Source organism: Myotis nattereri (assembly GCF_964212035.1).
Source record: "Myotis nattereri genome assembly, chromosome: 7".
NCBI classification, from domain to species: Eukaryota; Metazoa; Chordata; class Mammalia; order Chiroptera; family Vespertilionidae; genus Myotis; species Myotis nattereri.
In genome coordinates, this window is record NC_138082.1 from 1,643,821 (window position 1) to 1,787,999 (window position 144,179).

The following is a 144,179-nucleotide window of genomic DNA, read 5'->3' on the forward strand; positions in this document are numbered from 1 at the left end:
ATTCAATTTATAGACAACCGAAGTTTTTCTGAGAAAACCTTTCTACGTTGATGGTTAATATGTAATCTTGACATAATAAAGATCAATGTAAAGATCGAGCATGAGGCAAAGGATTTTGATTAACGGCTCGAGTGCTCACTACGATGTCGGGTGTAATTATCATTTTCCTTCACTTGATTACCACAAAACAGAATAAATCAGATCATTGAATACTACTCATAATTTCTTGCCACAGACATATTATTTTAGATGATTTTTAAATGTACTTAAAATTAATCTAAAGTCTTATTAAAGATGCAATTATCCCAGATTAAAATCTTCCTCATTTGAGTCGAAACTATTTGAAATTCAAATAATGCATGATAGGGACACTGTTCCAATTTTTTATGGCTTTAGAATATAATAAACTTCATAAGAAACTACTCAGTTCAATGGTTATTCATTTTTTGTTGGACTGTACTCCTGAAGGATTATTAAAATGCCACTTTTAGCCTACAATCCATACATACAATAAAAGAAATGAGTAGTATGGGGCAGAATGTTAGGCGTATGAATATGGTAAGAAAGGTAAAAAGGCATAGGAACCAACTAGAGAAAGAATGACCGCCAGAAGTAAAGAGTCTAGCAAGAAGTCATTTACACAACTTAGTAATTCTTGTTGAAATCTTTAAGTTGATATTTTAAATGTTTACACGATCAGAATGAACTCATGCACACATTCAGCAATCACACAGTACACAGAATCTTAGGATGTAGAACAATAAGCTACCTCATTTCTCATCAGTCCTCGTCCCGCTTTGTAAAGACTTTTCCTTTTAGCATTTGTAATGTTTTTGTGGTTTTATCTCAAGCTCTAAGTAATGTTGTTCTACCTGGTTGATTTGTAGAGACCTGACTTGCCTTTCTCTGAAGAAGAGTGAGCTTCCTCTCCCACCACCTATTCTCCACCGTGCAGAGATGGGATAGTTCCTTTATATGTGTCTTTATTATTATTAAAATTGTATATTCTCTTCTCAAACCTCTCTTGTTCCCCTCATGCTCGCCATCTCCTATTGTAACACGAAGATGAAATTGCCTCTCCTCTTCTCGGTCCCACCTTCTATCTGTTTTCTACTATTTCTACGTTCTGTCCACTGGGAATGCTTTAACAATAATTTATGCATTGAAACCCCGTAGTTGACATTCATAGCACACTATCATAGAAATGTGGCTGAGTTTCACTCTAGGATTGCATTTTCTTCTCGATGAGGCTGATGTCACACACAACCTGATGTCACCTACATCTGGATATTTCTTTTTTTTATTTTTTTGTATTTTTAAATTTCTTTATTGGTTAAGGTATTACAAATGTGTCCTCATTTCCCATTAACCTCCAACCTCCCCGCCCCCCTCCCCCTCCCCACTCATGCTCTCATCCCCCTGTTGTCCATGTCCATTGGTTTGGCTTATATGCGTGTATACAAGTCCTTTGGTTGATCTCTCCCCTTTACCCCCTCCCTCCCCTACTTTCCCTCTGGGGATTGATAGTCTGCTCGTTGTTTCTCTGTCTTTGGATCTGTCCCTGTTCATCAGTCTATGTTGTTCTCTATATTCCACAAATGAGTGAGATCATGTGGTATTTATCTTTTTTTTATTTATTTTTTTTAAATATATTTTATTGATTTTTTACAGAGAGGAAGGGAGAGAGATAGATAGCTAGAAACATCGATCAGCTGCCTCCTGCACATCTCCTACTGGGGATGTGCCCACAACCCAGCTACATGCCCTTGACCGGAATCGAACCTGGGACCTTTCAGTCCGCAGGCTGACGCTCTATCCACTGAGCCAAACCGGTTTCGGCTTATCTTTTTTTTAAATATATGTATATATTTTATTTCAGAGAGGAAGGGAGAGGGAGAGAGAGAGAGAAACATCAATGATGAGAGAGAATCATGAGTCGGCTGCCTCCTGGACGACACAAACTGGGGATTGAGTCCGCAACGCGGGCATGTGCCCTGACTGGGAATCAAACCGTGAATTCCTGGTTCAGAGGTCAACGCTCAGCCGCTGAGCCATTCCGGCCGGGCTGGATCTGAATATTTCTAACATTCGGGTTCAGTCGTCTTTCCTCTTTCACTCAGCCAATGGCTTAAAGTCACGCCACCTCTCCCTGTGCTGCATATTTGAACTATGACTTTTGGATCGTTTTTTTGTTCCTCTTTAAGTTTCTGGTTAATTTTTTTTCTTACATCATGTGGCCTTTCCTATGCCCCTTCATTTTTAGCCATTTTTTTCATGATCTATTTTATAGATTTTTCCACTTTTTCCAGTGGCCTGCTGATCTGATCTGAATGGTCTCTCCCAAGGGCTCAGACTAGCCTTCGCTTCTCCTGCCCCCTTTGACCTACTGTCTCCTGGCGCTCAATGGCTGCTTTATCCAAGATCCTCACAGTAAGAGCAAATGGAAGATTGATGTGCAAACCTCTTCATGTTTAAGTCATTTCTATTCTGCTTTCATACTTCATTGATCTTGGTGGGGTAAAAAGTCTAAGTTCTAATTCAGTTTTCCTCTGAAATATGAATTGTCTTCCAGCATCCAGTCTTAATGAGAAGATGCCTACGAATAATTGATTCTTGTTCTTTTAAAAGTCATATTTCCTCTTCTCATCTCTGGAAGGTGTTAAGTTTGTCTCTTCCTTGGTATCTGACGGTTCTGGGACGATGTGCTCCAGCAGAGAGAGAGAGAGAGGACATTCTATTCCCTGAGCTGGGCCTCCTGCAGGGCTTCTGCATGAGAAGAGTCATTTCTCTGTAAATGGGAAATTGTGTCATCTCTTGGTAATTTCAGACCTTCAATTACTTCAGTTCTTTTTTACTATGATTCGTGGGTATGTAAGTTTGTCATTTTTTAAAAAAACTCATCTGAAAATTTTCTTTGTTCATCTATTCCACATTTTGAGATGCCCATTCAACTTATTTTCTATCCCTTTGATTTTTATTTTCAGCATCAGTACTCTTATTTTTAAACATGAATTTTCTTTGTTATTTCTTTTTGTTCTTTTTTTTTTCTAGTTATCATAGTTGCACACATGTATGTACCATATTCCTGCATTTCTCTGAGGGTAATCATCACCCCTTTTCTTAAATTACCTGTTTGCTCCATAGCCAGTTGGTTTTGGGAATCCATTGTCTTTTTTATCTCCCCCCACCCGCCTTTGGTTGAACTATTTTTATTGAAGTAACTTTGAACTATAAAAATTGTATACATTTAAGTAATAACACTATATGCTTATATACAGTGAAAGACCATCAAAATCAAGGTAAATAGCATCTCCACCACCTCTATATAGCTAGTGTTGAGTGTGTGTGTGTGTTGACAAGGTTTAATTTAAGAACAGTTCTTTTAGCAAATCCACTGCTGCGTCGGAGCTGGGTGGTTTCAGGTTGGGTGGCTGTGTCGTCTGACTGCTGCTCTGCAGACACGTCCAGAGACTGTGATGAAGGGCCCGCTGACGACCATGAGGCTGTGGGGCATCCCTGGGTGGCAGCGCCCTTTCTCACAGCACTTTGCAATCCTATAGCTCATGGTTGGATGGCATTGAAGGATGATGTGTTGTGGACAAAGGCAAGTAGGAGGAAATTAAGGCACGAAATAAACTTTAAGTAAAAATTGTTGGTACTGTATATTAAGGTTATATATTTTTAATTTTATTGATTTCAGAGAGGAAGGGAGAGGGAGAGAGAGATAGAAACATTGATGATGAGAGAGAATCATTGATCTGCCTCCTGCACGCCCCCTACTAGGGATCAAGCCCACAACCTGGGCATGTGCCCTGACTGAGAATCAAACCGTGACCTCCTGGTTCATTGGTTGATGCTCAACCATTAAGCCACACCAGCTGGGCTATTAAGGAAATATTTAATTTATAATTCACAAAGATCTCTTTAGGAAATAGTTTTAAAAATTATTCATGACACTTGTTAGAGACATTAAGGCAGACTTCATAAAAGACAACTACTACAATGGTTTTTGTAGTAGAAGAGAGGGATTGGGGTCAGCTGCAAATACAAGGACAAGAGGGATTTCTAGGCGAGGAGCGGGGCGCGGGGGTCAGTGGGTGAAAAACCACTAAGAGGAACATAGGGGCCAACAGGATTCTGCTCAAAGCAGGACGGGGTGATAAGCATCAGGGTGGGAGATTTTCAGTACACGGACCCAGCAAGATTTCTTCTAAACGGGAGGAAATGGAGCAAGAACGGAGCCTGAGATCAGGGACCAGCCAGGAAGGGGCATCGGAGGAGCCTGACTCACATTTGGCTAAAGATGAGTCTTTATCAAAACGCAGGAGAAACCCTTGTCCTCAATTCCAATGTGTTGATGGTTATTGGAATCTCAGGAAACTTCTAGATAAATCCATGGAATAGAATTAGGGAAACCCCATAAGATAATGAAATAAAGTCTCAATAATTAAAATGTGATATGGTTCCTCTTACAATCTGAATGCTACTGAAGTGTGTAGAAGGAGGGCAGGTGGCTTTACCCCCGAGGATGCCTTTGGAAGGTGTGCAGGCTGCCTGAGAAGCAAACAGCGTCGTATGGCAACGACATCATGAGTGACAGCCCGAGACCTGGTGCCCGGATCTCAAGTTTTTTTCAAAGAAGAAAAAATTAATTAGTATGCAGGCACATAAATGCCAGTAAAATGGTAAAACATTGATGTGACTCACTGTCTTAAAGTAACAAGAAAAATGTTCCGGTCGTGAGTAAGACAAGTAGCAACTAAAAGGCCAGAGCCACCATTGGTTTTCGACTGCTTCCATCTTGTAAAGTATACAACAGTGGTGATAGTTATAAGTCGAAAGCAACCAAAATAGAAAACGCCCAAAGTATTACATCAGGAGAACTTTGTTAAAATTATTTGACGACTGTTTACTGTCTTAAAGGAGAAATTAAAATGATCTTGCTTCCATTAGTCACAGTTAAAGGTACATCACTAAGAACTTGGCACAGATTTTAGACCACTTCACAGGAAGTGGATGAAATAGAAGCTGTCTGAAATGGAACCCTGAGGGGCATATAGATCGTGGCAGAACTCTGTGTTGTATTAATTTCCAGGAACTTTCCACAGCACCTGGCTTACACATTTATCATTATTCATTTGCTCTCATAAATACTAAATACATTTCTTAAGAAGAAAGGCCATTTGCTGGCATGGAAGTGAACTTCAGAATAAAGAAGAACAATTTAAAATGCAAGACATGAGAAGCCTCTAAATAATTTAAAATCTGTAATTACTTGGGATGTTTACAGACTGGCATTAGCAGACATATTTAGTTATAATAAGATTTTAAAATATTGAGAGGAGAATAGAATAATACTCAGGCATAAGTTATATCAAATGGTTTGGATAAATGATCCTGTGTCCATGAAAACAGAACTATGCCCTCAAGATCCTGATGCAACTGGGATCATAGGCAGTTCCTATGCCTCTCCCCACAAATATAAAATGGTCTCTGTGCTTGGATAACTGACTCTCCACTGCCAGAGGACATCTACGAGTTTACAGTCTTTAACTCAATGTTTCCATTAGGAGACATTTTTAAAATATATTTTTTATTGATTTCAGAGAGGAAGGGAGAGGAAGAGATAGAAACATCAATGCTGAGAAAGAATCATTGATCAGCTGCCTCCTGCATGCCCCCTACTGGGGATCGAGCCTGCAACCTGGGCATGTGCCCTTGACTGGAATCAAACCCAGGACCCTTCAGTCCGCAGGCCAACACTCTATCCACTGAGCCAAACCAGGTAGACATATTTTTGATATTACTATCAGATCATTTTAATTGTTTTCTCCATCTGGACCATATTTCTAAGTATTGTCATGTTTTCCCTGTCATTTCTCAGTGTTATTTTGTGACACCATTTCCACGGCTTCTGGGCACTGAGAAGCAATCTCTCCTTCCGTTGTTGCGAGAGAGCTGGGTTAGAAGAGTAAATCTCCAGCCAGGCCTTCAGCCTGCTGGTGAAACACTTGTCTGCTGTTGGCTCCAATGTGTAAAACGCACACCCTTATCTAATAGACATCAAGAAACCATGGTGAATAGTCACGCCTTTTCTCTTTTTATTTCCAAGCTACATAATTCCTGTCTTCTTCTCTCTGATCATCTCTCTATCCCTCCCCTTCTGAGCTAAGAACGCCTGGCCCATTCTAATGTGCATTCTTTTAATTCTCTGATGTATTTGTTTGAATTACTACGAAACACTTACCTTCCTCCCTGCCCACTTCAAATCCATGTGAACTGCTTCTGCATTTCTGACCTGTCAACAGAGGTTTGGCCCTAGTCTCGCTGCCTCATTTGATATGCTCAGGCGGCCTCTCCTTTGACATTTTTCACTTTTTCCGGTGCTTTTGTTAGAAATAGAAAACAAGGGCTGACACAGAGACAACCCCCTGCAGGATGTCTTCATCTCAGGCAAAATGAAATGCTTGTATCCCAGGGCCTGGTCCTGTGGCTTCACATCCCATTCATATTTCACCAATTGTGACACAATATCATAAAAATTACCCATTGTTTAAAAACATCTGAGTTCTACCATGTCAATTCTTATTAAGAATACTAGAGGCCCGGTGCACAAATTTGTGCACGGGTGGGGCCCCTTGGCCTGGCTGGTGATCTAGAGGCCGACTGGAGCAGCCGAGGAAGGTTGGCTGTGGGAGCTCACTGACCACCAGGGGGCAGCTCCTGCATTGAACGTCTGCCCCCTGGTGGTCAGTGCGCATCATAGCGACTGGTCGACCAGTCATTCCGGTTGTTTGGTCATAATGGTCACTTAGGCTTTTATATATATAGATTTGTAAATGACAGGTAGTATCTCAGATTTTTGTATATATTTAAGTTACATACTTAGTGAAGCCCACAATTCCTGAGTATTTAGAACAGTGGTTCTCAACCTTCCTAATGCCGCGACCCTTTAATACAGTTCCTCATGTTGTGGTGACCCCCAACCATAAAATTATTTTTGTTGCTACTTCATAACTGTAATTTTGCTACTGTTATGAATCATCATGTAAATATCTGATATGCAGGATGTATTTTCATTGTTACAAATTGAACATAATTAAAGCACAGTGATTAATCACAAATACAATATGTAATTATATATGTGTTTTCCGATGGTCTTAGGCGACCCCTGTGAAAGGGTCGTTCAACCCCCAAAGGGGTCTCGACCCACAGGTTGAGAACCACTGATTTAGAATAAGTTTTCTTTGTAGTTCCTTTGTTGTTATAAGAGTATTAATTTTTAATTAGCTTTAGGGTTTTCAAAGGATTAGGACTATATCAGTAGCAAGTGACAATGCCTGATGCAGTCTGCCTTAAGCAAAATGGAATTTGGTATTGGCGAGAACGTTTCATGCAGTTAGACCTTACTCTGCTGAGTACTGTTCTACGTGTTTTCCAGGAGGTAGTAATCATTAATTCACTCATTCACACGGTGAGTATCTGTGTTAGGGGGAAATATCTGTGTTAGGGGACATAGACAGCCTGTTGTGCCTCCACCCTCACTAGGTTGACATCCTATGTGATGAAACTGGTCAAGAGACAAACCCATGGCAGAGCAGATGTTTAAAGGTGCTGCAGAGAAAATTAACGCTGGCAAAGAGATGGCAGTGGGTTTGTACAGGGTCGTCAGTGAGTAGGTGACATTTAAGCAAAGACCTGAAGGAAATGAGGGGGAAAGACATTGGCCACTGAGGGAACAGCATGCCGGGAGAGGGACCATGTCTGTCATTTTCAAGGAAGATTGTGTGGCTGGAGCTAAGCAGAGGAACTGAGCGAGAGAGAAGCTGAAGTTCATGCTAACGTGTTAACAAGGGGGAAGGTTGGGGGAAATTGAGACCACCTGAGGCAGCACCCTCACCCCCCTCACATTCGGCACCCCTCTCTTTGTATCAGCTGCAGGGACAGACAGAATTGGGTTAGCAGCTGAAATACTGCCAAGGTGGGAGTTTCTAAAGTTGTGAACCTTCCTAGTTAAATCATCAAACAGCCTGATAGCGGTATTCCTGGAAAATGCAGTAGATGACAATTACTGGAAAACACTTTAGTTACATGTAAAATGGAACTAGTTTCTAATCTCAAAAATACATCCATACCTTTTATTTTCATGAAATTGCTCTTCCGTGTCAGCACTGGGAAAGGAACAGGGCTATTCAGGAAGATCCCCACATGACAGGATGTGGGACCCGTAAATCTGGTTTAGCAAATGCAGGTGGAAAGCCTACATGCTCCTTCATTGTCAGGATGGAATACCCCCTGGGTTTATCAGAATCCCTCCTAGAAAGCAGTGCCAAAGGCCTTGATGGGCATGTGCACTTCAGTCTGACCGGACTTGTCTTAAAAGCATTGCTCTGACAACTATGAGGAGAATAACAAGAGAGGAAGGGAGTCGGGGAGACCAGATCTGAGTCTACTGCAGCGATCCAAGCAGGGAGAATGCCGTCTTGCACCAAACTTGTAGAAATAATGGGTTTGAGAAGTAAGTGGGTGTTGGATAGACACCGAGTGGCCAGATTATGATGACCACCCCATCAGTACAATGAAGTGAATTAGTTACGCAAATAATAGTAATAATAAAACCTGGAGAGTACTTGCTTAGGAAGTTTTCAATATTCAGTATTTTTGGAAGTGTCAGTGAAGTACTGATGGGGTGGCCATAATGATCTGGCCGGTCATAATAGTCTGGCCACTCAGTGTATATCAACCAGAGACGGACAGATTTGCTGGTGACTTGCCTACAAAGAAGAGGAAGAGTAGAATAGGAGTTATGATATTTTAATTCTTTGTTTGAGTTTTCTCTGTAAAAGCATAAAGTTATTTACTGAAATGGAAAAGTTTTCAAAATTGGCCACTTACAGGGGGTAATGTGAGTTAGATTTTGCTCAGTTATGGGATTCACTTAATTGTGCAAAGAGCTAGCTAATATTATTTCCATTTTACAGATGCTGAACTGAGGCGTAGTGTTTAGTGAAGGTTTTACAACCATTAGATGGCACAGTCCATGACACCGAATAAGACTCTGACACATAATCTTAAACCACATCTAAACGGACTCTCGTTGTGTTGAACCATTTTACTGGAAAAGTCCAATGTAGACGTCTCCAGCCTTGGTCAAACTTAGAGGCTCAAATGACATCATCAAAATATGGCTTCCTTCTCTCCTCAGCTCAGCTTCCCTTTCTAGAGGTTCTATTTCAGGTGGGTCTTCCTTCCTGGAACCGAGATGGATGCCAGGAATCTAGGTCTATGTTTACCCTTCCGGCAACCCAGCCCTCTCAACTCCAAGACGAGGCTTGAGTGATGTGCTCACTCACCCTGTGGCTAAAGAGATGTGACGTTTGATAGTCACGTGCCCACCCCCATCAAAGCACATCAGCTTGGCACGCCTTAGATTCTCTAAGGAAATAAGCTGCTGTTTTCAAGAGGTGGAATGATATATATATATTTAGATAGATTGATAGGTTATCGATAGATGGATAGATAGATAGATAGAAACATCAGATATCCAATAAAGATATCATGGAAAAATAAGTGCGGAGATATAGCCATGATATGTTGTCAAATTTCTATGTCGTCCTTTTCAGCATTCTATTTCTATAAAAATAATTATATTTCTAATATACATCATTCAAAGTTATGAAAAGCACACACACGCACATACACACACATGCACACACACTGAAGTTTGTATCCCAGCAACTGACAGACAGAATGGATTCAAAACTGTTTGTCGTGATGCAACTGGGTAAATAAACATCAGTCCTAACTGCAAACGCTCCTTTTTTTCCTTAATGCTTCAGGGAACTGGCGTCACATTATCCTTCTCACAGCATCCGAGGCTTTGAACACTTGAGGGTTGGCTGTGCGGTGAGGTGGTGAGGCGGCTGTAAACGCGGGTGGGACGTGCTCCTGGGACCCAGAGCCAAGGGGAGTGCCCACCACACGCAGGGAACATGAGGAGGCCGCGGGAGGGCGGGCGCCCGGACAGTCAGGCCTGTGCACTTCAGCCACTGGACCTGGGCATGGCTTTAATTTTTACTGTTTTGGTCGAGAAGGTAATGTTTCCTGATAATAGTTTCCTGCAAGGACAAGTCACCCGGCGATCGCTGTAGGGTTGCATGAGGATGACCACGCCGTTCAAAGGCTGGCCGGTAAAACGGCTTTCTCTCGGCGTCAGTGCTGAGGACACAGTGAAAGTGGCATTTGCGACCTCAGCCTCGGCCTCTCCTTTCTGAGTCCACGAGCAACATTTGGCAGCTGCTGCTGCGAGTTTTGCTGGCGAGGCATTCGCCCATCTGTCCTGTTTGCCCCCTGACACCAAGGCATGTGTCATCTGGGCGCAGAGGCAGCCACGGCAGCTGGGGTGCTGCTTGTCGGATGCTGGTTGTGCGATCAGACTCCAGCGTCCTGGGGCGTCCTGACTACCCAAGGCCAAATCCATTTCCCCCAAGGTCAGTGACTTCTCTGAGAAGAGGGGAGTAGACTAGTCCACGCCAGTGATGGCGAACCTTCTGAGCTCGGCGTGCCAGCATTTTGAAAAACCCTAACTTAACTCTGGTGCCGTGTCACATAGAGAAATATTTTTATCTTTGCAACCATAGTAAAACAAAGACTTCTATTTTTGATATTTATTTTATATATTTAAATGCCATTTAACAAAGAAAAGTCAACCGAAAAAATGAGTTCGCGTGTCCCCTCTGACTCGCGTGTCACAGGTTCGCCATCACTGGCCGAGGGCCTGGTCCTGCAGTTAGCTGGACAATCCGTCTTCGCTGTGGCCACTGATTTTACAATTAAAATAGATCCGCAAACCGAGCAACGGAGGCATCAGTCTGATAAATGTGCACGATCAGATGAGTTTATGCTGGCGACGCACTCCTCACAGAGGGCAGGGGGTTCTGCGAAGGCGCTGATTATCTTAGTTCCACATTCATCGCCTTGGCCCGCCTCCCCTGCTCCGGTTGCCTAGTGCCAAGGAAACACACGCAGGTGATGCTAAGAATGATCTTAACACCAACTGGGCTCTTCCCGTGGGCCAGGAGCTGCTCTAAGCATCGCATGTGTGCTTGTATTTACAACGTTTTCTAAGATGGGAGAGAACTGCAGGCACTGAAGATTGTGAAGACAGGAGAACAGGGGGAAGCTAAGAGGGCAGCAGGGAGGAGAGCGCTGGCCATAAAGATGAGTTTTTCAGGGGCGGCAGGGGGTTCATACTGTTATTCACCAGACTTTGTGGGGTAAAGAAACGGATGAAACACAGAACCCAGAGAACATATAGATGAGGTTCTCAGCTTAAGTGAAACGCGTGAATTTGTATCGCTGTTTCCTTCAGAATTGTTTCATTGATTTGGTGGAGGAGAGAATGACAGGGATAGAGCAGGGGATGTACACGGCTTGCCGGGGGCAGATGCTTTCTGTCAAGCGTCTTGCTCTCTCTCTGGAACGTGTCTGCCTCTCTCCTCAGTTTCAATGACAATATCATCAATTCTCAATGAAACTCTTCCCTTAGCACGGAGGACAAAGTCTGGTTCACGTTCCACCTCTCTGAACTTACCTTCCTAGTCCCTTCTCCCCGCCCCTGTCTCTCCTTCTATCTATCAAATCTGGGTGCGTCCTAGATTTATCCTATAGATTTATCCTAGTAATTTTACCACCTATTTACCCACAGCTCCCTCCCCTCATCACAGTGGTCATGTCAACTCATATTTTTTGCCTCTCAATAATTGTTTGTTTAGTTAAATGAATAGTTACAGAACTACAAATCTCTGACTTCTCAAAATTTAATAAATTAACATCCATAGCGGATCCTATTGCCAGTTTTTACATAGAAAAATCATTGACAATTTTTAAAAATTACTGTTTTTCTCCTTGGTAGACTATAAACAATCTATTGTTTATCATTTCTGTGTCCATATACACATGATAATTAAACATTTAAGCATCTAAAACATCCTACCTTCCTAAATCTATAATTCCTATTCACATATACATGGAAAACACAGCCACACATTTTCCAGTGGATTTAAGGTGGTAGCACCACCCACTTGACCATGAATTTGGATCTGAGGAAAGCATCAACGTTCTGCAGTCTAAAGGAAAGGAAACTGGATCCCAGGGGACAAATACTCCAGCGACGGGAGTGTGAACTTGTAAGAAATATATCCGAGCCACAGGAATAGTGGCTCAGCATAAAAGTGACGACCTGAAGAAATGCGTCTACTGAACAATCATGAAGTGGAAATGGCCTCACAGCCTGGACGCGGCGGCGCCTGTGTTTGAACCTGTTTGAATTCCGGCAGCCGGGCGGCAGGAGTCAGGGGTGATGTGTCTGTCAGACAGTGACCTGCCCTGGTCACAGGGGGGCAGAGCTACACGGAGGCCTCAGAGAAAACTCTCAGCCACAGTCCTTCTGAGGCATCTTAGCTATGACAACAGTCAACTCTGAGAAGTAAAGGCGTGGGCTAACCTTTAAAAATACACACACGCACACACACACACACACACACACACACACACTGTCCCACGGTGCTTTAGAAGTTAGAGAGCTGGGAGGTTTTATTAAAATATATTCCATTTAAATATCTTCTCAGTGCGCTGCCGTATTTTGCTGTATCTTCATGTTTCATATGAAGGGTTTTATATTTTGACCAGAAATCACTGCAGTGGGCCCTTTGCTAGCAGAAGGCATCAGCTAGGAGCTGAGTGTGCTGTGAGGACGAGGCTGACTGTCAAAAGGCAGACAATCAGCGGGATTAAACACCCATCTTTGGCCCCTTTCTTTGCCTCATATTCCACCCCGGCCCCCTTTTTAAGGCGCCACCGGAAAACATTCAGCAGGAAGTGATGGAAGCAGCGTGCAGAGTTAGGGGCTGGTCGCTGACTCCCGGACCATGGAAACGTGTTATTAGTGAGTTTTGAGGCTTGTCTTACATGCGTGGGTGGCAGCACTTTCTATAGGCTTAGAAAAGTCAATAATGTATATCATCATAAATCCATTACTTACTTTTCCAAATTGCCATGTGACTCTCTAAAATATGTCACTATTTCATGGGTTTGGGTCCCTCCCGGAAATCTAGGGCGCGTTTCTCTGGTTGGTCCCGTTACCAAGGTGCGGTCCGTGTGTGACAGAGGAGGGCTTTCCTGACGTTGACTGACGTGTAACATTACACTAGTTGCAGGTGCACAGCATAAGGACTCAGTATTGGTGCATATTGCAAAGCAGTCCCCACAATGAGTCTAGTTGGCATTCGTCACCGCACATCGTTGCAATTTCTTTCTTGTGGTGAGGACTGTTAAGATCGACTCTCTTTGCACCTTTCCGATATACAGTGCAGTTGACGATAATCACCACGCTGTCCCTTACCCTCCGTGACATTTATGTGTAACTGGAAGTCTGTGCCATTTTCACCGAGGCGTCACGGAAGAAGTGTGAGCCATCTGTGACTCGCCGCTTTGTCTCGGTGCAAATGTCTCGGTGCAAATGTCTCGGTGATCACCCTCCAGGGCCGAGTTGGCTTCAAGTAAAGATGACTCAAGAGAGTCAGTAACCTCCAAGCCTGAGGCTGGAAGGGCGGGGAGCTCTGCCTCTGTCTGCCACCCCCTCATTCTGACAGAGACCTTGCAGGTGCTCTCGCCGGGGTCCCTGCTCACCGTATTCTGGTCACTCCCAAGCCCAGATCCTGATGGAGTGAGGTTTCCAGGTGATGATATTGAGTCAACCAATCTGTGGACTGAGAACTAACCTGTGTGGCAGGAAGGAGACATAAAGGGGTGTGTGCTGGCGGGCTGGGCGGGGAGGGGAGGCTCTGTATGAATTCTAGGGCAATCCCTGCTCAGGATCACTGTTCTAAGGAGCTAACTGAAGAGCCTGGTACAGGTTCGCTGGCCCGGAGAATGTTATGTAGGGGAGTACATCATTCATGTGCAGGTATGCAGATTTATACCCATAGATACCCTACGCTTGTCTCTCTTTTTCTAATCTCTACAGAAACATTTTCTGCATTATTTTTTAAATTTCCATTCTTATCAGTGTGTGTGTGTGTGTGTGTGTGTGTATTCATACACAAGGTGAGGCAAAAGTAGGTTTACAGTTGTTCGCATGGTAAACAATACAAGAATAAACTCTGTTTCACGCGCTCACAGCTGTCTATACACACATTTAAGAACAATCATATTAGAGTCCACATAAACAGTTTACAATTTGATGAAATTCACGAAGACATGTGTCAGGTCTCCTCGGGGCCCCATGATTCCCACCTTTACTACAGCAAGTGACTGGTGCCTGTTCCGGAATGTTCAGGCCCAGCATGGACTCCAGCCCGGCTGAATCCAGCCCCCAGGAATACCCAGAGAGCAGAGTAAACGGCCCGATTCATCAGTTTCCTTTATTCGTTAAGATAGGCTAAGAAACAGAAATCTGAATTCTGAATAGAGGAGAGTAAAGAATATGGGAATCTAAGGAGCAGCACCCACGTCCCTAACACGTGATGGACAAACAGCCGTACAATAGGCTCCTGACCATCCCACCAGCTCCCTCAACGCCTCCTCACTCCCAGCAGAGTGCCCACAGCGCATACACACAGATGAGTACACATGTAGCATCTATGGCCACCTCCCTCCTCACATTCTCTGAGCCTCTGCGGAGGGCACGGTGAATGGAGGAATTGATAGCCTGAGCTGTAGGGGAAAACATCATGCCTGTCATGTCGGACTTTCAATTAAGTGCATCCAGCTTGATCTTTGAGAGAGAAATCAGACATCAACACAGAGCTAGAGTCCAAGGTAGCACGATGGCAATTATCAGTGTAACTAAGGAAGAGATCAGCAGTGCAGAGTTGTCAAAGCCTCCGTCAAAACCAATTCACTATCCTGCTCTTTGGCATGTTCATTCCTGTCACGGAAATACAGGTATCAGGATATTGAAACATAAAGCTGTTACAGACCAAAATCCTATCATGAATTAGGCTGCTCTCATTGCAGAGTTCCCAACCCCTTCTGAGAAGTTAGGGAGCTCCCTTAGGCCGAGCGGCCAGGACCTCATGAGCACTGAGCCTGTTGACAGCCACATGTCCCATTTAACCATCACGCTGGGATCCTGGTTACAGCACACTGCTCATGGGGGGACCTCCCGAAGTCATTCAATCGCAGTAAATCAGCAAAATAGCGCTTCTGCACCTGCTAAGCTGAGATCAGGAAAGGATCGGGCAAATGCCATTTCCCTCAGCCTCCCCAGATCTGAATTTTTCCGATCCAAACCTCTGAACTCACTGTCCACCTAGCTTTAAAATGTCAAAAATGCCGTTTTTGTTGGTGTGTACGGGTATGAAGTAGGATTGTACATGTAAGGCAAGGCTGGCCCCACATATTACGGATGCTCATGTGACTTCACATCTCTTCCTAAACCTGGCAGCTCATGCAGCAGCCACTGTCGCGGCCCCCCTGGTGCTGCCTTGTCACCAGTGGAACATGCAGAGCCTGCGCTAGAGGCACACAGCTGGCCAGTCTGCTCTAGACCCAATAGGATGCGCTTCTTGACTTTGTAAGTGAAAGTTAATTCGGACATAGAAAGCTACAGAAAAGGAAATTAAAATCACTCATAACCAGTAGTATGTAGGAAGTGGCTCTAGGGTCAAGCCTCAGGCCTGAGGAGTAGCGGTGAACTATTGAAGAAAAGACAGACAAGAGAATACAGCTGGGGCTTGGTGGATCTCCCATGCCTGGATGAGGACAGTAGTCCACTGGTTAAGACTTAAAAACAGGTTCTTTGGGAAAATTGTGTGTGTGTGTGTGTGTGTATGTGTATGCTTATATAAGTTTTAATAAATTTTATCAATCTACAAATAATGAAATATACACTCTTCATTGTAAATTCTTTCTACCCTATTAATTTTTCACAGAACGCTTCTATAGATTTTTGCCTAATAATTTTATCTGAACGTTTCTAACATTAGGATTCAGTCGTCTTTTCTCTTTCACTCAGCCAATTGCTTAAAGTCATGCCCCCTCTCACTGTGCTGCATATTTGAACTATGACTTTTGGATCGTTTTTAATTCTCTGAATCAGTAGTAAATCACTAGTGTTTTAGATTTTTTTCCCTCATAGACAGCTCCAGCTGTCTATGTTAAGAAGCTCCAGCATCAGGGCTGCTAAAATGCTAAAAATAAGTGAACTACAGGGCCTCCAAGTGCCTGTCTACCTGGCTTTGTGATCCTGTAGGAAAGTCAACAAATGGAGTTACGGCCTAATCATCGGGTCCTTTTTCCCCTGACTGCATGGTCATTAAATCTCGTGTGCGATGTGGTTGGACTATTTCTCACCTCACACCAACCGGATTCATTAACATAAGGCACCTTTCAGCGTCAGCACAGACATGGCATGCTTCCCTCTGCACTGTTCACGTCTTCCCATCACTTTCCTAAGTCCGGGCCAACAGCGAACTCCGGAACCGAGTCCTGGTTAGCACATTAGTGATTTCAAGCTACCCAAGTGGCACCACTGACCACACGTTAGAAAGAGATACACAGCAGCACACCATTCGCTCAACAACAAACTAGACACGGACACCCTTGAGAGCATAAATAATGATAATTTGCCTTGAATAAACTTTGTTTTCTCTGAAGTACATCCTTAAGTAATTTTTTCCTGGGTTATGTGCATAGTATATTCTCCAAGTCTTAGCATATTAAAACTTTTATTATGTGCCCTAATAAAAATATGATTCAATTAAGAATACAAATAAGACTCCCATATGTATCTAGGTTCAAAATCATGTTCACCCATAAATTTAAATTATTGCACCATTGACTTCCTACCACATCAGATCCGCTGTCCATCTGCCACTGAAAATGCACTAATAGGGATTCTTGCTTTTCTGTCAGGACCTGCTTCTAGTCACTGGAGAATTGAGGATTTTTAAAAATATTTGAATTCATGAAAATTTTTGTTCGGATAATGTGTAGGCAGTCTGTTTTATTTTTATCTGCATGCGTGTAAGGTCCACTCCATTATTTTCTCATGAAACTCAGGGCTATTTTGTAATTTTCAGAAAATTATCTTTAATTACTTTAGGATTGTTTTCATCTGTTTACTCTCTCTTTCTGATATTCCTGTTGAACACGTGTTAGACTGGGCCTATCCTCCCAGATAAACTACCAGTCATATTTTTCCTCCTTTTGCATTTGTGCTACTTCGGGTATACCCTTCCTCATGTTTTGACTTGGGGGGCAGGTTAGGGAGCATTCTGTATAGTGACTAACAAGACAGGAATGGCAGAGGCCCTCGCCTCTGATATTCTCAAAGACTGCAATTCTAGGTGTTGCTTATATACCCAACACCTCTCCGTTTACCACGGATTTGCTTTCATCGTGGCAAATGTGTCATTTCCAGGTACGCGATTCATGTTCTCAGATTGCTCCTTTACTGCAATATGATTGTTCCTGATATTGCACATAGCGGCCTATTATTATTTCTCAGTGCAGTGTTCTCCATCATGTGTCTCTGAGAAAATCAATTCAATGAAGACATGACATTTGAATAAAAACTTTACTTCTGAGTCAGTTATGTTGTTTTCCTTCGTATTGTCATCATCACTGCCTTTGTGTTTCCTTGCTGTGGAAGAGCTAAGCTCTCCACTCATGTTCCTAAGTGAGGGCTCAGGTGGACTGACAGGCATCTGGTGTCCTCTGTTGTTTTGTAAGTGTATTGACCCAATTGGCTCTGCTCTGCTGGCTCCGGGAGTATGATGGGATATGGCGTGCTCTTTCATCAGCACACATCCCTTTAGATCACATCGGAAGTAGAGAGGAGCCCGGCCAGTGTGGCTCAGTGGTTGAACATCAACCTATGAACCAGGAGTTCACAGTTCCATTCCCAGTCAGGGCACAGGGCCGGGTTGTGGGCTCCATCCCCAGTGGGGAGTGTGCAGGAGGCAGCTGACCAATGGTTCTCTCTCATCTTTGATGTTTCCATCTCTTTTCCCTTCTCCCTGCCTCTCTCTGAATTAATGAAAACATATAAAAAAGTAGAAAGTACCAAAAACGCCTGACTCTTTACTCTGAAAATGGAGCATTTTGTTTATTTCACTGCACCACACCACACCCTGTTCCCTTTTGTCCTGAGAATCACTGTCCTCGTTTATTGCCTTTCCTTAAGTTAAAAAGTTAAGTTTGGGAAACTTGGACTATTTTGTTATTGGGCAGGAGCTTTAGAACAACACCTTCTATTCCTTGCTGTGGGCTGGTGTGATTTTGGTATTGGGATCTGGAAACCTATTTTCACACCCTTCAAAAGGTGTTAAAAATAAATTTTCTAGTCAGAAAAAAATAGCCTCATGGTTCAATGAATTAAACGATCCTCTGCACCTAGCAGGCACCATAGATAATCCATTAGGAGATTTTGGAACTTCATTTCCACAAACCTTATGTTATCTAACACTCAGCCAGTTTATTGCGTCAGCCCAGGTTCTAAAGCAATGAACGCTGCAAGGCCTGTGTCAGGGCCGCTCCCACAATGGACTCAGCAAAGTTCCCTGTGCAGGTAGAAACCGATGAAGCCTCGCCATGCTTCTTCATGACATCGATGTGCGGATGCATTTTTTGATGGGAAAGGCGTCTTCTGTTTGGGAAACTCAGAGACTCTAATTAAAATATAAGAACAACTCCACAGACAGAAGCATTATTTAAAGCAACAACAGGGGAATCAACAAACAAAAACTTGTAACAACATAAAATACCGACTCACATCTTTTCTTCATAATTACATGAGATTCATGGAAGGTAAAAAATGAAGTACAGGTATCACTTTCAAAAATTATTAATCGAGAGCATTGTGGGTATTTATTTTTATAACCAAAACTAGTGTAACAACATACTGAAAAGCAGGTAAAGATAGATTTTGAAAAGTCAACATCAAAATTCATCTAAAACAGTGGTCGCTAACCAGTGGTCCATAGACCACTGGTGGTCCATGAGGTCCGAAAAGTTGGTGACCGCTGATCTAAAAAATATAACAAAATTTATAAACAAATCACCTTAGAGATCCAAATACCTGGGTCCTTTTACTACTTTCTCTCTTTTTTATTTTTAATCCTCACCCAACGATATTTTTCCATTGATTTTTAGGGAGAGTGGGGGAGAGAGGGAAAGACAGAAACATCGATGTGAGAGAAACACATCGACTGGTTGCCTCTTACATGAACTCTGACAGGGCCTGGGCCTGGGAGGAGCCTGCAACTGAGGTGCATGCCCTGGACCTGATCGAACCCGGGACCCTTCGGTCCATATGCCAACACTCTATCCACTGAGCCAAGCTGGCGAGGGCCTTTCACTACTGTCTTACTAAAAATTGTCCTGTTTTATGTGTGCTTACATTTCCCTGGCCCTCAGGTGATCATCCTCTTAATAGCCAGCCCTATAAGATGATTAGATAAAGGAGTCATAATACACCCATGTTAGATGAGAAAAAACTAAGTTTGTCACTGAAAAATTGAGCCTAAAACCCAGATCTTTTTATTCTACAACTAATATGCCTTACAGCTCAATGTGCTCTCAAAATTGTAGATACAGAGAGAAGAGTGAAAGACAACTCAATGTATTGAGGAAGCTCAAGTTTTCTCTGTTTTTTATATTCCTCACAAAATCTGTTATATCCTATTCTTGTGAATCAAACCATGAAGCCTGTCTCATGTATGAATTCATTACTTGATAATGAGTGATACATAAATTTGTAAAACATAAGATATCATTTAAATGCTTGGAAATAGTAGTTATTCCTTGGTTGACTTAGTTTTTAATTTTTATCTTTTTAGTTCTCACCTACTATATTGTTTAAAGTCATAAACTAACGGAGGATGGATGAGCACAAACCTGTGAAATACAGGGCACCCCAGATCCAGAGATGAGAGGGATTCATCACCTTTCAAAACTTCTTTAAAATATTAATTTCATACCACGAGACTAAAACTCATCTAAGTCAATATTAATAGCGTTCCTTTTTCATATATTAGTGACTCCAAGGTAGGGCTGGCAGTTCCATCACTCATATCAACATAGACATGTGCTATATTCAGGGAGATTCAAAAAGGTGTGAGGTTGTGCAATCAGCAATGGTATGTTCTCCATTCCACAGGTCAGAGCCACTGGAAAGCCTGTGTGTCAGTTCTTGCTTTGTGTGTAAGAATGCTTATTTTCAAAGAACTGGTTTAATACCAACCAAGTGAAGCGTTTTCTGTTTATACTTCCCCAAGGTCTAAGCATTGCGTTTAATTTAAAGAGGAAGAGGGTTCATCGCGTTTGTTGCTTACCTACTGAGTGCCCAGCTGCGTTATACATTTTCATCACATTTAAACTCCCCAGTGACACCTACTCCTTAAAAGTGTTCCTGAACATGTTCTAGGTCAACTTCCCACAGAGTCAGGAGTCCACATGGGAAACCACTTCACCCTTTGGAAAGCTGGTACATCACCACGCTGGCACCCTTCGGCTGCCTCAAATCCTAAACAAAAATACAGCCCAGAAATGTCTATGATATTTCTACAAGTGACTGAGAGAGGGGGAGAGAGAGACAAATAGAGGGATCATTGGTTAGCACGTGAGGGAAGATTTTTGTATTCATTGTCATTGTTCTGCCATCTAACTGCCCATTTTAATGGCGGGAGAGGGTGGTGGGCTCTTGGGAATGTTTGTGAAGTGACGGCCGCCTGCCCCTAACAGCTGCGGGCCAGTGAGCAACTTCCCTGGACTTGATTGGGGCTAATCTGCAATGTTTTTATCTGAGAAAACACGGCATCTGCTCTTGATACAAATTTTAAAACCCACAGATACTATCAGAAATATGTCTCCAGTTGAAAATACTGTGCCTGAAATTTCTTTTTAATCTGAGAAAGAAAGAATATGGTAATTTTAATGCACTGAAAAAAGACTCTATCTTTCAATCCCAGTAATTTCTTTATTCTGAATCATCTGTATGAAATGAAAATTAATCAAGTGGTGGCTGATACGTAGGAAGCGTCCAGAACTGTTACAGTGCTATGCACTCGTCTTATGACTTCTTTGCATGTCCTCCTTTTTTTTTAAAGAGATGGAGAGTGTGATTTGGGGGCAATTGTAAACGGGTGTCTTGAAAGAGGGAACAGAAATTCTCAGGAGCTGGGCCTGGGCCAGCGCGAGGGGACATTAAAAACAACAGCAAGGACACAGCCCTCTCACCTGAGGTTTATTTCCTCGCTCAGTCACCCCACGTTGACGGAGCACAGAGTGCTCCTGTGTCTGGGACACGGGGCAGATATAAGTATAAGCAAGATCCCCCGCAACTAATATATTCACCCACACGACTGCGTGTCACCGTGAGTGAACAGACAGCCCCACACAGTCTGGACCAATGAAGAGCGTGCTGAGGAAGCGAAAGGGGCCACCAGGCACGGGTGTGGGGTGCTTTCACGGACACAGAGCTGAGTCCTGAGGGCGATCGCAGGACAGGCCGGGCGGGGAGGGAATCATGGCCACGGCGATGATGGGGGCGTTTGTGAAAACAACACCGTGAAGAGAGAGCAGGGGTCACCAGGGGACTATTAGAAAGCTGAGATAATCCCTGAGTCTGACCCGCTCATCCTGGGATCTCGGGGTAGGAATGCTGAGTGGTTACCAGGTTTACAGCAACAGGATGGAAAGGACCCCCCCCCCCCCCCGCTCCCGCCACTGGTTGTGATTTCCCGTAATAAACAGCTCGGCACTCGGGGCATCAGTCCTCCCTCGCCATCCTAGCTGTCCACCCCACCCACCCGCGGCTCCCAGCACTGAACTGCTGCAAGCTAAGTCTCCAGTGTCCTGGACAAACAAGTCCTTCTTTTAAAAAAAAATATGTTTTTATTGATTTTTAGAGAGAGAGGAGGGGAGAAGAAGAGAGAGAGAGAGAGAGAAACATCGATGAGAGAGACGAGAGAGAAGCATCAGCCATCAGCTGCCTCCTGCCCGCCCCACACTGGGCATCGAGCCCACAACCCAGGCGAGTGCCCCTCTGGGAATGGAACAGGTGGCCTCCTGGTTCCTGGGCCGATGCTCAGCTGCTGAGCCGCACCAGCCGGGCATCAAGTCCTCTGTGAATGCCAAACACACTGGCACACTGACACCAAACGCAGAGTGAGGAGAAGGGCCATACGCTGACACGGCTTTCTTCCCTGAGGCCGGGCCGACGGTGGCTTAGTGTGCGCTTCCCTTGTCCGTGGGACGCCCACTGGGCTTCCAGAGGTCAGGCACTCAGAAGCGTCCTAAGAGGAGAGCTGGGTGTAGACCCCCACCTGATGGAGGCAGGCGGCTGCTCCCCGTCTCCTCTGCCTCCTCCCGAGGGTCAGGGCTCAGGAACACGTGGGGTCACCAGCTTTGCCTCTGAGTCATTAGTCTTTGCGGAGGGAGCACTACCAGGGTCACCCCTTCCGGGGGGAAAAGGACGTGTGTGGTCAAATGTGCGAGGAGACCCTGGACTGAGCCAGTGAGACAGGCTCCCTGACAGGTAGCTCAGCACCCTCACTGTGGTCATAGTTAGGCCCGTGGTCGGCAAACTGCAGCTCTCGAGCCACATGCGGCTCCTTGGCCCCTTGAGTGTGGCTCTTCCACAAAATACCACGTGTGGGCACACGTACAGTGCTATTGAAACTTCGTGGCCCATGTGCAGAAGTCGGTATTTTGTGGAAGAGCCACACTCCAGGGGCCAAAGAGCCGCATGTGGCTCGCGAGCCGCAGTTTGCCGACCACTGCTCTAGGCACATGGTGAGGGGTGCTGTGCATTATAAGGTGTGTCCCCCTGTGCGGGGAAAAGTGGGGCTGCCTTTCCTGGGGAACAGACACTGGGAATGATTCGCTGTGGTGTGGCTTTGGGGGCTTTGGGGGGGGGGGATTTTGGATAAGGCCGTGCTTTATTGCATAATTACTCATCTGTACTAAGTGGAAACGTGTAAAGTAACAGAGACTGGGTTTCAGCCACACAGAGGCTGGACCCTCCACTCATCTTTCTGCCCATGTCCCTTCCGCTGCCTTTAACACGCTTGTCTCCAGGTCATACGAGTTGCATGGCATTTCGCTTTTCCCCAGTTAGCACGGCTGTCGCTGCACGTGGTGAGCATCAGACCACAGTCTGCCCACCCTGACCCTGCATGCCTTCCACTGTGTCCGTAAAATACGTCCAGTGTATTTTCATATGTTGTGTTAAATACACTGAACAGGGAAGAACACAGAATGCATCTGCTCACGTTTTGTGATGAGTGGGCCCCTCTGCATAAGTGACCTGGTCCTCACACTGTCAACGTCGCATCAGTGCAGCTGAAGGCAGGTCCCTGAGGCAGAACAGTAAATGGCCACATTCTCATGGAACAGCATGAAGCTGACCTTCAATAAGACACATATGAGGCTGATGAGATATGGCCGATAGAGGGAAAGCGAGTGGTGAGTTGTTTTTTTCTTAGGGTGGATATACGTAAAATATTTCTGATTTATTAAAAACTAGAGGCCCGGTGCACAAAAATTTGTGCACTCGGGGGGTCCCTCAGCCCGGCCTATGCCCTCTCGCAGTCTGGGACCCCTCAGAGGATGTCCACCTGCTGGCTTAGGCCCACTCCCTGGGGGATCGGGCCAAAGCTGGCAGTCAGACATCCCTCTGGCAGCCCGCGAGCCCTTGGGGGATGTCCACTTGCCAGCGGGGAGCAGGCCTAAGCTGCAATTGGACATCCTTAGTGCTGCTGAGGAGGCGGAAGAGGCTCCCACCACCACCGCTGTGCTGGCAGCCGTCAGCCTGGCTTGTGGCTGAGCAGAGCTCCCCCTGTAGGAGCTCACTGACCACCAGAGGGCAGCTCCTGCATTGAGCATCTGCCCCCTGGTGGTCAGTGTGTGTCATAGTAACCAGTCATTCCCAGTCTTTCTGCTGTTAGGGTCAATTTGCATATTACCCTTTTACTATATAGGATAGAGGCCTGGTGCATGGGTGGGGGCCAACTGGTTTGCCCTGAGGGTGTTCCGGATCAGGGTGGGGGTCCTGCTGGGGTGCCTGGCCAGCCTGGGTGAGGGGCTGATGGCTGTTTTCAGGCTTCCCAAACCCTCTTCAGGGTGGGGGTCCCCACTGGGGTGCCTGGCCAGCTGGGTAAGGGGCTGAGGGCCATTTTCAGGCTGACCAAGCCCCCCGGTGACCGAAGCTCCCAGCCTTTCCTTTCTTTGTGTTTTTTTTATTCGCTCCAGCTCCGTGGCCATGGCAACTGGAAGCAGGTATCTGGGGTTTATTTACCTTCTGTAATTGAAACTTTGTTGCCTTGAGAGGAGGCAGCAGCCAGCCAGAAGCTTGGTTTCTCCCATTGCAAGGGCAACCAAGCCTCCTGCTCGCTCTAGCTCAGCCGTGGGCAAACTACTGCCTGCGGGCCGGATCCGGCCCGTTTGAAATGAATAAAACTATTGAAAAAAAGATTATACCCTTTTATGTAATGATGTTTACTTTGAATTTATATTAGTTCACACAAACACTCCATTCATGCTTTTGTTCCGGCCCTCCTGTCCAGTTTAAGAACCCATTGTGGCCCTCGAGTCAAAAAGTCTGCCCACCCCTGCTCTAGCTCCATGGCCACAGCCAGCTGAAAGCAGGTATCTTCTATAATTGAAGATAGAAGATAATTGAAACTTTGTTGCTTTGAGTGGAGCTCAAAGCCAGCTGCGGCAGGCAGGAAGCTTGGCTTCATCACTGGAGCAACCAAGCCTCCTGCTTGCTCCAGCTCTGTGGCTGCTGGACGCCATCTTGGTTGGGTTAATTTGCATATAGTTGCTCTGATTGGCTGGTGGGCGTGGCTTAACGCATAGCGAAGGTATGGTCAATTTGCAAGTTTGTCTATTATTAGGTAAGATATGCAGTAAGATAGAATAAGGTGCTATATATAACTTCTGAAGAAAAATTAGCAAATACTCACTTTGTACTCTAAAAATTATATTCTTGTTGATTAAATTCTATCAGAGAACTAAATTCTCACAGCAACCAAGTGCTTATGTAGTCTATACATGGACTAAGTTTATAGCTACAAGTTCTTATAACTACAATATTGAATATACTGTTCCATTTCCTTTGAAATAGCTGATCTATTTGTTTTCCTCTACTCTGAAGTTTATTCATCTACAACAATTGTTTCATTTGATCAATATTTACATCTTGCATCATTTTCTCTTGAAGTTTGCGCAGAATAATTAATCTCCTTTTATTCTTGTCCACAGTCTCCTTTGTGTGGGAGCTAATAATAAACAATCAATGAGAGAGGCATTAGGGTTCCTGAGTCACTGGCTGCAGAGCGCTTCCCTGGCAGAGCGGGCACTTGGCGGTCAGGGCGGGCACTAGGCGGGCAGAGCGGGCAATAGGCGGGCAGGGTGGGCACTAGGCGGGCAGGGTGGGTACTGGGCTGGCTGCATTTCAGGTGAAACTGATGCTGAGAGTTGTTTGCCTTGAGGTTCTGCTTCAGTAGCTGGAGGGGCTTCTATGCACCCATCCCCCAGGGATGACAACATAAACTGTGGGAAAGTGTTTACACAAACTACCTGAAGGGGCTTTGGCCGGTGTTGCTCAGTGGATAGAGTGATGGCCTGTGGACTGAAGGGTCCTGGGTTCGATTCCCCTTCAGGGCACATGCCTGGGTTGCAGACTCAGACCCAGTGGGGGTGTGGAAAAGGCAGCTGATCCAGGATTCTCTCTCATCATTGATGTTTCTCTCTCTCAATAAAAATATCTTTAAAAATAAAATAAAACTACATGAAGCCGCTGGAGAATGAGCAAGTCTGACAGAAATGGGAGCCTGGAGGACCTTGGGGGAGGGGCAGCCCTGGATGGCCCTCCATGGTTCTGGACGTCAGCGCTGCCTGACTCTTGGCTGGCACTGTGCACTTGTGTGCTGTCAGCCCGCAGCCGGCCCAGGAGCTGAGCGGGGACCGTGCCCATCAGAGCCAGCACGTCACCCGGGACCCTGTGCCCATCAGAGCCAGCAGGTCACCCGGGACCCTGTGTCACCCAGGACCCTGTGTCACCCGGGACCCTGTGTCACCCGGGACCCTGTGTCACCCGGGACTCTGTGCCCATTAGAGGCAGAAGGTCACCCGGGACCCTGTGCCCATCAGAGCCAGCAGGTCACCCAGGACCCTGTGTCACCCAGGACCCTGTGCCCATTAGAGGCAGCAGGTCACCCGGGACCCTGTGCCCATCAGAGCCAGCAGGTCACCCAGGACACTGTGCCCATCAGAGCCAGCAGGTCACCCGGGACCCTGTGCCCATTAGAGGCAGAAGGTCACCCGGGACCCTGTGCCCATCAGAGCCAGCAGGTCACCCGGGACCCTGTGCCCATCAGAGCCAGCAGGTCACCTGGGACCCTGTGCCCATTAGAGGCAGCAGGTCACCGGGACCCTGTGTCACCCGGGACCCTGTGTCAACGGGACCCTGTGTCACCCGGGACCCTGTGTCAACGGGACCCTGTGTCACCCGGGACCCTGTGCCCATTAGAGGCAGCAGGTCACCCGGGACCCTGTGCCCATCAGAGCCAGCAGGTCACCTGGGACCCTGTGCCCATCAGAGCCAGCAGATCACCTGGGACTCTGTGCCCATTAGAGGCAGCAGGTCACCGGGACCCTGTGTCACCTGGGACCCTGTGTCAACAGGACCCTGTGTCACCCAGGACCCTGTGTCACCCGGGACCCTGTGTCACCCGGGACCCTGTGTAACCCAGGACCCTGTGTCACCGGGACCCTGTGTCACCCGGGACCCTGTGCCCATCAGAGCCACAGGTCACCGCAGGTCGGCCAGGGAGCTGCTGCGAACGCCAAAGCTCCCCCACCGCAGTCTCCTGAGACGTGTGGGAGAGGCCTGTCTCTGTAACCCGATGTCCAGGCTCAGGCTGCTGCCCTTTCCTGGCTTAATGAAGCGTTGTTACTGTTGGTTACTGATTTATTTTATGAGAGAAATGAGGCAAAATCATTGTTCTTTAACCTTTTTAGAAAACAAAATAGTGCCCTAGAGGTAAGACTACAGATATTTATGAGTTTACAAGTTAATCTTGGAAATAAATCCTGAAAAATCCTACCTCAGGCAACTAGCATCCAAAGAGCCCTAGCTTAAGTAATTAAACAAACTTTTTCAATAACTAAGCTTAATTCGTTTAGAAGTATGGGTGATAGATACTATTCAATATATACTACATTATATATATATATATATATATATATATATATATATATATATATATAATTTATATATACTAGAGGCCCGGTGCATGACATTTGTGCAGTGATGGTGCGTCCCTCAGCCCAGCCTGCACCCTCTCCCAGTCTGGGACCCCTCAGTGGACATCCCCTGAGGGGTCCTTAGCACTGCTGCAGAGCCGTGAGCCCGGCTGAGCGCTTAGGGGTCTTTAGCACTCACCAGCTGTGAGCCCGGCTTCTGGCTGAGCAGCGCTCCCCTTGTGGGAGTGCACTGACCACCAGGGGGCAGCTCCTGCATTGAGTGCCTGCCCCCTAGTGGTCAGTGCGCATCATGGAGACCGGTTGTTCTGCCATTTGGTCAATTTGCATATTAGCTTTTTATTATATAGCATGGCCAGTGCACAGCATGGCAGCTCCTGCACTGAGCATCTGCCCCCTGGTGGTCAGTGTGCATTATAGCTACTGGTTGCACAGACACTTAGCCTTTTATATATAGATTATTTAATATATAATATATCACATATATAATTACAGATGATATATAGAAAATATCTATTATAGATCATATTAAATATTATTTATATATACTATAAATATGTGTGTATGTGTGTGTGTGTCCCAAAAATTTCAACAAATAATGACATACATTTAAATTGTTTATGAAAATAATACTGCATGGGGAAATGTGCCCACCAAACAATGTGTCCCTCTCACATCGATGTTTCTCTCTCTGTTTCTCCCCCTCCCTTCTACTCTCTCTGGAAATCAATGGAAAAAATGTCCTCAGGTGAGGATTAACAATAGATAGATGATAGATAGATAGATAATAGATAGATAGATAGATAATGTACTGCAGATCAAGCATTAAATTAAATGATTTCCTTACCATTTCAAGCACCCCTGCCAGTTCTGTGTAGAAGGCAGTATATTTATTCTTGGGCCCCTGACTTCCCTCCGAGGGAAACGCTCCCCTGGTTCCACAGCTCAGGAGCAGGTGGCTCGCGGGGACCCAGGGACCAGCGGCTGAGGAGCACTGACCGCACGAGAGCCGTGGAGCTGAGAGAGCAAGGTTGCCTGCACTCAGCTCGCGGGGGTGGCATTTTGTTTGGAAAAAGGGTTTTTGCAGATTAAGTACTTTGGGATAAAGAGATCATCTGGATAATTTGAGCCTCAAATCTAATGACAAGTGTTCATACAAGGAAGCCCAGAGGAAGAAATGATGTGACCATGGAAACCCAGACGGGGGCAACATGGACACATGTCAAGGGGCACCTGGAGCCACCAGAAGTTTAGAATAAATGTCTGTTGTTTGAAGCCCCGAGTCTGTGGGGTTTAATGAGAGCAGCCCTTTGAGGCTGGCAGTGCTGTGGTCCTTGCTGGGACCCGTGGAGAGGAAGCTTGGGGTGGAGGTCCCATCATGCTGAGTGCAGTGCAGGCTGAGTGCGGTGCAGTGCAGGCTGAGTGCAGTGCAGTGCAGGCTGAGTGCAGTGCAGGCTGAGTGCAGTGCAGTGCAAGCTGAGTGCAGTGCAGGCTGGGCTGGGAGCCAATTATACTTGTTCTGTAGCAAACATAAGCGCCACATGCTCTTACCATTCTTACTGAGATTTTGCACATTTTGTTGAGTAAATTTTTTTTATTTCCTGCATGTCCTAAGACAACTTCCAGATGCTTTAAATAGTGTCTTCTTTTTTTTCTTACTTTTCACCAATTCAGGTGGTTTTGCTGAGGAGCCAGCCTGCGATCCCCGCAGCTGGCGTTACAGAGTGGGTCTCCCCAAGCCCGTGAATGTTCCGCCCAGCTCAGCCTCTGACAGCAAAAGTAAGTGAGCGTTCGGGTCAAAGTTAGTAAATGGCTGGTCTTAGTTTCCACATGTTTTTGAAAAAAATAACAAAAAAAACCAACACTAAATTCTATGCTGGTCTGTTTGTTGAAAATATTATTGTTCTCTTTTACAAACTCATCTGGCGAGAACATAAAAATGCAATTTGCTTAAAATGAAGTAATCTTCAGCAGCCTTATCTAGTTGTGTTTTTGTTTGTTTGTTTGCTTGTTTGTTTTATTCCTAATGGTGTATTCAAATAGTGTGATCTTGCTCTCACAATCTTCCAAGCGAAGGCCCTCATATTCCTTGGGTATAGGCAAAACTAGTTTGTTCAAGAAAAAATAATAATCTTAGCTCTGCCTTTTTATAGTCTTTGTAAGCATAGAATTTGAATACTATTCCATCAGGGCTATAATATGCCAGACTTTAAGGTTTTTATAGCCCTAACCAAGAGATAAAAATGTCTATGTTATCATCTGCTGGATTTTTATCTAAATAATGCACATATCTCTTCAATCAACTACCCAGTGTTCTCGCCTTTCAGGTAAGAAATTTTAATATTTTATTGTCTTTTTCCAAGTCCTGCACAGAGCGTCACAGAAATGATTGATGTTCCAGAGAACTATGCCAAGAGATGTCTAACGATTCATTTATCTCGTTTCTCCAATCTGAGAATGCTGCTTCCAAATCCCTTCAGATTGTGAAAAGTCACAGACATGAAATACGAATTGCTTACAGAAATGTTAGCGAGAGTCTTTCCACGTGTATAATGTCAGCGACAAGAAACAAGCATCTAATGAGTGTCCTTATATTTTCGGTAATAAGCATGAACAGAAATTGTATCGCGCTGTCACTTTCATGGCTATAACCCCTCCAAAGGTATGTCACAGTAAAATCTTGAAGGTTCCCAGAAACTAGGTGGTCCAAGAGCCTTCTGAGTCACACTCCTTCATATTTAATTGCATCTGAGACCTATTAAGATTTATTAATAGTTGAAATTCACTTTGCATCTGAAGAATGTCACAACAGCCTGATGATTATTAATTTGTGTGGAGAAATGCCAGACCCTGAAAGTAAATGGGACTCTTTCCAAGACCAGGTGCATTTTAAAATGTTAATGTGCATGTGCTGTATTACTTTAAAAATTAAATTAGAAAAGTTAGCAGGTACTTATTAGTTCAATATGTGACTCCGGGTTCAGAGTTTGGGCATTCTGATGTTTTGGTCGTTTACGAGGAAAAACCGTTGTGTTTTCCAAGTCTCTACAACTATGTTGCATATTTATTGTGAAAGGCATGACGAGAGATGAAAATACTTTTTAAAATAAGTTATGTTTTTAGAAGAAGCATAAAACCCAAAGCATTCTGCTATGAACATAGGGATGCACATATCCTTTCTGATTGGTGTTTCTGGTTTCTTGGGATATATTCCTAGAAGTGGGATCACAGGGCCAAATGGGAGTTCCATTTTTAGTTTTTTGAGGAAACTCCATACTGTCTTCCATAGTGGCTGCACCAGTGTGCATTCCCACCAGCAGTGCACGAGGGTTCCCTTTTCTCCGCATCCTCTCCAGCACTTGTCGTTTGTTGATTTGTTGATGATAGCCATTCTGACAGGTGTGAGATGATACCTCATTGTTGTTTTGATTTGCATCTCTCAGATGATTAGTGACTTTGAGCATGTTTTCATATGTCTCTTGGCTTTCTGAATGTCCTCTTTTGAAAAGTGTCTATTTAGGTCCTTTGCCCATTTTTTGATTGGATTGTTTATCTTCCTTTTGTTAAGTTGTATAAGTTCCTTATAAATGTTGGAGATTAAACGCTTATCGGTGATAACATTGGCAATTTACCATAGCGAAGATCTGGAAACAGCCTAAGTGCCCATCAGCAGATGAATAGATTAGAAAACTGTGGTACATCTACACAGTGGAATACTATGCTGCTGTAAAAAAGAAGGAATTCTTACCATTTGCAACAGCATGGATGGAACTGGAGAGCATTATGCTAAGTGAAATAAGCCAGTCAATGAAAGAAAAATACCACATGATCTCACTCATTCATGGATAATAAAGACCATTATAAACTGATGAACAAAAATAGATACAGAGGCAGAGCAGCATCGAACAGACTGTCAAACTACAGCGGGAAGGCTGGAGAGGGTTGGGGGGTGGGAGGAGCAGGGGCGATAAGAGATCAATCGAAGGACTTGTATGCATGCACATAAGCATAACCAGTGGACACAAGACACTGGGGGGGGGGGGGCAGAGGAATGTCATGGGGGTGCGGGAAAAAGGAAATATATGTAATACTCTTTGTAATACTTTAAGCAATAACAAAAATGCAAAAAAAAAAAAACCAAAAACCTAAAGCATTCTAATGATAAATAACAATACTAACTCTGAGACCAATCTAGATGAGTGTGGGAGCTGTGGATTTAAGACTTTTCAACCATTTTAGAAATAACTTTCTGATGTTTTGAAGACCTTCATCTCCAGGGTAGTTTTCCTGAATGAATAATTTGTGGACATTTATCTCTTCTTTTCCTTGGTTTGTAATGTTACTAAAAGGCAAGAATTCCTGAAAGGTAGGAAAGTTGAAACCTTACATCTCATTTGCATTAATTATCCCATGAAATTTAACTGATGAACAAGGGTAAGCTGTGGTGAATACCCAACTGGTCCGTTTCAGCTTGTGAAGGATCCCAACATGCTAAAGAGCACAGACTCAGTTTTATAAAAAAACCGCCCTTTGGAAGAAGTGATGAAAGTAAATGCATGTAAATGCCCCAGACATAGAACTCACCTGTGGAAACTGGACAGTGTTAAACTTCACCTGAGCCCATTTCCCAAAATAACGATTGTTACAAAATTCCTCCACACTTTCGTTTTTTGATATCTTCCTAGCGTCTTGGGTTCCAGGAAACAATTTGTCATAAAGAGACACTCTTCCCCAGGAGACTCAGCTAAGACTCCCTGTCTGCTCTTTTATTGGCTTTTATAGAACTTATAGCCATCTTCCTGGAACATCAGTGACAAGGCCCCTGAATTTTATCCTTTGTCTCAAAAATGGTTTAGCTGAGATTAGAACGGCTAGTGCTTCTGAAAAGAGCTAGACTCGGAGCTAAACACCCCCACTCAACTAACGGAACCTTTCCCTGACTGTGAGTCACAGCTCTGAGTCACCCACCAGTAGAGCCCCATCCTTCCTGTAAAGGCTAAGCCTGATACCCGGCTGCCAGGACACTGATCTTCCCATCTGCAATGTTCTCCTTTGTGACTCAAATCTCTCCTTAATTGGTGCACTTGTGTCTGTGACGACATTAAATGCAGTAAATGTTCTTATTTTTGTTTAACCATATGCTGTTTTGCATAGTGACTTACTCCTGTGGTGGTGAATTTCAATGTGTCAACTTCAGTAGGCCACAGTGTCCAGATTAAGTATTGTCTCTGGGTGTGTCTGTGCAGGTGTTTTCCCAGGAGATCAGCATCTGAGCTGGGGGACTCCTCCAAGTCCATTGCCCTCCCCCGGGTGAGTGGTCAAGGTCCTGGATTGTCAACCAGAGCAGGGAAGGCGGTGTTTGCTGCCCTGCTGCCCACCCTTCAGCAGGGACATCAGTCTCCTGGCTTGGATGAGGATTCACACCAGGGGTCCTCAAACTTTTTAAACAGGGGGCCAGTTCACTGTCCCTCAGACCGTTGCAGGGCCGGACTATAGTTTAAAAAAAAAACTATGAACAAATTCCTGTGCACACTGCACATATCTTATTTTGAAGTAAAAAATAAAAACGGGAACAAATACAATATTTGTATTTGTATGTGGCCCATGGGCCGTATTTTGAGGACCCCTGATTCACACCATCAACTTCCCGGGCTCTAGGTCTTGGGACTGAGACGGAAATGACACCTCCAACTCCTTGAGTCTCAGTTCACAGACAGCGAACTGTGGGACTTCTCGCCCTTTGTAATCATGGGAGCGAACTCCTCATTGTACACGTGCGTATGTAATCTATATAGATAAGCAGGTAACATGCAAATTAGCCGGACATCACGACCGGCTCAGGAGGAGCTGTGTGTGCAGATGGGCGGGAGGGGACTGTGTGCCGCCCCCAGCCCCAGGGGACACACACCAGGGGTGGAGGCACGGCTTGTAGCACGCCCCCGGTGGGTGGTGGCAGCAGCTGGAGCAAAGCAGCCCCGGTCCCAGATGCCTGGTGGCAGCACTGGCAAAACAGCCTGGGTCCCGGGTGCCGGAGGGAAGCCGGTGCCAGCAGCCAGGGGAAGGAAGGCCTATTCTTGCATGAATCTTCGTGCATCGGGCCTCTAGTTTTATATATTAGTTATTCATTTTGTTTTTCTGGAGGACCCTCATACAGTTCCAATGGAAGATTCACTTTTTATTTTCTACGATCATTTACTCTAAAAACAATGAAATACTTTTTTCTACTAGTAAATACTCCTTAAAATTAGAAAAAAAGATCTTTTTTTCCTTTTTTTATTAAATTTATTGGGGTGACATTGGCCAACATGATCATATAGGTTTCAGGTGTGGGTTTCTATGTTACAAGATCTGTATGTTGCACCGTGTGTCCACCGCCCACAGTCACATCTTCTCCCGCCACCATATATGAGGACCTTCCTTCTGCCCTTGAGGTTGGTTAGAAGGTATGTCCTTTTTTACACACTAAATACCTCAATGTCCAATATTGTTTTTTAGACTTTAAGTCCAACTTTATTAGCATGTTTTATCTGCTGTTAAAATTCTTCCCACTGCTCCCAAGTTCATTTCTAAATCCTTTTCATCACTGAATACAAATGAGTCACTCTGGGCTTTTGCTTCCAGAACTTCTCCTTTGCCATCCCACCTCAAGGTCTTTGCACATATTTTTCCCTCTTTATAAAATGTTTCTTTTTCCACTTGTTCCCCACCCTCCTCCCAAGCCTGGCTTATTCTCACTTATCTTAAGTCCTCACTTTTAATTTTACTTCTCCATAGAACCATTCCCTGGCCATTCCTCAGCCTGAAAACTAGATTCAAGATGACTCTAACAGCAATCTAATACAGGCACATAGCAATCTTTACATTCACGGCACTCATCAAATTATATTTTTGGTAAAGTATTATATCAAAGCAAACTTGCAGAAGGCCTGTTTGCATAATATTTATTTTTAATTCAACTGTAAGTAGTGAAGACAAGACCACCTGATTTCAGGAAACTAAGATTAAGACCTTGCATGGAATGCGTAGGAAGTTGTTAAAAGACAAGCACTTCACGTACAGATACCACAACTGCAGAAAGTGTCTGAGGCACCAGCCCCCCGGGAAATTGCTCCACATTATAAACTGGATAAAAAAGGGTCATAAAAAAAAATCCAAAGGACAAGCTACCCCGTGCAGAGCAAAATGAAATAGTTGTAAATACTGGCTGAAGGAGACACATTCTTTGGCAGCATTAGAGACACAATCAGCATTTAAGAAAAAAATTAGCAATTCAAAAAGGCAATAAATTGTAGAACAATAGTCAGAAAGAATTTGAAACTATTTCTGAAAGCCATTCTGGAACATTCCTGAGAGTTTTAGAAGGTTTGGAAATAGTTATGTGTCATTAAATTCTTTTTCTTTTCTCAAAAAATTTAATCAGCTCTGTGTTGGAACTCTGAAAAATGTAACACTAACCGATATCAAATGTCACTCGGCTAACAAAGGAGATGTTTGCTTCCAGTGCAGCTCGCTTGATCAGTGTAGAAAGTGGACAGACCTTGGGTAAAATATGAATTTTGTTGTAATTCTGAGTTGGAGATGGAAGTCAAAGGGGGAGGACCCTGGAATCTGAGCTTAAATTAATAAGCAAAGGGTGCTGAAAAATGGTTGTGGGCTTGATTTCTGGTCAGGGCACACACCGAGGTTGTGGTTTCAAGCCCAGGTTGGGGCATCTACAGGAGGCAGCGATGTATGTTTCTCCCTCATATCGATGTTTCTCTCTCTCTCTCTCCCTCTCTTCCTCTCTCTAAAAATCAATGAAAACATATCCTTGGGTGAGGATTTTTAAAAAATTAATAAGCGTAGGAAAGAGGTAGCTTTTCCCTAAGGGAGATTCCAGTATTATGATTGCTTAAGCAGCGGTACTCAACCTGTGGGTCGCGACCCCTTTGGCGGTGGAACGACCCTTTCACAGGGGTCGCCTAAGACCATCCTGCATATCAGATATTTACATGACGATTCATAGCAGTAGCAACATGACAGCTATGAAGTAGCAACGAAAATAATTTTATGGTTGGGTCACAACAAGAGGAACTGTATTTAAAGGGCCAGGAGGTTGAGAACCACTGGCTTAAGGGAAGAGGGAGGTGAACCAGAGCGTCCTGTATTGAGCCAGGGCATCTGAAGGGGCGGAAGACTGGTACCTTGGATTGGTAATCCTCTCTGGCTCAAAATAAAAATAAATGATAAACAATAAGCAGAATCACATCTTCTTTGGCTTAGAGCATCTTCAATTAGGCCCCAGTGTTTACTCATGTTAAGATTAACAAATATGAGCTATTATCAAAAATAGTCAACTTTATAAGAAAATAATATTTTTAAGGAGAGTCGGCAAAAAACAAGAAATATTGCCATTACTTTTATATGTAATATAGTTAAAGAAATGAAAGACACAGTCATATATATGTGGGATGTCTAAAGAAATAAGGAATGCAATGACAAAAATAAAATGAAAGGGAGGAAAGATAATGCAAATGACCAGCTAAATTTGAAACAGAACACATAGAACTTTCTTTTCAACTAATTGTTGAAATAAAAAATTCAAGGCGGGCAAACTAATGACAATGACCTAGAATATATATCTAAAATAGTGAACGAAGGCTACACCTGAAACATTTTTCAAGACACAGCAGAGCGAGGCAAAGATTCATAAAAATATGAAAAGAATTACAAAGATAAGGAAGTCGGAATGAGATTGCCCAATCCAATGCCTACGTCAAGCCCCAGAGATAAAAGCCACAACAAACGATACAAATTCAATCTTGGAGAAATAATAGCTGAGAATTGTTTAAACACAGTAAAGGCTATAAATCTATATATACAGGAGGCACTATGTGGACATAACGGGATGCATAAAAAGAAATACATATATACACACATCATTGTGAAAATTGTAGAACATAATGTAAAATGAGAAAATAGTAAAAAAGTAATAAAGAACACAAAAACATGCAGAGAAAAGTCAGACTATCTACAAAAAAATGACAACATGCCGAAATCTCAATAGCAAAAATGACAGCCAGACTAGAGGGATAGCTCTGAAGTACTGAGAAGAAATAACTGACAACCGCAAATAGAATAACAAGCAAAAATCCCTTTCAAGAAAAAGAGTAAAATAAATACCTTTTCAAATATACAAAAGTTGGAAGAATTTACTACCAATGTATAAATACCAAATTTACTTCTAAAGGGTGTACTTCAGAAAGATGGAAAAATACCTGGGGATGAGAAAGGCATGGTTATTTGGCTGATAAGCAGCTAAATAGGCTACAGCAGTGGCTCCTGGACAGGACAGGGAGGCGTGGCGGGCGACACTGGGAATGTGAGATGCATGAGCACCTCCTTTCAGTTTGGTGTGAGTACTTTAACTCTCCCTTTATGATGGGCCTTCGTACGGAATGAAGTATCATAGTAGCCCTGCTGAGGATGGTGGGGAATGAAGCTGGAAATGTTAGGAAAGACTTTAGGGCTAGGGTTCCTCCAAATTCTTTAGTTTCTCCAAGATAACCTCTTTCAGTGAGCAGAATGCTATGTTGTTGTTGTTTGACTGATTGATTTAAACAAATTTGAGAGTTACTTTAGTAAAAGGACATTAAACTCTTTTAATCAAAATCCATCTTCTGAGACCATTGAACTCCAAGTATATAAATTAAACATTGATTTGGGAAATTTCAGAAGTTGGGTTACCTCCACAACTAGTAGGTTGACAAGTGTCAAAATGAAGCATTAATATACTATGGGTGCATGACATGTTTCAGTTTTTCTCAGAACCTTTGGATGTAGTTTGCCACACCACAACATCCGCAACGCATTCAACCAGAGATGCACCGTGGAAGCCCCGTGGTGCCCAATGTTCCGCTGGAGGGAGGAGAATAATGATTCTGAGGAATATGACTGGCAAAATAAAGTGATTTTCTAAAGGTTGGGGCTAAGACACACTGAGAATCGTTACTTCCTATATATGTGTTATTTTCCTCCTGATGAGGCATTTTTCTGTAGGAATATTGAAAATATTTCTTTTCTCCTTATTATCTTGCTCCTGAAGTGTAACTTGATTTGGTTAAATGTGTGAAACCTGGTCAGTATTCTGAGCACGACTGTCGGTCTAATTGGTTCACTGATTGTGAATTATTTTAGCTCTCTCCAAATAAAACCAGGAGATACTGAATCATGGTTTCCTATAAAAAGTGAAAGAAGTAAATGAGGCTGTGCAAATACTGTAGACTCATAAAGCACTGTGAGAGCAAATACCTCATTTTCTCTAAAACAAAGTTGAAGCATCTGTGAAGAAAGTGAGATGAGGGAGAAAAAAAAAATCTCAAAAGTATCTTCAAAGCAATCATCAAAGGGGTAAAAAGTGAAGGCTGTTCAAGAAGTCATTTCTATTGAAAAAGCCAATTACACCGACAGGATAGCTTGTTTTGAGGAGTTTGAGACCCTGAAATATGACAACTAAAGTCCAAGTACCTTCCACTCAGCATCATGGGAGATTTATTACTTCATAACGAGCATGTGCTGAACTCTGTGAAAAGCAGGGGGTGTTTGCAAAATATAAAAGCCACGCGAGACCATTAGGATGTGGCAAAACATATCTGAAGACCATGTTCATGACAAGAAGGCAGGATTTTATTTCACAAACATGTACTGACTGTGAGACTTGAAGGGGTGAAAACAATGAACAGTGTCAAGTCCTGGACTTCAGCAGGAAAAAAAAAAGGTCATGTTGACAATATTGAAGATAATAATACAGCAAGTGGCATCAAGGAAGTATAGTGAGTTAGATGGGTGTGAGAGATGTTGTGCTTGGATAGGCCTTTATCAAATCATTATCTTTTAAACATAAAATTAAGTAATAGGTGACAGTCCATGACAAGAAGCACGAACACAGTCAAAGAGGAGGGAAACAGAAATGTGAGGAGCGAGGAAGGCAGGCATCATGCTCTGCGGTCATGTGCAGTCTGCTCTGGTCCAGTTCACGTGATGAGAAGTTGTAAATAATTAGTCCAGAAATGCAGGTTAGAACCTGATCATCCCATAAAAAAGAGCAACTAGAAATAGAGCATATGGAGAAGAAAGAAAGAAAGAAAGAAAGAAAGAAAGAAAGAAAGAAAGAAAGAAAGAAAGAAAGAAATATAAAATAGGAAGTGGGTAGTAAGAGCTACTACAGAAAAAGGCGGGACCAGCGGGTGAAAAGAGAAGAAGGGCACCATTGTAGGATGAGCAAAGAGGCGCAGCTCTCTGAGAAGCAATGTTGGAGCAGAGATCTGCATGGGCGAGGCAATGAGCTCTCCAGCTCTTGGCTTACGAGGTCATCAGGCATAAGGAAGAGCAAGCAGAGAGGCAGGAGCAAACTTGGTGCTTTCAAAAACCAGCAAGAAGTCCAAGGTGGGTAAGGCAGAGGGAACAAAGGCCACAGAGTAGAACATGAGTCAGACAGACAGGCAGGCAGAGAACAGGGGACTTCGGGTGAAGAGAGAAGGAAAACCACTTACAGGTTTAGAGCAGAAGAATGACTTGATCCGACTGACATATTGAAAGCATCCCTGACTAGTGAGCAAGAAGAGCTTACAGGGTGTTAGGCATCACCAAGATGGTAGGTAGCAGGGAGACCGAGGGGGCTCCTGTGGTCCATGCGGAGATGGGGGCACTAATGGAATGGTTAGAGGTGATGGTTTCCCAGCTATGTTTTGAAGGTGAAGCCCACACAACCTGTGCAGGTTGGGATGAGGAGAGAGATTGTGCAAGGACTTTGATTTCAGCACCCAGGCAGAGCGCTTTGCTATCCACTGAAGTCAGAACATTGTGGTAGGGACACGTTCGGTAAGTGGGTTTGGGGGAAGGACCAATGACCAGTGGTCCAGTCTGAATATGCTAAATTTGAGGTGTCTGCTACCCATTCAGTGGGCAGGTTGAGTAGTCCCGTGGATATATGTCTAGAGTTCAGGAGAAGAGTTAGGGCTAGAGATAAAAGTTGACGGTTATCTGCACGAAGATGTAATTAGAAGCCACGGGACAAAAGGTGTCATGAAGGACATGAAAGTAGGGGAAGAAAAGAAAAGCGATCTGAGTCTCCATTCCGGGGTGCTCTGATCTGAGACTTAGAAATGAGAACAAGGAGACAGACAACGAGACGGGCAGGTGGTGACCAGTGAAGAGGACAGAATGTTTTAGCACGAGACACAAAGGTAAAATAATAAAATAAATCACAAAATGAAAGGGGCTAGTTTTCATGAATCTCACCAAAATTAAAGCAGGTATTTTGTTGAAAGTGACTTCAATTTCCATCTTTTCTTACCCTCACAGGTTGCAATTTAATTGGTAAGTCCCAATAGAGACTGATACTTTCACAAAAGTCAAATTGAAGCATGACCCAAGTAATTTTATGAAATAAAAAAATAGATATATATGAAAACCTGAACTGCTGGGCAGTATTGCTGTTCTAATATAAATACATGGGTAGGTTAATAGGAGCAATCTCTTCTGTCAATGCACTTTTAAAACCAAATCCAATTCAAGAATCTGCATGTCTCCCATTTTATCTAACCAGACATGGCAAACATTCATCAGCCTCACTGCAACCCTGGACAAGTGATCCCAGTCCAGACTCAATGAGAGCAAGTAATGAAACTCAAGCCATTGTCTTAGAAATTAACATACAGACTTGGACCCATCGTGGAAAAAAAAAAGAGAGAGAATAAGGTCAAAAGTACATATTGTGTCTCCCAAGTCTAATCTTAGGTGTCTGGGAGACTAGAAGCAGTGAACGCGCTGACATGAAGGAAATGATTTTCCCTTATTGTGGCATGGGATATGGCTTATGTTCTCGCAAAGTAAGAACCTGTCCGGATATCTAGTCAAAAATCCTCACCATTGAAATTGAAATTGGAAAATCCTCGCCTGTGCCTTCAGATATCTGTGTTTTTGAAAGAACACGAGTCCGTCTCCATGCTCCCCATCGGCGCCCCTGCAGCTGATGTGGGTGCTCAGGGTGGGTCTCAGATCTCAGTGCAGCAGCACCCTGTCTCCTGCGGCGGGAGTTGTGGGATGGAAATGCTTCAGCCACCGATGCTTTGATTTTAATTAATTAATTCGTTTATTTATTTATTTTCATCTTTTTTGTTGCAAGTATTACATGTGTCCCCTTCTCCCCCCGTTGACCTCCTCTAGCCCACCCCTGTCCCCCACCCAGGCCTTCACCCCTATTGTCTGTGTGGATGCTCTGATTTATAACCTACGGAGACGAGTCCCAACCCATAAGCACCGACAGCTCGAAGGACACTGGGAACGAGTGATCCCCACTCTGCATACCGTCCTTTCTCAGCCCCGAATGGTGCAGCAGGGACTCTACAGCAGGTGGGGAGAGAACGTAACCTAGGGCACTCCAGGCTCAAATATTAATTGAGCTAATGGCTTGGGTTTGGGTTGATTTCTAGGTTCTCTGTTCTGTTCCATTGATCTATATGCCTGTTCGTGTGCCAGTACCAGGCTGTTTTGATTACGGTGGCTTTGTAGTGTAACTCAATATCTGGTATTGTGATTCCTCCAACTTTGCTCTTCTTTCTCAACATGGCTGCAGCTATTTGGGGTCTTTCTGTTCCATATAAATTTCTGTAGTGTTTGTTCTAGGTCTGTGAAGTATGCCATTGGTATTTTAATAGGGCTTGCGTTGAATCTGTAGATTGCCTTGGGTAGTATGGACATTTTAATGATGTTGATTCTACCAATCCATGAACATGGTATATTCTTCCACTTGTTCATGTCTTCCTCTATCTCTTTTTTCAACATCCTGTAGTTTTCTGAGTACAGGTCTTTTATCTCCTTGCTTAAGTGTATTCCTAGGTATCTTTATTTTTTGGTTGCAATGGTAAATGGGATTATTTTTCTAGTTTCTCTTTCTGAGTTCATTATTGGTGTATAAAAATGCCATCAATTTCTGGGTGTTAATTTTGTATACTACTACATTGCCAAATTTATTGTTAAAGATGGCCCAGCAAACATTATTTATGAAACATTTTTTCTATTTACATGTGAATTACCTTCCTCCCCTTTAAAGTTTAAGACCTCCCTAACCAGTTTGGCTCAGTGGATAGAGCCTCAGCCTGCAGACTGAAGGGTCCCAGGTTTGATTCCGTTCAAAGGCATGTACCTTGGTTTCAGGCTCAATCCCCAGTAGGGGGTGTGCAGAAGGCAGCTGATGGGTGTTTCTTTCTCATTGGTGTTTCTGACTCTCTATCCCTCTTCCTTCCTCTCTGTAAAAATCAATAAAAAATATATTTTTTTTAAAAAAACCAATACCCCACTCCTTTCTCCTTATTTCAAGATGGCACATAAGCCCCAACTGCCCAATTTGTCCTTCAAGGACATGGGTCCCCATATGCACAGATGTAATGATATTTGGTTATTTCCTCCTGTTACCCTATCTCATGTCAATTGGATTATTAGACCAGCCAGAAAAGCTAAGAGGGAAAGTGGAAAATTTTCCCTCTCCCATAAAATACTGTACATTTGAACTTGAGAAAAATTAAATTTATGTATAAGATAAAAGGATTAGCTTCCAACTGAGCAGATTTGCTTTTGTAACAGGAATGTAGGAAACACATGAGACAGAACTGACCAGATTCAGGCCAGTTCTTCAGTTGTTATCCTGGAAGTCATAAAACGTGTCAACATTTCTGATGCTGAAAAATAAGAAAGAAAGAGCAGTGATTCTAATTATTTTTTGGTGAGGAGGACACAAAAGATTTAGGAATATGAAGTCCCAATTATCATTTTATATGACCCGAATTTTGGGTGGTAAAAATAGCTTTTTACATTAAACACACATTTCATCAGCCAGTTAATAATAAATGTGTAGTGGGTTGGTTAAATATTACCTCAATCTGAAATGGTTGACATTCTGAAAATATTTCCTGAATGACCAATTTACCTTTAAAAATGGCGATTTAAAAAAAAACAACACACCTTTATTGTGATCATTAGGGATAGAGAGCAGACTATAAACTAAATGCAAATTTGATTCGATCTGATGAAAACTTCGTTTAATCTCCCTAAAGGATGATTTCACGATATATTTTTCTTAATGGGACACACGTTCTTTTCAATAAGTCTTACAAATGCTATCACAGTCTACAGCAACGTGCACCCTGGAAGGCTGCCGGGCAGCTAACGGGATGACAGGAGAAGCGGACCCTGCAGGAAGGAGGGACAGGGCGGCTGTGAGGGGGGGGACAGCCTCCCTCTGGGGAAGCAGCTCTCAGCTCCAAGCCCTGCAGGTCAGGCTGCTGGGGTGCAGAATGGAGATGCATTTCCACAAGCAATTGGAAGCCCACAATCTCCCTGCTTTTTTATGTTGGAAACAATTCTAAGGAGTTTTAATTAAGATAGAGGCCAAATGAAATATCTCTCAGGCCAGACGAAGCCAGCTGCCCGGCTGGGGGTCCCACCAGCGCCCCTCGACCCTCCTACCCCATGGCTTGCTCAGGGCCTCCCTTGGCGGAGCACACACTTTGCACTCAGTCTGCCTCCTGTGACTCTCACAGCTGCATGGCTACCGTTGGCACGAGCTGTTTCTCCTGTTTAAAGATGGAAAGAGCCCGGCCGGTGCGGCTCAGTGGTTGAGCGTCAACCTATGAACCAAGAGGTCAGGGTTCGATTCCTGATCAGGGCACAGGCCAGGGTTGCGGGGTGGATCCCCAGTGTGGGGCGTGCAGGAGGCAGCCGATCCATGATTCTCTCTCCTCGTGGATGTTTCTATCGCTCTCTCTCTCTCCCTCTCCTTTCCTCTCTGAAATCAATACAATATATTTCTTTTTAAAAAGATGGAAAGAACGCCTGCTTCCTCGGTGTACGTCCAACACTTCCTCAGGACTCGTCTACCTCTTCTGGATCTTGAAAATAATTGTCATATCTGTGTCTGGTTCTAAAACTATAAAAGTATGAATGATTTCTTAGATTTGACATATGTATATTCATTTCATTCAGTGCCTTTCATCTAACAGAGTTTAAATACACAATGAGCGAATAAATGCTAGCATTGGTCTCGTTGAAGTAAACTGCATAACATGAAAGAGTTGCATGTGAACTTTATCTGAATTCGTGGGGATGGGTGTTGAGGCAGTGGGGAGAATGTGGGCACACAAATGGATGTTTAGGTGTAAACCATTTCAACAACTGACCGTAACCGTTCTACAGCTAACCCTTTACATGAATGTAATAAAATACGTCCAATGCCCAGAAGGATCAAAAAGCAATATTTTTCCTAAAATTAATATTGGAATAATGAAATTTTATATGATTTCACACCAATGCTACAGCTTAATCACACCAGATGATTTGTATTTCAGTAGAAGTCTAAAACGGCTCATTTCCTTCCTGTGAGTTATATGATATTGACCTTCACTGGGACACTGACATTGATTCACTCCTTGCGCTCTGAGTTATGAAGAAAGCCTTTATTAAATTACCCTCCCTCTCCCCTTTCCCATTGTGCTGTCTCAGGCCTAACAGAAAGAACAAAGAAATCGAGACGCAAGAACAGGCGCTTCAGTCCCCTACAGAGGTGACAGAGAGCGTGACGTTCAGGAGAGCTTGAATCATTGCAAATGTGTGAAATGAGACTCGCAGCCGCGTGGCACAGTCAGTGCCCTGTATGTGGGGCTCATTTGTGGGAGCAAATATCTCCAAGAACTCCTGGGTGCCCTGGCCGATTTGGCTCAGTGGATAGAGCATCAGCCTGTGGACTAAAGGGTCCCAGGTTCGATTCCCCTCAAGGGCACCTGCCCGGGTTCCGGCTCAATCCCCATTCGGGGGTATGCAGGAGGCAGCTGATCCGTGATTCTCTCTCATCATTGATGTTTCTCTCTCCCTCTCCCTCTTCCTTCCTCTCTGAAATCAATAAAAGTGTATTTAAAAAAAAGAAAAAAGAAAAAAGAACTCCTAGGCAATGAAACCTTGACAAGCTCTAAATATTCTAGTAGCCATTTCAGGCCAATTCTCCAACCAGACGATGGAGGAATAGCTGCTGTTCCCAGCAGCGTGTCTTATGTCACAGGCCTCCCTCCAGAGGCAGCGTTCCTTGTGCATTGTGGCCCCTGCGGCACCCAGCCCGCTAGGGAGGAGGGGGGATGGGGAGGAGGGGGGATGGGGAGGAGGGGGGACAGGGCCCTTCAGAGCGGGTAGCCCTGCAGTTAGAGAGGAGCCGGCTGAATGCCAGTGTGAGCCAGCGCGGAGGCAGCTCTGTCCCCATCTCCTGAGAGTGTCTGCAGGCTCTCCCTGCGCTGCCTGGGCGCTGGGCACGGGCCCTGGGGGCATCAGGAGGCAGATGCGTGTGATCCCGGGACGAGAGGGGTCCGCGGTCTCTCTCTTCTACATGTAGGTGCTTTGCTAAAACTATCGGGGAGGAGTTAAGGTCCCCGCCTGCACCCAGGGCCTGTGGAGCTCCTGTGAGGCTCCCGGCACCTCCCTAACCCAACGGCCAGCAACTGCGCGTCCTCATTCCACGAAGGACGTGCCTGGTCTGAGACTCGGTCTCCCCGCTCCACCTGGAGCCCTGCTGTGGCTCCGGCTCCTCCACATCCACCCGTAGGCCTTGGCTCGGCGCCAGTGCCCACGGCTCTCAGTTTATGGGGTTTTACGTTTCTGTGGCTATTAACTGTCTAGCCAAGTCCCAGAGGACGGTGACATGAGCTGCCCCCCACCTCCCCCCCACCCCCACCCCTCACCCCCGCTTTCCAGGGCTCTTCATCGTCCTCCCAAGGAGGAAAGTGGAGATGGAGATGGAGCCATTGACTGCTGCGTGCTGACTGGTTGAAAGGAATCAGGGGTTCTTCTCTCTGAGGTGCAGGATAGGCTGACCATCTGGGGGTGACATGGAGCAGAGTTCACAGCCTTGCCCGGGTCTTCCCAGGACTCCCCGGAGCCACCCCAGTATTTTTAGCTGGGGGCTTGGGATGGAGTTTGGAGGGAGTTTGCACATTCAGTGCAGGTCCCTGACCGCAAGCCTCAGTGTGAATCTGAGCCTGAGTCCCACGCCCTCCCCACAGGGTCGGGGCCAGGGAGCCTTGGGGACAGCGCCGATTCGAAGGTGAATGGACACCTTTAGTTTATATTCCACCCATTTTAAAATGGAATCGTGCTTTGCTGCAATCGAGGAGAAATAGAGTTTGTGGAATTGTTTTAGGCTTGTTCTTGCTGGCGGTCAGAGGACGGCTGCGTCCGAATGTTGTTCAGCTCCTCGGCTGCAGGCCTGGAACGGCTGAGCAGGAAAAGGAATGTCCGCCGATGACCAGGGCCCTGTGTGTCCCTGGCTGCTGGAATTCCCCGGTCACTGTGTCTCTCTGAGGGCTGCGCTTTTAACGTCTAGATGGAATATGACCATGCGTGCGTCTTTAAAAGGACAGACTCCATTAAGATCACCATTAACATGACTACCAACTTCTTAAATGATTGATGCTTAGTCGATACCTCAGCGCTTTATTTCAGAACTTCCAGAAATGGAAGTAAAATGACTGGATCTCTAACACTACAGACTCACGTGATCTATTGTTGTGTTAACTAAAGTATACCCATGGGGCCAACTGGCAAGCTAACAAGCAAAAGAAAGCATTTGTTTGACCAAGGTAAGTTTTTGATTTAAAAACATCAGATAAGAAAAAGAAAAAAAGCATCAGGTAAGAAATTCTGTTTGCTCAAATGGCTCCCTTGAATGCATAATTGCTATTATTAACACAAGTTTGAAAAAAAATAAGTGTCAGGAAATTTTTTCCTCCTGCATAATGTCACCCACACTTCTTTGATTATCTGCACTAAGATGATCACCACAGTTGCCTGTCGAGGCTCCGGGATTTCATAAACATCAATCAGTGTCACCGCTAGCAGCAGATGAAGCAAAGGAGACAGGAATAAATCCTGAAGTGCCTTTCCTGTGACATGAGTCAGTTAGTTCAAGGAACATTCTGGATGACAAGTAAAATGCACTGGTCTTTATCAGGGAGGGCAGGGTTCTGTTGACTACCTGGGGTAAGAGAAGATGAGGAGAGGAAGGGAAAAGGTAGTATTTCTCCAATATCTCCTTTGACAAGACGTGTTGGTGTGACCTTAATTCTGCTTTTCACCTTCAGCCAGTTCTTGGACTCTAGACATTGTGGTGACCTGAGATGGGTGACACAGAGTTGGGTCCTTGCTCCTGTAGGTTGGGAGCAGGGGAGTGCCTTGCTCCATAATCTGCCAGGCCGAGGACTCACCTTAGGGCCCACCTGTCCTCATGCCTGGGGTGAGGGGGAGGATGGGGTTTCTGGTTCTTTCCCTCTTGAAGGATTATTTAACGCAGGAGCAATAGGGCATGAAAGAGTGGCCAACCGGTTGGAAGTAGCACTTTGAAGATGCAATTCAAAGAGGGTGCTGGTGAGAACCACAGTGTTTTTAAGCTACTTGTCCCTCCTACTCCCCGTCCCAAACCGTAGAGATATGGCTGAGCTGTAGCCTTGGTTCACAAGAGACGGGTCAGCAGAAGGACCCTCAAGCTCTCGGTGGTGGTTCACGTGTGTTCTTAACGTTTCCCACAGCCAGACCCGAGGCTCTGAGCCCACTCAGCTCAGATGTCTCTTCTTGCAAATGCAAAAATACAGGTTCTTTGATTGATCTCTTCCCACCCACCCACCTACCCACCCCCACCTTCCCTCTGAAATTTGACAGTCTGTTCTATGCTTCTCTGTCTCTGGATCTATTTTGTTCATCAGTTTATTTTGTTTAATTTATTAAAACCCCAAATTACTATTAATAAATTTAAAAACTAAATCATGATTTTGACTGAATTTATCAAAGTTTAAATTAATACTACATTCCTCTTTCTAACTAATTTTACCAGTTGGGGATATTTTGCTGTAACTCACCCCAGAAGAGCCACTGGGGTACACCCCTACTGAAAACAAAGTGGGGGGGGTGAGATCATGGATACTTGTCTTTCTCTGGATACCCACATATGAGTGAGATCATGGATACTTGTCTTCCTCTGACTTGCTTATTTCATGTAGCGCAGTGCTCTCCAGGTCCCTCCATACTGTCTCAAAGGGTAAGCGATCCTTCTTTTTTACAGCTGCATAGTATTCCGTGGTGTAAATGTACCACGGCTATTTTATCCACTTGTCTACTGATGGGCATTTGGGCTGTTTCCAGATTTTAGCTACTGTAAATTGCACTGCTATGAACCTAAGGGTGCATACATTATTTATGATTGGTGTTTCAGGTTTCTTAGGACATATTCCTAGAAGTGGGGTCACTGGGTCAAATGGCAGTGCCATATTTAATTTTTTGAGGAAACTCCATGATGTTTTCCATAATCTCTTATATTTGTTTTAATGGTTTACTCAAAAAAGCAAGCCAGTGTCTTACTATTCAGTGTTTCTCAACCTTCTGGCCCTTTAAATACAGTTCCTCATGTTGTGACCCAACCATAAAATTATTTTCATTGCTACTTCATAACTGTCATGTTGCTACTGTTATGAATCGTCATGTAAATATCTGATATGCAGGATGGTCTTGGGTGACCCCTGTGAAAGGGTCGTTCCACTGCCAAAGGGGTCGCGACCCACAGGTTGAGAACCGCTGATGTAGATTATTGTGTACTTAGCTCAGTCCAGTCACTGGTCCACAAACTCTTAGCTCAGTGTGGGCTCTCACACTCCGTAGCACCTCATTGGAAATACTCTTAACATCATTTTTGCCTAAAACAGAGATTGCCATGGAGACACCATCATTTTTCCCCTGCTGGCAGGAGTTGAAATATGCGGAGTCCCCTGATAAAACAGCACATTCTCTCATTTACCCTGCCTCCCGATACGTTACACAGCTTGACCACCCGAAGGCAGTCCTCTCAGAGCGGAATCTGGAAAATACAGAGCATACCTCTGTCACCTGGGCACCGATCCCTCCTTCGCTCTGGAGAAGTCAGCATCTTTTAGTAAATGAACTCAAGATCTCGAATTTACCGACGATAGCGCTGAATTAGGTACATCCATGAAGCACAATTCATTCCCAGCTGCTCCATGTTTCCCTCAGTTTCATCCTGCTTAAAACTCCATGAAATGAAATTTAAATATCAAGAACGGGGAAAAAGATGAAACTGAATAAGGCAATTTAACAATAATTGTTAGAATTTTTGTGAACAATTCAAAATAAAACACATCTGTCATCAAACTGATGTCAAAGGGAGTCTTTGGATTCAGTCTCCAGAGCCAGTATTCCACTTGGAAAGCCTGTAGTTCTCAATGAAAATTGCTGTAACTGGGCCAGTGTTGCTCAGTGGTTGAACATAGACCCATGAGCCAGGAGGTCACAGTTCAATTCCCAGTCAGGGCACATGCCTGGGTTGCGGGCTCAGTCCCCAGTCAGAAGGCATGCAGGAGGCAGCCCATCAATGATTCTCTCTCATCATTGATGTTTCTCTCACTCTCTCCCTCTCCTTTCCTCTCTGAAATCAATGAATACATACATATATATATATATATATATATACTGTATTGGTGATTAGGTAAAGTATTTCATTCCAAATGGTAGTTCTTGGAAGATCTCTCTAAATTTTGTATAGTTCTGGGATTTCTATAATTGTAGCTACTATAAAATGCATAATCTTCTTAAACTGAAAAACCAAATCAGCCACCTTTTGACATTATATTTTTTTAAATCTTTCCCTGAAAGGCAAATTTAATCATCCTAAACTATTGATTGTAGAATTTCTTAAGTTATTATAAACTAGAGTCTAATTTATTTTCAAGAAGTCCTTACACCCTCAGCTTATAAATACTTTTATATGATGAATATCGCCTTGATATTACATTAAGCTTCTTTCTCAACAGATTATAAGAATGAGTCATTCAATTTAATATCTTTTGTGAGAAGCAAGCAGATTTTGGACACGATTATGCCACTACTGTGTTTAACCTCTCTCCGATCTTATCAAGAAAATGGCTAATAATAGAATAAGCTCTTGGCTGTGCTCATTGATCATGCCTTAAACCTACAAATAGATTCTGACTGTCCAGCATGTATAGTCTTGATATAGATCTTATAGATCCTATGCTATTTAATGAACCAACTAAACTTGTACCATAATATTACTCTAAAACTCAGAACCAGAGAAGTTTCTGGCTGGTAAAATCCCCCCATTATATGCCACAGAGCATGAATTAGCCTCACCCTTGCTTTCACAATACCTGAATAATTTACAAAACTCTTTTAGATTGATTTTTTATAGCAAATAGACATAACAAGTGTCCTCTTGTATGTTGGTAGTTTTTATTATAAAAATACGAGACTCGGTATAAAAAAACAAATTAAACTATTGGCTAATTGTTGTCAGGAAAAAAAACCCAAATTAGTATTAATAAATTTAAAAACTAAATCATGATTTTGACTGAATTTATCGAAGTTTAAATTAATACTACATTCCTCTTTCTAACTAATTTTACCCTAGAAGAGCCCCTGGGGTATACCCCTACCCAAAACAAAGTGGAGGGGGTGTCGAATGTGTTTGGATTTTAATGAAACACAAGGTGATCAAATAGAGCAGCGTGTTTTTAAAGGTGCCAGTCAGCTCTCCACATGGCAGCGCATCAAAGGTGGCGTAGGAGCTTGGCAGTGAGATGCCCTCTTTTGAAAATGGAGTGGCCCTGCCTACAGATTCGCTCTCTGGGACTCCGTTGTCTTTGGAAATGACAGCTCTTTACTACTTGGGTCTAATTCTTTATCTTTACCAACTCTGTGTTATTGATATAACCTATTATTTTGGAGAACATTGTTTTGCTTATTTTAAATATGAATAACCCTTCAGTCCTTGTAGTGTCAGATAATCACTTTTAAAGTTTTATTTTTATGTGTTTATATCTGCATGCAAGTAGGTTCATATTCATTCATTGTGTCTACTGTTGTTTACTGAAAGACTATGGCCTTCCCAAGACTAGTTGTGGAGGGCAAGGGCTTCCTTAGACAGGCTCTCCCCAGCTGCCTGGGCCCCATTCAGGGACTCACCGGGCCAGCTCCTCCCAGCTCCCAGGGCTCCCACTGTCTCATGTCCCGGGCACACACTTGCCCTCGGTTCTGGGCAGCCCCAGGTTTGGTCTGAGGAAGCACCCACGTTGCCATCTTGTCAGCTCCTGTCATCGGTAGGATTCGGGATTGGGAGTCCCTTTACTCCCTGTTGAGACTAGCCGTGGCCTCGTTGCCTTCCAGCCTTTCCCAGTCCTTCACCTGCTTCCCCCTCTGGACCCGGGAGGAGCCAGCCACCTGCCTCCCCTGTCCTCACCCCCGGGGCCCGAGTGAGAGCACCTGTCGGATGCTTCACCGCGTGGGTTTGTTGTTTCCTGACACGGGCTGATCTCCTTCAGGGTGCCTGTCCCTTTGCTCAGAGGAAATGTCCCAGTTCAGCTCCAGGCCACCTCCACCCTAGGGAACCAGCGAGAGAACGAAATCAGGGCCAGACAGAGAGATTCATCGCAGGCGACATGGAAGGCCGAGTGCACACAAGTCCCAGCAGCCATTAGAGCGCATCCTGTTCAGATGGTTCCCAGCTGCGGCCGCAGAACAAACATGCCCTGATTTTTGTAAGACTTCAACATCCTGAAAGTATGGGATTGCATAATTCACAGGATTTATTATTTTGGTTGAACTATGTCCTCAAAAGTTGTCTATCGGATCCATATTTGTAAACAGCAGCTCTTCAGACTGAGTTCGTTCCTAATGAGCTCACTCATTGGGTGAGATGAGTAGTTTCTCACTTGCTTAGAGCACATCGTAGAAGATCCACAGCTATTGGTACAACTTCTGAAAAATGCGTGTCAGAGTGCTCACTAACATCTCTTCTGAAATTAATTTTATATATATATATATATATATATATATATATATTCCGCGCATTATACCTAATCAGGACACGCCATGTTTCTGTGTTTGTGCTTCTTTCTACTCACTGCAGGCTCCTGGTGGTAATTTACATTCCCTGTCCATAGAGGAATTACTATTTAGTCAGTCCCCTCTCTCTCTCTCTACTCAGCAAATATGCATTGAACTCCAACTGTATGCAAAGTAGCACACAAGTCACAGAGAACAGTGAGACAACTGGGAAGGAGGGAGCATATTTGAACATGTATTAAGTTTTATGAAAGTATTAATTAAATTATAAACCTGGATTACACAGGGTGGGCAAAACCAGGTTTATAACTGTTCCCATGAAAATAATACAGATTTAATAAGTAATAATACAAGAATAAACTCTGTTTAATATACTCACAACTATAAACCTACTTTTGCCCCATCCCGTATGTAATATATCACATTGTGAGACTAATTATACTATAAAATGTCATAAAATACTTCAAATGTGCGACTTAGTAGGAAGAACGGGGTAACAAATAACCTAGGTAGCTACTGCTCAGCTTGGACATAACCTAACATTTCCACGTGTCTCCGTCAGAGTTCGTAGAAGCATTCCAGATCCAGCTGCAGCTCTCCGTGTCCCTCCCTCTGACTCTCGCCCCTTCTTCTTCCCCAGGAGGAACCATTAACCGGAAGTTCTGTTTCATTATTGCCATTCGTTACTTGATACTTTTACTGTATATGCAGATTCTGAAACAACATATTGCATGAACTTGCATATTCTCAACCTTGGGTAAATGGCATTCAACTTTATGTGTCTTCACTTCCTTCTTTTCCCGTATCAACCTTACGCATTTGAGATTTGTCCACTTCAAGTTAATTCCAACATTTTCCAAATAAGGCAGCTAATTCCGTGAGCAGTCTCCAGGTGTGTTTCCCTATTAGCGTGTGGGAGCATGTCTCCGGTGTGTTCCCGGAACATGGATGGCTTGGTAGGGTGTGCGGTGGGTTTACTCTGTCACCTTCCCAGAGGGGCCGGACCAACTTGTGGTATAAAAGTTTATGTTTCTGTCTGGCCAGCTTGGCTCAGTGGTTGAGCGTCGACCTATGATGCGGGAGGTTGTGGGCTCGATCCCCAGGAGGGGGCGTGCAGGACGCAGCCTATCAAGGATTCTCTTTTGTCATTAATGTTTCTATCTCTCTCTCCCTCCCCCTTCCTCTTTGAAATCAATAAAAATATATTTTTTTAGGAAAAGATGCTCCCCATAGCCTTTGGCCAGTGGAACACATGAGGGTCCTTAGAGTCTCTGGCCTCTGCGGTGTTTTCACGTCAGGCCCGGGCCTCCTCCCGGCAGCTTCTGTGCTGAGGGAGCGCGTTCGCTCGGATGTGCGCGTTGACGTTGAACAGGCGCTCGTGAAACCGCATGTGCAAGAGGACTCAAGTCTCCTTCGTCTCAGAAATGGTTGTAAGAAAAGCTTCGTTTCAGTGCCGGTCATAGTTAGAAAGGAGAAAATAAAACAGTCGAAAGTGAGTACAAGTTTTAAAATGCAGGCTGTCTCATGGATAGAGAGACTCTGTATTGTGTCACTAACGCAGGCATGCCCAGCGGTGGTCCCGACCCCCCTCCTTGAGAACCCGCAATGTGTTTCCAGTGCAGCTTGAAAAAACCCGTTACCTTCTTTGTAAATAACCAAATATTGTAAAGGCGTTTCATTACCCGGAGACCCGCCAGACCTCTCTCTCTCCGAGGTAGAGAATCTCAGCTTATCTTCACATCCAAATCAAGCCTGCGCCTTGGTTTAAAAATGATGTTTTATATGACAGATGTGAACGAATAGCGATCCTGAAAGACAGAATCCCTGTGGCCAAGAGAAGAGAAAACTCCCATCGGGCACAAGACATCAAGTCTTTTAGGGAAAACGCCCTTATCAGTGGGTCTAACAACCCAGCAGCAAACTCTGACCCTATTGAACCTAAACAGGAACGTGAGAAGGGCCAGGGACACAGACCAGCAGCAAGGCTGGCCGGGGGCCGAGATGCAGGCCACACAGCCCTTGGCCACCTTCCAGGTGCCGCCCTCGGCGGTCCCACGGCACGGGCACCATCAGGACTTTGCCAGCTCGTAGCCGGACACTCGCTGCCCCCCACCATCATGCTCTCTACTCTGCCTCTGCCCTCGCTGACGGGCCCCTCCAAAGGCTCTACATCGCAGACACTAGGTTCACCTGTTGAAAGTGGACAGACTGACATGCCTCGATGTGGGGTTGGGGGACGAGAAGAGATCAACCAAAGAACTTACATGCACAGCCCATGGACACGGGCCATAGGATGGTGAAGACCTGGGGGCGGGTGGAAGAAAAGGGGGGAATGGGAGAGATCTGTAATACTATCAACAATAAAAAATATGTTTAAAAAGAGGAAAAAGCCCCAGGAGGGAGATGAGAGGAATTAGAGTATACTTAAAAGCTAATAAATAAAAAAAAGAAAGTTAGATATGATTCTAATATAGAGAGTGGATTACAACTCATTTCTTTAGACTATTGTGAAGTTTAGGTCGTTGTTACAGTGGTAAATGCCCTTCCGTGTGAGTGAGCTTGTGGGTGTGTTTGCTTTGTAAGCTGGGGTTGTTGTTTTTTAAGAGTTTGCCGACTCCCATAATTTATAGCAGCTAGAGAGCCAAAGATGATCCAGAGGGGAAAATGAAGTGACCATATTTAACTGGAGTTCCTGTGTCAGCAGTGAGCGCAGTAAGAGAGTTCAGGAGAGAAGACAGTCAACAGTCCTCTAAGCAAAAACAATCACCTAAGTACAACTCAGTCCTGGTCCTCAGTAGGGAAGAGGTGGCTCGTTAAACGTGTGAGTTAACTTTCAATATGGAAACTCGAAGACTCAGGAAACGGAGTTCCATTTTAGAGCAGCGATGCTGCAATAGGAGTTATTCGTAGGAACGAAACGCACACTCTGGTTGTTTTCCCCACAATGAGGGGGACCATGGGTTGCTACCTCCGATGGCTGCCGGCCCTTGGGGTCACGGGCCCCCCTGTCCTGCAGACAGGCCGCGGGGTGCTGCTCAGTGCTTCATGGGGAGCCTTCTAAGTGCAGCTCCGGCACGAAGGTCGGCTGACGTTTGTGGTTAATCAACACGGAGTACGTAAGTGAAACAACAGACATGTCTCCCGGAACCGCAATTGCTTGTCGATGATGTGAATGACGACTGTACTCAAGTAAGCGGCAGCCTTGGATACCAGGACAATCCCTCCATGTTCAGAACCTACTTCCATTGAAAAAGCAACAAAACTCCTTGTTTGTTTGTGGGCTTTTTCTTTGTTTGTTTTTATTGTTTTCAGAGAGGAAGGGAGAGGGAGGGAGAGAGAGAAACATCAGTGATGAGAGAGAATCATCGATCAGCTGCCTCCTGCACACCCCCTATTGGGGATCGAGCCGGAAACCTGGGCATGGGCCCTAACCAGGAATCGAACTGATGACCTCTTGTTGCTGGTCTTTGTCCTTCGGCCCTTCTCATGTTCCTGTTTAGGTCTGATGCTCAACCACTGAGCAACACTGGCCTGGCGACACTCCCACCCTTTTACATTTAGACTTCATTGTTAATCTTTTAACCCATATTATATAATTTATTCAAATTTGTAAATTCATCACCATATTCCTAGTGGATGTACATATCCATTTAAACATATATTACAATGGTGCATCTATGTCTATCCTCATGTTTTACCAAATAAATTTAAAATTAAATGTATATAGTGATATTAGAGAAATGGTAATTTTATACACTTATATACAAATGCAAGATCTTTTTCAATAACTAGGTGACTTGACACATAAAATTATTTTGTTGAGCAATAAGAAACAAATATAAAATAAGTCACTAAAGTGTCATTCTGGCCCTAGCCAGTGTTGTGCAGTGGTTAGAGTGTTGGCCCTTCTACCAAAGGGTTGCCGGTTCGATCCTCAGCCCCGGTCCGGGTGCATGTGCCTCTCTCACATCAGTGTTTCTCTCTCTCCCTCTCCTTCTCTCTTTCCCTCCCTCTCCCCTCCTCTCTCTTTCCCTCCCTCCACTCTATCTAAAATCATGGGGGAAAAAGTAAAGTGTGATTCTGGACCTTTTCCTAGCCAGAGTCTATTTGAGAACTAATTGATATATAGATATATGTATAATAATTTAAGTTAAGTCTGTGAGGGCTCTGCAATCCCAGGACTAAAAGTGCATGTGCACTGAATTTCCCTCAGGCACCAGCGTTCATGTTGCAGAAGAGCAAGTGCAGGCTGCGTTCCGCTCTCAGAGCCCAGACACGCTCGTGCCTCAGAGGGAGGAAAAGCACAGTGCAAACAACTAGCACAGCTGAAGCTTCCTCCCTTCCCAGAAAACCGCACCAGGTTTCTGATTAGTCGCTGTGTTTAAACGGAGGAAGCCTGACTTAATTACGGGTTTCTTCCCTTTTGAAGTGTGGCTCGCGCACGATGGGACTCATTACAAGGGGTGATATACCCGCCAGTAAAGCCTAGCAGATTGCACATTCGCACCAGGTAATGAAGTTAATATACAAGGCACACAAAACCACAGGTTCCAAACGCAGCTTCTAATCAATCAGACACCAACGGTAAGACAGTTTCTAAGCCAGATGATATTCTCACTGTTCGTGCACACAGGGGCTGGGGGATGAGGAGAGATAAGCCAGAAAGACTTTCTGAAATAAGTGAAATATGTTAGACAGTATTTAGGAGAGAAGGAGACAGAGGCAGTCGGAGAGTCTGATGGTCACTAAAGGGAATCATCCAGACACGAGGCATTGCTCTCAGAGAAGGGAAGAAAGAAAAACCTCATGGATGGGAGTAAAGAAAAACTGACATTAGGCTTCCTGGGAATCAGTTCAGATAGGTTTTTGACTTTAAAAATAGAAAAAATGGGCAAAGAATGCATATTACTCAGCCGGAGGGTTTGGGTGTACAGAACGCGGGCATGAGGTTGGATCTGTAGTAGAACAAGGACATCGAGGTGGACTCCTCAGGACAGGAGTGGATGCTGATGTTCAGTGTCACCTGCCATGGAACCGTGGGCGGCAGGAGGGAGGACGGGTGCCGGGCGGGGCTCGGGGGGGGAGGGGGAGGAGAGCAGTGACAGCACATCTGAGTGGCAGTCCCAGCAGCAGCTCTGGAAGGAATGACACCCAGGACTGCACCGCAGGCGGCACAGGAAGGTGCCGGGGGATTCTATGAAAGAGCAGCAGGGTACTACAGCCACATGTACATGACAGTCGACAGAGAGAAGCCCTGAAATCACTCCGGGTCCTTCCCTGAGCTGCCGGGAAATGACAGCTTATCCAGGTAGTTGGATGTTATACAAGTAAGAAAAGTAGGAGAAACACCGGGGGAATCGGTCTTCATCTGCAACTGAATCTGACAACAGGGCACCCGGTCAAACCTGAAGTAAGCAGATGGCGTGGAAACTGGACACACTCCCAGACACGAAAAGGCCAACGGAGCTCATCGCCACCAAACCAGCATGACAAGAAGTGTTAAAAGGACTTTCTTAAGGATGAATACCAGTAAATAAATAAATATAATAAAATGGCAATAACCACATACCTGTCAGTAATTCTTTACATGTAAATAGGTTAAATGTTCCCATCAAAAGACATAGGGTGGCTACATGGTAAGGAAAGTGAAACCCATATATATGCTGCCTGATAGAGACCCACTTGAGATTGAAAGAAACACAGACTCTGTGTCTAAGGAAACGAGAAAAGATATTTCATGCAAATGGAGATGGAAAATCCTGGGGTGGCAATATTTATATCAGACAAAATAGATGGCAAACAAAGGCTATAACAACAGTCAAAGAAGGACCCAGCAATTTCACGTCTTGGTATTTATCTGAAGAAACCAAAACATGAATTTGAAAAGACATATGCATCCATATATTCATTGCAGAATTATTTACAGTAGCCAAGATATGGAAGCAACCCAAGTGTCCACTGATAGACAAATGGGTAAAGAAGGTGTGTTTTATATACTCAATGGAATACAACTCAACGATTTTTTTAAAAAGGTAAAATCTTGCCATTTCTGATGACATGGATGGTTGTAGCAGGTGTTAAGCTAACTGCAATAACACAGAGAAAAGCAAATCCCATATGATTTCACTTTATGTGGAATCTGAAATACAAAATAAAGGAACAAAGAAAACAGAAACAAACTCGTAGATACAGAGAACATGTTGATGGTTGCCAGGTTAGGGGGGTAGGAGGGTTAAGGGGATGGGTAAAAAAGGGGAAGGGGGCCCTAGCTGATTTGGCTCAGTGGATGGAGCATCAGCCTGTGGACTGAAGGGTCCCAGGTTCGATTCCGGTTAAGGGCACATGCCTGGGTTGCGGGCTCGATCCCCATTGGGGGACATGCGGGAGGCAGCCAATCAATGATTCTCTCTCATCATTGATGTTTCTATCTCTCTTTCTCCCTTTCTCTCTGAAATCAATAAAGATATATTTTTTTAAAAAGGGGGGGGAGAGGTTAAGATATGCAAATTGCCAATTATAAAACTGGTCATAGGGATGTAAAGTAAAGCATAGGGAATATAATCAATAATATTTTAATAACTCTGTATGGTGTCAGTTGGATAGTAGACTTAACAGGGTGATCACTTTATAAATTACTAGAGCCTGGTGCATGAAAATTCATGCACATGGGGGCGTCCCTCAGCCCAGCCTGCACCCTGTCACAGTCTGGGGCCCTTGGGGGATGCCCACCTGCCAGTTTAGGCCTGCTCCCCAAGAACATGATCTAAAAGAAATAATCATATCCTTGGGTAAGGATTTTTTTGAAAGGTAATGGTCACATGAAAATTCACTGCCGGCAGGGCTGAGGGGACTGGGGGGGCTCTGGCACCTGCCGCTCCCTCCCCCGCCCCCCCAGCAGGGCTGAGGGGACTGGGAGCCACCATGTTGTGGCTGTGGGCACCACCATCTTTGTGAGGGTGTGATGGTCAATTAGCATATTACCTCTTCATTATATAGGATATAAATGTCTAATTCCTATGTTGCACACCTGGAACCAATGGGATATTGTGTATCAACTGTAATTGAAAAATAAAAATTTATTTAAAAAAAGAAAAGGAAACAACACAAATCATGAGTGTGAGGGGGAGAGCGCAGTCAGGACACGCCCATGCTCGGCTGCCACGTTACTGCAGCCTGCCAGCTCAGCCTGCGAGTGCAGAGGGCCATTCCTGCCTTTCGCTCTCAGTGATGCCACCCTGTCCACTCCCAATATTGTTTCTAAGCATTAAACTTAATAGATAAAATCCCAGGCAAAGCTTCACTGTGTCTCCTGGTTGAATATTTCTTCTGGATATTTTGTACACAAAGGCTGCCTTAGCTAACCCTCTCAGAAGTACCTTCTGTTCTCAACGGATCAAACTTTTAACCAAGTTTGAACAAAACATGGAAAGAGTTTCATTCTGTAACCCTACGAAGCCTCACTCAGCTAAATCAGATGAGCAGATAGCAGGGTGAGGGCACCTTCTTCCACTTTTAAAATGAATCATTACAAGAATGTGCAGCTTTTCGTCTTCATTCTTGTGTGTAATTGAGTAGGAGAAGCAAATATCTAGGGAAAGGTCAGGATGGGGTGGAAGGACCCGAAAGAGGGAGATTGTATACCGATGTGTTGGGGAAATTCCCCCCCAAAGTGTCGCCGTGAGCTGTGGCCTGAAGGACAATTGGGATCTGGCCAAGTACGCAGTGTCCAGAGAGCAGATTGGAGAGAAACAGAACTCTATGTGTCAAAGCTGCAAAGAGAAAGAAGAGCTGGCAGCCCAGTGAAGTGTTGGAGAGGCCGGCGCAGGAGGGGCGAGAGGGAACGGCGAGAGAGGAGTAGGGGGCATAAGCCCTGGACCACGGTAAGGATTTGAACTGTAGTCTAACTACAATAAGAAGTCAGTCATAGGAATAAAGCAGAGGGTTTATAAGAAAAATGGTCGTCCGGCCCATGTGGCTCAGTGGTTGAGTGTCGACCCAGGAACCAAGAGGTCCCTGGTTTGATTCCCAGTCAGGGCACATGCCCAGGTTGCAGGCTCCATCCCCAGTGGGGGGCGTGCAGGAGGCAGGTGATTAATGTCTCTCTCTCATTGATGTTTCTGTCTCTCCATCTCTCCCCCTCCCTCTCTCTCTAAAAATCAATATAAAAGTGCTCATTAAAAAAAGAAAAATGGCAGAAGAGCATAAAAACAGAAGCGAGGAAATCAGAAAACAATGCTGTAGTCCAAGAGAGAGCGCGGCAGCTTGGACTGGTCGGGCGTGAAATGAGAAGTGGATGCTGACAGGAGGAGGATTTACCTGGGGGTTTCAAGCCAAGGCTCAGGAGAGGGACAAATAATGGAGGAAAAGGCCAAGATTTCCAGCCTGGGCCTAAGTGGGGTAGAGGTGGCAGCAGTAAACGAATATCAAGAATTCAGTGCTGAATATGGCATATTTGAACCGTTTGTAGCTCAGATAAGCGATAACGCTATAGGTCTGCATATCTGTACTAGAGAAATAACTTGAAGGCAGGCGTCTAAAAGGCTGTGGACGCTTATCGGCATGGAAGGAGGTGAGAATTGAATGCAAAGACGGGAGGTTCAGCCTGAGCCCCAGCACCGCTGGACAGTGACTAAGAAAGGTCAGGCAGGCAGGAGGGAAACCTGGAGGAGGTGCGATCAAACCCCTTTTCATAAACCAATAGAATGTTTCTAGAGCAAGTGTTCAGGCCACAGGAAAATCTCAATGGATGATTAAATTTTGAACATGTTTTTTAGTAAACTGATATAAAACAAAAATATCAGAACCTCAAAAACACGATTAGCAAAAGAGGAAGTATTATAGGTTGGGCTTTTATTCAAATTAAAGACTTCTGTTCTAGCCCAGTTGGTGTGGCTGAGTGGTTGAGTGTAGACCCAAGAAACAAGAGGTCACAGGTTCGATTCCCGGTCAGGGCACGTGCCCGGGGTACGGGCTCCATCCCCAGTGTGGGGCATGCAGGAGGCAGCGGATCCATGATTCTCTCTCATCATTGATGTTTCTATCTCTCTTTCTCTCTCTCCCTTCCTCTCTCTGAAATCAATAAAAATGCCAATCATAAAAGCCAAAAGATGGGGTAAAAAAGAAAAAGCTGTCTCATGATTAAATATTGCTATGTGTTTGGGATATACATAATTAAGAATCAAATAAAATGTAGTTTTCAAAAATGAATACTTGGGTCAGGGTGTCTGACTAGTTGCTGATGATTTGAACGGCATTGATCCTATCTTTTCTCTTGTTCACCTTGTGAAGTTTCTTACCGAAGAAAAATAACGTGGGGATTAAGTGAAGCTTCTAGGTGGGTTAAGATCATGCAAACTGAAGCATTTGGCGAGCCGTTAAGTGTGTGTGAAAGGTAATGTTTGATCATATTTCATCCCTCTGCGGACATGCGTTAGAGAGGCGGGAAACCACAGATTGTTGAAAAGGCTAAGGATATTGTCAAGTCAACTTTCGCAAGACCAGAACTGAACAAAATTAAAGCCCTAAATAAAAGAACCTTGTAGCTTCACGTGTGGACTTCAAGGGAAGGTCTCTCGCAGAGTGGCCTGGGAAGGGTCAACAGAGCCTTTGGAAACACCTCCTCCTTCACTTTCCATCCTGCTACGTGAGAGCACCCACCTCTGTTTCTAAACCGGTTCCGCCCAGTTGGTGAGGTTCAATCCTATCAGTGGTTCTCGACCTTCTAGCCCTTTAAGTACAGTTCCTCATGTTGTGCCCCAACCATAAAATTATTTTCGTTGCTACTTCATAACTGTCATGTTGCTACTGTGATGAATCGTCATGTAAATATCTGATATGCAGGATGGTCTTAGGCGACCCCTGTGAAAGGGTCGTTCCACCGCCAAAGGGGTCGCGACCCACAGGTTGAGAACCACTGGATTAGATGGTCATGTCTCCCACTTCCCACTGTGGATGCTTTCATGGAAGATTTGATTGTGGAAAGTTTCACAGTCAAGCACTGTTTGCTCAATAAAGCACATAGAGGCATCTTCAATTTTCTTTAAAGACAGACATGAAAATTGCATAAAATGAAGAAATAGGATAGAATAGGGATAAAGTAAAATGACACAGCATTTTAGAATACTTAAACTTTTCATTTTTAAATAAATTATATTAAATATTTTTTTATTTTCCATTTTATTCTCCTCGCTTGAACTTTTTCAAAGATATAGTAATAACCTTTATAGTCATAATGAAAATGACTGTAATACCTTACATTTATGTTATGTTAAGCTCAATAAAAAAGTGCTCATTAAAAAAAGAAAAATGGCAGAAGAGCATAAAAATATGTTAAAATCCTATACTGCCATCACAATAAAGTTTAAACGTCTTAACATAGCTCACGTTTATTATTCTAGATCCATCACGCTCTAGGGTCGTGTGCTCTGTGCTCCAGCCGTTCCCAATTGCCCTAATTCTGGGACTGTGGGGTGTTCTCTGCAGCCTCGGGTCTTCTTGTATGTTCTTTCTCGACCTGCCTTTCTGTTGATTCTTATCCATCCTTCAAACCTTGACTTAGAAAACTCTGTCTCTCCTGACCTTCACATTTGGATACGATGACCTTCTTTGTGCTGGCTTTCAAAACACTCGGCACCGTCATTGTCAGGGTCTGCCCAACGCTGTGAGCAGTGCGCCCTTATTGTCTGGCCCCATGCCTGACACACGCGTAGGCGGCGGTCGGTAAATGCTTATGAACCCATGAATGGATGAGGTAGACACGGTATCTTATTTTTCAGGGGATTAGTTGACCTGTGCAGGCGTCATCCTCCAATCACACAGCAAATGTTCTTGTGTGTCTGTTCTGGGCACCAGCAGTGTACTTGTGGACAGAGTGTTTGTGTCCTGAGGCCACATCAGGGCCCCTGTGCCTTGTCCTTACTGACCGTGTGGGCTCTTCCATGGTGCGGAAGGCTCTGTCCTATGCACTGAAGGGTGCTCAGCAGCATCCGTGGTCGCTGCCCACGAGATGCCAATAGCTCCCCTGTTATGACAACCAAGAATGTCGCCAGCCTTTGCTGAATGTTCACTAGAGGTCAAAGCGCTCTTGGTGAGACCCACCGGGTCACAGGGTTGGGTGACACAGGTGTTAATTGGGATGGTGAGGAGGTGCTGTGATGGAAGATGGGTGAGATGGTAGGTGTGTGTGTAGCAAGGAGTCCAGGAACTCGCCTGGGAACGAGGGAGCAGAGCGACTCTTCAAACAAGTACAGCTTGGCTCCTGCCCCCTGCAGGCAGGTGTGTATGACGGTGGAGGTGACACGTATGTGAGGGCAGGTTTTGAAAGCAGGGAGGGCGTTGCAGTAGGCAGATTAGAACCAGTGCCGGTTCTTGAGCAAGATTTAAATGAGTGCTTGAATGTCATTGAATCGGAAGATTTAATATTGGTCAGTGGCACGATAAGGAGACCAGAGATAGTTTCGGTAATCCAGGAAAGGGGGCTGAGGCCTGGACACAGCTAGTCTGAATAAGGAAGGGTGAAATCGGGAACCGTAAACAATAGAACTCAGTAATCTATGAATTATTCTCTCTCTTTTGTGTTTTCATCCAAAAATTCTGTAAAGTTTGGCTTTGAGGAAAGTAATGCGACTACAGAAAATAAAACGATTGAAAAAAAAAAGGTGATAAAGAAAATTGAACTAATATAAAGGATTTTTTTTTCTGGACCAGTTATTCTCAAATCTGACTTTATTTTCGAAACCTGAGATTTTAGCCCAGCCGGCGTGGCTCAGGGGTTGAGCAGCGACCTACAAACCAGGAGGTCACGGTTCGATTCCTGGTCAGGGCACAGGCCCGGTTGCAGGGGGGGCGTGCAGGAGGCAGCGCTCAGTGAGTCTCTCTCATCATTGATGTTTCTCTCTCTCTCCCTCTCCCTTCCTCTCTGAAATCAATAAAGACATATATTAAGGAGGAAAGAAAAGAAGGAAACCTGAGGTTTTAAAAGACGCTGGTGCTCGAGGCCGCCCCCAGAGAAGCTGACGAATGGCCAGCGGGAGGCCCTGTCACTGGGCTGCGGCCGCGGGCCTGCCCTTGCCTGTGACCGCCGTCACCTGAGGCCATTCCACGTGGCCTCGGCAGGCACCCCCCTGGCGGCAGCATCCACAGAGGCGAGCACTGGCCCCCGCCTCTCCTCGCCGGGCTCTGCACCAGTGAGAGGCTCCTGTGGGCCTCCTTGTCCTTCGGAAAGTTAGACACCTTCAGCCTCAGAGCGAGTCCACTGATCCCTCTGGCACGACCCCGTTCCAGCGTTCCTCCCACCGGCGGTAGTTTCCCCACCGTGAGCCCTTAGAAAGCATTCCAGAAAAACATGGGTGTTCTTTTTCCTGTGGAACTCTGTTTTTCCTTTCCTTTCGGAATGCAGAGGAAGCGGAATATGAAGAGAAAGAAGAGCTATTTTTCATTTCCCTCCATGGATACATGTTCAACATTACACAAGGACTTCTTTGAAGAAGGAAATTTCGGGTGATGTCACGCTGTATTCATGCTTGTCCCTGCCCCCCCCCCCCCCCCCGCCCCTGCCAACAGTGCAGCATACCTTCCCCATGAGTTCAGTCTTTCCCGAGGGCGTCACGTGGCTGGAAAGTAATATGAGAACAAGATGCCGACAAGGGTCTGAATGTGTTATGGAAAATGGGCAGCAGCATTCTGCTCGGAAATGCAGGCTGTAGGTGCATTGTCCTCAGATTGGAAATGTCCTCATGGTGTTTGGAATGTGCCCTTAGTTACGCGAACTTACAAGGGCACAGCACATTTTTCTAGAATATTAAAAATTAGGGTTCAGCCCAGCCAGTGTGGGTCAGTGGTTGAGCATCATGCTTTGAACCAGGAGGTCAGGGTTCAATTCCCAGTCAGAGCACATGCCTGGGTTGTGAGCTCAATCTCCAGTAGGGAGCGTGCAGAAGGCAGCTGATCCACGATTCTCTCTCATCATTGATGTTTCTATCTCTCTTTCCTCTCTGAAATCAATAAAAAAAAAATATTTTTTAAAAATTAGGATTTAATTTGAACCTTTAATAGACAAAAATTATCTGTTAATCCCTACTCTCAATTGCCTTAATATGATTATGTTTTTTTAAATCAATTCTTTGTGGCCAAATTCTCTTTTTATGTAATTGGTGGAAAAACCATTTTTAAGGATAAATCATAGTTTTATAAAAATGCAAATAGAACCAGGTTGTTCCCATTCTGCCTCTGCATTACTTTTGGTCTAAGTTCCAGTCATCGTAAGCCAGCCAGTAGGGCTTTCTGCCTCTCTTATTTGTTGGCTCCTGTCCCTTTGTCTCCTAGACGTCACCCATCTGCTCTTCTTTCCTCCCTCATGGCACTGCCCCCCGGCCTCAGACCGGGAGCCCCCACGCCCTGGATAGCCGCACCCTCGGTTAGCTTCCCTGAGCTCATCCGTTGCTTAGAGACGTGCTCGCTATCCTGACAGACTGGGGCAGGGACCCCCATCGTCAGTTGTCTGAGGACTTTCTTTCGCTGTCGGAAATTCTCTTTTGAGGTCACCAAAATGCGAGATGTTCCCTCACCTCTAACTCGCTGTTCTCCCCACGATGGAGCATCGTCGTGTCAAACTGACAGTGAAGGGAGTCAGTGCAGTGAATACAGAGAGAGCAGAGGGGGGACTAGCTGCAAGGCCTGCTCGTCTGGGAGACGGGAAGTGGAGTGCATCGCGTCTGCACAGGACAGGAGAGTCCTCCATTCCAGGTGGTTCCGATCATCAGATTCAGTGCCTCTCATGAACATGAGTGAAAAACTGACAAACTCTCTAATCTCTGACACCCTTTTCCTAATTAATATCGGACTCTTTTTTAATATATTTTTATTGATTTCTGAGAGGAAAGGTGAGGGAGAGAAAGAGATAGAAACATCAATGATGAGAGAATCATTGATCGGCTGCCTCCTGCACGTCCCCCACTGAGGATGGATCCCATAACCCAGGCGTGTGCCCTGACCAGGGATTGAACTGTGACCTCCTGGTTCATAGGTCAATGCTCAGCCACTGAGCCACGCCAGCTGGGCTGATACTGGATTCTTACCCTCAAAGAGGCTGCCCTCCAAAGAAGGTGGCAGGAATGCTAATAAGGAAGTCTGTGTGGAGAAGGGCGGAGCTGAATGAAATGAGTTTCAAGAAAGTTTAGCAGAAACAAGTAAATGCTGCCATTCTGTACCCTCCCTTACACTGAGAATAGCAGTCCTCACAGTAACTTTTACATATATTTATATTTATATTTATATTTATATTTATATTTATATTTAAGAATCTCAGCACAGATTTTAGGCTCTTTCATGAAAATTAAACACAAGCTACAATTACGATGTTCTGGACTCCTAGTCCAATATCAGCATTTTTGGCCACATTCTTTATCCCACTTTCCAAGTTATTTTAAAACTGTGCTGTGATGTTCCCATGACTTCTCTCTATGACAATAACAATAATAATGTTACATCTTCACCAGACACTGAGCTGGTGCCTGTTTACGTAATAACACGGCGTGACCCTCTAAGGCAGGTTCCCCGTGGCCTCGTCTCCACGGCATCGGAGGGTCGGGAGCTGCTTTTCCTGCCTGTTTGGCTCGGCTTAGAAGTCCCACATCGAGCCTTCGGCAGGAGCAGCGGGGAGGAAAGCACAGTCTGGCATCTTCTCCTGCCAGCGCCCAGTGCAATGTGAGCCCAAGGCCATGGTGTCTGCTCAGAGAAAACCACCCCCCACCCCGACTTTAAAATTCACAGCTCGCCTGGCATGTACGGAACTGATGCAACAAGGAGAAAAGGGGGCAGCTTTCACCTGAGACAAGCTGTGCCCCGGGTTCTGTTCAGTGCAGCAGACCTGTACTACATCCTGTACAAAATCCTATATAATAAAACCCTAATATGCAAATCGACCAAACAGCAGAACGACCAGTCGCTATGATGCGCACTGACCACCAGGGGACAGATGCTCAATGCAGGAGCTGACCCTGGTTGGGAGGCAGTCCTGCATTGAGCGTCTGCCCACCGAGAGGGAGGCGACCGGTGGCAGTGATCGGGGGGTGAGGCCAGCCGGCAGGTGGTGCCAGGTCGCCAGCCAAGGCAGGTGCCAACAGGGGGCCCCGATCAGCCTGTCCACCGGTCACCCATAAATGGCCCCAATTGCCGGCCAGGCCTAGGGACTCTACCCTATATATTGGGAACAGTCTCTTAGATTTAAAAATTAAAAACTGGCAAGGCTACTCTAACACTGAAAAAACAGGATGATGCAACAATGACATGCATGGACACTGGCTTGCACATTTTGTGGTCAGCTCTGATTCTGTCACTTATAACTGTGACAAAGCCAATTACTTAACTTCTCTCTGCTTCAGTTTTTCCACCCATAAGATGGAGAAAATGGTACTACTGCCTCAGAAGGATCATGTTATGTATACTTTTTATAATCAGGGCAAAAATGTGTAGCTGCCCATACAACAGCAAGATGCCTTTCACCTGTATGAAAAGAATGGTCACTGGTGCATGCAGCGTCCCAGATTGCAAGAGGGATGTCCGACTGCCAGTTTAGGCCCAATGTCCCCGAGGGATCCTGGATTGCGAGAGGACACAGGCCGGGCTGAGGGAATCCCCTCTCACTCTCCCCACCCCCCCCCCCCGCATGAATTTGGTGCACTGGGCCTCTAGTAATATCATAATTATAAGGGGAGGTTGGCAAGATAATATCATAATTAAAGGGGAGGGTGGCATGAGCGGGGAGTAGAACAAAGCAGATCCTGGCTTCAGGGCGCCTGCGATGCGGTGCTTTCTTGGACAGAGACAGCATAACATACTCTTTATGATCTGTGTAAGTTTATTTTATTTTTAAAATATATTCTTATTCATTTCCGAGAGGAAGGGAGAGGGAGAGAGAGAGAAACATCAATGATGAGAGGGAATCATGGGTCGGCTGCCTCCTGCACGCCCCACACAGGGGATGGAGCCTGCAACCCAGTCATGTGCCCTGACCTAGAATCTAACCATGACCTCCTGGTTCGTAGGTTGATGCTCAGCCACTGAGCCTGACCGCGGGCTGGGCGAGTTTGTGTAGTTTTATAAGGTGGGCGTTGTTGTTGGTGTTGGTGTCCTGGAGCAACCCTCTGTTTCTCCTTCACTTGCACACAGCACTTGGACGCCAGCTGCGTGGCTTCTCCGCACAGCAAGCAATTCCGGGCCTGGCTGGTCCCCGCGATCCAGTTCAGTTCCAAGACTCTCCACTGGAATTCACATGGGATTTCACAGGTTCAGGGCTCAGTCCCTCGGACCCCCACCCCCCACCCCCCTTTCCGATGCTGATCACAGGTCCAGGCTTCTTCCCATGAACCCCTACTGAGAATAGGGGTGGAGCTGAACCATCCAAGTGTCTAATCATGGCCTGATCCTTCCCATCGCCTGGGAAATTCAAAGGGATTTGGGAGCTCAGGGTCCGAGACCCCTGTTACTGGGGAAATCACAAAGATCTTAGGAGCGGCGCGTTGGGAACTGGGCCAGCTATGCATGTAGATAGACGGAGGTGAGATGAGCTCTCCATGCAGATTGCATTATTCCACAGTTTGTCAAAGGCAGAGGATGCCAACCTACAGTGGCGATTCAAGAAAGCAAGAAGTAAGCATGCCTGATGGATTTTCTCACAAAAAAGGCTCAGTGAGTGAGGTGGCACTTTAAAGAATGGCGAAGCCAAGGAAGAGAAGGTAAAATAAAGCCGAACAGAGCAGGGGGAGGGGTAGAAGCAGTGACAGAAGTAGACAGTCAGAGAAGCATAGCAGCATCATGACACCCGGTGCGTTGCGCCAACATCCGGCGTCCAGGTTGTAGCTCAGCGTCCGTGACGAAGGAAGCAGGCGCTGGAGCTGGAGAGGCAGGTGGACGCCGGGCCGCTGGACGCCTGAAAGCGCAGCCTGGAAAGGGTTGGACAGTTACTATTTGTCCATGGTGAGCCGTGAAGCCAAGGGGAGGGGGTGTTTGAAAAGCAGGGGTGGGGGGCCGAGGTCAGTGGTGTTTGCTAGCTGACCTTCCTCAAAGGGAAAGCAAGCCTTCTCCTATATTCACAGGAGCAGATGGCGCATCATTGAGAGCAGGGCATCCACCCGCCAGCCCCTCCCCCCACAGCCACTGGGAGACGGATGCCGTGGTCCTCGCTGTTTCCACTGCAAACAGCTGGGCAGCCAGGACCTGGGGACGTTCATTCCGGGGCTGTCCAGCTTCCCAGGGACGGAGAAAGGATGGGCTGCGGCAGGTTTTCTAAATAGGATGCTCTCGGGAGAGGGAGGACGGGCTCGAGACCAGAAGCAGCGTGTCCAGCGTTTAGCCCAGTGAGGGAGACATGAGGCCAACCTGGTAACTGCCCTCCAGTGAATCGCCGAGAACCACCAGCTAATGCCAATGATGCTGCAATGAGCCCCGAGAATTTCAAATCCTTCTTTGCACGAGGACACAACTGTCTTTTGCATCATGGAGCCAGGTTCTTGGTCTTATTCCTCTACTGTACTTACTGAAATGTGGAGGGTAAGATGTTGGGGTCCAACCCCAGCAGGTCCAGGGGTCCCCAAAGGTGTGGATGGAGTCGGCGAAGAAGGAATGACTCAAACACAGCGTTCAGTTGATTAGGCTGCTAATTAGCCAGGATCTCTAGCCAAGTTCTGTTCAGGGTCTCCAGGGAAGTTCTGTTCAGGATCTCCAGCCAGGTTCTGTGTCCATGTTCTCATGCTAGGTTCTCCAGCCAGGTTCTCCAGGTTCTCCAGCCAGGTTCTGTAGCCATGTTCCCTCGCTAGGTTCTCCAGCCAGGTTCTGTCCAGGTTCTCCAGCCAGGTTCTGTCCAGGTTCTCCAGCCAGGTTCAGTCACCAGGTTCTAGTCAGGTTCTTTTGCCATGCTCTATCCAGGTTCTGTTGCCAGGTTCTGTCTCTAGGTTCTTCAGCCAGGTTCTGTCTCTAGGTTCTGTCTCTAGGTTCTGTTGCCAGTTTCTGTCCAGGATCTTTTGCCATGTTCTGTCTCTAGGTTCTGTGGCCAGTTTCTGTCCAGGATCTTTTGCCATGTTCTCTCCAGCAAAGTTCTTCTGTCTCTAGGTTCTGTGTAGGTTCTGTGTCTAGGTTCTGTGTCCTGTTGTCTTGTTACATCTGTATTTATACCAGTTGATTCCAATCCTATCAATCTCTATTCCAAAGGTTAGGGCGTTTCTTATCTCCATTCCAGGGAGTAAAGATTATGTAGCTTAAGCATGATTGTTCGTAGTTAAAGTGATTAATTACCCGCCTGGCACTTAGTTAAGGGATTTTATTCCCTCCCTAACTTCAGGGGAAAATCCCTACCTGGGGAAACAACCTTTCTCAGAGAGGTGACCTTGGTTAAAACACATAGTGCCAAGAAGGTGAGCAAACATATTAAGAACAGTATGCCATATACGCCAGGTCCCTTGAAACAGCAAGGATGGACCGGCTCCCGGCAATAAGACACAGACCAACTCACACACAGGTGCTGTCACTGTGAGGAACGATGCGGTGACAGTAATGCACACACGGACAATAAGTTCAGAAACGCCTGTTAGAAATCCGCCGCGTTGTATTTCTAACAACATACAGGGCGAAGAGCACATTTTATTATGTATGCGTGGCCCCGAATGCTATAATTGTATCATCTTTTACTGTCAACATAAACAAAATAATCATTTAAATGGCTGAGCAGTAACATCCATTTTTCTTTATAACATTCAGATTCAAGAGGCAGCCTGCACATTGTGTATATCCCTTAAAGCTGATATATTTCTGCCACCCTTTCCTTGGAAATAGATTTTCATGTACATGATACCCTGTGGCCGGAACACTGCGCGGTTACTTCAGAAACGCCCACCGCGTTTGTACAGTGCAAGGAAGTATTAAAAACCCTCATTATTGCTATTGTCTCTGCTTGAATATGCCTGTTTATGCAAGACTTGACGTTGAACAGAATGTTTCCTTATAAAACCATTAGGCAAGGGTGCATGTACCCCTGAGGATAGAAATAATTGTGCCTGTGTAGACCTGGCTTCACAGTACATGGATTCTTTCTAAATGTGCAGACAAGTTCATTGGAGTTTTCCCTTCGGGCATCCCCGGACGCCAAGAACAGGTATTGGGAAGAACACTGTTCTGTGTTTCTTTCTCTCTCTCTCTCTCTCTCTCTCTCTCTCTCTCTCTCTCTCTCTCTCATTACTTACGTGCATCATCTACTCTTCACATCTGTCCTAAGTGGTTTGTTTAAACACGGTTCTTACAACATGGCCTTTGGGAGCCAGAGTCTCTTTGCAGAGTAAAGCAACCACAGGAAAACGTGCGTTTTCCTTTGGGAATTTTTGTTGGCATCTATCATTTCTGTAGGTTGCAGCCCAGGTTAAAGAGGCCCATGGCACCAACCTAACTGTTGCCGAGTCACAGCAGGGAGAGCTGTGGCACCTGAGGCCAAGCAGGGGCACCTCCATCCCTGGCGCCTGTGTCCCATTCACAGGGCGGGAGCCTCGATGCGGGCAGGACCTTTGGAAAAGGCTCTAAAACCACCCCCAGCTCACGGTGAGCTGGTGCTCCCCCCGCAGCTGTGCTCCCCCTGCAGCTGGTGATGCCCCTGCAGCTGGTGCTCCCCCCGCAGCTGTGCTCCCCCTGCAGCCCATAGCCATACTATGGCTGAGGGAATGTCCTCTTTCCCTCTGGTCTGCTTCCTGCCTGTCCCTCCCTGTGGAGCCTGCGCCTCACTCCTCACTGGATTCACCTGCTCGGCCCAGGACTGGCCTGGGCGCTTGGCTCACTGTGGGGCGACCGCCTTGGCGATGGCGATGAGAACTGGCACCGTCAGTCTCACACATGACGCCGTCCCTGTGAACTCGGGTCCCTGTAAACTCAGGTCCCTGTGAGCTCAGGGTGAGAGGCACCATCCGTGCATGGGGCTGGGTGACTGTTTTGTGAAAGGAATTGCAAGCAGCTTGGCTCGCTCTCTGTTCTTCCCTGGATGGAGCGTGTTCCTCCAGTGCCTTCAGAGGCCCAGGCCCCTGCTCCTCAGCCTCCACCCGCCCCTTCTCTCTGAGGCCCTCACCCAGCACCATCGTCCTCCTCTCCTCCCTGGACTCAGCTTTTCATCATCTCCAAGCTTCGCCAGCTCCTGCCTCACGTCTTCTGTGTCGGCTTCTCTTCCTTTGCTTGCCATTCCTTCATTTCTCATGAGCACAGGCCCATGTGCACAGTGTGAGGGTTCAGTTCCCAGAGGCTGTGGGGTGTGAACAAGAGCCTGGGACAGGTGTGGGTGGGAAAGGAGAGGGGGATCGCTCTGGTTCTCCTGTGGGGGAGCCACACCACCAGGCGCTGCCCTTCCCGGTGAGGTTCAAGCTTAGCCGTGTGTCCGCTCTGCTCCGCGCTCCCCGGCGGTCCTTCCCCTCGGGGTCAGCGGTGCATGCGCTTGGGGTTTCTTTGCCATCAGATGGTGGTTGACAGTAATGCATTGACATTCCACTTCCTGCCTTAGCCTGTGACTCCCCAAAATCTTCCTGTAACTTAGGGATGTGACTCACTGGTTGAGACTCTGGCATTCATACTCATGACCTCAGGCCTTAAGAAGAATGAAGTCACCCTGGACCATGATCTCAGTGGTTAGAGCATCCGCCCACCTACCAAAGGGTCAAGGGTTCGATTCCCAGTCAAGTGCACATACCTGGGCTGCAGATTCGGTCCGGCCCCAGTCAGGGCCCCTGCAGGAGGCAACCAATCAATGTGTCTCTCTCACATTGATATTTCTCTCGCGCTCTCTCTCTTCCCCCCCTCCTACCCCTTCCATTCTCTCTAAATAACAATGAGAAAAATATCCTTGGGCAAGGATTAACAAAACAAAAAAACTATTTTAAAGAATAATGAAGTCTTCATAGGTCAGGAAAGAAAATTAGCTAAGTCAGAGCAGTATCTTCTATCTTATGACTCATCCACATAGTATAATGTTTTTATCTTGGGGCGAGGGTTATTCAGTGATGAATTATATATAAATTTATAGTTGAGAATAAGAATAAGAAAGGAAGCACCTTGACCTTAACACTGAAAACCCAGCTCAGGGTGCACATTAGCTCATGTGGGAGCAGAACTGTTAAACTTCTGACCTGTAGGTCATAGGATATTTTTAATAGGCTTATTCTCAGAAAAGAAGTAAAGTTAGGTGGCAGAAATCAAGTAACTATGAGTCTTTCTATTACAGGAATGACGTTTTGCCCAGAAATAATGTGCTTATGTCTCTAACTCTTTAGTGAGCTCTTCAGATCATTTTGCTTGATTATTTTCGTTGGAGTTAAGAATTTATTACATTTCATTGACATTTTCTGTTAACATATTTATTTTACATTTTAAAAAACTTTATAAGTACAGTTTCGTTTGTTTCAATTGTTTTCCTAATTTGCCATATACATTTCTCTTATTTTTTTTTAGAAATAAATCATGTATCATTTTTTCAAGTTTATTTTTATTGTTTATTTTTAAGTTATTTTTTTATTTTAACTTTTATTTTTTATAGATGTTTCCTATTTCCCCCCCACGCCCTCCCCGCCACCACCACCACCCCACCCCAAGCCTTCCCCACACGATTGTCTGTGTCATGGGCTGTGCATATATGCATATACATGTTGGTCAGTTGACTTCGTTCATTAGATGCCACATGTGAATGAGATCAGGTGATACTTGTCTTTCTCTGGCTTACTTCACTCAGCACAATGCTTTCCGGGTCCCTCCGTGCTGTCTCAATGGGTAAGAGTTCCTTTCTTTTTATAGCAGCGTAGTATTCCATGGTGTAGATGTCCCACAGCTTTTTCATCCACTCATCTGCTGATGGGCACTTGGGCTGTTTCCACATCTTAGCTATGGTGAATTGTGCTGCTATGAATGTAGGGGTGCATACAGTCTTTCTGATTGGTGTTTTGGGGTTCTTAGGATATAGTCCCAGAAATGGCACCACTGGGTCAAAAGGCAGTTCCATTTTAATTCTTTCCAGGAAACACCATACTGTTCTCCACAGTGGCTGCACCATCTGCATTCCCACCAGCAGTGCATGAGGGCTACCTTTTCTCCGCATCCTCGCCAGCACTTGTCCTTTGTTGATTTGTTGATGGCAGCCATTCTGGTAGGTGAGAGGTGGTACCTCATGGTCATTTATTTGGCATCTCTCGGATGATCCGTGACGTTGAACACTTCTCCATATGCCTGTTGGCCATCTGTGTGTCCTCTTTGGAGAAGCGTATATTCAGGTCCCAAGAAGCCACTTTTATGTGGTGATTCTTTTGCTCTAGAGCAATTCATTTTCTGTTCATAAAGTCTCACTGGCTTTCCTAGAAAACATTTATTTTCTCCATAAGTCCTGCAATTGGATGCTTTGCTTTTTAAAAATCTACTAAATATATTATAATGAAGATCATCTCCACCTACAAAAATTAAAACAATATTCAGTTAAGAGATTTTACTGTCAAGAACTCAGGGATGAGCCCTCCAGTTATGGATTGGAGAGTATTTATATAAATATATACATATATATGTATGTATATAAGTATATATAAAAATATAAATATATATATATATATTTATGGCACTGTGAAAGTAGGACAAGAACTCCATGAAACCCTAACTGGTTTGGCTCAGTGGATAGAGCATCGGCCTGCGGACTGAAAGGTCCCAGGTTCGATTCCGGCCAAGGGCATGTACCTTGGTTGCGGGCACATCCCCAGTGGGGAGTGTGCAGGAGGCAGCTGTTCGATGTTTCTCTCTCATCAATGTTTCTAACTATCTCTCTCCCTTCCTCTCTGTAAAAAATCAATAAAATATATATATTAAAAGATACACATAGTTAAAAAAAAAAAAAAAAGAACTCCATGAAGTCTTCTAGCACAGCAGGCCCAGTGCTTGGAGCAAGGTTTGCAGATGGGAAGAAACCAGTACATTTAGAATGAATGAGTGAAATAATCAGACTTGTGTAAAAGAAAGAAATCAGAGTAAAAGAAAGACATGAAGTGATTGATGCCGCAAAGTGAGGGCAAAGGATTTAAAGCCTAAAACAAGGAGACACAGAGGCTTATCAAGAAAGAAACTTAGAGAACCAAGATGGCGGCATAGGTTAACGCTGGAGTTTGCTGCTTTGAACAACTACTTCGAAAGTGAAACTAAAAGACGGAACGGACATCACCCAGAACCACTGGAACGCTGGCTGAGTGGAAGTCCTACAACTAGGAGGAAAGAGAAATGCATACGGACACTCAGAGGAGGCGCAGTGCTGAAGTCAAATTCTGAGGTGGGGAGTGCGCGGAGCGGGCTGGCAGCGGAGGGCGCGGTTGGCGTTTTCAATCGGGAGGGAGTCGCAGACTCTGAGCTCCAGATACAGGCGAGTCTTTAGGGACCCAGACTCAAATGGGAGAAGCGGGACTGTCTGGCTTCGGTCAGAGCGAGTGCAGCTTTCTCTCCGAGCTTTGCAGCGGGTGCTGGGACTCAGAGAGGCAGAGCCCCTGGGGACAGGACTGAGAGCCGCCATAACTGCTCTCTCAGGCCCACCCTGTTGATCCTGTGCGAACTGCCCCGCCCAAGCCCTGCACAGAGGCATTTGCTGGATAGCCTCAGGCAAACGCCAGATTAGCACCTCCCTAGAGGACAGAAGTTCTCTCACTGCTGACACAGCTGATTCTCATAGCCACTTGGCCTGGAGGTCAAACCCTCCCTGGAATTAGCTACAACAATCAAGATTTAACTATAAGACCACGAACAAAGACCACTAGGGGGTGCATCAAGGAAGCATAACAAAATGCGGAGACAAAGAAACAGGACAAAATTGTCAATGGAAGATATAGAGTTCAGAACCACACTTTTAAGGTCTCTCAAGAACTGTTTAGAAGCCGCCAATAAACTTAATGAGATCTACAAGAAAACTAATGAGACCCTCGATGTTATATTGGGGAACCAACTAGAAATTAAGCATACACTGACTGAAATAAAGAATATTATACAGACTCCCGACAGCAGAACAGAGGAGCACAAGAATCAAGTCAATGATTTGAAATGCGAGGAAGCAAAAAACACCCAAACAGAAAAGCAAAATGAAAAAAGAATCCAAAAATGCGAGGATAGTGTAAGGAGCCTCTGGGACAGCTTCAAGCGTACCAACATCAGAATTATAGGGGTGCCAGAAGATGAGAGAGAGCAAGATATTGAAAACCTATTTGAAGAAATAATGACAGAAAACTTCCCCCACCTGGTGAAAGAAATGGACTTACAGGTCCAAGAAGCGCGGAGAACCCCAAACAAAAGGAATCCAAAGAGGACCACACCAAGACACATCATCATTAAAATGCCAAGAGCAAAAGATAAAGAGAGAATCTTAAAAACAGCAAGAGAAAGAAACTCAGTTACCTACAAGGGAGTACCCATACGACTGTCAGCTGATTTCTCAACAGAAACTTTGCAGGCCAGAAGGGAGTGGCAAGAAATATTCAAAGTGATGAATACCAAGAACCTACAACCAAGATTACTTTATCCAGCAAAGCTATCATTCAGAATTGAAGGTCAGATAAAGAGCTTCACAGATAAGGAAAAGCTAAAGGAGTTCATCACCACCAAACCAGGATTATATGAAATGCTGAAAGGTATCCTTTAAGAAGAGGAAGAGGAAGAAAAAGGTAAAGATACAAATTATGAACAACAAATATGCATCTATCAACAAGAGAATCTAAGAATCAAGTGAATAAATAATCCGATGAACAGAATGAACTGGTGATTATAATAGAATGAGGGACATAGAAAGGGAATGGACTGACTATTCTTGGGGGGGGGAAAGGGGTGTGGGAGATGCAGGAAGAGACTGGACAAAAATCGTGCACCTATGGATGAGGACAGTGGGTGGGGAGTGAGGGCGGAGGGTGGGGCGGGAACTGGGAGGAGGGGAGTTATGGGGGGAAAAAAGAGGAACAAATGTAATAATCTGAACAATAAAGATTTAATTAAAAAAAAAAAAAAAAAAAAAAAGAAAGAAACTTAACACCCAGGAGCCGCTCCCTCTGCCTTCAGGTGGTCTGGCCTCCTTGCGCCTCAAGCAGTCAGCGGCTCCTCGCAACGTGCTTCCGCTTGACACTCACCTATCGTGTGGCCCTGCTCAAAGCTTCGCTCTTCAGTCGTGGAAAGAACATAGACCACGAGCCAAAAACACGCTCCCGCCTCATGTCCGTGACTCGGTTTCCCTAAGCGCGCCCACCGAGACCTGACGCCACGAATGTTTCCCAGCGCCCGGCTTTCCTGCGTGACATTCACACTCCAGGCAACAGTGGCCAGACGCCTGCTTCAAAGAGAATTCACCCAAAGGGTCTCCATGTGTTTGTTTGTTTGTTAACTAAACACTTTACTTATTGAACATGTCATTACAGTGACCACCAAATTTCCTATGAACAGAAGCTCCGAGTCCCAGAGGTCTGCTGTTTAGAAGCGCAGCGCATGTCCACGGCGTGCCCCTGGGAAACCCATCGTTCTAGCAGGTGCTTTTCGGCAGCTGGGAAAGAAGACGGCGCGCACAGGCCCTGAAACAGTACTTCCCCTGAGGAGCCAAGTCCCATAAACCCACCCAATGAACTGCTCGAGCTGCGCGTCTGGATCATCCCTCTGGCGGTTCTGCAGGAACGCAGGCTGGCTCTGAGCGGCCGTGTGCACCGCTGCTTGTTGTCTGTAAATTCACGCTGCACAGGAAGGCGTCAATGCTGAACTCAGAATTATTCGTGCACATACAGTGTGGTGTTAGAGGACTTTTTAATTGTTACATATGTCATTGGTATCAATGGTGAATTACTATTGTTTCCCTACAGAGGCAGAGCACAGCTAGGATAAAGCTTCTGCACACAGCACAGTCACAGTTAAAAAGGGGGTTTGCCCGGCCGGCATGGCTCTGGGGTTGAGCATCGACCTATGAGCCAGGAGGTCACAGTTCGATTTCCAGTCAGGGCACAAGCCGAGGTTGGGGGCTGGATCCCCAGTGGGGGTCATGCAGGAGGCAGCCGATCAATGATTCTCTCTCATCATTGATGTTTCTACCTTTTTTTCCCTCTCCCTTCCTCTCTGAAATCAATAAAATAAATAAATAAAAAGTAATGGGTTAATATGTTGGTTATAAAAATAATCAACATGTATAAAAATATTAAGTTATAAAAATATTCTTAAGCTTTGAGAAATTGACATATATTTGATAGATTCACAGAGAAAGGTGTTTGAGGCAACGGGAACAACATAATTATAATTAAAAACTAATAGAATATAGTGAAACAGGAAACCTTCCAGAAATTCTTTTATTATGTAATTTTTTTCTTTATTATGCCACTTATTTGTTTTTTTAGAAAACAATATGGTAAAGTGTATGTCACGTATTTAATTCCCTGAGTCTTGTATCTGTGTCCAAAATTCTTTTTTTTCTTTTTTTAAATATATTTTTATTGATTTCAGAGAGGAAAGGAGAGAGAGATAGAAACATCAATAATGAGAGGGGATCATCGATCGGCTGCCTCCTGCACGCCCCCTACTGTGGATCGAGTCCACAACCCGGGCCTGTGCCCTTGACCAGAATTGAACCTGGGACCCTTCAGTCTGGAGGCCAACACTCTATCCACTGAGCCACACCAGCCAGGGCCACAATTCTTAATTACATAATTCTTATAAAATATGCATGTTTTGATTCCAGTAGTTTACAGTCTTTCCTGAGTTTATCACAAAACATATTCTTTGTGCTCAGTAACCTAATGTTAAACCCTGGGCCTTTTTGTTGTTTAGAACTTTTACAGTTTCTCAGCTGCTGTAAAAAAAACAACAAAGCAAGTTCCCTGAGCGGCTGGAAGCGGCAGTCTTTCTGCAGCGGGCCTTCAAGGACAAGGCCCTTTAAGGACAAGGTCTCCCCTGCAGGCGCGTCTCCGTGGAGGCAGAGGGGGGTGCCCAGGGAGGCGCTCAGGGAGGCGCCCAGGGAGATACCCAGGGAGGCGCTCAGGGAGGCGCCCGGGGAGATGCCCAGGGAGGCGGCGCTGGGGCTGAGGACTGAGCGTGTGAAAAGCTGATTATTCTGCGTCCTTGGTTAGAGCACTTACTCCAAAAGGACATCGTCTGCCCTTAAAAGTAAGACCGTCTGTTCCGGGGAGAGAGGCGCGGTTCTCTGCCTGCGGATGGGTCCCCCATCTTCCTGCCCCACCAGTCACCCTGGCCCCCCAAGAGCTTGCCCCCACCCCACCCCACCCCGCGAGGCCTTGCTGCCCCGCCCGGAGCACACCCGGGGTGCAGCCGTCCTTGCTGGGCTCACCGGGAGTTTCTGGAATTCCCATAACAGCCTCTGCAGCAGCTGCTCTGTGGACCCTGCATGGGCTCCTCCTGCCAAGGCCACGGGGCTCAGTTCACACCCAAGTGAAGCCCCAGCCTCTCAGCCAACCCCGGCCCCTTCACAGCCCCGGCCCCTCGTCCTGTCCCCGCGGCGGCCTCTCCCGCACCTGCACCCCCACGGTGTGTCAAATGCGGGAGCATTCTGAATGCCTGAACACGCCAACCCCAGAAGAGCTATAGACCCATTCCTAAATCAGCAACTGTGGCAAGGAGAGTGGGAATACATTGGTCAGCAGTCAGTAAGACCCAGCTCTGGGGCCAGGGCTGTATCTATCCATCCATCTGTCCATCCTTCCTTCCATCCTTCCTTCCATCCATCCATCCACTCATCCATCCACCCATCCACCCATCCATCCATCCACTCATCCATCCATCCATCCATCCATCCATCCATCCATCCATCCACTCATCCATCCATCCATCCATCCACTCATCCATCCACCCATCCACCCATCCATCCATCCACTCATCCATCCATCCATCCATCCATCCATCCATCCATCCATCCACTCATCCATCCACCCATCCACCCATCCATCCATCCACTCATCCATCCATCCATCCATCCATCCATCCATCCATCCATCCATCCACTCATCCATCCATCCACTCATCCATCCATCCATCCATCCACTCATCCATCCATCCATCCATCCACTCATCCATCCATCCACTCATCCATCCATCCACTCATCCATCCACCCATCCATCCATCCATCCATCCATCCATCCATCAATCCATCCACTCATCCATCCATCCATCTATGCTAAAGGAATGTCTCAATGTCAGATTTTCACCCCATCTGATTCAGGAATTGAGTTTAATGCATTTAGAGAAAGGGACAGGTCCCATGATTTTTAGAACAGGGATTTTCAAATCTCATTTTTGTTTGAGACGTATGTTCTCCAAATGAATGCTGTCCAGGGGCTAACCACTTGGATGATATCAAAGTAGGCCTTCTCAGAGGCAGTGGGGATTAGCAATGGCTTCTCGCCCCCCAGGAAGTTCCTTAAGGTTGACTTGAAAACTCTCTGGAGCAGGGATCCTCAAACTTTTTAAACAGGGGCCAGTTCACTGTCCCTCAGACCATTTGAGGGCCGGACTATAGTCTTAAAAAAAATTATGAACAAATTCCTATGCACACTGCACATATCTTGTTTTGAAGTAAAAAACAAAACGGGAACAAATACAATATTTGTATTTGCATGTGGCTCACGGGCCATAATTTGAGGACCCCTGCTCTGGAGAAACCCAGTGCGGTTTGAGAGCAGCTGTCTTAGATGGTTTCCTGAGTGATATTCCATTACCCCCAACACCTGACTACAAGATGATGAAAGTGATGTCTGGAGTTGAGTTATGCTTTGCTACCAATTGAAAAAAAAAAAAAAAAGTCAGTAGATTCTACACACCAGGATGACATTATTATAGTTGATATTTAATTATGAAAATTAGGAGACTCGTTGTGATTATACTTCAAAGGCAGGGATTTTCTATCTCTAAAAAGATAGGTGCCAGGACTGCCCGTAGCTAGAGCCGGGAAATTCCCATGAGTCAGAAGATTCACTCTGTCTGCGTCAACACCTGGCCTGCAGTGGATGTGTCTGCCCTGGGAAAGGGCTTGACGAGAGGGAATTCTCCTTCCGACTCGCCTTGGAACCACTGCGTAGGGCTCCCTGGGTGGCGTTCAGGACCGACCTTTTGTTGTTTTCTTAGCTGAATGCATGGCCATATCGATCCTGAAAGACTCACCTTTTGCGCTATTTATATTCTGAGTCCTTGACATTTTGATCGAAGTTTAAAGAGCAGACGTGTAGCCACCTGCATTTCTCGGCTCCATGCAATCCCGCCGCTGCCTTATTGTTGAGATTGAAACGTCACGGGTTTTCAGTAATCGGGGCAGACACCCCGCAAGGGCATCGCTTTTCTAGAAGAACAGCCAGCGCCCCGTCACCTGGTGGATTTCATAAGTGTATTGAACTCGGTATCTGAACTGGGTGTAGAGAGCCGGCCAGCCTCAATACTTGCCGAGTCCCACGCATGGGACCTACCTGACTCCGTGTCCTTTCGGGGCAGGTGATGTCCTCCCTCCCTTTCCTTGGGCTGGAATGCGTTCAGGACGCACAGGCTGGAGCAGCCGCGTGGTCCAGGGGGGAACTCGCGGCTGATGTAGCAGTTACCTGGCCAGCCCTGCACACCGTCCCCGTCACTGCTGGGAAACAGAACGGCCTTTGTACTCCGTTTAAGCTATGGCACTATAGATCCTTTCATTCAAACAACGAAAACTAAACCTTGACCAATACATTATATTGATGTCCAGGACTCCCAACTCTATTTCTCCTGGTCAAGCTCCAAATCCCTATATTCAGTTACCTACTTGGCATGTCTCATAGCCCTCACGGGTCAGTAAGTCCAGAGCTTAACTTCTGATCTTCATCTGCGATTCAGAATAACAGCTTAATAACGTCTCTTAAGCCCCGTTTAAGCATACTTGAAATAAGACCAAAAATTTCATTTTTTTTCAACTCTGCCCTCTGTTGTTCATTATTTTCAAGATAAGAAGTCAACAGTTTTCGCTGAGTACTTAAGTTTATACAAAAAAAAAAAAAAAATGTGCTTGATCTCAAGTGCTAGCGTAGAGACGACAGACACATTTCCACCACTCTAGATAGGAAAGGCGTGTAATTACTTCAAGTAAATAATTTAATGATGACAAACATATTGTTTAAAGCTAGATTATCCAAGGGTGGTAGTCAGAGAGATTCAAAACATGAGCAGGATGCCACGTGCCTTGCTGACTTTCGTTCAAGATGGAGGGGCCCACGTCCCAAGGAATGTGGGTGAACTCCGTGCTGAGGGTCCACTACGCTCTGTGGTTTCCGGTAGCCCCAGGGGGCTGGGTGACTAATTTGGTTAATGGATTCTGATTATGAATAATTTCTCCTAAAGAAATCAGTTGTGGAGATGCGTTATTCAAAGCGAAATATTCTTCTAGCCACGGTGCTTGTCAATTTCTTTCAGCCCTAAGTGTATATTAAATCCTTTTTAAAGGTCCATTTCAAAACTTACTGTGTTGTTGGTTAGAGCGTTGTCCCAATACACCAAGGTTGCAGGTTCGATGCTCGGTCAGGCACATACAGGAAGCAACCAAAGCATGCACAAGTCAGTGACACAGCACATCCCTCCTTCATTCTCCCCTTGTCTCTCTAAAAAAAACTCAACAAATTAAAAATGGTAAATGTGCTGCTTTAGTGAGCACCAGCCATTGCTTGGCTGCCCACCTGCAAACCCTGTCACCATGTTTAGAAATGCTCCATATTGCAGGTCTTGATAGGAGGTTCTATGGCCATTCTTCATTCTGTCAGCAACCCAGTAGCATTTCAAGACATTTATGAGGCAGTCAGAGCTAATTGGCATTGTGATACATTACTGACACATGGGCAAAAAAGACAATATTATATATAATAATTACGACTAAACGATAAATATATAGTATGCATTTATCTATCTGAACTATATTTATATAATCATACTTTTCTAAGTTTCAGGAAAATAAAATAAGGGCCTATTGAGGAATAGCGCAAATAAAAATAAAAATAATTTCTAAAAATGTATATAGGCATAAAATAATAAATTAGCAGTAATTGGTTATCTAGTAATGAGTGGGATAGAGAAGAACATGGAGAGATAATAAGCATTTATCTGTATGCATCACTATGTACTGGATACTAAGCCAAACACTGCACTGTCAACTCACCGGATACTCAAAACGAACTTCGGAAATGTAGATGTTGACACTGTGGATGTAGGTGAGGAAACTGAGGCCGATGAGGGTCAGATAACTGCTTCACTAACACAGTGAATATAAAGAACACTAGAGGCCCGGTGCATGAATATTCATGCACTGGAGGGGGTCCCTCGGCCCGGCCTGCTTCCTCTCACAGTCCGGGAGTCCTCAGGGGTGGGAGGTGACCCGGCAATCAGGGGAAGGCGATGCCCCCATCACACCTCTGGTGCTGCCACTGCCGGCAGTGCAAGCTTCAGCCAGCCCTGGTCACCTGACCCTGGGGCAGCCCTGGTCACCTGAGCCTCTGGCGGCCCTGGGCAGCTGGGAGGCTGAGGGGACTGGAGGTCTCCGGAGGCAGGTACTCTGGCGGGGCTGAGGGGACTAAGCACTGCCATCTTGTGACTATGGGCACCGCCATATTTGAGGGCGGGGCAGTTAATTAGCATATTCCCTCCTTATTGGCTATGGGCACCGCCATCTTTGAAGATGGGGCAGTCAATTAGCGTATTCCCTGCTTATTGGCTGTGGGTGCCACCATATTTGCGATGGCGTGAGTGTCAATTAGCATATTCCCTCTTTATTAGATAGGCTATGTGAACCTCAGTCCACTTAATTCCATAAAAATCTCTTCACCATCATCGTACTCCCTTCATGCGGTACTTACAGCTAATTTATTAATCACTAAGATTGTACATAGAAGGGTCATTCTCACACTGCTAACACTTAGAAAAACAAATCAGATTCTGGAAATGACAGGTTTTATGCAAATTCTGCCTGCGGGCCGCATTTCCATGATGGCCTTGGAGAGCGCGCGTCCCCTTCTCCAGGCGGGTGCGCTGACATGCTCGTCACTCTCTGTATAGCAGCAGCACCACATAGAGCACGAGAACAAGAAGGGGCAAGTTTTCATGGAGTACCTTAGGATCCAACAGAAAAGCAACTGCGTCAATTACTCCTATTCTCTAGCTGAACACGCCTTTATCTGTTTTATGAAAATGCATACGTTCTCGGTCAATCTGAAGTTAGAGCTGGTAAATGCGGCCCATTTTCCTCCTGTCCGTCTGGGGTTCGGGCACTGTGACGGACCGCAGGTCCTGGCTCAGCAGCGTGGAATCAGAGCGGAGTCCTCTGTGCTTTCTGGTCCCACTGAACACGAGGCCAGGAGCGGGCAGACTGCATCCTGCGAGGGAGCCGGGGCGGCATGCAGCACCCACCTCCTCTCCCAGCTCCACAGCCGGCCGCCAGCGCCTTCCTGGGTGCAGCCAGCGCCTGCAGCAGCGGCACTGTTCCTGCTGAGACAGCACTCCTGTTGTGAGAGGACCAGGCAGAGCTGGGCCTCCCTGAGAAACCTGCTGGCTGAGGAAGGCCCTTCCCTCCTAAGACGGCACAAGCACGCAGTCCAGGAACTCAGTCCCGCTCATCCTATTCACCAAAGACCTTCCCCGTGTCTGTAGGAGCGAGGGCGGCAGGCATGACCCTCCGGGCTCAGCAGTGCCTGAGGGTAGAGGATTGGGGTCCGGGGTCCGAGAGAGACCAGCCTGGAGAGGGCTCAGAGCCAGCTGACCCGGAGGCGAAAAGACAGGGGTCGCTGACCTGAGAATGTCCTGGAATCCCTGCCATGTGCAGACATAATAATCAGGTACAGAAGCAAAAAACTTTATATTCTAGAAGAGGAAGAGGAATGCTATCATCCACAAATTGTGACAGGTTTCTCACATTTTCACTTTTTAGAAAAGTGAAACATTTTCTGAAAATAGTTTGTCACAGTCCTAGCCGGTTTGGCTCAGTGGATAGAGCGTCAGCCTGTGGACTGAAGGGTCCCAGGTTCGATTCCCAGTCAGGGCACAGGCCCAGGTTGCAGGCTCGATCCCCAGTGGGGGGCGTGCAGGAGGCAGCCATCGGTGATTCTCTCTCATTATTGATGTTTCCATCCCTCTCTCCCTCTCCTTTCCTTTCTGAAATCAATAAAAGCATATTAAAAAGTTATTTCATAACATCTTACTATAGCCACGGCCCCTAATTCAGATTCCTCTGCGTATTTAAGGGGGGAAAGAAGTTTCTCTTGAGCCAATAGGGTTGTAAACTAAGTAAATGTTAGGCCGTAAGAAAGAATAAAAAAGCACTTATTTGAGCAAAAAGGAGATGCAGGCCAGGCCAAAGGGGAAGCTGCCTTTTCTCCTGAAAGGTCCTGCCCAGGTTCTCAATTGGGTCCGTTTTATGCAAATGAGGTGTCCAACTTCTACTGTTCTGAGAGGATGGGACGGGGCTTAGCCCATTGACAGGATGGTACAGCCAGTGGTTGACTCGGAGGAAAGCAGGGCTCACTGGGGACGGTGAGATAGTCTGAGGTTCTCCCCTGGGTGCAGAGTGCGTGAGGAGCCCTGTCAGCAAATGGGCCCTGGACGCTGGTTCATAACATCTGGGCCCTCCATGGACCACAGAGAGTCCGTCTCAGCAGACACATTCCTCCGCAGAGTTCACATCGAATGAGTCTTTCTGCTCAGGACCCAAGCCTGCCAGCCTCCACATGCACCTCCTCGCCCCACCTCAGGATCGAGTGGCCGGAGAAGGCCACCCCTTCCCAGCACACAGGCTGACGGGGCCTCCTCGGTCAGTGGAATTCCGCCATTACGGTTCCTGAATTTATTATTCTCACACACTTTTCCTCCCAGCCTCAGTACCCTTTCCTCATCTGCCTAAGGATACTGATGTTGAGGACCATAATGTTAAGAATGCGATGTTAGTGTCCTAGGGTTGCAGTAACCAAGTACCACAAACTGTCGCTTAACAACAGAAATGCGCGGTCCCTCCGTCCTGGAGGCACCCAGGCGACTCCCACTGGCAGGGGCAGAGACGCAGAGGTGCGGCAGCTGCGGTCTGGCTGTCACCGCGGCTGGCAGGAGACAAAGCCACGAAGGCACCTCCGGCCTCTCCCAGCTCACCTGGCCCACCTATTGGGGTGCCTGTAGGCAGCGTCTGGTTGCCCAGGACAACACTGGGATTTCACAGACTCAGAGTCCCGTGGAGGTGAGACTGAAGCCATCTGGTCACAGAGGAGACGCCCCTCCCCAGGGAATACAGGTCATTCCTGCTGCCCCCAGAGCCAGAGCAGAGCAAGAGACACTAAAACATTTGTGCTTCAGCACCACCAACTGGGAGACAAAAGAAAGACTCCTCATCAGCTTAGTAGAGAAGTGACACTCAAAAAATCTATCATTCCTACAGATACCTAGACCGAGAAAGAATCCATCAAAAACCACAAATAACCAAGGTAACAAGGCGGCTCAGAAAGAAAATGTTAAAATCTCCAGAAAATACACGTAAAGACATGGAAATATGTAATTTAAATGACAGAGAACTCAAGATTGCAGTTCTGAAAAAAGTCAACGAGAAATAAGAAAACACAGATCAGCAGTAAAATGAAATCAGAAACAAAATCAATGAACAAAATGAGTGCTGTACCAAAGAGATTGAAACTTTAAAAAAGAAGCAAATAGAAATTCCGGAGATGAAGAACTCAATAAAAGAGATGAAAAATAAACTAGCGAACTTAGGAAAGAGAAAAGAATTAGAGATATCGAAGATAGAAATTTAGAAATGACACCGAGGAAAGAAGAGAGGGAAACCCCATTAGATTATCATCTGATTTTTTTTCAGTAAAAACCTTATAAGTTAGAAGAGAGTGGAATCAAATATTTAAACTATTGAAAGAGAGAAATTGCCAGCTGAGAATAATATATCCAGCAAACTTATCCTTTAGACATGAAGGAGAAACGAAGACTTTCCAGACATTCAGAGCGGGGAATTGACCACCACAAGACCCCTGTTACAGGAAACACTGAAGGGGGTTATTCTACTTGAAACAAAAGACAAAAGAGCACAAAACTATGAATAAGAACAGCAACAGACAGACAGGAACAGGACATGCAGCCCTTTTTCAGAATAGGGTGCTGCATCCTATACAGTAAAAGCCTAATATGCTAAGTGTCTGGTCATCTGGTCGGCCATTCAACCAATCAAAGTGTAACATGCTAATGATATGCTAAGGCCGCTCAACCGCTTGCTATGACGTGCACTGACCACCAGGGGGCAGATGCTCTGACCGGTAGGTTAGCTTGCTGCTGAAGGGGGTATTTCTTCCCGAAACAAAAGACAAAACTCTGAGTAAGAATAGCAGCAGACAGACAGAAACAGGACCGTGCAGCCCTTTTTCAGAATGGGGTGCTGCCTACTTACATGTCACACAAAGGTCAAAGGAGGTGAGAACACTGAAAAAGGAGAAGGGCCCTGGCCGGTGTGGCTGATGGGCAGTGTCCTCTGGTGCCCCCACCTGCCTGGCACGGTCCGGAACGTGGACACTGTTTGCTGCGAGTGTCCTTGGGAGGGGAGGTAGCACCTGTGTCCGTCAGCTGGCTGTGAATTGCTCGTGTTGCTCAGCCTTGTTTAATGTTTTCTGTTTCCCCGATTCCCTGTCCAGGGATTGCCTGGCTCCTCACTGCCCTGCTCGCCGGCGCTTGCTCATCTCTGGCCCGTGGTGTTTGCCTCCTGGTACGCCTGGCCATTGCTCTTGCTGGCAGGACACGATGTGCTGGTGGATAGGCGTCTGGTACTGTGAAGGTGGGGGTGGGAGAAGCACCCGCGGCTGTGCCTGGGTCTTGGTCTTCAGGGAGCCTGTGCTCTGGGCTGGAACTTCAGGAGGCCTCTCGGGCAGTCGGGTCGTTTCCTCGCTCGGTCCCTGAGGTCTGATACCCCCCAGGCTGGGCTCTGGTTAAGAGTCTCCCCTGAGGACAGAATGCTTTGGTCCAGTTCGGAGTGTGTTCTTCGCCCGGCAGCGCCCAGAGGGGCCGGTCCGATGCTTCCCGTGGGAACCCGGCCTGGCACCTCCTGCTGGGGACGCAGTGACTGGGTCTCTGACCCCCTCATGTCTATGGGGCCCCCTCCCATGTGTGTGTATTCAGGTTGGTTATTTCCTAGTGCTAATCTGTCTTGTGTATCTGATAGACTATTTTATAAATTATGCTAGAAACATTGGTGATCCATATGGGACAGAATAACACTGGCTTCTGTATTACCACAAACATAAAAACTGACTCAGATCTTAGGTGAGTCAATAGCGTCCTAAGAGCAACTTGTGTCACTCCCAGAAATAATGAGAGCAGGTAAAATAAATGTATTCAACAAGCAGGAACTGTATCATCGCTGAGAAATGGTAACTTTACACCGAAATTGCAAACTTTACTGAAATGACTTCATAAAATGTGAACATTCTAGTCACTATTAATATTCAAAACTATTGAAGTTACCGGCAAATCAATGAGATAAGGAAGATCAATTTAATTAAAACAGAGACGACAACAATAAGAGCTAGGAATCGGCAAACAACCGAGGCAGAAGCTCAGAGTCAATGGACAGATGGAAATGTGCTTACTCTCTTAGAGAGCAACTGGGGACGTAGTATAAAAAGACCACAATAAAATGCTGTCTCAGTTCAGCGCTGGGAAGCATCTCACGTGCCTGGTGTTGGAGAGGGAGTGAAGAAAAAAGGGATTCCCATCCCTTGCTGAGGGAGTCTAATTTGTGAAATTTCCTTGGGAAAGCAATTTTGCACTATCTTGTAAAGTTTGCAGTCGCTCACAAAATTCGAGACCTGCATGGTCTAAGACTCAGCATTTCCTACAGAAACTTACACAGGTATGTAGAAGCCACATATATAAGAGTGGTTTTTAAAAAGAATTTATCACAACGCTAGGCCACTTTGCTGTGCAGCATATTATTCTATCCATGTTGTACCTGTGTTACCTCTTGGGTTTCAGAACCTCTCCCTGACGCAGACGCTAACTGTGTCTCCTTTCACAGGTGGGAGACTTGAGACAGGAAGAGAAAGGAGTGGCCGTGTCCACAGGGCTGATGAGCGGGGGGACGGAATCTTAGAAAAGGTAGTCGAGCCCCAGAGCCAATCCTCCCGACCTGTCTGCTGTTTTTACATCTAAAGCCTGAGTGGAAATAATGAGGAGCAACCTAAGTGTCCCCCAACACGGGCACAAATAAGCACAGTCATACAGAACACGTAGCAGATGCTCACCTGTCACCATGGGTGTAACATAAGTCCTCATCCCAAACAAAACAGAAGTTACAGATGGATACGGCAGTTTGATATCCATTTTTTTACTAGAAGCATGTTGAAGTGGTATTTCCAGGGAGAAAACCCACCCACCCACTCCCATTATCGTGATTAATGATGTTTTACACGTGGATTCGACCAGCTCTACCCCCCACCCCCACCCCCTCCGTGATCCGAGGCCCTGGGTTCTGCTGCAGCCACTGCGCGGATTTCCTCAGGTGGCATCTAGTGCCCTTGGCCTTTAAAAGACCAGAGTGAGAGCCAATTTCACCCCATCGAGTGGATATAACAGAACTCTACAGAGCAAGGGCCAGCTCCAACCCATCGAGTGGCTGTAATAAAACTCTACTGCAAAAGAAAATCATTCCTGTGTCCTTCATTCTACAAGGCTCCCCGGGTTTTAGGCAAACTTTTCCATGCCCTGTTCTGCAGACTTTGAACTCTTCCCACCAAGAATATTTCGGGATAGCCTTATGGAGAAACAATGACAATAGAAGCGACAGTCTTCAGGGCCCTCAATTCACGTCACTGAGATGGATCCCTTACATGATTCTAAACAAGCAGGATCTACCTCAAAATGACCCACTGCCCCGCCCCCGCCCCCCACAAGAAGCTGTTGACAACTTTTGAATAGCCGCATTGATTGCTCCGATTCTGCCTAATGAGGTCCCCACCCATATTGCATCCATATTTAAATGCTCCCTTTAGGAAACCTGAGTGTGGCTATGATGATATTCTCTCTACCTTTCAAGTCATCTGCAATTTAAAAGAGGCAGTTTTTACTGAGGTATAAAAGTCAATTGAACAGGAAGCGAGAACTTTCGGTGGAATAAATTCTGCCTCCACAGTTCAATTTCAGGCCTCAGCGAGCAGGGGGGCGATTTGCCCCTTATTCTCTTTTACTTTAAGGCTTCGGCTTTGCTTATGTCTCAAGCTAAAGCCGTTCTTTCACTAACATATTTCACTTCACACAATGAATTCCAACCCCTTTATTTCAACATATAGCATTTCTACCTCAACAATATTGATTTTCAGATAGTAAATAAGTGTCTAATATTTATCTGTTGTAATGATTTTTAAAAATTTATTCATTTCTTTACACATGATTGTTTAAAATGCAAATAGTCAGAGTTTAATATTCACTTACACAATTTTATAGAATATCTTTTTCTCATTGTCTTTCTATATTGAGATAGGATGTCAAGATGTAAAATAATATAGATTACTTTTATCATGAACTATAACCTTAACTAACATTTTAAAAGCATGTCATTTCAGAAACGTATCCCTCTTACATAATACAGGCTTACTTCATAAGTCTATAGAATTAAAACTACAGTAATTTTATAAGATGAAGTCTACATATTATTTATTTCAGAGAGGGAGAGAGAGAGATTAATTTCTCTGAAACAGCAATGATGAGAGAGAACCATTGATTGGCTGCCTCCTGCACACCCCCTATTGGGGATCAAGCCCGAAATCTGGGCATGTGCCCTGACCAGGAATGGAACCATGACCTCCTGGTTCATAGGTCAATGCTCAACCCCTGAGCCACACCCAGTGGGCCATATTTATTTTTAAGATGGCGGAAGGGAGCCTCATTATTTTGAAGATGAATGTAAATGATGTGTCTTATACAGTTTAGAATTTTCCCACAAAATTCCATTATGACCGTGACACACTTTATTTTACTGATGAAAGAAGACAGATCTCCTTTCATTTCCTTTAGAGCTTAAGAATTATACACAGAACGTTTTTGCAAAAATCAAAACTTTATTATTCTCCAGACAACCTCCTTGAGAGCTTTAATGACTCTGATACAGGTTCGGCTACAAGCCTGGCACGATAGATGGATTTGCCAGGTGGTACCGAGGTAGCACCTGGGTGTGTAGTTATCCATGTTAGAAGTACTTGTACCTGAGAATCACATCGTTTTATTACAGGAAGATTCGTGCTCAGCAAGCTCTAGTTGTAACTGATTTAGTCATGTTTATATTTAACTAGAGGCCCGGTGCACGACATTCGTGGAGAATGGGGGGCGGGGTCCCTCACATAATATCACAGCCCTGCCCATGACTGGTTCCTGGGATTGGTGTGGGCAAGCTGCCTCATTTGAGGGGTATGAATTGGCTTCTGTCCCATTAGGGCTCGAGGAACTTACTAAAAATAAATATATGATGACTTGAATAGAATGACTCTGGGGAGGGGTCTGGGCACATTTTTAGGGTCTCCAAATGACAGCAAACTCCAGCCAGAATTTAGAGCCACGACAACAGAGGGGTAAAAAACTACTCACAGGAAATAGATATTTCAAGGACATACATTTATTTATTCTCACCATTTTAGCAATTCTAATGGTGGAGATTTTAGGATAAAAAATGGAAGATCAGTGATAATGACCAGTGGTGTTGCCTACAAATAATATAAAACAGTAACAAGTCAAACACCGCAGACATTGGCTCGTTCCCCAAACGGATGTGCTATGATGTGTCCCGGCACTGGGGCAGGCAGAGCTCAAGGTCCCTTTGAGCCATGTTAGCGTCCCTGGTCCTACAGAACAGAAACACCTCAATGTGCAGGCAAAGGTGGCCTTTCCCTCCCCCTGGAGAGCAGGCCAGTCCGGAGCCCAGGACTCTACCCCGGACGCAAATTACCTGCTTCTAGATATTTCATCTCGTTGCCTGTGGGGCTCAGGGAAACTCACTAATATATTTCTCCTCTGTTTGCTTTCTGGCAGTAAAATATTAATGTGAATAATTTGATGCTGGAATCTACTTGATTAAACTAAGAAAAATTGCTTCAGAATTATACCTCTGGATCTTATATTGTCTCTCAGGAACATTAGCTACTTGGCGCGTGATATATGTCAAAGGAGTTGACTTCAATCACATCTGGAACGTTTCTAAAGCTCTTCCAAGTCAATCCTAAATTATGTAAGAGCCGTCCTGGAGAACTCCACGACAAAGAGTAAAATATCTCAGTGCCTATCCCTTTGATTTTACCGAGTGTCCAGTCTACAGAATTGTAAGGGGAAAGGAGAAAGAGGAGCGAGAACTCACAAACGCACAGCCCTCCTGCGTCCCTCTGGGTGCCCACGGCTGGATTGCTCGGGGCTCAGCTGCCCTCCGGAATTCCCAAGGAGCTGCGTGGAGAAGGGGGAGGTCTTAGGGCGCCAGCGGGGCTAGTTCTCCCTTTGAAACCCATCACTTGGCGTTGAAGCTTCAAGGTTCCTTCTCCCACCCCCTCGAAGGTGGCTGAGCAAGGGTAATAGGCAGATCCCAGCTTCTTGCTGGGCCTTAAGGGGCCAGAAAGGGAGACAGGCCGCAGTGCGGGGCTGAGCGGTACTTCAGCCTGTGCGCACAGGGGGCCCCCGGGGTCTTGTTCAGGCGCAGTGGCTAACCCAGCAGGTCGCGGGCCGGGCTGGGATTCTGCATGTCAGCGGCTCCTCCCGGGGCTGTGCTGTCATCCCCCTGCGTGTAGAAAAGTCAGAGCTGAGGTATTTCTATGCCAGCGATGTTTCATCTGTGGCCTTCTTACCACCTTGGTGATTGACTGGTCACTAGACTGGTTCTCGCACTAGCAGAATAATTTCTTTACAGGTGATATAACTATAAAAAGAATACAAATCCCTTTCTTTATGATACTTAATCTACTATTTCAATTAAATGGGGTGAAAGGTGGAAAAATGCAATGGAGCGAGAAAACAATATTTTCTCAAATAACCACCTGAGAAGAATTAAGCAAGCAGCAAGAGAGAAAATGACCATTCCTCCATCCAAATGAGAGCTTTCTTTCTTTATTAGGCCACATGAAATTTTCATTTGAAATGCCCACAAGCGTTTATGTGTAATGAGTCAGTCTGGCTCTGTCTACCTAGCTGCTTGGAGTATCTAGTTCTCATATCTCCACCTGTAAAATGAATGCAGTGAATACCATTAGCTTCATTGCCTCAAAATTCTGAAGTTGTGTGAGAACTGTGATACCCTTCGCTAGCACTCACATAAGCAAATATTGCTCAGTGGGTCTAATAAAGGTTGAATCTCAGGTCCTGGGTAATCAGAGGCAGCGTGGATGCAGAAGTCTGCTTTCTCACGGAGCGAAGGGACTCGGACAACAGGTTCGAACCCCGGCTCCGCTGTGTCCTGGCCGAGGGGCTGTTCTGCTTTCCTTTCTCACTTAATAAAAAAGGGGGAAGGGTGAGACTTTACCTCCCGGGGCTGTATTCTAAGACTAGACATTTTGATGTATGTAAGCTATTTAAAACCATGCCTGTCGCTCAGCAAGCTATTTATTAATTTAGACAAATCACCCAACATTTCAAAGTGATGGAACTATCAGAGGGTGTGAGCCAAAACACCAACAAAAATCAACACCGCAGCTCACAACTACATCGTTAACTGTCCTGCGCGTGTCCTCGCTGGTGAAGGGACCCGACCGGGTTACGGACTTGGAATTGTCGGTGACCTGGCAGGCTGAAGGTGAGAAGCAGCAGACACAGGAGGTTCTGGTGCTTCTCTCTCTCTTTGAGTCCCTGACCAAAGCCTCAGAGTAAAAGCGACAACCCCTCCCGCGGGAGGTGCTGTTTGTCAGTGGAGCCCGGCCCGTGAAGGCTGCACCTGAGGCCGAGCTTCCTGTCAGAGTCCCCTGGGGGGGCGCGCTGGAGAGAAGCAGGAGTGTTGGGCGACCTCGGGGAACACTTGAGGGGTTCCTGCTCTTGAATAATTGAGTGCTTTTGTTTAAAAATCACCGATTGCAACCCCAACTCCTGCTTTTGGGCGAAACAAAGTAACGTGGACAAGATGTTTTTTTCTTTTAATCCAGGCCCATCTTTTCTTAAGTAATAGGTAGGGACACGCGCCTCAGGGGCAGCCGTGCTGACCGGACCCTCCGGCCCTGGGAGCTCTTTCCTGGGAGGGAGGGTGCTGTCGGGAATACATTGGGTGCCGGAAGCTGGTCCATCCTTGCTGCTTGACACAGTCGCTGCAGGAAAGAAACATCTGCACAGCATATGTTTCAAGGGCCCTGGCGTATATAGCATACTGTTCTTAATATGTTTGCTCCCCTTAGCGCTGTGTGTTTTAACCAAGGTCACCTCTCTGAGAAAGGTTGTTTCCCCAGGTAGGAATTTTTCCCTGAAGTCAGGGAGGGGATGAAACTCCTTAACTAAGTGCCAGGCGGGTAGTTAATCACTTTAACTACGAATAATCATGCTTAAGCTACATAATCTTTACTCCCTGGAATGGAGATAAGAAACGCCCTAACCTTTGTAATAGAGATTGACAGGATTAAAATCAACTGGTATAAATACAGATGTAACAAAACAATAAACAGCAGAACCTCTCTGGAGATCGAGACCAGAAATTGGCTGGAGATCCTGGCTGGAGATCCTGGCTAGGCTGCTGATCAACTGAACGCTGTCTCCGTGTCATTCCTTCTTCGCCGACTCCGTCTACGCCTTTGGGAACCCCTGGACCTGCTGGGGTTGGACCCCGGCAATTGGGCAGCAGCCCCGGATGCTGTTCTGGACGATTCCAGGGACAGTAAAGAGGATGGGGGAGAGCGGCTCCCCGGGACAAAGGACTCGGGACGCTCCTTCCCGTTGCTGGCGGCGCAGGTTTCTGACGGGCAGAGACTGAAGTCCCAGGTGGAGGGAGGACCGCAATAAGGAGCGTAGGCCTTCCCAGCGGAGAAGGGGGCCCGTCTTCCCCCAGGCCCTGCATTCATCTCCTGCCGCAGGACAGGGTCCCCAGGACTCAGGGAATGGTCCTCCCTGGAGCCCTCTGGCCCAGGTCCGGGACTTTCCACACAATCACCTTCCCTCCAGAAGGGATGGTGGGTCGTGGGAAAATAAATAAACAAGCAAACAACACGCAAGCTTGGAGGCAGGCGGACGTGGACTTGACCTCGGCTCTCCCACTCACCAGCTGGCCCAGGCCCAGACCTGATTCATCGCGGGTTCATTGGGTCCATACATCCTCCCAGCTTCCATTTCCTTGGTTCCCAAAAATATAATGGGAACCAATATGCTTGGCAGTTGGCGTACCTCCCGGGGGGGGGGTGGGGGGTGGGGGCGGCCCAGACATGTCGGGTTAGCTCTGCGATGCACTATGCAGATCCCCTTCAAGAATGACAGAATGAGCCCGGCCTGTGTGGGTCAGTGGTTGAGCATCGACCTATGGACCAGGAGGTCACGGTTAGATTCCTGGTCAGGGCACATGCCCAGGTTGCAGGTTCGATCCCCAAAAGGGGTCATGCAGGAGACAGCCAATCCATGATTCTCTCTCATCATTGATGTTTCTCTCTTTCTCCCTCTCCCTTCCTCTCAGAAATCATAAAAATATATTTAAAAAAAAAAAAAAAGAATGACAGAATTTCCTGGGCCAGGAGGGGTGCCAGAGGCCCGCTCTCAGCTCTGGTCCTCTCTGGGCCTTGCCTTTGCTGGAGAAATTGGCCAAACACAGAGCCACGCCTGTGCTGGGGAGCAACTCCCATCACATGCCCAGGAGGAGCGGTCCCGCCTCTCTCTCCCACCGAGAACGGCCACCCCAACCCCAGAACCCACGCGGGGTTGGCGGGAGCAGGGCTGTCGTAGGGACTGTAACCGTAGCTCAAGTTCAACCCCTGCCCAAGCCCGCCTCCTCTCCCTCCCATCGGCGCTGGCCCAGAGGCCCCGGCCTGGGAGAGATGCTGCCCACCAGTGCCCATTCCAGCTCTGTCTCCCGGGAGCCTCCTGGACGGGACTCTGGCCACTGTCGCTGGGATACGGTCCAAAGACCCAGACAGGACTCCTGGGGTGGAGGGGGAGCATCTGTGCAAACAAGGGCAGCACACCCTTCGGGCCGCCCTCCATGGAGACCTGGGAAAGGCCCGTCCAGGAGGCACAGAGCAGAGAGGATTTCCCGGACTGATGCACAACTGGGCACTCACCTCCCCTGCAGGTCAGTGCGGCTCGGGGCCTGGGGGAGCCTCAGCCGGAGGAGGGGACGGAAGAGACAGCCGAAGGCACAGCACCAAGCACAGCACCGGGGAAGGCGGGGGAGAGCCGAAGGAGGGGGAGGTGAGCCGACACTGGGGGAATAAGTCCCAGAGGGAGGAGAGCACACGGAGGAGAGATGATTAAACAAATAACACACATTTCCTCCAGGCACATAGACATGGGAGCCTGCCGGTCCATTCCCCACCCAGTTCCCAGCAGTGTTGGTGACAAAAGAGCCATGTCAGGCGTACTATGGAAATCTCTTTTGAGCTCCAAATGTGAGAAAATTTTACAACCTTTGACACAGAAAGAACAAGTCACTTACAAAGAAAAAAGCTACTTATGCCCAACTTCTTATCTGCCAGGAGCAGTAGATTGACGGACGACCGAGGGAAGGAGAAGGGGTAACCCCAGAGCTCTGTGGCCAGGCCAGATGTCACGCTCCTGGCGGAGAGGGAGAGATACTTGTGGAAGCCAAGGATTCCGGGAGCTTATCATTCTCATTCATCATCTGAAATAGCAGCTGAGAAAAATATCTCATGAAGGTGCGGACTTCCTAGAGCTGAGGATTCACGATAAGAAAGGAAAGAGGCTCCGTGGCTGAGCGTCCGCCTGTGAACCAGGAGGTCGCGGTTCGATTCCCGGTCAGGGCACAGGCCCGGGTTGTGGGCTGGATCCCCAGTGGGGGGCGTGCAGGAGGCGGCCGGTCCAGGATTCTCTCTCATCATGGATGTTTCTGTCTCTCCCCCTCTCCCTTCCTCTCTGAAGTCAATCAAAATATATTTTTAAAGAGAGAGAGAGAGAGAGAGAGAGAGAGAGAGAGAGAGAGAAGGGAAAACAACTCACTTCAGGGTGACCGTCAGTGTGTTTCTATGTATTTAGTGCAGGTCTGCTGCTGCTGACAATTTCTTTCAGATTATCTAGAAAAATGTTTATTTTTCTTAAATGTTAGATTGTTTTTACTGGGAAAGGCTTCTCAGTGGGGGTTTTTTCCAGCACTGTTAAAATAGCATTCCTGTATATGCCGGTTTCCATACATTTTGTGAAGAATCATCTTCAGGTCTTCCTGTTACTCTTTTAAAGACAATGTGCCTTTTTTCCCTCTGTAGCTCCTTTTAAGATTTGCCTTTGTACCTGGTTTTCATGTGGGTTCATGTAATTGTCTACATGCTTTTCCTTGAATTTATCCTCAATGGGTTCAGCAAACCTCTCCAATCAGTTTTTAAAAGTCCCAGCCCTCATTGTTGCATCTTTTCTCTTTTCCTGACGCCCCAGGGCTAGTGGGCAGCAGAGAGAGGGTCTGACCATGGCAGGAAAGGTGGCTTGGTTAACTGTGCTTTAGCCCCTCTGCTATAACGTGTATTTTCCTAAAAATACAAAATGAGCTTTTTACTTTCACTTTGCTCAGAAGAATCAATTTGGCAAGAACTTTTTCAAAAATCATTTTCTATAAGTTAGTTATTTTTAATATATTTTTTATTGATTTCAGAGAGGAAGGGAGAAGGAGAGAGAGACAGAAACATCAATGATGAGAGAGAATCATGGATCGGCTGCCTCCTGCACGCCCCACACTGGGGATCGAGCCTGCAACCCGGGCATGTGCCCTGACCAGGAATTGAACCATCACCTCCTGGTTCATTGGTCACACTCAACCACTGAGCCATGCCAGCCGGGCTATAAATTAGTTATTTTAATGTCTCTTCAAACAAAATACTTAAAAGGAACAACCATTTTATTGTTTAAAATGAAATTTTCTTTATTTTTGGAAACAGAAAACTTTAACCTACCAGAAAACGTCTGCACAGTGTGTGTGTGTGTGTGTGTGTGTGTGTGTGTGTGTGTGTGTTTTAATTTCTCTATTGCTGGAGACTTCTTAGAACTGGATTTTGTCCAATTCAAGAAGTATTTCCTGACTTTGATGTTACGTCTTTTCATTTATGTGTGGGAATTTTACATATTGTTTGTGAAGTTATTTTTATGTTATTTCTGAAGACTTTTATTTTAAATAATTTCCTACGTCCTTCTAGGGCATTTTTAACATACCTTCTCATTGTTTGAGTCAAAGGCTTTTGTAATAGTTTCAGAGTTTCTATTATGTACTGTTTAAGAAAATTACTTTAAATGTATAACAGGGAGAAAGATTTTGATTTATACCACAATTTAGGAAACATCATAAAGTAATATGAATAAAGAACAATTATTTGTCCCAAGATATATTAGCCGAAGGAAATGAACTATTGCTGTTAGAATAGTACGTGTTAACACAGAATTCTACTAATAGTCTCTACATATCTTACACTAATACAGCTTCAAAAAATAACTTCCAAAATATTTCACATTTCCTATTTTTCTCAAGGGTGTTATACTATTTTTTTATATTTAACCTCACATTTCTTCATTTGGGATTACTTAATAATATGAAAGTATATTGTCAAGTTTTTTAAAAATTGTGTTAAATTGAAACAGCAGGGAGATATGCAGGAGGAGAAATGAAAGCATGAATTTAAATATTTTGACAATTGCAAATATGTAAAAATATGTTCTTACCAAGAGCAAAATGTCAATATTTATTTTCACTTGGAAAGGAGTAAATGGTCTTACTGAATTACTGTAATTATTTCAATGCCCACAGGCAGCCTGGAATGTTGATGCTCATGTATCTATTTTATCATATATACATGTTATTAGCATATAATTAGCCCTGCATTTAAAATTTAAAGGACAACTGAAGTAGGGGAATCTTCAGTAAATAACTTATAAGAACAATCTGTATATCTTATCAATTAAAATTATGCCTTCAGCAGGCATTTTTCTAAAGTTAATACATGATGTATTGATTACAAACATTATGTTGTATAATTGAAACAAAATGTCACTTTCACCTGAAAGTGTCATGAATCAAATCGATATGATTCTTTATTTCGAAGACATTGAAGCGCATCCTAACCCTAGAGATCTTGGCTCCCAGGCATCCAGCAATCTCTACAGAGACTCCCTCGGGGGAGGGTTTCACCAGGGCTGGGTTGGGAGGGGTCATGCAGGGTGTTCTGCCGGTCACTGTGGGCACCAGAAATCCCATGATGACCTTGAAAGGCTCGCTGGGGCAGCGACAAATACATAAATACATTCACTTATTAATCCATTCGTCCGTGTGCTAGAAATAAAGAGGGAAAGCAAGTGCAGGATGGGAAGTGTGAGCTGTTCCCCAGGAGGACCAGGGAAATGAATAGGGACCTGGGTCCAGGCCCCAATCCCCACAATTTGGGTTTTATTTTCAATAAGTGGGAAGAAGTGCCTTCGTTCCCAGAAAGCTGGGGAAATAGCTGACAGCTGGGGCTGAGCAGGACTGAGAGAGACCTGGCCAGTCCGCAGAGAGGCACCCACATGAGTCAGCCCAGCTCTGAGGCAGAAGTTCTAGCCTGGCTGTCTCCTGGGGGCATGATGCTCACAGAGCAATTTCCCTCTCTCCCACCCAAGGACTTTCTTCCTGGGCTGGTTCCTCTGAACTCTGCTAACCTGGCAGCTGCCCACAAAATCCCGGCGCTATCCCTGCTGCTCCCAGGACCCCCAGAGTAGGCTTTTGTTGACTTGTTTGTTTGTTTTGAGCAGGAACCTTGATAGATGATCACTCTTGCCTGCTTGAGTTCCTACCGCTAGTTCTACCAGCCTGGTCACAATGCAAAACCAAGCTTTCTTTTCTTGTTTTTAATTTATCTTTATTGTTGAAAGTGTTATTGATGTCCCCTTTTTCTCCCTATCAGGCCCTCCTTCCCACTCCCTCCCCCCCCCCCCAGGCCTTCACCCCACTGTTGTCTGTGTCCATGGGTGATGCATCTATGCAGACACGCTCTTCAGTTGATCTCTTCCTCCCTCTCCCCTTCCCTCTAAGGATCCCCGGGCTGGTCCATGCTTCCATGTGTCTGGATCTGTTTTGTTTGTCAGTCTGTGTTGTTCATTAGATTCCAACTATAAGTGAGATCGTGTGATACTTGTCTTTCTCTGCCTGACTTATTTCAATTAGCATGATACTCCCCAGGTCCCTCCATGCTGTCTCAAAGGGTAAGAGATCCTTCTTTGTTACAGCTGCATAGTATTCTGTGGTGTAAATGTACCACAGCATTTTTACCCACTCACCTGCTGATGGGCACTCGGGCAGTTTCCACATCTTAGCAATTGTAAATTGTGCTGCTGTGAACATAGGGGTGTATACATCCTATCTGATTGGTGTTTCTGGTTTCTTAGTATATATTCCTAGAAGTAGGATCACTGGGTCAAATGGGAGCTCCATTTTTAGTTTTTTGAGGAAACTCCCTACTGTTCTCCACAGTGGCTGCACCAGTCTGCATTCCCACCTGCAGTGCACGAGGGTTCCTTTTTCTCTGTATCCTTGTCAGCACTTGTTGTTTGTTGATTTGTTGATGATAGCCATTCTGGCAGGTGTGAGGTGACATCTCATTGCTGTTTTAATTTGCATCTCTCCCACGATTAGTGAAGGTGAGCATGTTTTCATATGTCTTCTGGCCACTTGTATGCAGAGGACCTAAATAGACTGTTCTCCAAAAACCAACTTCAAATGAAACCTCCTCTCTCTCAACAAGCCTGCCTTCCAGAAATCAGAGCACCCTTGCTCTAAGCGTGTTGTTTGCAGGATGAGTTTCTAAACGCTTAATTAGGGGCTCAAAGGCCAGAATTCATGCTCATGTGGGTGCATTCAGGCCGAGAACAGAAGGGGGTTCGCTACCAGAGCAATGGGTACAAGGAAGTCTGTAAAATGATAGCTTATTTAACACCACGAATCGTTACCCTGGGCTGGTGCTGTGGAGGAAAAGGGGGCCGCATCCTAACCCCACAAGCTCAGGAGAGGCCTGCAAGGTGGCCCACACACTCAGAGACCCACCGTCACTGCACAGGAGGGTCTGAGTGAAAACTTCTTTAACTAAAAGGGAGTCAGGGCAGGGGGTCAAGTCCTAGGCAGGTAGGTTCCTTGACAAAGGTCAGTCTTTACCTTCAGTGAGCCTGTCGTCTGTCCGCATCTCAGATAACACACCTTTGAAATGCCTGAGTAACCGCCTGTTTTCCCGAGCCCTCGGGGCACACTCAGAACCCCTCATTGCTGTCTTGTTGCCCAAATACCATCTCTAGGTGCTGTCAGTGCTCACTGTTAACTACCCTCTACCCACCAATGTGAATGAGTTTCCTCTCTTCCTTTTACTCTTTATCTAATCACAGAAATATTCTGGCTTTGCTTTTCTGCTCCTGCCTCCACCACCTCCCGCCTCCACCACCTCCCGCCTCCACCACCTCCCGCCTCCACCACCTCCCGCCTCCACCATCTCCGTCCAGTGGATTTCAGGGACCCTCCCTCTGCCTCCTCCCTGGACTGTGATGTGAAAAATACCCGGGAAACGGCCATTCTCCAGAGCATGTTCTCAGGCCTTTGAGGTTTTGCTCTGGGCAGTGGTCAGTTTGGCTCAGATTCCTACAAATCCTCTTCGGGCGTAGACGCTTCCTACGTGGTCAGTGCGGTTGGTTCACGACTCCAGAGGACAGAGCCAGGCCCAGCCCATGTCCTGACTGCCGTCCTGCCCTGCACTCCTCCTCCTCCTCCTCACCGCCTGCTTCTCTCCCACATGACCCCCGAGTCTCTGCTTCAGGCTTGTCAAGACCAGTTATACACCGATGGGGTGCATTGCCCATGCTTACTAACGGTTCCATCTGTGTGACATCGAAATGTTCTCCCCAGAACATAAAGGTAATGCTACCTACTCACAAAGGCCACCACTAAAATGAAAGCTATAGAAATAATCTATTCGGGAAAATTGAAAAGTCTGAAGACTTCCAATAAGCAAATAAAACAAATAGTTTAAAACTCCCCTCTGCCGTTTATTAGTAATGTGGTCTTGGAAAATTACGTCTTTTCTGCAAAAATAACCCTAGTAATACTTCCTAGAGAGAGTTAATATTGTAAAGCACTTTTGACCGGGACCTAGTAATAAAAACTATTTTTTAACTGCTACAAAATAAAATATTCTGAAAAAGATACAAAAATTGTAAAAATAAGTTAGAGTCAGAGGTTAGCTCTCCAGTGTGTATTTTAATATTGATTTGTTTAAAATATTTACAATAAAAAGAAAATTATTGTTACATACCAGTTGAATAACAAACTGTAAGACTTTGAATCACTAAAATGGGGATCTGCTTCTACTTTAAACGTTAGTGGAAGTGGGTGATGACACAATGTTGCTCCAGTTACAGGTGAAATCAAAGCACTGTCCTAACAGACACACACGTGGACGCCCACATGATATACTTCACTCGAAGAAGAAAATTTAAATGTTAGTGTCATAAAAACACCCTATGCTTTGCCTAAAGGCATATAAGTGGTTTCTGATGCTTGGGCATTATGTAAATGCTTTTTCTAAGTATGTTATGAGTATTTTCATATTTATTTCAATGTCAAGTTGGATTTCATGATGCCAGGTAGGCAGCTGGTGTTTTCAAAGCTTATAAACTATACCCATTTTGTATTTTATTTCATTCTTTTATTATAGAAACTAGAGGCCCAGTGCATGACATTCATGCACTTGCAGGGGGTGTCCCTCAGCCCGGCCTGCACCCTTTCGCAGTCCAGGAACCCTCGGGGGATGTCCAACAGCAAACCACAGTCAGACATCCTTAGCACTGCCACAGAGGCAGGCCGCTGAGCTTGCCAGCCGTCAGCCTGGCTTGTGGCTGAGCAGCGCTCCCCCTGTGGGAGTGCACTGACCACCAGGGGGCAGCTCCTGCATTGAGCGTCTGCCCCCTGGTGGTCAGTGCGCGTCGTAGCGAGCTGTCGTTCTGCCGTTCGGTCTGTTTGCATATTAGCCTATTATTATATAGGATTTGACATATATAAATACTTCAAGTACATTTGTGATTTCTATATTTTTCTGTGTTCCTTCTGTTTCCAATAACTGTAAAATTAATTAAAATGTTAAAAAATATATTCAACAGGTTATGTTCTATGCTTCTCCAAATTTAACAAATCCCAAACCAAAAAGCTCATGTTGATTAAAGCTCCTCTATCATTAAAAAGAGAGTTACATTCAAATAATGTCCAATCCAACTAAAGACAATTCTTGCATCTTAAAAAAGTGTTAATTAAAATGTGTTGAGTATCTTCAGTTTAACCCTCTGAATTTATTCTCCACCTTTTTTTGTTGTTGTTAAATGTTTTCTTATTGATTTCAGGGAGTAAGGGAGAGGGAGAGAGAGATAGAAACATCCATGATGAGAGAGAATCATTGATCCGCTGCCTCCTGCAGGCCACACACTGGGGATCAAGCCTGCAACCTAGGCATGTGCCCCAAATGAAATCGAACCATGACTTCCTGGTTCATAGGCTGATGCTCAATCACTGAGCCACACCAGCCAGGGCTCTCCACCCTTCTTTATCTTGCTCTGCTCCCCGGAAGACTGACCCATCAGGACTGTGTCTAGTTGCTCCGTTGCCTTCAGATTCTCTGTCGGGCTGGGGCGATAGGAGCACCAGCAGGGGATGGGCATGTGGGAGGGGAGTGAGTCAGCACATTTATTCCCCCCCACCCCCCCCCGCCCCCCCCCCCCCCCCCCCGTGCGCTTCCTGTCTGGTCACCATCTAGCTGTGCCCTCCACTGAAGGTCCCCACCTCTACTGGGCGACCTTCCCCATGCTTATCCTCTCTACTCGTTCTAGTGACCATTCTCTCTCCCTCCTCCGCCCTTAGGCCAGGGGTGGTGAGAGCTTCCCAAAGATTACCCCACGAGAATAACTGTATTTTAAACCTATCCCACACCTTTACAATAGTCTCTTTTTTAAAAAACTCTTTTCAAGTTATCTGGTTTGAATAGAGATTTGTTTCCTTCAAGACTCAGTAATACAGTTTCTCAAAGAACTTTCTGAAATCTTTATGTAGGTTAATATTGTGATACTTCTGAAATCTTTGTTTTATACATCAACTCAAAGGTCAGCCCCCTGCTGGTTTGTCACTGTAGCATGCAGTCTCCACGGTGATGAACTACGCACGCGTCTATGTCCCATCAGCGCCTACTGTATACCGAGTGTCCCTGTTGTTCCGTCATACTGTTTACTTTCCTCCTGCACTTCTTAATCTTATCTTTTTTGAAATTCCTTCAACTATTGGCTTTCCTCCCATGACTTCCAATTTTCTCAATAGCTGAGATTAAATATTAACTTAAAATAATTAAAAGGGTGGTGATCGCTAATAAATGTACCTTTAGGAATGCAGATTAAACAGGTCCCTCAGCAGTACCTACGTCACCTTCATGTCCTGCATGTTACCAAAGATTATGGACATATACACCGCAGGGATGCGACGGTGGCTAGACAGAAGCAGTAACTGCAAGGTTAGATCTTCCAAAGTCACACTATGCCATTGCCTGTTCCCAGGAGCCAGCAGCATTTAAAATTCTAGTAATGCAGGAATTAATATGCTACAGAGCACTGAAGGGTCATGCACAGGCCCCGAATGTACTGAGATGAATATCAGCTGTAAGACCCCTGACTGGTACCTTCTCCCAAAGCCAAAAAAATCAAAATCAAAATCACATTACTCTGAAGTCTGTCATTTCTGTACCCTTGTACCCTCTTGTGTTTAGCGCTCAAATACCCAGTAATATTAGGCTTGATGAAAACCCCAAGTCCTTTCTTTTTTATTTTTTTAAATATATTTTTATTGATTTCAGAGAGGAGAGGAGAGGGAGAGAGAGAGAAACCTCAATGATGAGAGAGAATCATAGATTGGCTGCCTCCTGCACAGCCCCAGGCATGTGCCCTGACTGGGAATGGAATGAACCCGTGACCTCCTGGTTCATAGGTCATTGCTCAACCACTGAGCCACACCGGCCGGGCCCAAGTCCCTTCTGAATTGTTCCCCATACCCCCAGTTTCGCACCGTTTCCATATCTTCTCTAAATGGTCATCAGAGCGCATTTTCCAAAACAAAATTATCTTATTATAAGATGTTGAGTAGCTGTCATTGCCGAGATCTACAAGACCAAGACCCTCGCTGAATGTGCGCCAGCAGCAAGCTGACCTGTTAGAACTTCCTTGTCTTTATCTTCTGTCCCAAGCTCTCAGCCTGGGTCGTGCTGCCTCTCCCCAAATGCCTTCCCACCCCCCGCCCCCCGCCTGCCTGCAGCTCACCGTAACCTTCAACTCAGCTCACAGTGTGACCACGTGCCTCGTCTCTACCTCAGCACACTCTGCCCGAGCCCTGAAGAATACATTTCTATGTTAGTGTCCGACCTGCATTTCTTTATTACGTGAGTGCCCCTCGATTGGACGTGGGTCCCTTAAGGACAAGACTGTGCGTATTCCGTGTCATTTCTCTTGTGCCAGTGACCAGCTCGCTCAGTGGCTGGCGCTAGAGGGGCTCAGTGCTGAGTGGGCACGAAGGAGGGTGGGACTCCCCGAGCGGCCCGTCTCCGCCACGCCTGCCGCCTCGCCGGGCACCCACTCCGTCCTCTTACCAGGCAGTGTTTTCAGATTCGAAACAAATTACGTCCAGTGATGACACGAGGTGACACTGGGGCGGGAGAATCACCCTTTTTACAAAGAATCCCAGATGGAAATTGTAAGATTCTGAGGGACAGAGAAACATCACTACTCGAACTCTGCAGTGACCAGCGCTGCAGGAAGACCCGCAGTGCACGTTAAAATCACTGGGCAGAACTCAGGAAGAAACAGCAGGTGGCATCGTCTCAAATATCTCCCCCAAACATGCTTTCATCACGAAGAGGCAGAGCGCGGCTTCCCAGCGGAGAAACCTGGCAGACGCCGCCTTCACCGGGAACATCGCCAGTGTGAGCGCCCGTCCACAGCAGGTGCCTCCATAGGACACACGGAGGACACTCCACCTCGAGGCATCGTCCCAGGGACTCATGGCCGAGGAGAACCATGAGAAAGCAGCAGATGAACTTGATGTGAGGGCCGTTCTACAAAATAGCCTTTACTCTTCAGAACAGTCAAGGCCCTGGAAGACGAGGGAAGACCAAGGAATTATCACAGGTTAGAGGAGAATAAGGAGACGTGGGTGCTGTGTGGCCGGGCCGGGCGGCTCAGTGGTTGAGCATCGACCTATGAACCAGGGGGTCACGGTTCCACTCCTGGTTGGGGCACCTGCTGGGGTTGCAGGCTCCATCCCCAGTGGGGGTGTGCAGGAGGCAGCCGGTCCATGATTCTCTCTCCTCATTGATGTTTCTGTCTCTCCCTCTCCCTTCCTCTCTCAAATCAATAAATATATATATATATTTCTTAAAAAGGTACATGGGTGAAAAAACGAAACAAAAAGCTGGCAATGTCTGAATAAATACTATAGATTAGGTAAAGATCAAAACAAATACATAACAGGAAATGGGTACCTGTTTTGTGTACCAGTTTAAACTTCCAGTTATAAAATAAATAAGTACCAGTGATGTGATGTACAGTTACTACAGTAACTGTGCTTAATACGACTGCATTGGGAGTAGATTTTAAAAGTTCTTATCACAAGAAAAATACATGGTCTCTATGTGTGGTGATGGCTGTTAACAAGCTTTATTAGGGTGACCATTTCACAGTCTATACATACATTATGCAACTGTTACGTTGTCCACCTGAAAACTAATATAACGGTATATGTCAATTACATTTCAATAAATGCTTTAAGCATACATACATAAAATAATGACAGGAATACATTTGATTTCTGCAAAGAAAAATCTGCAGTAATGGTTTTGTCCCTTTGTTTTGTTTTTAGCTGAAGCTATCGTTTTCTTTCTGTTTTGGCCGCATTGACTTCGTTCCAGTAGAAACCCGTTACCATACGAAAAGTTTGAACGTGTTATCTGTTTCCTTGTGTAGCTGCCGTTTATTTTATACTCACTCGCCAGGCGGCGTAAGTGCTGTACATTTGCTAGCTCTTGCAATTCTTACAACTCTGCTTCCCAAGGGAGGAAACTGGCACTGAAGAGGGTGTTGCTTGTCCTGGACGCACAGCCGGCAAGTGGCAGAGCGCAGGTTCGAACCCAGGGTTTATGACTCCAAAGTCCAGGCCGTGAAACTCTGTGCCCTGCTCCTTCCCTCAGCAATCAACAGCCCAAAGTTCATGTTTATGGACAATAGTTGAAGCTAGCGTCTGGAGATAAAATCTAATCTGTGGGAGATTTCTAGGAACCCTGAGCACTGGTTCGTTTTAAATGAAATAAACCCGTGCGCTCATGTACTGCCACCTCGTTCATCCTCCCCCGATTCCGTGGCACAGAGCAAGAAGGACTCCTAAGAGCAATTTAATGTGGTGATGAAGCCCTTGAGTTTCTGGCAGCTTCCACCTGCACGATGTGTATGTTTCCAGGCGGAGCGTTGCGTGATGGAGAGGGGTGCTCATTGGGGAGGTTCGTTTCGAGGGGACCGTGGTGGTCCTCGCCTGTGTGGTCGGTTCAGGTGAACGATGTGTGTATTTGGAAATTGCTTCGGGAGGGTGTCGGGTTTTGAAATGGACGATGTGCTCGCACAGTCACACCCTTGGAGACCAGCCAGTTCACACGGAGCCGATGACCATTCGTCCGTGCGTCCTCGGGTGGCCCGGCCAGAGGGACTGGCGCTCACCCCACGCGCCAGGCCTGTGTCCTGGCAGTTCTCGCCGCAGATGCCTTTTGCCAAGAGCAGTTGTGAGGGTCATGCTGCCTGGGATGAAAGATGGCCCGGTGTGAGAACGGCCTGTTGCCGGTCTCGTGCGATGGGAGCCAGTGTCCCTGGAGCGTTTTAACGTCTGATGCCATTGTCCCGAGTCACGCGCTGCCAGCCGGGCGCACAGGTGCGTGTGGTGTGCGGCTCTGGCAGGCCCGTCCCCAGGCCTGGGCGCGTTCTGGCACCGAATCGTGAAGGGAGTTTAAGAAATTTACATTTTAGTGAAAAACCACAAAGCATGCTTTCAAAATAAAAAGTTAAGTTTCTTTTGCCAAAAATAATTTTTTAGACCATCTCCAATATATGGCTTGTTTTCTGCCTTAATGATGAAAAATGGCATAGTTTTATTTGCAATAACATCCTGTCTGTCCTATTGTTTTGTATTTTAAGTCTGGGAGGGGGTCTTTGGTGGACAGAGGAGCTGCTGGACTCATGGGATTTTTGTGCAAATAACGCTGCTTTGAGGGAACTTCCCAGGTATGTCGGGCTGGGGCCGGGGAGCCCCTCTCGTAGACCAACCCTGGAATCCGGCCAGTCTGCCCTGAAGCAGGTTCAAGGTTTCCCTTTGGGTGGTGACGGGCTCCCCACAGGACACTCACACCACCCGAAGGGCAGGTGGTAGAACCCTGGCCTGGACTGAGATCCCTGGGTCCCCAATTTCTCCTGGGAGGTGGGGCTGTTGCCTGGAGAGTGTTGTCTGTTGTCTGCAGTTCTCCTAGGACAGCCCTTCGCTCTCAGCAGTGAGAGGGAGCTGGGGAAATGGCGAAGTCGCCTGGCCGGTGTGGCTCAGGGGTTGAGCATCGACCTGTGAACCAGGAGGTCAGGGTTCAGTTGCCGGTCAGGGCTCATGTCCGGGCTGCAGGCTTGATCCCCAGGGTGGGTCGTGCAGGAGGCAGCCAATGGATGATTCTCTGTCATCGAGAGCCTTTGCTCAGGGCAGACTGACGCCTGTTTGAGTGGTAGTGCCTGTGGGGTCTCCCGGCCACCCCCTCCTCAGCCCCTGGGTGTGCTGAAGATCTGATTCTAACTCTTGTTCCCTTTAGTTTTAGTGTTTTTAAAAACTTGATTCTGACATCTTTGAGATTTGTACACGTCTAAGCCATTTCACAGAACAGTTCATATCAAAAGTGAGCTCATAGAAATTACAGAACAATAGCAAGTTAGAGACATTGTGCGAAAATATAAAAATGAGGAATCTTTAGCACTGAATGTGATGACTGGACAAAGATAGTTACGGGGATTTATGTGTCGCCATTTCTTCCTCCATGATGGAGGCATTTCATAGTTAAAAGTTTTTCTCTTTCTGGCAATTTTCAAGTCTCATGGAAAAGGGAGAAAAGAACTTAAAGAAAAGGCTATGAAACACCTTCAAGAAATTATTTTATTGGCTAATTCAGGGGAGACAGGAGCAGTAGAGAACCCTGCTAATGGAGGCTATAGGGTCTTATCTCTGAGAACCTGGGAGTTGCATAAAAGTCCAAATGATTTTCAACGTTGAGTAAATAAGGTCAGAAAGGGTGTAGGAGAACTTCCCTTTAAAGGTATCAGAGGCAGATGAATGAGAAGTGAGTATGCGCCGGGCTGGTGTGGCTCAGTGGTTGAGCATTGACCCAGGAACCAGGGTCAGTTCCCGGTCAGGGCCCATCCCAGGTTGTTGGCTTGACCTCCGGTGGGGGCCGTGCAGGAGGCAGCCAATTGATGACTTCCTCTCTCATTGATGTTTTTCTCTCTCTATTCCCTCCCTTCCTCTCTGAAATCAATAAAAAAATATATATTTTTTTAAAGAAATAAGTACACTATGAGATTTTCCATTAATTCATGGTCTCTGTAGCCTGATTTATTTTTTTTTTTAAATTGACTTTTAGAGAGAAAGGAAGGGAGAGGGAGAGAGAAAAACATTTATGTGAGAGGGAAACATCTATTGGCTGCCTCCTGCACGCCCCCTCCCAGGGATCCAGCCTGCAACCCAGGCATGTGCTCTGACTGGGAATCGAACTGGCAACCTTTCGGTGCCCGGGAAGACGCCCAATCCACTGAGCCACACTGGCCGGAGAGTAGCCTGACTTACTCTTCTGCTCGGACCTTGTTCACGTGGCGGGGAGGGGGCCGGGGGTGTAGTGTACTGGAGGGTGATCGGGGGTTCCCCAAAGAGGGTCCACAGGCCCCGCGCCTCACTGCTGGAATCTAGGGAGTCCAGCGTTCCCCATCAGAACTTTCCACTTTTTTGTTTATTATTTTACTCTTTATGAAGAAGGGTGGACTCCATCAGACTTTTTAAAATACTGTGTTAAAAACCCCTATATTTAGTATAATCATGTAATTATTTCTCATTCCCGAATATTGAGCTACCATTTAATTTATTTTATAGTCACATTGATACCAAGCGACCACCTCAAGGGCATCATCTATTTTGTTAATAGTTGTTGTGAATTAATTGTGTGAAGGTGTTCACCGAAGAAGAGGCTCAGGCTGCAATGAAGAAGGAAAGGGGTCCATGGGGGCGGGGGGAGGGGTGGGAAGAGGGGGGGACACCTGTAAGACTTCCAACAGGAGAGATACACAAACAAACAGTGCAGAGCAGCAGGTCAAAAAAGAGAAGGAAGAACGAATGGCCTCAGGCGCAGGCAGCAAGCCTGCGGTGCTCTGGGGGGAACGAAGGAAAGCAGGGCTCACAAAGGCGGGCGCCGCGACCTGGCATTGAAACTCCTGCAAGTGAAGGCTGACGGCCGTTAACAGGGGCTGCCTGGTTCTCATGCCCTAAGGAGCGAGGTGAAAACTACAAGGAAAAGAGTGAAGTCCATGGGTGGGTTGTGGTTCCAGGGTGTTTGTTTATGGCTCGGCCTTGGGCTGAGTTTAGCAACAGGCTCAGCAACTTAGGGGCAGCTCTGAGCACAGGCTCCAGACATGGGGCCCCACTTCCTTGAGAGCCTCCAGCTGCCGCAGTGACTGTCTTAGGATGCTCAGCCCATTCTATTCCATTCTCCTGTTGCCAACCTGTTACCAAAGGTGACGCACAGAAAAAGCAACTCGGCTGCCTCAGGTAATGTTTCCAGAGTAATTATTTCAGGTGCGCCTGCCTGCTGGGGTACAGGAAGTCCTGGTTAAAGAGGACGCTGCCCACCTCCCGATTTCGGGGCCCAGCGTGAGCACCTCCAACCGTGATCGGCAAGTCCCCTAAGGCTTGGGCTTGGTGTTGCCTTGTATCGAACCTAAGTCCGGCGAGAGCTAGGCGATCCCTAAACTTAATTTTCATTTCAGAATCTATGACGCTGTATCTTTTTTTTTTTTTTTTAATGGAAAAAGCATCAGGGAGAAGAAAATGGGTTCAGTTGACAAGGTCTTGGGGGAAATTTCCAGTACCACCTTCTTCTTCTTTTTCTTTTTTTTTTTTAATATATTTTTATTGATTTCAGAGCAGAAGGGAGAGAGATAGAAATATCGATGATGAGAGAGAATCATTGATTGGCTGCCTCCTGCACGGGAGCCCGCAAACCCAGCATGTGCCCTGACCAGGAATCAAACGCTGACCTCTTGGTTTATAGGTGAATGCTCAGCCACTGAGCCACTGCGTCTGGAGGGGGAGGAGGGCGAGGAGGGGGAGGGGGAGGAGGGGGAGGGGGAGGAGGGGGAGGGGGAGGGGGAGGGGGAGGAGGGAAGGAGGAGGGGGAGGAGAGGGAGGAGGAGGAGGGGGAGGAGGAGGAGGAGGAAGAGGAGGAGGAGGAGGGAGAGGAGGAGGAGGAGGGAGAGGAGGAGGAGGAGGGAGAGGAGGAGGGGGAGGAGGGGGGAGGAGGGGGAGGAGGAGGAGGAGGGGGAGGGGGAGGAGGAGGGGGAGGGGGAGGGGGAGGAGAGGGGGAGGAGGAGAAAGAAGTCACAAAGTGCAGAGACTCGCCTTAGGAGTCTTTCTTTAAAAAGAAAAGAGAAGACGTGAAGGGAACGTCTGTCCCGGTGCAGGGCTGCGGGGAAGGGGGGGGGGCAACAGTAACCACTGCGCCGCGTGTCCTGGGTCCGGGCTGGAGGCAGGCGGTTCCGATTGGGCTCCTGCTGCTCCGGGCTTTTCCTCTGGGAGCAGAGCAGCCAGTGTGAGCTCCTAGGACACAGGGAGGAAGGGACCGCCCGGCCCGGGGCGGGAGGAGGCGCCCAGGGCAGCGGACCGGGCGGGGCGGTGTCTGCTCTCCCCGAACCCGGGAAGGTGGGGCCCCAGGAACACCCCCTGCACCCTCGGGGCGTCCCCGGCCCGGAGCGCGTCCCCTTCTGGCCGAGAGGGGGCGCCCCCGTCCCCGCCCGCGGCCGGAGCCCGGCTCCCGCCCCCGCCCCCGGGCCGCCGGCGCGGTTTGGTTCGGGTTTGGCGCGGCGCTCGGATCGGATCGCTCCGCTCGGGAAGCGGAGGCGGCGCCGGGCCCAGCGGCCGGAGCGGAAACTTTGCTCCGGGCCCGCGACTCGGAGGCGGCCTCAGGCGGAGGTCGGAGCCCAGGTCCCGGAGGAGGGCGCCCGGCTCCCCGCGCCCCGCCGGCGGCCCGCCTGCATCCGACCGGCTAAGGTACGAGGAGACCCGACCGACCGACTGGGGTCCCGGCGCCAGCACGGCTCCGGGGGGCGGGCGATCTCGGGGGAACCGGCGCCCCGGGCGGGCGGAGGGCGCGGGCTGCGAGCCGATAGCGGGCGGGCGGGCGGGAGCGGGAGGACCTCGTGCGGGGCTGCGGTGCCCCCTCCTCCCCGGACCGGGCCGGGACCTGTTGACCACAGTGTCTCCGGGAGGACGGGGAGGTGGGGACGCGGCGCCCCGACTCCCGGAGCGGAGCCCCCTCCAGCCTTTGTGCAACTTGGGCCGCGCGGGGCGGGCGGCGGGACGGAGCCGGGGGAGGGGGGGCGCCCTGGGTCCCGGCGAGGCGCCCGGGAAGGAGGGAAACTTCCCCGCGGAGCCCCCGCTTTTGTTGGCGGAGCGCGGGCCCGGGTGGGGTGGGGGTGCGGGGCTGGGAGGGCCCGGGCTCGGCGGCGCCCAGGGGGTCCCCATTGGCTCGGGGGGGCCCAAGGGGTCCCCTGTGGCTGGGGGGGTGGCCCCCATAGCTCCTGGCGGGCGCTGCGCGGGAGGGCGCACGGCGGGCGGGTGCGGAGACCACCCTGGTGTCGCTGCCCCACATCCCGGCCCCTCCGCTAGGTCCTCCCCAGGGTAGGGGCTGCCTCGGACCCGACCGAACCCCGCACCAGGGGGCTCCCCGGAACTCGGGCGGCTTCTCTCGGGTGTGTTTACGCCGCTGGGTGGGACCTGGAACGGGGAGCGGGGATGGGCACGTGGCTGGGGGGCCCGGAGCCCGCGGGGTGCGCGCACCCCAGGGAGGGGCGGCCGCGGCCGGCTGGTGCCCGTCCCGGCTCCTGGCACTTGCACCCCGACATCCGCGCCCCGCGCCCGCCAAGAGCTGGGCGAGCCCCCTGCGATCGGCCGGGGGTGCGAGGCCCTGGTTCGGGACCCGCTTTAAGGAAAGCGGCAGCGTTGCACCCGCGGGAGGATGGAAGTTTGGGGGTTCCGGTGAAGACCCACGTGTCCATCTCCAGGGCGCGCGGGGGGCAGGGGGGCCAGGGCGCTGACGGGGCGGCGGGGACACGGGGAGCGCTGGGCGGTCGGAGCTTTGGGGGAGCTGGGCGCGTGTCAGGTTTGCAGGTCTCCCCGCCTCTCGCCGGCCCTTCCCTCCGTCCCCCCCAAAACCCGGCGCTTTGCTAGCAGCCCCGCACCGGGTCTGGCCCCGCAGCGCCCTGCCCGCCGCGTCCTCAGAGCCTCCTGGAGCCGCGCCCCAGGACCGTCACCAAGTTTGAGGACCGACCGGAGGGACCAGGGCCCGGCCGGCCCAGAGGGAGCTGGCCCGGCTGGAGGAGCAGGGAGGCCGCGGTCCGGGGGAGCTGCTGGGTGCGCTGGGGCTTGAACAGGGGTTCCCCCTTTCGCAGTGAGCTTGTTTCAGGGACTAGATCCGCCTTCTTGGCAAAAAGGGAAACCGAGCAGCTCAGCCGGCGTGGCTCAGGGGCTGGGCATCGGCCTGTGAACCAGGAGGTCAGGGTTCGATTCCCGGTCGGGGCCCGGGTGCAGGCTCCATCCCCAGTGTGGGCGCGCAGGAGGCGGCCGGTCCAGGATTCTCTCTCGTCATGGATGGGTCATCTCTCCCTTCCTCTCTGACATCAATAAAAGTATTTATTTTTATTTTTCTAATTTTATTTTCATGTTTAAAGTATTACACATAGTAGTACATATGTCTCCTCCCCCCCCCCCCCCCCCATGGAAAAGCATGTTTTTTAAAATAGTAAACTGGACGTGGAGTCAGTAAGATGTGCCCCAGGAGAGCGACGGGGCGGCGGGAGTGGGGATGGGCCCGGTGGGTGGCCCCGGAGCGCAGTGGCACAGGCCGGCCGCTGAGCCGGGTTGCAGATGCCCACACTTGGTTGCGATGTGTCTCCTCAGCATGGACTGGGCTTGCTGGGCTTGCTGACTCTTCCCTCCTCGACCTTGACCTTCTTTGTTTTAGCGGCCAGTGAGAAGCGGAGGCTTGAGCTCCGAGCAGATGGTTTCCCCCTAAATGGAATAATTCAGTGAGGAGCCTCCAATGGCACCGATTTGGGTCATGGAATTAAAGTGGGAAAGCGTGCCCGGCATGCCTGCCTGTGTTTGCGGGAGGGATCCTGGTGCTCGGGGTCTCCTTGCTCGTCACCTGCGGGCTGCGGCGTCCTCGGAGTTTCCCAGGACATGGCCCAGCACTCCGGCCCTGCTGCCTCTGAGTTCCAGGAGCCCAGAGCCTTCTCTGCAGTTCACATCCTTCTTGGATGCAGTGAAGAGTGTGTTTGTCCTTTTTCTTTCCTCTTTCAGGGAGTCGGTCCGCTCCCCTGGGTTTGGGGCAGGAACGGAGCGCCGGCGATGGTGCCTGTCAGTGCCCGACTGGCCAGGGCGCGCGGGGAAGGATGGGTCACCCTCGGCAAAGTGCTGGCCTGTGATTTCCCTGTTGCCGCTCGCGAAGTAGAGGAACCTTCCTTTCCGTCATCACCAGCCCCGAGCGAGCACTGAACAGCTGGCATGATGTTCATAGGGTTTTAGGCGCAAACGCCAGGGTGTCGGGCTCAGTCGGTTCACTTGGAATGCTGGAGAGAACACAGTCGCACTAACGTGGAGAGCTCACGCAGAAGGCGGCACGTCCATAGTTAACTTACAGAAAGTATTGCTTTAGCGTTTCAATCGCAGCGAATGCTTCATTAGACTAAAGCGTGATACGTGTTCATTTCTGAGCCTCTTGGGTGAGATTGTGTTGTGGTTAAAGCTGAGTCATTCTCTCAAGCAGAAAAGAACAGTCAGCAAATTCCTTCATTTTATTTCGGTTTGTGTTTATGCTCCGACCGATCTGAGTTCGGCTCCAGCTCGTCTTTTTGAGACGTTACCAGGTATATTGGCAGAGTCTGGCTCTGTTCTTGGAAACAACACTTGAGGGACGAAAATACATGTGTGATGGACAGACTTCCTTTTTCCAGTGGCCACAACAGACCTCCTTAAGGATGGAGAGGGTAGCGGTAGGAGCCATTTATGAACTGATGTATGTTCTAAATTAATTCGTTAATTTCCTAAAACTTCGCAAGGAGGAAACGTGTTACTTTATCTGAATTTGGTCCTACATTCAGAAGCACCAGCATGGCTGCGGTGGGCCTTGCCCCTGAACGTATCAGACGCTGCTGGATCTAATGGTGTTGGCCTTAATGCAATCCGAGATCAGGAAATTTCAACTCGTTCCTATGGGAGATTAAATATGTTCACATTGGAAGAGGAAAAATGGTATAAACTCTGAACAGAGAAATCTCGTTCCTTCCAAGCAGGGGAGATATGCAATTGAAATCAGACCTTCATTTTTTATAAATAATGGCTACAAGTCATTGTTCCAGAGTTAGGCTAGAAAACGGTGTTTGTCCCTTTTTTTTTTAAAGGCTCTGTGATTGGCTAGTTTTATGTTTGCTTTTTGCTCAGAAAATGCTCCCAGCTCCCCTAACGATGCTTACAGTGCAGGATTGTTTTTCATGGGGAGACAGTCAGTTCGCTCAATAATCGTGCAGGAGAAAAATGCTCATTTTCTGTTTTCGTTGGAGTAGTATCGTTACGGTACGTTTGGGAGCCAGTCTCACCCTTTGGTGCTGTGCACCTAAGGATGCTTCGGGAAGGCTGCGCCGGTTTGCTCACGTGATAGGGATAAGGGAGTGAATTTGTGTCGTAGCTGTGATGGCCATTGTATGTTGTGCTGCGTTGCAAAGATCACGCATGTTTACGGGCATTTCAAATGACACTGCGTGGTTTCTAGGGTGCGTGCGCCTCGTAGGGCCTGCCTGGGGCGCAGGGGCTGCCTTCCTGTCCTGTCTGTTGTCAGCTGTGAACGTGCTGTAGATGTTACAGATAACATGATGCGGATAGAAGCCCACACCTCCTGGGCACATGCCTTCTAAGAGGCTCCCAGTACAACTTAGCCACTGCCCTGCTGTAGGTGACCACCCTCCCCACTCCCCCCCCCTCCCCCGTCTTTACATAAATGTGTATATGCCTTCCTTTGGTGTTTCTCCATTTGTGATAGGTGTATTTCCCATGGAGAAAAGTAACTCCCATTCATGGATATTTCTGAGCCCATTTTAACCATTCATTTGAAGTTATTTTCCAGATCACTGTTGCTAGAGATCTGTGGCTTGTTTTTTTCTCTTGAAACAATAGAGGAATGTTTAGGTTTTTCATTGTACTTGTAAAGGGTGAAGGAAGTCGTGGGAAAGATCTGGTACCGCAGTCTCGGTTCTGGGCTCTGATGATGACAGAGTCACGGAGGTATGTGGGGGTGGGGTGCAAACCTGACTTTCAGGGTTCCTCGGGCCAGTCTAGCCATCAAAGAGACAGGAGACAGGTTGGCAGTGAGCAAACCACATGCATAGGTATGGATGGGAACCCCCCCGTCCCCCCCTGCCCCCCCCCCCCGCCCGCCGCCCCCCCCCCCCCAATAGGGAGTGCAGGCCCGGGAGGTTCAGAGATGGAGGGGAAGTTGGAGGTCAGACATTCTGAGGGAGGGGTGAGGGGAGGTGCCTGCAGGGATTCAGGGGGTCATTGCCCGGGGACAAGAGAGCAGAGGCTTACTTAGTAAACAGTTCGCCTGCCCTGAGACAGTTCAGAGGTTCTCTCTGGTGATGTGGTCTCTCCCAGGCCAGGCCCCTCATTCCAAGTCTTGGCCCAGATCAAGAGGGGCAGGACTTCCTCTTGGCCTGAGGCTGAAACTGGCCTTGCTCCTGTTCTAGCTCAGAGAGTCTGCACACCACACGCAGCAGCTCCTCTCCAGGCGACTAGCTCCACCCCCACCCCCATCTCCCCCGCGCCCCCAAGAGTCTTGCTTTTCTTCGGTAGAGCCACAGGCAAACTGCACATTACTGGCCGGCTCATAAGGTACAGTGAAGCCAGCGGGTCCTGTCGAAGTGCAGGGCTTTCCTGCAATTGTACAGCTTTTTCTTACAATTATAAGATGTGCCTGTGGACCTGTTTCCTGAAACTCCAACCACAGGTCCTCCGAGAATTTCAGAGAATTTAGGCTTTGCCAGAGCCGCCAGCAAAGCGCAGGTGAATGACTTGGGCTCAGTCCGCTCTCTTGTAGAGATGATGCTGGTCGTCTACATGACTGAGAAGCTGCTAGCTGAGAGGTTTGGCAGAATAAAATAATAGAGCATCAGTAACCTGAATCATTAAGGATTTGGCTGTGTAACATTCTCCAATAGTTATGTAATATTTTATCAAATGATAACTCAGCGCTTTCTCAGTTTGTATTCAAATTTAGGCAGCATCTTAGTTAAAAAAAAAAAAAAAAGCAGTGGAGCCATCTGTACTGTGGTAGCCAGTCTGCAAGTTTGGGGTAATTAAACGTTGACATAAGGGGAACCAAGTGTGGTGTTAGCCTCTTGGTTTCTCTCCTAGTTACTTACAACAGTCAAGGGAGGGCCGTATTTTAAAGTCACATTTTAACAGCAACTGGCCCCTTTACCTAAATTTCCGCGTGGGGAAGTTAAAACCCAGGCTGGTTAGTACCGATAAGAGCTTCATTTAAGAAGACAAAGTACTCTGCAGAGGGTTTGCAGGCCCGCCTGGATGTTGTACTCAGTCCCTGTGCGTCTGCCATGGAGACCCTCCGTAGGAAACGCAGGGCGTTAGCTGACGGTGGGACGTCCCTACCACCGCCTCGAGGATCGACAACGAAATCATGAGAACGTCCAGCGCCAATGCGATCACCGCTGGCCTCGCACACGGACACAGGGCAGGCCGGGCGCACCGTAAGGGACAGCTGTGTCACCACCTTCCTCTCAACCGAGGAGCGCCAGTGAGGGGAGAGGATGCAGCTCCTGCCGTGCCGTCTGGCACAGTATGGTTTGAGAGAATTGTCAAGGACTCACGCGAGTGATGAACTGTCTTCGAAATTCTCTCAATGTCGCCCGCAATGGCAAAACCCTATTGACGGTTCGGAGTAGGTGTTGTTTTGAAATGCTGTGCGTTGTTATTTCTGTTCCAGGGCCTCCATGGCGCGTCTGAATGTGTAAGAGAAAAGCCTTGCAATTGTTAACAGCGGCGAATAAGATCTATTCCAGCCCGGCCAGTGTGGCTCAGTGGTTGTGTGTCCACCTACAAACCAGGAGGTCACGGTTTAGAGTCCCTCTCAGGGCACAAACCCTGGTTGTGGTCTAATCCCCAGTGGGGGGCATGCAGGAGGCAGCTGATCAACGATCAAAGAATCGTTGATGCTTCTCTCTCTCTATCCCTCTCCCTCCCTCTCTGAAATCAATACAAATACATTTTTTAAAAGGGCTATTATATTGCCAATATTGTCTTTAATCCTTCCTAAAGGAAGAGCCATTACTAAATTAAGCCTATGCCAGTTCAGGCTCAGCTGCTTAAATTAAGGAGACCAGGAAAGTGGTGGCTAATTTGGAAATGTGAGATTTCCTGTAGTGCAGATGGGCGTTAAAAACGTTTTGTGACTTGATAGGATAAATCTCTCTTTGGACCCTCCTTGTTCAGTATGATAGATACCGCCTTGCTTTCAATTTGTCATGAACACTGCAGTCCCTCCCCTCATTCTGGAAAATGTAACCATGTTTAAACATCATTACATAAAAGGGTACGGTCTTTTTTTTTTTTTTTTTTTAGTTTTATTCATTTCAAACGGGCTGGATCCGGCCTGCGGGCCATAGTTTGCCCACGGCTGGTCTAGCAGGAAGCTCGCGTCCCCTTTCTGCCTTCACGTTTTTATGTATTTCTACTGATTTCAGAGGAGAGAGAGAGAAACATCAATGATGAGAGAGAATCATGCATCGGCCGCCTCCTGCACGCCGCCTACTGGGGATGGAGCCCACATCCTGGGCATGTGCCCTGACCAGGGATAGAACCTGGACCTCCTGTTTCAACCACTGAGCCACACCAGCCAGGCTGTCTTCCTGTGGATGAGCATAATCATTAGTAGTCGCTTAGAGAAGTTGAAGAACAGTAACCGTATTATCTGCCAAAACTGCCGTCTTGTTTTTCTTCCTTTTTCCATTTCGCCAGATCTAATTAGCGTGTAATTGGAAGCTCAAGAAGTTGGAGTGGGCTCTCTGTGCCATACTCTAGCGGGCCCTTGAACTTGGATAGGAAACAATAACATCGTTACTTTCATAAACACCTAATTGCATTTAGTACCTTTTTAATTTTGGCTGTAGGAACACACACACACACACACACACACACACACACGTGTGCACACACACAAACAATACTCTTAATAGCGCTTGTCACCTTCTGGAAGTTGCAGATATTTGTTGTCATATCTCATTGTTCTGGGTGCACATGTTTTGAAATATTTTTATGTTTATCACCTGTTTGAAAATATGCTAATAGTTATACCTGCTTCAAGATGCTATTTTTATATGTGGCTATGTCTATAGATATGTAGCTATATCTCAGGTTTTTAAAAATGTGCTTTAATAACTGTCAGCGGTTGGTTAGGAGGCGGGCGGCCTTGCTTGTTGGCTCAGTCACAGGTAATGAATTATGAGAGAGGACGACACGGGGGGGCAGGGGGGTGAGAGTTTGTTTATACCGTGGAAGGGGACACTGGGTGAGGAGGCATCCCGGCTCTTCACCTGGGTCCTGCCCAGAGTAGGTGCTGGAAATGGCTGCAGGTTATCTTCTGTTCTCAAGGACAAAGCCAGTGCATTAGTGATGGAATAAAAACATGCAGAGAACCGGGGACTTGATGGCATTGCTGAGTCCCTGAGTCAACCTGTCCTATTTCTCAGTTTACTGTTGTGTGAAATAATGAATCCTTTACCTTCCAAACCCATTTGAACTGGATATTCAGTTATTTGAGACAGTGACTTTATGAGAACAGTTATTAAGTGGTATTCTAATTTGAAATAAAAATTTAAAAAATAACTTAGGTTATTAAATAGCATTTGTAGGCCCTGGCCGGTAGCATCGCCCGATGCTGTAAGGTTGGGGTTCTCTTCCAGGTCAGGGCCGGACGGGAAGCAGCCAGTGAATGAGTGTGTAAGTAAGTGGAACAACAAAGTCAATGTTTCTCTCTCTCCCCCTCCCTCCTCCTGTTCCTCTCTCTAGAAATCAATAAGTAAACATTTTTAAAAGAAAAGAAAGAAAACGTGTAGACTACCTGTGTTACCAGAAAGGGGACAGGGCCAGCGTGGGTCTGCCTGGGCCCGGCCAGGAACGTGTGGGTCTTGACCTCATGCAGGAAAGGATTCCCAACGCGATCCAGGTGCTTCTGAGGGGAGGCTGATAGCAGCTGGGACGGCGAAGGAGGAAGGGCTGAGGATGGAAGCCGAGGGTGGAGGCAGCAGCGGGAGAGCCCAGCGGGGCTGCTGTTGCTCCTGAAAGTCAGAGAACAGGGGGCCTGGGGACATGTTGGGGGGGGGGGGGAGCGAGTGGTGAGCCCAGGATGAGCTGGGATTGCAAGTCTCTCCTGGGGCCCCTTAGAGTCCAGGAGATGCAGGCCTGTGGGGGAAGGTGAGGGAGTACCCCGGGAGGGAGTACCCCAGAAGGGAGTATCCCAGGAGGGAGTACCCTGGGAGGGAGAGCGCACTGGGCCCTTTGCTTTGAGGGTTTGTAGCGGCTGGGAGTTTAGGGGAGTTTTTAGGGGAGATCTCAGGAGAATATTCATCAGCTTCCAGTGTGTCCTTTCAAGGTCATGGGCTCCACTGATTGGTCAGTGCCAGGGCAGGGGGCCCACTGATTGGTCAGTGCCAGGGCAGGGGGTCCATTGATTGGTCAGTGCCAGGGCAGGGGGTCCACTGATTGGTCAGTGCCAGGGCAGGGGGTCCTCAGTCCTTGAAGCTGGATTTGATTTTGCTTCTTTTCTGGGCCTGGAGCTGAAAGACCTCTGAGGCCTAGACGCTGTCTCCAGGGAGGCGGCCTTCCGCACCTGCTGTAAATGGCTCACCAATGTGTTCAGCTCTCTGCCTCAGTTTCCCCATTCCACTCGCCAAGGGGTTTTCCCAGCTTCTGACTCTCCTGCCCCACCAGGGTTCTGTATACTTTGGATATAACTAATGCTATTACTCTGCAAACATATTTTATTACTCAAATCAGCAAATTTCAGTTTTAAATACAGTAAATGGGTCAATCATCTTAACTGAGTTCATTCTGAGGTGGATGGAGTCTGTGCATATCTCAGGCGTGTTCTGGGATGACATGATTTCTGTGCGGCCCTTTGTCTTTGAGACTCCGCATTTTGAGAAATTATTGCAGGTAGAGAACTAGATAGCCGGGTAGGACAGCTCTGTCTTGCTTGGACCTGAAGATTCCCAATGCAAAATTATTTCCCCACGTTTTAGACTGTAGAAGGCACACTCTGAGACACCGAATACACCTCAACAGACAGACTGGAACCAGCTCTCTTTGCAAATTGTTGAGGCGTTGTGCTGTGACAGGTCCTGGTGTTAAGAAAAAAAATAAAAATAAAATTGAACAAAGCAGATCTTTATCCTAGAGAGAAGAAAAAATACATTATTCAATAAAGAGAAAATGATTTGCAATGTAAACCCCTGACATAATCAGTCCATACGGACGTCACTGTGGTTTGGTTCTGGGGGGCCTCGGTGCACGGGCGGCGTGACACAGTCCCTGAGAAGCATTGCAGGAGCCTCAGTCCGGGCTGAGTCACGTGGAGCGTGGGGTCTGATACAGCGAGCGTGTCCCTGTTGCACTGGGACAGATAACGCTAGAAGGGCCACCAGGCGCAGTGACTGCAGGCCTCCGCGCAGGGGTGAGAACTGCGGCCGCAGTGAGCTGCTGGTGACGCCCGGTTTCGTAGAACTGGTTCCCGGGCACGATGAGCAGTGGAGTTAGGTTCTGCCAGATGTTCGCTCTGGTGCGTTAGCCCCTGCCTATCGCCTGGGTAAGCGCTGGGCCTGAGCGTGGAGTCCGCGCTGAGCCCGTGTCCGGCTCTAATGGCAAGAATGGCCTGTGCTGGGAACCGGCAGGAGCAGGAGTGGGTGTTTGGTGCTAATGCAGGAGGCGGGGGCAAGCGAAACCAGGCCTGGCCGAGACTTAGTGACCAGCAGTGCCCCACGCAGGCCTGGCCAAGAGACTTAGTGACCAGCAGTGCCCCACGCAGGCCTGGCCGAGACTTAGTGACCAGCAGTGCCACACGGGCAGGCTTGTGGGGTATGGGGGGGGGGGGGCGAGAAAGAGGAAGCCTAAGGCTGGGGGGGGGCTGAGCTTGTGAGGAAGAGCAGTGGGGACTGGGGAGGGGACGCTAGGGGTGGGGGAGAAAGAGCAGTCTGTTGTGTGAGGGCCGGTGACCATGTGGGTGTTGAGAGCGGGCGATCCAGTGGGTAGGGACAGAAGCAGCCGGCACTTGAATAGCAGAGGAGAGAGAGCGACCGGGAGAGTGGGTACTGACGGAGGAACCCCAAGTCACCAGACCTTCCCGAGTTGCGGCTGAGTCACCCCTGACGGCATAGACGCGCTGGGCACACCCGCCTGAGCTGCTTCTGCTGTGAGGTCACAGCCTCAGTCCGGGGAGAGACCGGGAAGTGCGGGGGGCTGATCTCAGGGGTGATTGTTCTTGTAGAGGCGGCTGCGGGGGGTGAGGGGTGGGGGGTAGGTGGAGGGCTGGGGGGTGGGGGGTGGTCCCTGTGTCCCTTCCCCTGCAGAACAGGCTGCCCTCCTGACCTGGGCGGTGACAGGGAAGCCGCGCTCCTGTGGGTTGGATGGGAACCCTATGGAGACTTTCATAGGAAACCTACCCTGGCTCCCAGCAGCTCTAACGCGAGGAAGAGGATCGTGTCCACATGACCCGAGTCCCGGCTTCCACTCGTGCTGACGTCACCGGAGCGCGTGACCGAGGTCCCCACCGCACATGGCTTCTCTCTAGAGCAGCGGTTCTCAACCTCCTGGACCTTTAAATCCAGGTCCTCCTGTTGTGACCCAACCATAACATTATTTTCGTTGCTACTTCATCACTGTCATGCTGCTGCTGTGATGAGTCGTCATGTAAATATCTGATATGCAGGATGGTCTTGGGCGACCCCTGTGAATGGGTCGTTTGACCGCCAAAGGGGTCGCGACCCACAGGTTGAGAACCGCTGCTCTAGTGGGTCCCTGGCAGCTGGCCTCTTTGCTTAGCCTGTTTCTTGTACATGTGAGTCCACACCAAAGGGGATTTTTTGAACAAGAGAGAAAGGCAACGAGACTATGGCTGGAGCTTAGGGCACCTCCTGAGCACTTCAGCCAGAGGAGTGGGGGGGTGGGTGTGAGGGAAGGGTGCCTCCCTCGCCCTGGGGGCCCTCCCTGTCCCCGGAGAGAGAGCCTCTGGCCCAGTGATGGCGAACCTTCTGAGCTCGGCGTGCCAGCATTTTGAAAAACGTTAACTTAAGTCTGGTGCCGTGTCACATAGAGAAATTTTTTGATCTTTGCGACCATAGTAAAACAAAGACGTATATTTTTGATATTTATTTTATATATTTAAATGCCATTTCACAAAAATCAACCAAAAAAATGAGTTCGCGTGTCACCTCTGACATGCGCGTCATAGGTTCGCCATCACTGCCCTGGGCCCTGAGGAGCAGGGTCTGGGGAGAGGCTGCGGGGAGTGATGGAGACGCACGCCGGAGCCGGTAAACGGGCCTGAGCAGCTGTGCCCCCGGGTGTGGCCTTGCTTCTGGCTCCAGCGTGTCCCGGCTCAGGGCCTTGGGGAGACGGCTCAGCGTCTCCAGGGCTTTGTTCCTGAGTGCAACGTGCAACGCAACGTGAAGATAAATAACGGCCTGTACCTTACAGCTCACTGAGGAGCAGAGCAGGGTCCTCACTGAGGAATAGAGCAGGGGGAGAGACTGCACATGGAAAACTTCCTGATTGTGGGGTGGGGACTGCGGCCTGGAAGGGTTACGGAATGTGGGGCGGGGGGACGGCGGCCTGGAAAAGGTCACCGATTGTGTCAGGGTCACGTGGCAGAGAAGAATTGCTAGATGGCCGTAGAAAAACAACGTGTTAGGATACGCTCCAGCCAGGTGTGACTCCGTTTACCTCCCCTTTGTGCTTATGGACTTTCTGTGAACTTCTAAGGAGCAGCTCATGGAATGCTTTGAGGTCGGTTTTCTCTTTTTTTTCTAACACTGTGTAGTTTTGCAGTAAAAGATCTTGCTGCACCCTTGGTCAGCTCCACACGCTGCCAGGCTCCCAGAGGGGGAGGGACTCCGTGGTCAGCTGGCCAGCTTAATAAAGGCTCTTAAATTTAAATTCTGAGTCGGTGGTCTGTCTCGCCGAGCCAACCCATAACCACTGAGGAGCAGAGCGGGGTCCTCGCTGGAAGGCGCAGGTTTCAGTCCCTCTTTCCCTCTCCCTTGTGTCCCCCGTGGCCCCAGGTCGGAGCCCACACTGGCTGCTGTGCTGACCGAGCCCAGCCTGAGGTTCCTTGTCCTTCTTATCAGATTGCCCGGAGGCCTCGAGAATCAGTAACAAGTTCCCGAAATGGCTGCTCTCTGCGGCTGCATCTGGCATTTTCTCTGGGCTGCCTTGGGGAAGGTTGTAGAGGAATGCAGTGGCCTCATCTTCAGGTTCCAGCCCAGCGTCGGGGGGAGCCTGCCTCCAGCAGCCGGTGAGTCAGTGGTGCTGGCCGGTGACTTTCCCAGGGGACAAGACCTCAGTCCCTTCTTCCTGACGCAGAGAGTTCCATCAAGAGAGAAAGTGGAGAAAGCGAGGGAGGATGTGTCGGCCGCAGCAAACGCACTCAGGACAGTGAGGCCAGGAGGGCACAGAAGCAGCAGGAGGGCGCGCTGGGCTGATGGCTCCGGGGAGTCAGGGAAAAGGGGCCTTGGAGGCAGGCCCAGGGGGTGGCCAGAGGAGCTGTCGCTGCCCATGGCGCCCCTGGAGTCCCTCACAGATTAGGGGTTATGTGGGGGGCGGGCAGGAGAGGGGGAAGGGAGAGCGCACTGGGGCCTTCATATTCAGGGGTTAAAAGTCTGGGTGTTTAGGGGGGGTCTTGGGGGCGGATCAATACAATGTTCATGAGCTTTATGCTGATGAACCAAAAAGTGGTTGTTTCTCTCATCTGCCTGCCCTTGGGCCCTTGGGTGTGGTTGGCGGATGGGAGGCACTGGATTTCTGTATCTGTCTCCCTGGGGAGGGAGATTTAAGCTATTTGCCCTCGGGTGGGGGAGGAGCAGGGCAGACCATCTACTCGGAAGTGTCCTTGCTTCAGGGAGAGAGGGTTTGTGTGGCTGCAAACTGCTGTTTACCTCTGCGTCTTCGTTCCCCTCTTCCCCTCGTCCTGGAGTTTTCCCAGCTTCCTGTGCTCTAACATCAGTCACCCTTTGGGGAAAGGCTGCATAGCCGTGGATCATGTCTATTATAGAAGAGTGTCCTGAGGCTTGTGTGCGTTCTGTGGTTGTGGCTTTCCACGTGCGAGTCGTTCCGCTCCAGACACGAAGATAGGGATTTCACAGGCGTGACCACACCACCGCCGCCTGCGGTCAGAAACGCGGTGGCCCGGCCCCCCCTGGGTCGTTATCCCTGACGCCCCGAGACTGTCTGCAGTTTGCTCCCATGAGGCCGTTCTTTCGATCGTCAAGATGGCACCGTGGAGTCAGTTACCCCTGACTCCATGTCGGGCTTTGCTGACCCCCACACCGATGTGAATGTACCCAGTACGAGAGGATACAACCAATTTTGACTAAATGGATTTTCCTAGATCCTTGAAAACTATTTACTATTAAATGATATTACCGTTATTTAGCAAAGCCTTTTATTACTTTATGATGAACATTATAGACCTGCATCTACTTGTTGACTGTATTTATATATTAAACATGCGTGTATTCTAAAATTCAGTGGTTTTGATACAGTAGCTCAGTGGAAACACGAAGAACTTAGAGAGCTCGCGCACGGAGGTAGACTGGACACCTTCTTGCTCCTTCGGTGAATCACAAAACAGCCTTTTCCTCTTTGTCACGAGCTTTTCTTTAAAAACCAGGACTTTAGAAGATACCTAAGGCGCTTCATTTTCTTCTTTTTGAAAAATGTCATGAAAAGGGAAATACAAATGCATATAAAGGGTTTTTATACGTTAACTTAGACACCATTCTTGGAGACGGTACTGGAGCCGACTCTTAGCACTGTCTGTAGTTGTGTTTAGTGCTGTGTTAGCGGCGGCCTCTCACATGTCTGGTTCTTGGATGGCCTTTGCCAAGTGATTCAGTCTCTGTGAACGGAGGGGAGGGGTGAGGGTGGGAGGGTAACGTATGTGAGTGCTTCGTCGCTCTCATGCTCGCGGCTTCTGCTCGCTGCCTGGAGTCCCACGGGAGCAGGACTGCTGTGTATTTCCTTCTCCCCGGGGACCCAGGGCCGAGCGCGGCCTGGCCCAGTCAGCATTCCGCTATTTGACGAGCGAGTGGAGAAGCAAGGAGTTCAGGATCTTCAGAGAAAGTGCTGCACCCGACGTGCATGCACTAAACTCACGCCTGGGGAGGGCTGGTAGGAAGACGCAGATGCTGGAGAGTGAATGCGGGCCAGGCCGCACCTGTCCAGCACGGGCCTGACCTGTGTGTCACTGCGGGCTAGTCCTTGGAAAGGCGGTTTTTATCTCAGAGGCGTCAGCAGAAGCAGTCAGACTCTGCACCCGGAGCCGGCAGCTCCGCGCGCCCTCTCCTGGGCCTGGAACTGCCTCATCGCGCTCCACGGAAGGAATGACTGGGCCTCTCATGGCCGACTTTTTCTTTTTTAAGTCATGTTTGTTGTGGTTAATCCTCACCCAAGGATATTTTCCCATTGGTTTTTAGAGAGTGGAAGGGAGAGAAGGGGAGGAGAGCGAGAGAGCGAGAGAGCGAGAGAGAGAGAGAGAGAGAGAGAAAGAGAGAGAGAGAGAGAGAGAGAGAGAGAGAGAGAGAGAAACGTAGAAACAGAGATGTGAGAGAGACACATCCATTGGTTACTTCCAGCATGTGCCCCGACCAGGGCCAGGGATTGAGCCTGCGATCCACGTATGTGCCCTTGACCACAAATCGAACCTGTGACTCATGGGTGTGAGAGCCACGTTCTAACCACTGAGCAACACCAGCAGGGCCAAGGCCTACTTTTCTATGACTATTTAAGATTATACATGTGCTTATGCCTATCTGAGCAGTTCAGTCCTAAAATCACGTTTCTTCTCAGATTGAATTGGAATTTCCTGAGACTGAATGAAGGAGAAATTGCATTTTTCCAAATTATCCTGGGAGCAAAATGTAGCTGACACCATCCAGTCCACTGGTATTTCCACTGGAGATTTGGGGAGCAGATTCTAAGAAGTGGTGACAGCCGAAGAGAAATAATTAGCATAATTCAATAGCAACTCGGCTTGCATATGTTTGTGTGTTGGAATAATTACATGGGTTTATGTTCATACCTTTTACATTGTTTCAAGTTTATTTCTCCAACTTGTCAAAATGTTTGTTTTGAAAAATGCCACTTGCTAATCAAGTCTGAGAAATAGGAGTAAACATTTTGATTTATTAGTGGATGTCATATTAATGTATAACTCCCCTTGAAAACTCAAGGATACTTTTTTTTAAGTAATATATTTTTATTGATTTCAGAGAGGAAAGGAGAGGGAGAGAGAGATAGAAACATCAGTGATGAGAGAGAATCATTGATTGGCTGCCTCCTGCACACCCCCTAGTGGGGATCCAGCCTGCAACCCGGGCATGTGCCCTGACTGGGAATTGAACCCGGGACCCTTCAGTCCACAGGCCGGCACTCTATCTGCTGAGCCAAACTGGCCAGGGCGAGGACACTTATTTATAACATATAATAATGTACCTGGTTATATGATTGCATGACTCAGTATATGTTTTATAAAGACATGTTTACAGTATGATTTTTAAAATGCTATTAAATAGATTGGTAGACTTGTGTTATCTGTCGTGTTTGATGTATATATTTATATATATGCTGGTATAGTGCATAGAAGATGGTAGTAGACGGAACAAGAAGTGTTTTTTTCTGAGAATGAAGTTCTGTTCCATAACAACATTGATTTTATGACCGTGGCCCTTTCATTTCTAGTTTCTCTCTGTTCCTTTTTTGCACCTTGGCAAGATAACCTTCAGCATCGGCCAAAGTCTCACCTGGCTATTTATTTTAAATTGCCGTAATTGATGAGGGAGAAACTTTATGATGCTCGCCGTTGGATGAGATGACTGGTTTCCTTCTCATTCATTTTGTGTCCCATAAAGTAAGTTAATAAACGAGAAAAAACAATCATAAAATAACAGGGCAGTTACTCCTGCTCAGAATTACGTGAAGCGGACAGAAAATGCAAAGTATTTCTTTAACTGCTTGCTGACTGCTGCGGTCTGTGCCGTTTGTGAATCGGAGAAACCCTCAGGAAGGCTGTCGAGCAGCGTGGAGTCCGTTTCGGAGACGCTGTCGTTTTTTCATAACTATCAGAATTTTTGAGTTTCTAAAAATGTCTTCAATGGTCTAATACAGCGATTTTCGACTTTTCCCATCTCATGAAACACATACTAATTGTGGAACTCTGTGCGCGCCAAAACCATTTTTTTTTGCTGATCTGACAGAAAGATAGGTGTGGTTTTGACTTATTCACACCGGACAGCTGTTGTTGTGTCGGCGGCTGCCATTTTTTATTTGCTAATCTAGGGGAAGAGAGGTCGGGCCCGCTGAGCAGTCTCAGGTCGCCCGTTTTAAAGGTCCTTGCGGCTCCCTCATGTGCAGCGGCTCCCCCTACCCCCCCACCCCTCCCCCTCCCCCTCCCCACCCCACCCCCTCCCCCCGAGAATCGCTGGCCCGGTGTCAGCTGATTAGTCTCCTGAGGGACATCAGAGCACACGTGTCCTGAGAGTCCCATAGTCCCCCAGTGGCGGTGCCGTGCGGATGACATCCAACTCCTCTTCCCTTTGGAGAAACCCACCCATGGGAATGGAGCCCAGCGCATCCTTTAATTTAGGAGTGATGCTTGTTTTCCTGAAAGATGTGAACCTCTGAGATCAGCTCTGTGGGATTCCTTCAGCAAATCCCTGTTTGGGAGGACGAGTAAAGCTGTTACTGAAGCTTTTAAACTATTTGTACCTCATATAAGGCAAGATATTTGTATGAAAAGTTTATAGCAGAATCTTTGCCTTTTGCTTTAGGGAAAACTCATTCTTTAAAAAAAATTAAGTGATTGCACGTGATTGCATTCCCTCCTAAAAGATCCAGATACTCCCAAGATCTGGAGAGCAAAACATGAGCGTTCGCCTTCCTGCCCTCACCCCACCCCTTCGGAGGTGAAACTGCGCACCTTCAGTGTGTATCACCCCAGCACCAGTTCTCTCCATTTATAAACATATACAGCTTCATGCTACAAAATGAACAGTGAGCATAATGTATATTCCTTTAACTTGGGTTGGAAGACAACACATATTTTGAAATTCAGTAATTGGATTTGTATAATCCAAGGTCACTATTATTTGGACAATTTACCCAAGTAGTTATCACTGCGGCCAGTGTGTGTCTCTCTGAGTTATTCTAGCTTTTTTTTTGCATAGCATCGCTGAGAAATGGGCAACATGTCCAGGAGGGAGTGGAATAATTATGTAAAAAGTGTTCATTCATCAACAAGCCAGAAACATAGCCTGAAAAAATAGCTGTTCATTTTCCTTCTGTGAGTGCTTGTCAAGCTTGCCCCTTTCTTATTGTATGTTTGTGATCGTGACTGGTTTGGCCCGTATTTCTTTCCTTATTATCACCCAGACAGCACATGTCTTAGAATCCTTCAGCTTTGTCCTTGGTTTACTTTGATTTTTTTTTTTTAATCTTGTTTTCCCGCTCAACTGACCTCCTGTGTTTTTCCTATCTTCTGCTTTTGACCCTGGCATTTTATTTTATTTTACTTTATTTAATTTAATTTATTTTTATATTTTTTAATTAATTTATTTATTTTTATTTATTTATTTATTTTTTTTGCGGAGAAGAAGAGAGAGGGATAGAGAGTTGGAAACATTGATGAGAGAGAAACATCGATCAGCTGCCTCCTGCACGCCCCCCACTGGAGATGTGCCCGAAACCAAGGTACATGCCCTTGACCGGAATTGAACCTGGGACCCTTCAGTCCGCAGGCTATCCACTGAGCCAAACCGTTTAAGGCTGACCCTGGCATTTTCGAGCATGTTTGATGATGATGAGCTGAGTATAGGATTTCTCCGCCTTGGCCATACTGACGACCTGTCGACTGAGTTTAGTGGGTATTAAAATCTACGTGGACAGTGTCATCCTAAAACTGGTCTCACATTTAAGTCTGTAGTGTACCACTGGCAATATCTGGGTATCACTTGCACAGCTTTTATTATACTTATTTTAAATAAATCTTTCTTAAAGCTTAAATGTCTTTAAAAGGGAAATATATCATGGTCTGTAGTGTTATATAGTGAAATAAACGGGGTTATAGTAAAGGTGACTCAGGAATCGTCTGCCACATGATGGGAAACACGATTTGAGGGAACTTGGGCGTTATAAAACCTACCCTCTGCTCGCAGCGGCTTCAGGTTATAGAAGTGGGGATTATCTCGAACAGACCAACAATCCTACTTCATTATTTCAAAATTTCATGCACTGTGACCTCAGTAAAATACTAGCCGTTACAGAGTGTAATTGAGTATAATGCATGTATGTCCTAGAGCTTTGGGCGGGAGGGGGGAGGGAGGTTGGTGTGGGCTTAGCCGCGGCTGCAAAGGAAGTAACTGGCCTCTTCACTTTGCTCTGTTCTCATGACATAAACTTCAGGACACCCCAGAGTAAGTGCCTACGATTGTTCGATTCTAGATTTCCCCGGGACCAGCAGTACACACCGTGCATCACCTCGGCTGGTATAGTATTCACGCCGGTTTACTGCGCTCCCAACTTGTAGCTGTCCTTTTTCTCTTTGAATCTCTATTGTTGAAAGTATTACATAGGTTCCCCTTTTCCCCCATTGACCCTTCTAGCCCGCCCCCCCACCCCCCGCCCCAGGCCCTCACCACCCATTGTCTGTGGCCGTGGGTCAGGCATAGCTGCACACAAGGTCTTTGGCTGATCTCTTCCCACCCACCCACCCTCCGCTGCCTTCCCTCTGAGGTTGGACAGTCTGTTCCATGCTTCCATGTCTTGGGGCCTATTTTTGTTCATCGGTTTATGTTGCTCATCAGGTCCTACCAATGAGTGAGATTTAACGTGTGGACTCTGAGCGGTGCCGTGGAGCGGGCCACGTCCATCGTCTGACACTAGTTTGGCCTGCGCTCCCGTGGCCTCCTTGCCTGCAGCTCTTACCTTTTCTCCCGGCCTTGGGTGCTTCCTCCAGTGCATCCCAGGCCTGGTCTTGTTGACCCTGGTCCCAACCTTCAGCACCTCCCTCTCCGCAAACCTCTCTCTCTACTCGCAGTTCCCACCACCACTGGCCGTGGTCCTCATGCGTCCCATGACTTTCTTCTTCTTTGTCTTTAATATATTTTTTATTGTTGATAGTATTGCAGATGTCTCCCATCCCCCCCTCCCAGCCTCCCCCCCGCCCCCGCAGGTGTTCACCCCTCTATTGCCTGTGTCCATGGGCTGTGCATATAAGTATATAAGTCCTTTGGTTTATCTCTTCCTGACCCCCAACCCCACATCGGGGCATGGCCGTCTGTTCCACGCCTCCCTGCTTCGGGCCTTATTTTGTTGGTCATTTCATTTTGTTCATTAGATCCCACACATAAGTGAGAGCATGTGGTACTTGTCTTTCTCAGTTTGACCCAGCGACCCCACTTCTGGGAATATATCCTAAACTCCCCAAAACACCAATCAGAAACAATATATGCGCCCGTATATACAAGAGCTAAGCAGCGTGATGTACAGTAGCTAAGATCAGGAAACAGCCTAAGTGCCCATCAGTAGACGAGTGGATAATAGCTCTGTGGGACGTTCCCGCCATGGAGTACTATGCCCTGTTACCCTTGGGGCAGCATGGAGGGGCCTGGAGAGCATCATTAACCCATCACCTTCTACTCCACGGAAACTGGACAGTCATGAATCCTCAGGAGATCTTGCCTTTGCTTTCGTTGTCCTCTTCTCGTTCACTTCACTCTTCTTGGAAATCAGTAGAAATGTGTCTGTTAATGTGCACGCTCCTTCCCAGGTTCAGTCACAAATCGCCTCTGACCTGAGGCTCCTGGCTCTCTGTGACCCCCATCAGCAGGCTGCACAGTCTCCCTCCTCCCCACCTGCCCTTGCACTGCTGCTTTGTCACCTATTTTCATGTAGATGCAAGCTCAGCGTGGGGAGGCCTGGGTTCCTGGGGTTCTGAGTCAGGCGTGTCTGGGTTCTGATCTGCTCTCCCTGTGACTGCCCCAGCAGGGACCTGGCTCTGGTTTATATCCTTTCCTTTCTGGGGACTCCGCTCCTCACACACAGAGTCCCAGTTGGCCATAATATGTGTTTGAAGGATGAATAACCACTGATTTGTGAAGGACTGGTGTTTTAATGTTTATTCAGACAGTAACCTGAAGAATCTCACTGCTTTTGCCACCCACAGAGAAGTGATTTCCTTCTCCGAGAAAGTGCAGAGCTAAGGCCTTTGTGTGTGGGAGTTGCATGGAAATGCACCAGTGAGGGGGTATCTGAAGATGGCTACTGTGTGTGTGTGCCTGCGTGTGTGCTTGTGCCTGCGCATGTGTGTCTGTGTGCACGCGTGTGTGTGACTGTGTGTGTCTGTGTGTGCGTGTGTGTGTCTGTGTGCTTGTGCCTGAGTGTGTGTGTCTGTGCGCGCGTGTGTGCCTGTGTGCATGTGTGTGTGTGCGTGTGTGTGTCTGTGTGTGTCTGTGTGTGCGTGTGTGTGTCTGTGTGCACAAATTGGGAAAGGAGAAGTTGACTTTTCCCATCATTGCTTCTGTTTTTTTCAAGTCTGGACCCATGAAGTGCTCAGTGCCAGTAGCCCTGGGAGCCGCCGTGTCAACCATGGTCCCTCATGCCAGTCCCTCACGTCTCCGGGGAGGTGCTCTGCCTGGAGCCCGGGGAGGTGCTCTGCCTGGAGCCCGGGGAGGTGGGGCATCCCCAGCTCACCCTCTATGACTCGCCTTCTGTGCAGTCGGGCGCCGGACAGGAGAAACCCCCATGCGTGCGGACAGAATATCAGATGTCGTACTGAGTCGCTAACGACTGGGGTACGTGGTCCGGCTCCTGAACATAACCCCTTGCTTTCACATTTGCTCGTATCGTCGATGGAACCTTATTGCGACGTACGGCGCGTTACAACACGTAGTACCAGGTGTGTCTGTCTGACGCTTCCTTCCAAGGGCTGATGACAACCGCAGGAGAAGAGAACAAGAAGTGGGAAAAGGGAGTTCATGGTCAGCCACCCCCATCTCCAGCGACCCTGGGCCGTGTGGCCTGTGCCCACGGAGGGCCCACGGAGGGCCCAGGGCTCTGCGCACGGTCAGTGCTGACTCCGGGCTGGCGGCCAGGGCCTGGACGGCACTGCGGTTCCTGAGATCGCTGAGCAGCCTCTCCTGCCCCGATCACTTCTCGGGGGACGTTCTGAAACCGGGCCTGCGGCAGTCGTTGCTGAGAGAGCCTGTGGAGACGCCCCAACCTTCTCTGTGCCCCCTCCTCGGGGAGCAGAGCGCGCAGGGAGCCTCCTCTGTGGCACCGAGGGCTTGCCTCCCGCCCAGAGCCTGTCTGTTAACCAGGACTTCAGGGCACGAATAGAACAACTTGGAAACCTACGTTTCCACCTCGTGTACCCCATCCAGAAACTGGCCTCCCTTCGAAGCACCGTTTCCCTTCTAATCTGCCGGAGTCAACCTCAAGGGTGTTGGTGCTCGATGAAGCCATTGCTTGCGGAGACTTTTATTAATGTGGATATAGATACACACATACATTCCCAGAGTCTGCGCAGGGCTTGTTTGGATGCCCTTAAAGTAGGTTACCCTGAATTGTGCTGATAGTCCCTCGTTTAGGAGAATCTGGGGCATGCAAATTTGCGAGAAATATTAGGCCGCGGCTGTGGTGGGTGTACTCCTTAGAGAACGCAGCGAAATTCTGATTACATTTCAGAAGCTTTGACTACAATGGAAATGTTAAAGGGAAAGCAAATAAAATATTTAAGTTTGGCTATTGTTACTTCATACCTTTGCAAACTCAAGTTGTGCCTAGTCAAATAGAATTATTTTAAGCCTGATTTTCTTAGTGGTTTCTGTCAGAGATTTCTATTTGTACACAGGGGGATTTTGTAAGAAGAAAGAACAGTTTTCTATTCTCCAGTGAGGTCTGGGCTGTGTGTGGCCCGTGCCCACGGAGGGCCCAGTTTTCATCATTGGTTGTAACTTTTTAATTTGAGAGAGAGAAGAAGGGGACAGGAGGGGGAGAGCAGGGAGAGAGAGAGAGACTGAGAGAGAGAGAGAGAGAGAGAGAGAGAGAGAGAGAGAGAGACATTGATTTGTTGTTCCATTTATTTATCCATTCATTGGTTGGTTCTGTCTGGATCTTGAACCCACAACCTTGGCATATTGGGATGATACTCCAGCCAACTGAGCTCCCTGGCCAGGCCTGACTGCAACTTTTTTAAGTTCTTTGAACACCCCTTTAGATAATGATAATAGTATTATTAGAATAATCTTCTTTGAATTTTAAGAGGAAGAAATAAATATCTTGAAATTTCACTTTCATTTTATTTTATGGTTACATATATTTTGCTAGCCTTCTTTTTATAACTATTTGGGAATCATTTCAAACCTAGAATACATTTGGAAGAAGTTAACTACATCAACCTATTGGTGATATCTTATCTCATGTTATCATTTATGCTCTCAAAGTGTGTGTGTGTGTGTGTGTGTGTACTATGTGCAGAAATTATATACATGTCTATATACACGTTTTTCTAAACGATCTGAAGGTGAGGTTTTTGTTTGTTTGGGTTGGGTCAGCTTTCCTATCTCCTTCGTTGTTGGCTCTCCATGTCCATGATTTAAGACGTTTTCGTCTGATTTAGTCTAATGGAAGCATTCTGGTAAGTTTGCTGTTCCGTTATTAGTGATTTTTATCCGAGCTTCAGTTTTTTATGCTCAATGTGTAGGCCCACGAGGAGAATGTGTAGACAGTGGAGCCAGACGTGCTGTTTTTCCCGTGTGACCGATAGTCCCGGGCCAGGGGTGGAGGAGGGCGTGGAGGACAGAGAGCGTGGGTTAACTCCCGGGAGACAGTGCTGACGGACGGGGCCACGGGCAGCCTTGCCACCTTGCCCGGAGCCCTCACCCGGTGCTGAAGGTGGACGCTCGTCTGAAATCACACGCTCGGCACAGTTCCTCCGCTCTTACTCTTCGTAGGTTCCCGCCTTCTGAGTGCGTGGCGTGTTGTTTCCACGCACCTCCGTCTGGTAGGCGTCGGTCCACGTGACGGGTGCTGTGATCCCCGCGTGGGTCCTGTCTCCGGTGCACGCGGGAGGTCCGTGCTGCTCCTTTCCTCGCGGTTTCCTGCTGCCCCGCGTCGGCGAGGGCGCCTGCTGACGGCCATGGCGCGGCCCCACGGCTGCTGTGCTGCTCGCCTCTTCCCCAGGCTGTGCGAGGCCAGGCCGTGTCCGGGCCCCCGGGGGCTGGGTTTCTGTAGTTCATGTTCACACGCTGTCATTTCCGTGTTGATGCAACTGTGTCAGCCCCAGGAGTCTAACCGTATTTTAACAAAAGACATGTTATTATTGTATACACCTGCTCTCGAGAGCTCAGTACTTCACCTGCGGGGTCTTTAATGTCTCCCCAGAATCTCACAAAGGAAGTGAGGTTGTCTGTGCTTTACAGGCGAGGAAGATGGAGCAGACGGTTAAATGCTTTGCTTTTTCGATACTAACCCCCCTGCCTGGGTCCGTGTGAGCGTGGAGACTGTGAGTCCCGAGCAGCGCACGCAGGGCCGGTGCCCGGCCGCCCGTCGGCCGGTGGCGCTTCTGTTGCTGCTGCTGCTGGTGACTCTCAGGGCCGGGTCTCAGCCGAGGCCGCCCCATCGGGATCCGTGGTCTGCGCTGACTGTTTGATGCTTTTGAATCGCAGGCGGAGGGAGCCCTGGGTATGGTTTTATTTGTTGTTTTGGTGCCGCTGGGTTCTCACGGGGTGCAGGAAGCCAGGGTTGGTTAAAGGCCTTCTGGGACCGGTCCCCGTCGTTGGCTTCCCCTTCCAAAGCCGTCCTTGCGTTTTAGGGCGGAGGCGGTGACTCCCGCCGACGACACGGGTCCCAGAAGCCGGGTCGCCGTAGGGGCCGGGTGGCCGCTCAGCACAGGCCCCTGGCCTGCACTGCGCCTCGGCAGCTTCTGCAGACAGCCGGCCTCCGGGGGACGGCATCGCCCGCAGGAGCGAGGAACCTGCAGCCAGGGGCACAGATGCACATGCACGTGGGCCCAGGCCCGTGATCCCACTCAGGGGGTCTGCTGAGCAGAATAAACTGGTGAACAGAGTAGATCCAGACACAGCGCGTGGAGCAGGGGGGGATCTCAGAGGACAGATGGCGGGGGGAGGAGATCAACCTGGAAACTTGCATGCATGCGTCACCGTGGACACAGCAATAGCGTGGTGCAGGGTGGGGGTGGGGGTGGGGGTGGGCTGAAGGGGTCAGTGGGGGCGGAAAGGGAACATGAGTAATACTTTCAACAGTAAAGATTAAATCAAAAGCATGGTGAGGCTCTAGCTACACGGCTCCCTGGGTCGGCGTTGAAAAGCATATCACCCGACACCGGTCCCCGGAGGGAGGGCCAGTGAGGCCCTGGTGTCGGGTCCCAGAGGCCCCTCCATTTCCATGCGACACGGGGGCCTTGGGGTCGGACCCAGGCCCCGTGAGGGCCCGATGCCAGGGGCCGAACACGGAGCTGGGGGTGCCGGGGTCACGACAGGAGAGGGCGTGCTGGCCGAGGGGGCTCTTTGTTTCTAGAGGTGTCCACCATTGGGGGGAGAGGGGCTCCCTGACTCCAGCAAGGGGTGGGCGAGGCCTTCTGGGCGGCGGCTGCAAACTGGGATCATTTCCAGGTGGCACGAGGGCACTGCTTGTTTGCTTGTTTGTTTCTTTTTTAAAATATATTTGTATTGATGTCAGAGAGGAAGGGAGAGGGAGAGAGAGAGAAACGTCAGTGATGAGAGAATCATGGACCGGCTGCCTCCTGCACGCCCCCTACTGGGGATGGAGCCTGCAACCCGGGCCTGTGCCCTGACGGGGAATCGAACCCTGACCTCCTGGTTCCTAGGTCGACGCTCAGCCACTGAGCCGCGCCGGCTGCGCTGGGCAGTCTTTCTTCAGGGGAAAGAGGTGTTTGCTTGTTGGATGTGCCCGTAGGGTTCCCCGGGACTTCTCGGGGGACACACCTTCAGGACAGGACGGCCACAGAGGGGCTCACTGTGGGCAGGTGGCCTCGGCCTCAGGCTCCTGTCTTCCCAGGTCTGAGCTGGGCCCGGGCTTTGGCCAGAGGCTCACGTGGAAACTTTGCCGTTGAGCTGTGTTAGACCCTGGCCATGCTGGGTCCACCCACAGCACCTCAGTGCGAGACTGGACAGAAAAGACGGGTTCGCCTTGGCCCGTGTGGTTCAGTGGATAGAGCGTCGGCCTGCGGACCGAAGGGTCCTGGGTTTGATTCTGATCAAGGGCACGTACCTTGGTTGCAGGCTGCTCCCTGGCCGGAGCCCTGGTCGGGGCACAGGCAGGAGGCAACCAATCGATGTGTTCCTCCCACATCGATGTCTCTGTCTTTCCCTCTCCCTCCCACTCTCCCTGAAATCAGTGGGAATGTGTCCTGGGCTGAGGATTGACAACAACAACCACAACCAAGAGGAAGAGGGCTCTCCCCGCAGCAGCCCCCAGTCTGCAGAAGTGTCCCTGGGAAGCCGGTAGGGAGGCCCCGGGAGGGGGAGGGGAGCTCCCGCTGCCGCAGGGTGACCCCCCTCGCCCTGCGAGTCCCCCTCAGGCTGGTGAGGCTGCGGTCAGGAGGCTCCGGGTCAGAAAGGCGGTTTCAGGGGTTGTGGGTGTGCACAGGCCCCGGGCCACGTGGGGACGTTGTATTGAAGGGCCTGGGCTCAGAGATGGCAGGATGCTGGGCTCAGAGATGGCAGGATGCTGGGCTCAGAGGGGCCGGCGCTGATTGCAGCGGGTGGAGTGGAAACTGGAGTCTGGGATGCTGAGGCTGCTGCTTCCACAGGACGGAACGGCCAGGAGGATGGCTCTGTCCCGCTCCTGTTCTTTCTGAGAGGAGCCTGGGAGAGGCTGGCTGTGTCCACTGTGCCTCGCGGGGGGGCTGCCCTGGGCTCCGCTGTCAGGGAGTCCGGGACAAGGAATCTCTTCGCTCAGGCCCTTCACTGGCCTTTACGCCGTAGCACGGGAAAGAACTTTTCAAAAATGACACATCAAATGGTGTTGCCTCCCAATAGCATTCTTTAACAAACTCGTTTGAACACTCAAAAGGTGTCATACGTTATCGTTAGGTAGGATGGAGGTCTTTTGCGCCCTCGCTCCCCTCTGGAACATTCCCCCCCTCCCCTCGCTCCCCTCTGGAACATTCTCCCCCCCCCACCCCCCAGAACATTCCCCTGGGGCCCAGAGTGTGCGAGTGGCCGTGGCCACGGCGGCTGAGCTGGAGATGCTTTTGTTGTGGGCGTAGTGGGGTGTGTTAGTGTGAGCCACATGAGGCTGTCGTTTTGGAGGTTGAAGATGCTGGAACATGGGCGATGTCATGTCATGTGCGGCCCCAAGTCGCTCCCGTGGATAATTAAGTCATTTCCACTGTCGGGGTGAAGGCCTGTCCTCCAGGACCTCCCCGCTGCCCCCTGAGCCTCTGTGCCGGCACGTGCCTGCAGCGCCTGGCACAGGGGACCTGGGCAGAGAGGAAACCGTGGGCCCAGACCGAGGAAAGACCGAGTCCTGTATGAGCTAAAGCAGAATAAAATACCAAAACCAGGAAAGGAGACAGGAACGCGTCTAGTAATTCTCTGAGCTCATAGATAGTTTTTCTGGATTCTGTGATTTTTGTGGTAACTGTCAAATTGTTTGCGGTATTTTGAAATTTGCTTTCACAAAAGGCTTCCCTGCCCCGTTGTGTAAGCGTGGATCTGCCCCTAATGGGGAGCATGTGAAAAGGGGTCAACAGCAAACAGGTTTTCTCCAGGAACCAAAGTCCCTTCCAGTGATGGATTTTGTACCTTCTTGAACTGGAGATCTATCATGGTCACAGGACTGGCTTCCTTTCATAGTAAAAAGGTGTGTAATAGCCTGGCCAGGGTGGCTCACTGCTTGAGCATCGGCCTATGAACCAGGAGGTCACCATTGGATTCCAATCAGGGCACAGGCCCAGGTTTCAGGCTCGGTACCCAGTAGGGGGCGTGCAGGAGGCAGCCGACCAATGATTCTCTCATCACTGATGTTTCTGTCTCTCTCTCCCTCTCCTTTCCTCTCTCAAATCAGTAAAAAATATATATTTAAAAAGGTGTGTAATAGATAAAAATTCTATACTAATAAAAGGGTAATATGCTAATTAGACCGGATGTCTTCCGGACGTCATTCCGGATGTCCTTCCTGACAAAGCCAAGGCCTGGGTGAAGCCGCCCCAGGTCCTGGGTGCCTGCTGGCGGCCGGAGGAGGGAAGCCTGGGTCCTGGGTGCCGGAGGAAAGCTGGGGAAGCCAGCAGCCAGGGGAAGGAAGGCCCAATCTTGCACGAATTTTTGTGCGTCAGGCCTCTAGCAGGTGATAAAAGTGATACTAGAGGATATGGGTATGTTTCCAGGGTTCGGATTAGAGCACGTTTGAAAACCCATAGCAGCTCTCTTTCTGTCCCCTCTATCTTCTCTCAACCTTGTTTATCACCATCTCCCCTTTCAGAAAAATGCAGACAGACAGACAGACATCAGTGATGAGGTTCTTCTCTTAATGAGACCAGGAGTGGGTGTGGAAGATCGTTTCAAGCGATGTCTACTAATGCTTTCCACTTGTTTCTCCCAATCATATGTTACCCTGACCACTTTTTTCTGCCTTTTCTTCAGGGGTGGCATGGTCGGTGCTACTAGAATCAACAAATATGTTACTTGTTAGTACATTCTCCACCAACACTAATTCCTTCGTTTTCATGAATAAAACAGACGTTAGCTCTTCTGCTCCATTTCCTTTTCCTGTAATGGCTCCGGCTCTGGGGAGTCTGGGAAACTCTAAGTAAAGAAGTAATGATATTCTGATTGCTGCACACCTCCAGTCCCCAAATGTCAAAAATAAATGAGGAAGCCAAGGAAACAGAGATTCTACTGATACACGCTGTTCAAAGAGCTTTTCTTTAACGAACCCTTGCCAGAGGGAGGGAGTGTCTTAGGAGGGACCTTGCTGATTTATTCATGGTGGACGAGCCCGTAGGATGGATATTTAAATATTTCATATCCCTTCCCTTTGGAATAGAACATGCATGCCTTTGCTTTCCATGGTTTCTTTCATCAGAAACATCCACGATCCACATCAGACATCATGAATCCGCTCATCCTAACTCCCCTGCGAGGCTCAGAATGGGCGACGGTTGTTGTGATGCGACGCCCACCTGTGGCCTGGCCTTCCTTCTGTTGCATACCCCGTCTTGGTGAATGTGACAGCCCAACCTTAAGCTCTGTAAGGCGGGATGTGAGGACGCAAGACGCCGCGTCAGGGACACGCTGTATCGGGCTCACACACAGCCCCGTAGAATGAGAGAATCCCTCGGCCCTGCAGCGGAAGGAGTTCTCTTTAAGGCAGTGGAGTTGGGTGGCATGTGTGGAAGCCATACTCCATGGGCAGTATATGGACTCATCCCACAAGCACTGTTGGGGGCTGGGCAGAAATGGAGAGCGGTGGTGAGGGGGCGTCTTCAGACCCCTCCCCAGGGTCGTTTCCCACCCCGTCCCTCCTGCTCTCCGGCCTGGAAAGAAAATGAATATAGGCCCTATTCCTAGGCCCCCGGGAAGTGGGTCGCGGGACGGGAAGTGGGAGTTAGGCCATTCCCTTCGCTCTTTTCTTACTGGCGGCCCCAGGCTGACTGTTACCCTCTGCCCAGCATCGGTTCTCTCTCAGGGCAGCCCACCCGCAGGGACTCTGCTTCTGGTTTCCAGGATCTTCCCACTTTGTCCTTCAGGGCTGGGGGAGCAATCGCCCCGCTGTTACTGCCCTGAGAATCCCACCCTCCTGCCCACACCCTTGTCCTTTATTAAATTCCACACCAGCTGCCTTAAGTTCCGTGTGGCTCCGTTTCCTCCTGGGGCCCTGACTTACATGATGCCAGTCCAGGAACACCTCCATGATGCTTTGACATCATCAGTGGCGTGTGAGGAGGTGGGGGTGCGGAGTAAGCCGTGGAGATGTGCAGGGAAAGAACCTCGGCATGGAAAACCCACAGCTCTTCTCTTGGAATGCTGAGCGGACAGCCAGGGGGACTGGGCGGCTGGGACGGAGGAAGCAAGTGGGAGAGGAGTAGGAACTTGGGTCAGAGGGATGCAGAGTGAGTGGGAGACCATAGAGCTCCTTATGAGCTCAGAAATCACTGGAGGTAATGACAGACTTAGAAGTGTTACTCTGACTGCTATTTGGAGGATAGACTGTGTGGGGGGAGAGGTGGAGGCAGGAGGCCAGGCAGGAGGCTTGAGAAAGGTGATGGTGATTGTAGCAGCAAAGATCGTGGGAAATGGTGGGATTTGGTATGGGGACAGGATTTGCGGATCGATATAGGATGTCAAGAGAGGAATCCAGATTCATGCCAAATTTAGTAACTGGGCGGATGAATCTGGCATTTTTTAAAAGATAGTTTTATTGATTTCAAAGAAGAAGGGAGAGGGAGAGAGAGATAGAAACATCAATGATGAGAGAAAATCATTGATCGGTTGCCTCCTGCATGCCCCCTACTGGGGATCGAGCCTGCAACCTAGGCATGTGCCCTTGACCGGAATTGAACCCAGAACCCTTCAATCCACAGGCTGATGCTCTATCCACTGAGCCAAACCAGCTAGGGCGAATCTCGCATTTTTGATAGGAAGACAACCGTTAGAGGAAGAGTTTAGGGAGGAAGTTCAGAAATTTGATTTGGACTTGTTAAGTCTGAGATGCATCGAAGTAGTATTGAGTAGTATTGAGTGTGAAGTTCATGGGAAATGTCTAAGTTTAGAGATACAAATTTAGGAATCATCAACATATATATTGTACTTAAAGTCAAGACATTAAAATTATCTACACTGTTGATTCTCAAACACCTTAGTTGGATATTTGTAAATATATTTTTTACTATAAATATATGGTGGCTGGATCAGTCCTGTCAACCTTTAGAAACATCATTATGAAGACTGGACATAATATTTCATAAAAAATAAAGAACTTGTACATTTTATAATTAACATGTATTCAACATAAGCAACCCATAAATGTGCATATCTACTAAAATACTGATATGTATGTAAACTCAGAGATAGGCATATGAAGTGTATATAACACATAGACTGTGTTTGAAAATATTGTGTCTCTTTGGAAGGCATTTTTAATTTAAATGTCAGAAAGTGACAGTAATCGCTGATTTTTTTGCCAAAGAGAATTAAGTTATAACTCCGAGAAAAGAATATAAGGAGCATCGATGCCTCTGTCCCCGATATGTCCGTCTACTTTTAAATGCAGTGATTTGAAGCCATTTGTTTACAGTGTAGCCTCTTTATGTCCACATTTCAAACACGTGGCCCTTCTGTGACTTAACCCTAACTTTTTAGGATTTTGAATAAAAGGCAATTTGCAATAGTAAAGAAATCTTTATTACTCACAACAAACAGTGAGGAGGGTGGATTTCTGGGTAGTTATTTTGTCACTGACCACCCATGTGAACTTACAACACTAAACACTCTGTAGGCTTAACTTCGCCAGAGCCTTTCGCAACATACACACACACACACACACACACACACACACACATTTACTGATTTCAGAGCGGAAGGGAGAGGGAGAGAGAAACATCAATGATGAGAGAGGATCATTGACTGGCTGCCTCCTGCACGCCCGCTACTTGTGATCGAGCCCACAACCCAGGCATGCGCCCTGGCCAGGCATTGAACCGTGACCTCCTGGTTCATAGATTGATGCCCAACCCCTGAGCCGCACCGGCCTGGCCCAGAGCCTTTAGCTTGTACTTGCTTTGTGTAGTGTCCATCTGAGGAAGACATTTCTGAGCCACAGAATCACCAGTTTAAAAATCTTAGAAAACCAGTGACTTGCTTATCTTTTCTAGAAAAAAAGTATTTTCAATGACTAATGTGTCAAGTGTTTGCCAGCTTTGAGAGCTGCCTCGCCTCTAACCCACTGCCCCATCTCCCACCCCCAGTTCCCTTCCAGTTCCATAATTGTCTTCCCCGGTAGCTGTCCCTTTTTGCTCTGAAGTCTAATTTGGGCCTAGCATTCTTTGATTATAACTCTCAGGACTGACAGTTGAGACAGACCTTCCTTAGAAACGGTCTCTTTCAACCGCTTTTGTGACAGGACGGCCACCACTCGCTCAGACTAGTTATTCGAGTCTGTTTCAGATGCCAGGGTCATCGGCGGGGATCGCCACCCATTCCGCTCTGAAACGCGCTGCGCTTGCTTCTGTGCAGCCAAGATGAGTACCGTGGAAACCTCCACTTTTCTGTCCTTCGCCCACAGTGATTGGAAAGCCCTGTCCGTGGTGAGCAGCTCTCCAAGTTCACTGCGCAGCGCCGACTGGATCACTTAGGGGTTAAGATGGAGAGTCCGTGGCTCTCGATCCCAAGATTGTCTCCATAGGTCAAGCAATAGAGTCCAGCGAGCTACATTTCAACATGCATTCCATGTGATTGTAACTGTAGATCACATTCTAACTGAACACAGAATATAGTGAAATGGAAAATCCGGTTATAAGTTTGAATGCTATGATTCCATTTTTGTATGTCATAGAATCTATGTATAAAGAAGTCAACCTCAGAGAATATCCCCCAAAAGTGACCAGTGGTTGACTATTTCTGCTCATTGGGATTATGGACAACTTAGACTGTTACTGCTGTTTACATTCTGATATTCCCACAGTAATTGTGTATTCCTTTTGTTATGAAAAACAGTAAATTTCACTGAGTAGTTTACCACCCTCCCTGCGCACCATCAGGGTGACTTTCGTAGCAGACGGGCCCTCGCGCGGGCGAAGGAGACCTGTCTGCTCGGACCGCACTGTCACTGTCCCGCGTCCTTTCAGGGCGCACGCACCCCAGTGTGGTCCTTTGGCGACACGTACGGACCCTCCTGGTCTCCAGTCTCCAGAGCGAGGCCGATGGTCACCGTGTGTCGTCGTCTCATTGTTCATCCACGGCCCCTTCACCAGCCGCCGTTTGCTCCTTCAGCCAGCGGTTCTCAACCTTCCTGACGCCGCGACCCTTTGACACAGCTCCTCATGTTGCGGTGACCCCCAATTTCATGGTTACAAATTGAACATAATGAAAGCATAGCGATTAA